This window comes from Tamandua tetradactyla, chromosome 4 (genome assembly GCF_023851605.1).
Source record: "Tamandua tetradactyla isolate mTamTet1 chromosome 4, mTamTet1.pri, whole genome shotgun sequence".
Taxonomy (NCBI): Eukaryota; Metazoa; Chordata; class Mammalia; order Pilosa; family Myrmecophagidae; genus Tamandua; species Tamandua tetradactyla.
Window position 1 is genome coordinate 87,923,431 of NC_135330.1, and position 144,179 is coordinate 88,067,609.

The 144,179-nt window shown below is 38.0% G+C and overlaps 1 protein-coding gene and 1 pseudogene across 1 annotated transcript; one reads left to right on the forward strand and one right to left on the reverse strand.

Annotated features, from left to right (window-relative positions):
• Nucleotides 1–3,887: 3,887 nt before the first annotated feature.
• Nucleotides 3,888–30,724, reverse strand: LOC143680346 (olfactory receptor 5G25-like; annotated as a pseudogene).
• A 432-nt stretch (nucleotides 30,725–31,156) lies between these two features.
• Nucleotides 31,157–62,945, forward strand: LOC143681180 (fatty acid desaturase 2-like protein FADS2B). Its single transcript, XM_077157998.1, has 12 exons — nucleotides 31,157–31,745; nucleotides 40,839–40,949; nucleotides 43,949–44,146; nucleotides 45,371–45,472; nucleotides 49,786–49,911; nucleotides 54,249–54,309; nucleotides 56,019–56,095; nucleotides 56,296–56,393; nucleotides 58,203–58,299; nucleotides 60,150–60,229; nucleotides 61,455–61,580; nucleotides 62,367–62,945. Exons 1-12 carry the CDS (start codon nucleotides 31,338–31,340, stop codon nucleotides 62,416–62,418), a joined length of 1,536 nt encoding a protein of 511 aa, XP_077014113.1. The 5' UTR covers nucleotides 31,157–31,337; the 3' UTR covers nucleotides 62,419–62,945.
• The last annotated feature ends 81,234 nt before the right edge of the window (nucleotides 62,946–144,179 follow it).

Consider the following 144,179-nt stretch of genomic DNA (forward strand, 5'->3'; position numbering starts at 1 on the left):
TAGTATTTAAGTATACATATAATTGTCATTTCCCTGATTTCTAACTTTGGGAGTTTGGACAGCTTTGCAATATTTACAGGCTATTTGCATAAATACTTTTATGAATCACCTGTTCAAGTCTTTTGGGTATTATTTTTTTCACTGTGCTTCCTGTTCATTTTCAGATTTTAGTATTTTTATTTTCCAGATATGAGTCAATTATATGCATTTTAAATACATTTTTGCACTCCATAACTTGAATATTTATTCTCTTAATGTTCCTTTGAATGAACCTAAATTTTCCACTTTTAGTTCAAGGTATCAATATTTTCTCTCATGTTTAAGTGCTTTTCTTAAACTCTTTAAAAAATATTTCCCTGACCCAAGATCACAGAAATATTCTCCTATATTTTCTTCTAAATATGTTATTTCCTTGCCTTTTACTGCTAGATCTATAACATACCTGACATTGATTTTATTGTGTATTGTGAGATGGGGTAAAATTCTACTTTTTTCTTTCTGTATAAATATTCAATGGATCTGATGTCATTAAAAAAGAAATTTTAAACAGACCAATGAAACAAAGAGGGGAGTCCAAAACAGATGCAATAAATAGACACCTCTTTTATGACAAGAGTGACCTTGAAGGACAGTGGGGAAAGGATGACCTTTTTCAAAAAAAGAATATGCTCCTTAACTAATATTTAAATAGAATTAAATTTCCAATTTAGTCTATTCCTGTCTCCTGAAGTGGGCTAACTGATCAATTCTAAGTTTAGATTCTATAACATAATTTAAAAACTGAAAAAAAAACATACTTTTGTAGGCAGAGGGGAAAAATGAGCAATGCATCAGAGTTCTTCAGTTGCAAGCAAAGAAATAGGAAATTCATTGGAAGTATACTGGTTAGCTCTCAGCATCAATGAAAATGCAGGAGAAACAATCTAAACACCAGGAAAGAATCAGAATGTCTCTCAGTATCTAGGAGGCATAAATTGACTCAGGGAATCTTGACTGAAGGGAGAAAAATGAACTCCATCCTGTTGTCTTTGTGTTATGTTGGTTGCAATTCAAAGTCTTCAGTGAAGTAGTTCAAGGTTGAGTTATGTGTTTATGCCCTGCTATGATGAGGCAGGGAATTTCAGATACACTCACTCCAAGATCACATTTGGTATGTGAGAGGTAGTTCTCCAAAAGGAAATCATAGTACTATTGTAAACATAAATAGCATAAATAGATGTCTGTAAGCAAGAAATAAGTATTTATAATGTGGAAAATATTTACAAAATATGATACTTTACAAAAAAATCATTTTGAAATCATATCACTAGAACTGCTATATAATGAAAATAAATAAAATCATAAAGAAAAAAATCAGCTTGTTCTTTAAAAGTCAACATTTCAAAATTATCTATTGTATGTCAGACTCCATGTTAAGTGTGTATACATTTATATGTGTGAATGCATATATATATTTATTCAATTCTCATGCATTTTTCCAATTTGCAGATAAGCTATCCATCCAAGGAAACATGACCAGGATTTATATTTGAACCTAAGTCTGTCAAACTCAAATGACCATTAAGTAAGGAATATAGTGTTGATCATATATTTATTCTTCAAATAACTTATATACTTATATATACACACACACATATATATGGCACCACTACATGACAGACTATAGAATCTGGGGACAAGTCAGTGTGCATAGAACATTCCTTCTCTCATGAATTCTACATACTACCAAGGAGAGACAGACAATTAATAAATAAGTAAATTGCTAATATTCAGGTGTTGTTAAGTTCCTCAAAAAAATGATAGCAATAAGAAAGGTAAATGGCTGGCATATCATAGAGCAGAGAGTTGTTTTAGGTAAAGGTGTCATAAAAGGCCTCTGTGATGAGCAGAGAGTTAAATGAGGTGAGAAATGAATCAAGAACACTGCCCCAAGCTGAGGAAACAGCACGAATATCAGATAAAACTCTCAATTTCACTGAAGCAATTTCACAGAAGATCCCTTCATATGGTGCATACACTGTTCTAGGACAGTGTGATCTGATCAGTGATATTTAAAAAAAGAAATCAGATTGCCCTCCTTAAGGCTACTGAACCAACAACCCCACCTACCTTCCTAGCTCTTTTGTTTTTTTATTTGCATTGCCCACAGGAGCTTTTAAGTGAATCAGAAATAGACCACAATTAATTTAGCAGAAAGTTCCTTAACAAATTATGTTATCTTATGCAGCAAATGATCACCTTTTGAAAGGCAAAGTGCTTTAATCTACTCTCAAAAGTGAACATTTCTATTAGCACTTATATAGCTAGGAGTAAATTCCTCTCCCAAGCAATATATTACAAAATCTCCTCCTAGTTTCAGCCTTCTCCATTCTCATATATACCTACAGGATATAAAAGAATAAAGATCTATGTACTGAGGATCAAAATAAATTAGGCTACAGACTCTGTTCTCTTTCTGTCCTGGAAAACCCAGAGGTGGCTGTTATCATTTTATTCAGGGCCCTTTTCTCCTTTTATGATCAAAATAGTAATATCTAGACTCCATGGAAACTTGTACCATAAAACAGAATTACTTCACCATTTCCAATCCCTACCCTTTAAAGAGGGTTTTACTTGTTACCCTTTCTAAATATACCCTATTACACTCTATCTTGGTTTTATTTTGTTTTTGTCATAATCACCATAGACAGGCAATTGTTAAAAATTATGTTAGTAGGCTTGCTTACCTTTCTACTTCACCAGACTGTAGCTTCCATTAGGACCTCCACTCCCAATATGCATAACGCTGAATAAACTGTCTTGCACATAATAAAGCACACATAAAAATACTAATTAAAAATTGCAGCATTCTTTGGCTCCCTTTCCCCTTTAATTGAAAGGCATTTTATTACTCCTTACTCCTAAGAAGCATAAACAGCACCACTGACAGAAGCATGGTGAAGAAACCAAACAGCAATTCTAGGGCATTAGATACTTTACATTCTTTCAAAAGCAATGGGCTAAAATTAAACGCCTTTAAAGAAAGTCTTCAAATTTGAGGCAGAATGTGGATCTGAGTGAATCTTACACCCATGTAAAACCCATATTCCATCCCTCCTGCTTCTGGGCTCATTGCTATGTTCCAGAAAAAAAACATGGAAGGATGGTTGAAAGAATATAGTATCTAGAGAAAAAAAAATGTTGGACCAAGCGATGATGCCACAGGCAAACCATGATCCTCTACAAATACCTGGTTGTCAGGTTTTTCAATTTTAAAATGGAAACTAATGCCCTGCCTACCATCCAAACATAAATAAATAATTATAGTAATAACTAGCACTTTATTAAAAGACAGCAATGCATTCTGCATTTTACACAGATAAATCATATACTTACAGTGGCAAAATCCCAACAAGATGTTGCTATCACCAGAGGAAACAGTGGATGCAAACCATAAGGTAGTATTAGAAGGTGTTATTGCTACATACCAATAGGACAATACCCTTTACAAGAAAAGTTTTTGAAAGAGTGAGGCCAACATTGCAGATAGTTGCAGAAAAAGAACATCCTGGGAGGCAAAACTCAGGTACTGTCAAGTTTACTGGCCATGTCTCCATTTTATTCAGGATTTAATAAAGAATCTCTCTTTTCCTAGTCACAAAAGCTAGGCATTCTATGTCACTTTGGCATTCTATAGTTCATCCATCTCAGGCTAAACTTCTAAATCTCATTCCTTTAGAGATAGAAATGAGAATATAGATATGAAAAAATTGGTACTTAAAGCTATTGTGGCCTGTCAATGACACAGAGTCATAAAGAGTGAATTTCACCTGAAACACAGGAGTCCCAGCACATTTCCAGTCTGCTTGCCTCTCTAATGTATTATCTCTTAAGCTATGGTATTGAGTTTACCTACCTACAAGAAATTTCTTTTTTTCAAATGTCCTTCTGAATGAATCTTTTACACCCTTGTTCCTCAGGCTATAAATAAGTGGGTTCAACATGGGAATCACCATTACATAGAACACAGACATACTTTATTGATGTCCAGAGAGAAACTAGAGCTCAGATATACACAGATAGAGTGTCCTATAGAAGATGGAGATAACTGTCAGGTGCAAAGAGCAGGTAGAGAAGGTTTTGCATCTCTCATCAGCTGAACGGACCCTCAGGATGGCAAAGATGATGTAAATGTAGGTGATCAAGATAATGAGACCACTGAGCACTCCCAGTGCCCCAGCCAAGGTGAAAAGTAAAAATTTATTGACCTGGGTATCTGCACATGCCAGGTAGAGAACAGAGAGAAGGTCACAGAAGAAGTGATTGATGATATTTGGACCACAGTAGGGTAAGTGGAAAGTGAAAGTCATATGGGTCATAGTGCTTATAAGACCCACAGCATAGGGTCCTACCACCAGCTGCATGCAGACCCACTGGGACCTAATCAGTGTGTAAAACAATGGTTTACAGATGACTATGTATCAACCATATGCCCTGACAGCCAGGAGGAAACACCTAGTCACTGCAAACTGACCAGAAAACCATACCTGGGCAACACAACCAAGAAAAGAGATTAGTTTTTCCTCCACAAAGATGTCAGCCAACATCTTAGGGCCAATGGCTGAAGAGGAGCAGATGTCCACCAAGGACACATGGCTGAGAAAAAAGGACACGGGGTGTGGAGATGGGAATCCATCCAAACAAGAGCAATCATCCCCAAGTTTCCCAGAAGAGTGACAAGATAAACAAAAAGAAATATCAGGAAGAGAACAACCTGTAGCTGGAAATTATTTGCCAAGCCAATGAACAAAAATTCAATCACCAAAGTTTGATTCCATAATCTGATTTGATCTTTTGTGAGAAAGAGAACATTTTTTTCTTTGCAATAAAGTCATATTTAAAGACTTCTTAATCTCACATCCAAATTTAGTTGTTTGTTTGGTTTGGTTTCATAGCATGAGCTAACTGCCAAGAAGCTCTAGTTTTAGTCATTGGTGTCCTGATATCTGGTGACACTGAGCAAGCCAGCAGACCTCAGTTCCCTCTCTTTCAATGGATAATTTTGTACAGCTTCATAGAAATTGAGAGCTAGAAGCAAACTTTAGAGATTATCTAAAGCAAGTCCACTAACTATTCCAAGTTACCTTTCTAAAAATGCCTGCCTTGAACAAAGGATATCTTAAACATTTCATAGGAAAAGCTGTAAATGAATTCAATATACTTAGGCTATCTTTCATCATTCCAGATTAAGGGTAAATAGGTTTTAGAAATGTACCTTCCTCCCTTCACTTAGATGCTGGGGCTATTTAATTGAATTGACTAAAAGACAACATCTGATCTGAAAAAAGGAGCTCAGGCTGAGACAAGAAAATTTTACTTTGGAGCAGGGATCAAAGTCCTCACCAGTGTCTCCTCCATGATACCAGCATTTCTTCAAAATATTTATGTATATTTCAATAATCTAGTTCACTTTCTATCAAATTGTGAAGTAAGTACATCAGCGAAAAGACCAGGTCTTAAATATTGGATAGGTACCTTGACCCAATCTGTGTATCATGAGCTTGAGAGAGAAAAACAGACATTTAGGAAAGAAAAGCAAATATTTTAAGAATCAAAAGGAGCACTCCTGTGTATTTTATACACACATAAAATATAAAAAGTGTGCATATTTTATCCCAGAGATATAAAAATTGAAGTCCACACAAAAACCCAGGCAAGATTGTTCATAACAGCTTTATTTGTAAAGGCCCCAAATCAGAAACAACTGAAATGTCTTATGAGAGGGGAATGGTTAAACAAACCATGGAACATCCATACCATGGAATACTTCTCAGCAATAAAGAGGAACAAACTACTAATACACAGAGCAACTTAGGTAAATCTTAAGGAAGTTATGCTGAGTGAAAAAAAGCCTCTTCGAAAAGGTTACATGTTCTATGCTTCCATTTATATAACATTCTCCAAATGGCAAATGTATAGGTATGGAGTACATGTTGGTGGATGCCAAGAATTAGGAATGGTGAGAGGGAAGGTGGTGAGTGTGACTATACATGGAAAGTATGGAGAGATTCTTTGGCAGTAGAGAAGATTTCATCCTGATTGTGGTGTTTACCCAAATTGATCCATGCAATAAAATGACAGAGAACTATACACATATGTTGTACCAATATCAACTTTCCAGGTTTTGATGCTGTGTGATAGTGACATGAGATGTAAACATTAGGGAAAATTAGGTGAAGGATACATGGGACCTCTATATACTCTTTAAAATATCTTATGAATTTATAATTATTTAAAAATTAAAAGTTGATTCAAAAATAAGAGAAGGGATGGATAGGGGAATGAGGATAGTATAAACAAGAGTAATTTAAAAAGGGAGGGGAGGTATGAGTTTTGGACCTTTCAAAAACCACAAAAATTTGAACATCACTTTATATTTAAAGGGAGGGAAGAAAAGCATTCACAGAAGTCTTCTCACCCCTGGTAAGAAAACTTCTAAAGAGTTGTAGTTAAGCATGGAAATTATTTAACTGAAAAGATGCTGACATCTGTGGTCACACAGTCAATGGGACTTAGACAAGTAAAGAGCTTGCAGTGGTTTAATTTCAAAATAGTTAAGAAAAAATACCTTAGCATTTAAATGTGTCAAAAAGTTAATATTTTCTAAGCACAGTGTCATGGTTAGGGACAGGTGTCAACTTGGCCAAGTTGTGGTACCTGTTCATCTGATTGGGCAAGCGCTGGCCTGTCTGTTGCAATGAGGACATTTCATAGGATTAGGTCATGATCACGTCAGCTACATCCACAGCTGATTCCATTTGTAATCAGCCAAAGGGGAGTGTCTTCTGCAATTAGTGATGCTAAATGCAATCATGGGAAGCCTTTTAAGGAGAACTCAGAGGAGACAGGTGGCATTCCTGCTTTGGCTGGTGAGCCTCTCCTGTGGAGTTCATCCAGGCCATCCATTGGAGTCATCGGCTTCAGAGCCTGCCCTGTGGATTTTGGACTCTGTGTTCCTACGGTCACGTGAGACACTTTCATAAATTTTATATTTTCAAGTGTTCCCTGTTGATTCTGTTTCTCTAGAGAACCCTAACTAATACATCTTGGTACCAAGAGTGGGGTGGTTCTTAAGGAACAGAATCTTAAAAATGGGTTTTATGAATGGTTTTCTACTCTGACTGGGCTCAGAGACACTAAGGACTCTGATTCCCGTAATCAGAATGACACTCCCAATCCATGGACTGAGTTGGCAAAGGAGATAGTCAAAATATCATCATTCGATTCTCCTAATGCTTCGCTTGTACGAAGCCAGACTCTGGGGGATAATGTTTTTGACACCTTTACAGAGTTTTGTAGAAATAAGAGTTATAGAGATGTTGGTTGGTTGTTGTTAGATACACTGTCTACATTAAAGGGTGAAAGGGATGGGCTTAAGGCTTCAAACAAGAAGCTTAAGTGCCGTCTGAAAGATGTAGAGGTTTCTATGAGTATCCTGAAGGAAAGTTTTATTTCCTGTAGCCGTAGACTTGAGATCTCTGAAAATCAGACTCAGAATCTTATTGTTAGAGTAGCAACTTTACAACGTAAACTGAAATCTCAGTCTTGCATGGTGTCTGCCGTTAAAGTGAGGGCATTGATTGGAAAGGAGTGGGACCCTGAAAAATGGGATGGTGACATATGGATTGATAATGATGTTGGAGGTGAGGCTGAAACCTTAGACCATGCTGAGCCTTCTTTAGATAACCCTGTAATAGTCTGCCCTGAGGACATAGCCGCCCCACCTCCAGCCTGCCTTGAGGAATTGGCCACCCAACCTCCTCCTGAAGGGATTAGCCCTAGAGTTATTAATCCTGTTTCACCAGATGAAACTGCAAATGAAAGCCCTGAAGCAAATGGCTTGGAAGATATTTCTAATTCTTTTCATGACCCACCCCCACCACCCCTCATTTCTTCTAGACCTATAACTAGACTAAAGTCCTAACAGGCCCCTAAAGGTGAGGTACAAAGTATCACACATGAGGAGGTACATTATACTCCAAAAGAACTGTGTGAGTTTTCCAATTTATATAGACAGAAATCAGGGGAATATGTGTGGCAATGGATTTTAAGAGTGTGGGATAATGGTGGGAGGAATATAAGGCTGGATCAGGCTGAATTTATTGATATGGGCCCACTAAGCAGAGATTCTGCATTCAATGTTATAGCTAGAGCAGTTAGAAAAGGTGTTAACAGCTTGTTTGGGTGGTTGGTTGAAACATGGATCAAAAGGTGGCCAACATTACCTGAGGTTGAAATGCCAGAACTGCCCTGGTATAATGTAGATGAGGGGATCCAGAGGCTTAGAGAGATTGGGATGTTAGAGTGGATTTATCATGCAAAGCCTGCTCTTACACCCCAGGAATGTCCAGAGGATGCACCTTTTACCAGAACAGTGAGAAATAAATTTGTGAGACTAGCACCATCATCCCTCAAGAGCTCTGTGGTTGCACTTCTCTGTAGGTCAGATATTACTGTAGGAACTGCTGTCACTGAGCTGGAATCCTTAAACACAATGGGGATGACAGGATCCCGAGTTGGCAGAAGCCAGGTGGCAGCACTTAATCACCAAGGACAGGGTAGACGCGGCTATTATAATAGACAACAAACTCAAAGGAGGCATCAAAATTATATGACACGCAGAGATTTGTGGCATTGGCTAGTAAATCATGGGGTGCCTAGAAATACAATAGAAGGGCAGTCTACTAAATTCTTGTTGGAGCTGTATAAACAAAAGAGTTCTAGGTCAAGGGAACAGAAGTCTAACCTGAATTACAAAAACACAGAGTCACGGCCCCTTAACCAATTTCCAGACTTGAAACAGTTTACAGACCCTGAGCCCCTTGAATGAAGGGGAGGCCAGGTCCCTATGGGGGAGAAACCTGTTACACTGCCACAAATTTATACTGTTAATCTTCCTCTAAGTCTTCCCCAAGGAGACCGATGGCCTTTTACCAGGGTAACTGTGCATTGGGGAAAAGGAAATGATCAGATATTTCGGGGATTATTAGACACTGGTTCAGAAGTGACATTAATTCCAGGGGACACAAAACGTCACTCTGGACCACCAGTCAGAGTGGGGGCTTATGGAGGCCAGGTGATCAATGGAGTTTTAGCTCAGGTCCGTCTCACAGTGGGTCCAGTGGGCCCCCGGACGCATCCTGTAGTTATTTCCCCAGTTCCAGAATGTATAATTGGCATAGACATACTGAGCAACTGGCAGAATCCCCACGTTGGTTCTCTAACTCGTGCAGTGAGGGCTATTATGGTGGGAAAGGCCAAGTGGAAGCCACTAGAACTGCCCCTACCAAGCAAAATAGTAAATCAAAAGCAATACCGTATTCCTGGAGGGATTGCAGAGATTACTGCCACTCTTAAGGACTTGAAAGATGCAGGGGTGGTGATTCCCACCACATCCCCATTCAACTCTCCTATTTGGCCTGTGCAGAAAACAGATGGGTCCTGGAGAACGACAGTGGATTATCGTAAACTCAACCAGGTGGTAACTCCAATTGCAGCTGCTCTTCCAGATGTAGTATCATTGCTTGAGCAAATCAATACATCCCCTGGTACTTGGTATGCAGCTATTGATCTGGCAAATGCTTTTTTCTCAATAGCTATTAGTAAGGACCACCAGAAACAGTTTGCTTTCAGCTGGCAAGGTCAGCAATATACTTTCACTGTCCTACCTCAGGGGTATATCAACTCTCTAGCCCTATGTCATAATCTTGTTCGCAGAGACCTTGATCGTTTTTCCCTCCCACAAGACATCACACTGGTCCATTATATTGATGATATCATGTTGATTGGACCTAGTGAACAAGAAGTAGCAACTACTCTAGATTTACTGGTAAGGCATTTGCGTGCCAGAGGATGGGAGATAAATCCAACAAAAATACAGGGGCCTTCCACCTCAGTAAAATTTCTAGGTGTCCAGTGGTGTGGGGCATGTCGAGATATCCCTTCTAAGGTGAAGGATAAATTGCTGCATCTGGCCCCTCCCACAACCAAAAAAGAGGCACAACGCCTAGTGGGTCTTTTTGGATTTTGGCGACAACATATTCCTCATTTGGGTGTGCTACTCCAGCCCATTTATCGAGTGACCAGAAAAGCTGCTAATTTTGAGTGGGGACATGAACAAGAGGAGGCTCTGCGACAGGTCCAGGCTGCTGTGCAAGCTGCTCTGCCACTTGGGCCATATGATCCAGCAGATCCAATGATGCTGGAAGTGTCAGTGGCAAATAGAGATGCTGTCTGGAGCCTTTGGCAGGCCCCTGTAGAAGAATCACAACGCAGACCCTTAGGATTTTGGAGCAAAGCCTTACTATCTGCTGCAGATAACTACTCTCCTTTTGAGAAACAGCTTTTGGCCTGCTACTGGGCTTTAGTAGAGACTGAACGCTTAACCATGGGCCACCAAGTTACCATGAGACCTGAGTTGCCTATCATGAGTTGGGTGTTGTCTGACCCACCAAGCCATAAAGTTGGGCGTGCACAGCAGCACTCTATTGTAAAGTGGAAATGGTATATACGAGATAGAGCCAGAGCAGGTCCTGAAGGCACAAGTAAGTTACATGAAGAAGTGGCCCAAATGCCCATGGTCTCCACTCCTGCTGCCACATTACCTTCTCTTTCCCAGACCAGAGCTATGGCCTCTTGGGGTGTTCCTTACAGTGAATTGACTGAGGAAGAGAAAACTCGGGCCTGGTTTACAGATGGTTCAGCACGATATGCAGGTACCACCCGAAAGTGGACAGCTGCAGCATTACAACCCCTTTCTGGGGTGTCCTTGAAGGGCAGTGGTGAGGGGAAATCCTCCCAGTGGGCAGAACTTCGAGCAGTGCATCTGGTTGTTCATTTTGCTTGGAAGGAAAACTGGCCAGAGGTGCGTTTGTATACTGACTCATGGGCTGTTGCTAATGGTTTGGCTGGATCGTCAGGGATTTGGAAAGACCATAATTGGAAAATTGGTGACAAAGAGGTCTGAGGAAGACGTATGTGGATAGACCTTTCTGAGTGGGCTAAAAACATGAAGATATTTGTGTCCCATGTGAATGCACACCAAAGGGTGACTTCAGCAGAGGAAGATTTTAATAATCAAGTGGATAAGATGACCCGTTCTATGGATACCAGTCAACCTCTTTCCCCAGCAACTCCTGTTACTGCCCAATGGGCTCATGAACAAAGTGGTCATGGTGGTAGGGATGGAGGTTATGCATGGGCTCAGCAACATGGACTTCCACTCACCAAGGCTGACCTGGCTACAGCCACTGCTGAGTGCCCAATCTGCCAGCAGCAGAGACCCACACTCAGCCCCCGATATGGCACCATTCCCTGAGGTGACCAGCCAGCTACATGGTGGCAGGTTGATTACATTGGACCACTCCCTTCATGGAAGGGGCAGCGATTTGTTCTAACTGGAATAGACACATACTCTGGATATGGGTTTGCTTTCCCTGCATGCAATGCTTCTGCCAAAACTACTATCCGTGGGCTTACAGAATGCCTTATCCATCGTCATGGTATTCCACATAGCATTGCTTCGGATCAAGGAACACACTTCACAGCAAATGAAGTGCGGGAATGGGCACATGCTCATGGAATTCTCTGGTCTTACCATGTTCCCCATCATCCAGAAGCTGCTTGATTGATAGAACGGTGGAATGGCCTTTTGAAAACTCAATTACGGTGCCAACTAGGTGGCAAAAAACTTGAGAGGCTGGGGTAATGTTCTCCAGGAAGCTGTGTATGCTCTGAATCAGCGTCCACTGTATGGTGCTGTTTCTCCCATAGCCAGGATCCATGGGTCCAGGAACCAAGGGGTGGAAATGGGTGTGGTGCCACTCACTATTACTCCTAGTGATCCACTAGGAAAATTTTTGCTTCCTGTCCCTGCTACCCTGAGTTCTGCTGGTCTACAGGTTTTAGTTCCAAAACGGGGTGTGCTTTCTCCAGGAGAAACAGCAGTGATACCACTGAACTGGAAGTTAAGATTGCCACCTGGCCACTTTGGGCTACTTATGCCTCTGGATCAACACACCAAGAAGGGGATTACATTACTGTCTGGGGTAATTGACCCTGACTATCAGAAGGAAGTAGGACTGCAACTACATAATGGAGGTAAAGAAGAGTTTTCTTGGGATATAGGAGATCCCCTGGGGCGTCTATTAGTACTACCATGCCCTGTGATTAAAATCAATGGAAAACTGCAACAACACAATCCAGGCAGGACCACTAATGGCTCTGAGACTTCAGGAATGAAGGTTTGGGTCACCCCACCAGGCAAAGAACCATGGCCAGCTGAAGTGCTTGCTGAGGGGAAAGGGAACATGGAATGGGTAGTGGAAGAAGGTAGTGATAAATATGAACTTCGACCACGTGATCAGTTACAGAAACGAGGACTGTAATGCTGTTTTGTTTGTGTTATACTATTTAAGTTGTAAGATATCAAGTTTAAGAATGAATGTTGCCCAAGGATTTGCACACTATTCTGGGGAGATTTAATGTGTTTCCAGTTATATGCTGGACAGTTGAGTATTGTCAGGTAAAAGAAAAAATGTGTGCTTGTTTTCATTTGGAAATTAAGTATGGTCTAAGGTAATATATATATATATATATATATGTGCCAAGTTGACAAGGGGTGGACTGTCATGGTTAGGGACAGGTGTCAACTTGGCCAAGTTGTGGTACCTGTTCATCTGATTGGGCAAGCGCTGGCCTGTCTGTTGCAATGAGGATATTTCATAGGATTAGGTCATGATCACGTCAGCTACATCCACAGCTGATTCCATTTGTAATCAGCCAAAGGGGAGTGTCTTCTGCAATTAGTGATGCTAAATCCAATCATGGGAAGCCTTTTAAGGAGGACTCAGAGGAGACAGGTGGCATTCCTGCTTTGGCTGGTGAGCCTCTCCTGTGGAGTTCATCCAGGCCATCCATTGGAGTCATCGGCTTCGGAGCCTGCCCTGTGGATTTTGGACTCTGCGTTCCTACGGTCACGTGAGACACTTTCATAAATTTTATATTTGCAAGTGTTCCCTGTTGATTCTGTTTCTCTAGAGAACCCTAACTAATACACACAGAAATGTATTTCAAGTCTTTTTTTATTACTGTGTAAACAAAGGCAATGAAGCATAAACACCATAGACAATAGCTTTGCTTTAAAAGCTCTGTATTCTACTTGAAATCCAGGGTATAAAAATAGTTGCTGACTGGAAAAGTCTATTAAGCTGTACTTTTCTCAGTGTCACACAGGCCAGATATTCTAATAAAGAAAAGCCACATTATAAAAGCTGTAGGAGAATTTAGGTCAGCTGATTCAGAGGTCTGTTTCCAACATATAAAATCCAATGTAGGTAAAGTGAAAAAAAAATAAGACCCAAAAAAGTAACGCCTTCTTAATTCTAACAATCAAGGAGTTCATAAATCTTCAGTATCTCTATGCCAAACACCAATTTCAAACAAAATGTACATTCAAGTTAGATAACTGAAATCAAAGAGAAAAAGAGTAGACATTATTATTTGTACCAAATTATTCTCCAAGCAAGTTTAGAGGTTACATTTTCCCAGCCTTCTAAATTCATTTTTGCAATTTCAGAACTCATTTAACTCACCTGTCTGAAGAAACAAGCCATTAGACTGTTTGCCTGCCTACGTCAAGGTGAAATACAAAACAGTTACTGATAAAAAAAAAGTCAATTACCATTGAGCAAAAAAGTAGACTGGTTGTTCGTCTCAGCTCCTGCAGGTGTCCAGCAGGATAGAGGGAAGCCATCTTGCAAAGTGGGCCTTCCAACAGTACTTTGAGAAAGAGCTCACTGACTCTCAGTTTTGCCCAGCATGCAGAAGAAGTTTTTCTAAAGAGCTGTACAGTAAATTGAGGTCAACTCTCTCAAGGAATCGAAAGTTCAGGAGATGAAGCCTATAGGGAAGATATTAAAGTTACTTTCTGGGAAAAAAATTTTCAGAGGATTTGAATCTAGTGTATTTGCCCAAAATAAAGCTCTTTCTCCCTTTGGTAACTGACCTTCCTTAGAAATTTGGAGCCTTCCACAACTGCTTGATGAATGCCTGTCCTTAGTGCTATACAGATCTGAGCATTCTAAACAGAGCCTGTCCTCAAAGAGATTACGCTTAGAAGCAGATTCTGAGAACACAGAAGTTATAGGGGCCAGATGATTGATGTAAGAGTTACAAGGAGGGTGGAATCATTAGAACCAGAAAGATTTGAAAATGGTTTCACAGAACTGATGAAGCTCAAAGGTAGATTAAGATACAGGATAAACAAAACTAAAGTGGAATAGGGGTGTTTATATGCAGCAGTAGATTTGGACAGCATCTTTGAGAGTCAAAGAGTTGCCACCAAGACCGTGTGAAAATTTCAAAATAGAAAGTTTGAAAGAGATTTAGGCCCAAACTTCATAAATAATTTAATATTAGGCAAAGGATTTTAAAATTATTTCTGTAAGCAATGAGGAGCCTTTTGTGATTTCAGGAAAGAGATGACATTTATTCACATAAAAGCTACTACAGGAAGCTAATCTTGTCATTGGTGTTGTTTACTCTGTCTGGTCTTCTTTTAAGTTCTTTGAGGATATTAACTCAAATTCTCACAATAGCCCCGAAAAAACATAATAGTAGAACAGTCTGAAATCTACTTCACCTCCCCCTATCAGTCCATTTTAGCACCCACAGGCCATCATTCTGTTCTTAGAACAAGCAAAGCATGATCCCATCTCAGAGTCTTTGTCTCTCTCTTCTACTACTAACATGTTCCTCTCCAGATATGTGCACAATCTACTTCTTTGTTTTCATTCAGGACTCTGCTAAATATCCCTCCAACTGAGATGGTCAGTACAGCTGACTTTAACCCAACACTCATTTGCTTTCTTTTTATTCAGGTTCTCTTTAAGGTAATTACCATTACCTGCTAAACTAGTTTGAAAGGATTTATGTACAATAGAAAAGTCATGTTTTAATCCTGATCCAATCTTCTGGGAGCAACCCTTTCTTTTAATCTCTATTTAGTGCTATAGATTGGAAACTTGATTAGGCTATCACCACGGAGATGTGCCCCTCCCAATTGTGGGTATTAAACTTGATTAGATGGAGACATGACCCCACCCATTCCAACTGGGTCTTTTACTGGAATCCTGTAAAGGAGGAAGCATTTTGGAAAAGGTTTGAAATCTGAGCCCTCCCTTACCAAGAATAACAAGAAAAGCTGAACGTCATTTCATCTCTTAGAATTCTTAAGAGAGTTAACATGAATGAAAGAATTATAAGGATATTGAAAGAAAAGGAAATTTAGAATGATAAACCCAGCTATTAGAACCACTTTTTCTAAGATGTACTACCCAATACTAGAGAAGTTGGCCAACGTGTTTACACTCTTCAGGACAAGAAGGCTGTTCAAAGCCCTCCAGGGATTGGTGTTTGGTGACTCCCTTCCCCAAGATCTGAGTTAGTACTCTATCGGACAACATGCTAGGAATCATAAGACCCAATAGTGGATTGGTCTTCATGCAGATTATAGCCCAGCTTCAGATCTCCTCAGTACCTGATTTACTTAAGGTTACTAAAGATTTCTAGTTACTCTGCTCACCTGGCAGAAAACAACATAAGCTGTCTCTAGAATATTATTAGATTATGCCTCAATATATTGTTGTGGGGTGCACCAAAAGATAGACCACACAATTCAGAACTGCAAGCCAATTGGGGGTCTTTATTAGCTGGCCAGCAACTGCCTCAGAAACCTCCAAGAAGGAAGATTCAGAGAGCAGCCCCCAGAGATTTTCAAGGTGTGCTTATAAAGGCTCAAATCATGCTGTGGTTTTGCAGTTGCTAGCAAACAAGTGTGATCATAGAAGCAGAAGAATGCCGTTAGCTGTTGCCAAAACACATCCCATTCCCTCAATTCCCTAATATTGGTTATTGTTTAACTCTTGAGGACATTCCACCCCAATGTTGTGGGGACTTTCTCTGCTTGGACCTGATTAATTGCTCCTGCCCCTCCACATTCCCCACTGGTTTTATGAGAGAATCAAATCATTGTTTCTTCATTTTGATTATAAATCTGTTGATATTGGGTTCCAAGGACTAATAATCTAAGTTTGTATTTTTCTTTGCATGTATGAGATTAGAAAGTTGACTACACAGGGTCCAAACATTAAGCCTAATAATATGAAAATTAGGGGCCCTGCTATGGTGGATAAGAGCGTGGTTAGCCATGGGAACCAGGAAAATAAGTTTTCATACCAATTGGTTTCAATTTTTTGGCATTCTTCCCACTCTTGCAACCTGCTACAGACTAGGAATAGACTATTTCTAATTATTCCAGAATGATTGGCATAGAAGCAGCAGATCTCTCCAAGGGCCATGCATAACCTCCCTTCTTTCAGAAGTAAGAGGTCTAAGACTCTGTGGTTTTGGAGGATGAACTCAGTCAGTGAATTTAGGGAGTTTTCCAAATGAATGATAGAGCTTTCTAATTCACTAAGATACAGATCAACTTGCTTGCTAAGAGCTTTAAAATTTTGGTCCCTGGTGATAAGGACTGAAGTTCCAACTGCAGTTGATCCTGCGATGCCCAGTCTGACAAGGAGGGGCACTAAGATTGGGGCTCACTTGGCCCAGTAAGTGATTTCTAAATGTCCCCTACTTCCTTCCCCAGAATAATAATATACTTGGGGGATAATGTGAACTAAAATACAAAATTCCTCCTCGACTGCCATTATTGGGGGAGTTATACAGGGGGTAATACCAGACATGCAAGCAAAATAGGTACCATCAGGGGCTACAAGGAGGTAGTAACATCCACCTGGGGTTGAAGTTAAAATGTCCTTCAGTGACATGATGAGACCACAGGAGTCTCTATAAGGGGATTTGGCTAGATTAAAATTCTCAGAATAAATACAGGTTCCCTGCCCTTGGAGATCTCCTAGGGTGAGTTTTGGTTCCTGTCCCCACATGCATATGTGTTGGCCTTGTACTTCTTGGACAGAGAGGTTTCTGATATGGGTATCCATGAGGCTTAGGGAGATATTACGTCCTATTCCAATGTAATAAGGGGGTTCAGGGTTTAAGCAAAGCCAGCAGTTTTCAGTAATAAGCGTATTGGTTGATTCATGAACTTGAAAACTGAATTTAACATGTCAAGCAGGGGTTTTTTAGGGCAGGGAGAGGAATTTATTTGGTAGTTTGGGGTAGCATAGGCTCTTGAGCTCGAGCCTATCAGATGTGGGACCCTGAGTCTGGGGGGCTGTGCCAGTTTTATGCCAGGGTTGAGAGCTCGATTATGTCCTATGGGATTGTCTGCTTTATGGGGAAGGGACCTTTGAATGGTGAAAATGGTGCCTGGGTTGTAACCCAAGACATATAATCTCAATCCCCAAGTTTTTCCACTCACCCAGGTTTGGCTATGCCAGGATGGGTTAGTAATAATCATTGGGTTACAGGAGCTTCAGGTGCAACTGTTGGGGTTATGGGCTGGTGCCCTTGTTAAAGTTATGAATGGGTCTTGGTTAGTCCATTCTGCGATTGTTTCACAACTCCAGTAGGCACAGTAATATTGGCCACCCCCTTGGCAGTTAGAACTTCACTCTGCAGAGCAGGCATAATATTGGGTATGCCATAAACCTTTTTCTTGTTGAGGGGTAGCACACCCATATACGACATGTTACAATACTTCCCCTTCCCCAGGTGTCCAAACAGTTGGCAGAGATCAAAGTGGAGGGTTGGTTGGGAGGGAGTGGTGGTTGTAGCCACCAGTACTCCATCCACCATTTTAGTGAGTTCCCAGGCATAGTTTGTAACCTGGTGAGGGTTTTTTTCCCCACAATCCCCAACAGGGATATCAAGAGGACCCAGAGAGATTTCTGGAAAGTCTTATCTTTAGTGGATCCTCATTTTGCTGGATGGTCCATTTTTCAAGGATGTAGTCTGGGGCAGCCTTTTATATCTGGGTGTGATGAATCCAGTGGCGTTTTCCAACAACTTTCACTGCTGTTGGAGTTGAAAGGATCACTGGCAGGGGTCCCGTCCACCGGACCTCCAAGGTGGCTGGCTGAAGTTTCTTTATCCAGACCCAATCTCCAGGCTGCACATGAAATAGATCTTTTTAGGGGCAGGATTTATTGGTCCTGGATGGGCTGCCTTCACCGTTTCCTGAGTTTGCTGACTGGTAGATTGCAGGGTCTGTAATGATTTTAGAAGAGAATAGTTATTTAATTGAGCTATTTTTTCTTCCCCAATTAAGGGATTAGGGGAGGTGGTCATCCAAACATAATTTCATATGGGGTAATTCCCTTAACATAGGGAGTATATGTAGTTTTTGGGAGGGCAAATGGAAGAAAACTCATCCAGTTTTTGCCAGTCTCGAGCTTTAGTTTAAGTTTTCTTTATTATTCTACTCATTCTTTCAACTTGCCCTAGACTATGTAGTTTATAAATACAATGTAATTTCCTTTTGATATTTAACATTTTTGTTAACAATTGGGTAACTTGGGTGATGAATGCTGGCCCATTGTTGGACCCCATTGCAGTTGGGAGGCCAAATCAGGGGACAATTTCAGAAACCAGTTTTTTTACTACTATTTGTGCTGTCTTAAAAGTTCTGGTAGGAAATGCCTCAGTCCATCTGGAGAAGGTGTCAATGAAGACTAACAGGTATTTGTATCCATATGGACCAGGTAACATTTCTGTGAAGTCTATTTCCCACTGTTCCCCTGGGGCTTGTTCCCTCAGCCTGGTTCCTTGGGGCCAGCCTGGTTCCCTCCCTCAGCCAGAATTTACCTGGGTGCACATGTGGCATCTGGATAATACCTGTGGGCTTGTTGTTGCAATCGGGGAATGTAGTGATCTCTCTGTAAGAGTTCAGTTAGTTTTGTACTGCCCAGGTGTGTACTTTGGTGAACCTGGATAACCATATTTTTCCCCAGGTGCTCTGGCACTAGGATTCTCCTGTCCAGGATAATTTTCCAACCATCCAGATCTGTTTGAGGGCCCAGAGTTTCTCCCAGTCTAATTTCTTCCCTGGTATATTTTGGAGGGCTCGGCAGCACTTGCTCTGGTAAAACAGGAAATATCTTCAGCATCCCCACTGTTTTTTGGGCAACTTCTTTTTCTGTTTTATAAGCTGGGACATTGCCTCTTTCAATTTGAATTTTGCAGTTTCATATCCTTTGTACTGTAAAACTGCTGCTCTTTTTGGCAACCAGATAGCCTCTAGCAAGGTGAGTATTTCTGGTATATATTTTATTTCCTTTTCTTCCAATGTCAAAAGTCCCCACTCCTGATATAGTGCCCCATGGACATGCACAGTTGTGAAGGCATAGCTGCTGTCTGTGTAGATATTGACAGCCTTTCCTTTTCCCCACCTTAGAGCCTGTGTCAGAGCTATTAGTTTGGCCTTCTGGGCCAAAGTCCCATGTCCTAGGGCCTGAGCCCAGATGACCTGGCCCACTTTTATCACCTATGCCCCTGCACACCTGATTCCCTCTGAGATGTAACCGCTCCCATCTGTATACAATTCATCAGGATTTGGCCAGGGGTTGTCAGTGAGATCAGCCCTCAGGTTTGTGAAAGATTCCAAGATCTTGTGACAGCAATGGATGGGCTCAGATGGGTCATCATTGGGAAGCAAGATGGTGGGGTTAAGAGCCACCATTTTTAGGAAGCAGATTCTTGGGGGGTCCAGTAGCAATACCTGATACTGGGTTATCTGGGCATTTGAGAGTCATCTCTCGGGCGGGCTCCTTAGTAATGTTTCTACTGAATGTGGGGCCATTATGTGTAAGTCCTGTTCCAGAGTTAATATAGATGCTCTTTTACTAAAATGACCGTGGTGGCAATGGCTCAGAGGCAACTTGGCCACCCAGCCACCACATAGTCTAGTACTTTAGGCAGGTTGGCAACTGGCCTTTTCCATGGTTCTAGCATTTGGGTGTGGACTTCTTTTGCTATTCCTCTGCTTTCAGTGATGTGTAGTTGAAAAGATTTGGACAGGTCAGGCAAGGTTAAGGCAGGGGTGCTCAGAAGCACCTGTTTCATCATTTTAAAAGCTTTTTGCTTATCCTTGGTCTAGGTTAGAGCTTCCTTCTTTCCCCCTGTGCTAGTGTGCAGGGGTTTTGTTATTTCTGCAAACCTAGGAATCCAGAGCCATCAATATCCAACTGCTCCTAAAAATTTCCATACCTGCCTTTTCATTTTTGGTTAGGATATTTTTATGATAGCTTCAATCCTATTAGAAGACAGAACCCTTTTTCCCCATTCTAATTCATACCCTAAGTATGTTGCTAAGCTGGTGCAGAGTTGGGTCTTTTTGGCTGAGTCCTGATAGCCCAAATGGGCTAGTTCCTGTAACAAGTTTTCAGTTGCCTTTTTGCAGTTTGACAGATTATTAGCTGCAAGTATGAGGTCATCCACATATTGTAGGAGGGTTATCTCTGGATGCTGTTGTCTAAAACAGGCCAGATCCTGGCTTAAGTCCTCATCGAACAGGGTGGGAGAATTTTTGAAACCCTGCAGCAACTGAGTCCAGGTTAGTTGTCCAGAGAAGCACCCCACCTGGGTCAGTCCATTCAAAAGCAAAGATGAGTTGACTTACTGCAGCCAGGAGAAATGAAAAGATGGCATCCTCTAAGTTCAGAACAGTGTAGACCTGCTGGCTGGGAGGTAACAGGCTCAAGAGCATATATGGGTTAAGCACAGTCTCTCATAGATCTTGCAATGGCTGGAAATCATTGGTCCTGGGTTTTTGGACTGGGAGAAGGGGGGTGTTCCAGGCCAAATGGTAGGAGACTAGAATACCTGCATCCAGGAGACTTTTGATGTGGACTGCAATGCCTCTTTTAGCCTTTAAGCTTATTGGGTATTGTCGGACTCTGATTGGGGTGGCAGGGGACAACAATGGAGGGCCAGTGGGTGGCTAATCCTGGTAGGTTAGTTTCTGCCCATACACCTGGTATTTTTTCTTTAAACTCCCACAAATATGGGCCTGGGGCCAGCAGCACCACTTCTGCAGTAAGTAAATACTCTTCCAATAAGGGGCAAGTGAGGAAGATTGTCAAGGGTGTTGTATTGAAGGAGAGCTCGGCCAAATTGTTTTTGAAAGAGATGATGGCTTGCAATTTCTGGAGAAGGTTTCTCCCCAAAAGGGGGTGTGCTGGTTTGAAAGGAGATATGCCCCCTAAGAAAAGCCATTTTAATATAAATCCCATTTCATAAAGATAGAATAATCTCTATTCAATACTGTATGTTTGAAACTGTAATGAAATCATCTCCCTGGATGATGTTATTTAGTCAAGAGTGGTTGTTAAATTGGATTAGTTGATGACATGTCTCCACCCATTTTGTTGGGTCTTGATTGGCTTATTGGAGTCCTATAAAAGAGGAAATACTTTGGAGAATGAGAGATTCAGAGAGAGCAACACTACGAAGCAGAGTCCACCAGCCAGGGACCTTTGGAGATGAAGAAGGAAAATGCCTCCTGGGGAGCTTCATGAAACTGGAAGCCAAGAGAGAAAGTTAACAGATGCCATGTTCACCATGTGCCCTTCCAACCAAGATAGAAGCCCTGACTGTGTTCGCCATGTGCCTTCTCACTTGAGAGAAAAACCCTGAACTTCATCGGCCTTCTTGAACCAAGGTGTCTTTCCCTGGATGCCTTTGATTGGTCATTTCTATAGACTTGTTTTAATTGGGACATTTTCTAAGTCTTAGAACTGTAACCTAGCAACTCATTAAATTCCCCTTGATAAATGCCATTCCATTTCTGGCATATTGCATTCCAGCAGCTAGCAAACTAGAACAGATTTCGGTACCAAGAGTGGGGTGCTGCTGCAGTTCGCAAATACCAAACATGTTGGAATGGCTTTTTAAATGGATAAGGGGAAGAATCTGGAAGAATTGTGAGAAGCCTAATAGAGAAGGCCTAGAATGCTTTGGAGAGACTGTTGGTAGAAATGTGGACTCTAAAGATATCTCGGATGAGGCCTTAGACAGAAATGAGGCACATATTATTGCAAACTGGAAGGAAGGTGATCCTTGTTTTAAAATGACAGATAATCTGGTAAAATTGACTAGTGGCTTTGTCTGGAAGGCAGATTGTAAAAGCCATGAACATGGATATTTAGCAGAAGAGATCTCCAAATTAAATGTTGAAGGTGTGGCTTGGTTTCTCCAGACAGCTTATAGTGAAATGTGACAGGAGAGAGATAAGCTGAGAACTGAACTCTTGGGTACAAAGAAACCAGAAATTGAAATTCTGGAAAATTCTGGGCCTACAAAAAGGGAGACCCCAGAGTATAGTGCCCTGTGTGTGGATTTAACCAAATGTGAAACCAGTCAGACATTTCAGAGAAAGCCAGGATCGGACATGGAGTTATCCTGGAAAGATTTGTTGAAACTCCTTATGTTTGATGGGCATGATCCAACACTACTGCATAGAAAGCCAACGAGAGTGCTGTGGGACCTGTATAAACAGAACCACTGCCAGTCTGGACTGAGGGGTTCAGAGAAGGAACACACTGGAGGAAAAATAACTTCAGAGACAAAGCCATAGAGACTGACGTCTAAAGTTAAGAAGCCTCAGGGCAGGAGAGCGGACCCACCCAACCACGTGGAGAGGATCAGTTTGCCCCAAAGGCAGAGAGTGGGCCTTCCACCTCATTGCAGTGGAAGAGCTGCGCTGCCTCAGGCCTTGGAGAAGGTGAAGCACATTCCTTGGAGTTTGAGGAGAGCCTGGCTGCCACCACATGGAGGGATTTAGTGTGTGCTCTGGAGATGGCAGAGAACCCGGGTGTGGCCTCAGGGCTTGGAGAGGGTGGAGCTGAGAAAAAGGTGGTCTCCCCAATGTCCCCCAAGGTTGTATTTGAAGAGAGGCAGGCCTCTGCATAGGCCCTTGGAAAGGGTGGGACTGCTGCTTTCAGAAGCCCTAAGGATAAATGATCCTCAGACTTTGAAATATAATAGAATTTGCCCTGCAGGTTTTTGAAACTGTATGGGTCCAGTGACCCCTATGTCCTTTCCTCCCCATAGAAATGTGTATATGTATCCTACGAACGTTCCTCCTTTGTATGTTGGCAGCATATAACTTGTTATGAGTTTTCAAAGGTCCAGAGCAAATGGAGAGAATTTCGCCTTAGGATAGACCATGTCTGTAACTGACTTGATGAGATTTTATACTGTCTCTAAGTTTGTACTTCATTTCTTTTGCTACTGAAAGGTTTAAGATTTCTGATATTGTTATGAAATTTATGTATTTTGTATGTGGGAAAAACATGTCTTTTTCAGGGGCCAGAGAGTGGAATGTGCTGGTTTGAAAGGAAGTATACCCCCTAAGAAAACCCATGTTTTAATATAAATCCCATTTTATAAAAGTAGAATAATCTCTAATCAATGCTGTGTGTTTGAAACTGTGATGAGATCATCTCCTTGGATGATGTGATTTAGTTAAGAATGGTTGTTAAACTGGATTAGGGGATGACATGTCTCCACACTTTTGAGTGGGTCTTGATTAGTTTCTGAAGTCTTACAAAAGAGGAAATATTTTGGAGAATGAGAGATTCAGAGAGAGCAGACAATGTAGCCATGAGATGGTGAGAGTCCACAAGCCAGCAACCTTTGGAGATGAGGAAGGGAAATGCCTCCTGGGGAGCTTCATGAAACCGGGAACCAGGAGAGAAAGCTAGCAGATGACACCATACTCACCATGTGCCCCTCCAGCCAAGAGAGAAGCCCTGACTGTATTTGCCATGTGCCTTCTCACTTGAGAGAGAAACCTTGAACTTCATCAGCCTTCTTGAACCAAGGTATTTTTCCCTGGATGTCTTTGATTGGACATTTTTATAGACTTGTTTTAATTGGGACATTTTCTCGGCCTTAGAGCTGTAAACTAGTAACTCATTAAATTCCCCTTTTTAAAGGCCATTCCATTTCTGGTATATTGCATTCCAGCAGCTAGCAAACTAGAGCAACAAGTAATGACCTAACTGAGAAGACAATTAAAGAAAAAAAAATCCATTCAAAAGAGCCAAAAAAAATTAGCCACTAAAAGAATTAAGTACTTAGGAATAGCTTACCAGGGAAGGACTTGTACACAAAAAAACTATAATTTATATTGCAAAAATAAATTGATGAAGATCTAAATAAATGGAAAGATATTATGTGCTCGTGGATAGGAAGATTAAATGTGGTTAAGATGTCAATCCTACCTGAACTGATCTATAGATTCAAACAATACCAATCAATAACTACTTTGAACACTTGAAAGGGCTAGTTACCAAATTTATTTGGAAAGGAAAGAAGCCTTGAATAGCTACAGGTATTCTAAAACAGAGAGTGAAATGGGAGGATTAACCTTTCCTGGTTTTAAAGCTTATGACAAAACCACAGTTGTCAAAACAGTATGGTGTTGGCACAAACAGAAGTCTTCATCAAAGGAACTGATTTAAAGTGTGGATATTGACCACCAAATTTACAGGCAGTTGATCTTTGACAAGGCCTCCAAGTCTACTGAGTTGGTATAGAATAGTCTTTTCAAAAAATGAACCTGGGAAAACTGTGTCAATAGTCAAAAGATTGAAAGAGGACCCATGTCTCACATCTTATACAAAAATTAACTCAGAATGCATAAAAGACCTAAGTATAAGAGCCAGTAGTGTAAAACTCCTGGAAAAAAACAACATAGGGAAACATCTTCAAGACCTAGTAATAGGAGGTAGTTTCCTGAATTTTACACACTAATCACAAGAAATGAAAGAAATAAAAGATAAATTTCCTTAAAATCAAAAGCTTCTGTCCTCAAAGGAATTTGTCAAAATGGTGAAGAGACCACCAACTCACTGGGAAAAAATATTTGGGAAAAAAACATCAGATAAAGATTTGATATCCCACATACATACAGAAATTATACAACTCAACAGCAAAAGAATAAACAACCCAATTATAAAATGGGCAAAAGATATGAATAGACATTTTTCTGAAAAACAAATGCAAATGGCTAAAAGGCACATGAAGAATTGTTCATCTTCTTTAGCTATAAGGGAAGTGTAAATAAAACTGTAATGTGATACCACCTCACAACTGTAAGAATGGCTGCTATTAAGCAAAAAGAGACTACAAATATTTAGGAAGATTTGGAGAAATCTGAACTTATTCAATGAATAAGGTGAAAACTGTATAACAGTACAAACACTATGGGAGACAGTTCAGCAGGTCCTCAGGAAACTAAACCATCAAGTTTCTATGACCCGGCAATACCAATACTAGGTATATATGCAGAAGAGCTGAAAGTAGTGATGTAAACAGACATTTGCACACCGATGGTCATAGTGGCATTATTCACTATTGATAAATAATGAACACAATCCAAGTGCCCACCAACAGTATATAAACAAAATGTAGTATGTCCATATGGTGGAATATTATGCAATAAGACAACATGTGGTCCCAAATCATATGACAACATGGATTAACATTGAGGCCATAATCCCCAGTGAAATAAGCTAGACACAAATGGATGGATACTGTACAATCTCAATATTTTGACTCTGATATAGATGACAAAGAGCTGAATGAGTTTCTCTGGATAATGGGCCAAGAAGTAATCAGTTCTAAGACAGAAAGTCAATGCAACTTGCTCTGACATTGTGCTCTAGTATGATCTGGATGAAAATTTGGGGGACAGATGGGAAATGGGGTCCTTACCTGCCTGCTCTACCCTCCCTCTTATCCCTTCTTCTCTCCCTCCCCTCTTCCTTCTTTCTTTCTTTCTCTATGTCTCTTTTTCTTTCCTCCTTCCTTCCCTAAAAAATAAGCACTGAGGGCACAGTGTGCATTGTCACACATGTGGTGATACTTAGAAAAAAATTAAATTAACTCTTTTTGCACATATAGTCTTTATATTCCTTTTCATTAGAACATTAATTTTATCATCCTTAATTTCTATAAAAATTGTACTACAAAATAATTGCAAGATGTATAGTATGTATGCTAACTAGGAAATTTTTTATGTTATGTGCATAGCTAACACAATAGAAACACTGGGAATAAGATTTAAAAAACTCTACAATTCAAAACAAGCAATAAATATATTTTCCAAAATATATTTATTATCCCTTACTACCACACCACTCATATACTATAATAGATTTCTGTCTTCACACACAAAGAGCTGTCTAGATATTCCCTTTAGGACAGCATATTCCAGGGAGCCAGTTAAATCTTCCTTCTTCACTTTGAAAGAGACATGCATATATACACACACACACATACTCACATATGCACACAGGCTAAGGCGATACACCATCCAGATCTTGAGAAACACAAATGCTAATTTTTACTTCATCAAAAGAGACATTGGAAACTGAGATACTTCATTATTCTCTGAAAACTCCACAGAAATAAGGAAGAATATGAAGAAAAATAAAAGAGGGATATTGGGATAAGGAGTATAGGATAGGCAATAAAGGAGGGAAGGAAAAGGAGAGAAGTAAGAGAGAAGAAGAAGGTTCATGATACCAGTTGTGGACAGAGGGTGTTGCTTACTTCAATAAATCCCCACATTAGAGCAACCCTTGTCTACAAATCTGACTCCATGCATCTGAAGAGACTAAGTAGGAATGGTATATAAAGACCTCTAAAACATGTGTTCTGTGACCTGCAGGCCAAAAAATTTCATAAAGCTCATTAAACTGGGGACCATGGACCAAGGATTGTGGGAAACCAGAGTAAACCTGTCACATCTTCCAAAACTGAGGGGAGATGATACTGTATATGACTTATCAGGAAGTAAAATGACCATGAAATTTGAAAGTAAAACTGCATTAACCAGCCACTTGAAGAATGACCCCAGGGCATGCATTTATTTCTTTGAATATCAGAGAATCATAAGAGGAAATCTTTGAAAGGCCACTTCCATTTCCATCACTTTTAAGCCACCTAGCCCCTGGCACAAGACAATCTCTCTGATTCTTATTTCTCTTCTCTGCAAAATGAGGCTCAGAACATGTCTCATGCACCACTATTGTGAGAGTTAAAGAAAATGAGGCAAGTAAAAATTATGGGTGCATGGCAAATCCTTCACAAATATCTCTCTGCTTTTTCTCTCTTCAAACAGACTTTAAAAGTGAGCTAAAGTCACTTGCAAAGTTGAAACCAGGTCCCATCTTCCTGACCATTCATGAGTTTATTCACTTATTTAACAAATATTTAGAGTGGTCCTATACTATGCTAGACACTTTGAACAGAGTGGTGAAAAAACATCTAAAATTCTTGCACTCTTGGACCTTAGGAATTAATCTCCTCCTCTTTCCTCTATCTCTCATCATCTATCCTTTCAGTCATTGAATATCCAGAACACCGAGTTCTGGATGCTCGTGTTTCATTTCTCAGGAACAGATCGTCATTTCTTCTTTCTGGTCATGAGAGAAGGGAGAAGCTATGATTACAAAAGTAAGTGATTCTAGGGGTACAGTGGTAGAATGCTCCCCTTTTATGCAGGAGACCCAGTTTTGACTCCCAGCCCATGCACCCTCACCCCTCACCTCCCCACCCCTACCAAAAAAATAAAACTTCAAAGGTTCTTTGAATCTGTGAAAAATGGGGTCATGCTACTCCAACAGGGAAAGCTCCATTACTTGCATCCTGCTTGTGACAGGACTCTGGCCAGTCAAACTCAGGCTGACAGGAGACCAACTGGAGGCTGGGAGTGTCTGTGGTAAAAGCAGCATTTCCTGAATGACAGCATGAGACAATGCCTTTTAAGCCAAGGCAGCAGTAGCTAATTGGCATGTTATTCAAACAAACTTTGCTGGAATAATAAAAGGCCAAAGTGTGCCCCAAGTCAAATTAACTTATCTGAAAGCAGATCAGCAAGTGATAATAATAGCTACACTAACATGCGTTTAACGTTAGACCTCAAGTAGCTCAAAGCACTTTATAAAGAGATAGTAGATACTAATAATAGTGAGTTACTAGAAGGATTGAAACCCCTAATACTCAGCCAAACATTCCATATCATTATGCAACTAAGAAGAATGATTATATTTTTCTCTGTGATACAAAGGATTTGATTGGAGTATTTCTCATGGGGAACCTGGAAAATCTTGCCTTTGGTGTAAAATCACAATTATAGTAATAAAGAAAAATAACAAGTTTCTGCATGAAAAGCATATTTTTATTTCCATTATCCCTTTTAAGTCTGACAACAAAACTTTAAAGATAAATAGAATGGGTATTATTATACCGATTTTAACAGAGAAAGAGATTGATGTTCAGAGAGGTTATGTAACATACAAAGATGCATAACTTCTAAGAAAGAGGTAGAGTAAAAGAGGCACAAACAATTCTGCTGGTGATAAGACCAGAGCTCTTTCAATTCTAAAAAAGCACTTCTTTTTCTCCTAGTTTCAGAGTTTGAATCCTTAGGTACTGAGAGTGGCATACATTGCAGCATTGTAGAATGTTCACTTATTGATTAGAAATGAGATGAAGAACTTGGAAGAGAGAGATTGAAAAGGTATAACTGTCTTTCAGAGAACCAAACTGTGCTGGTTTGAAAGATTTATGTAACCTAGAAAAGCCATTAATCCTGATCCAATATTGGAGCAAACACTTCTCTCAAACTTTTTCAGCACTGTATATTTGAAACTTGCTTAGGCTATCTCCAAGTAGATGTGACTCATCCAATTGTGGGTATTAACTTTTGAATAGAGGGAGATGTGACTCCACCCTTTCCAGGTGGGTCTTGATTACTTTACTTGAATCCTTTAAAAGAGGAAGTATTTTATGGGATGCAAGAGTAGTTCAGTGGTAGATTCTTGCCTGCCATGTGGGAGACCTGGGTTTGATTCCCAGTCCATGCACTTCCCAAAAAACAAACAAGCAAGCAAAACAAGCATACAAAAATTCAACAAATGCTGTTGCAATAATGGGATACTCACATGGAAAAATAATGAAATATGACCCCATCACACAGCATACAATAAAAAGGCAGGGGAAGCATTTGGTGAAAGCTTGAGAATGACAAGAGCAACAGAGAGAATAACGGCAGAGCCATGAGATGAGAAATCCATGAGGCAGAGAGCCCATGCCACCAGAGGCCTTTGGAGATGAAGAAGGAATACACCCCTGGGGGAGCTTCATGAAGCAAAAAGCCTGAAGAGAAAGCCACCAGCAGACATCACTGTGTTCACCATGGGCCTTTCCATTTGAGAGAGACAAAATACATTTTGTTATTGGTTTTTCTATTTCTGTAAAATAAGTTGTTGGGATTTTAAATGACATTGCATTGAATCTATAAATCATTTTGGGTAGAATTGGCATCTTAATTATATTTAGTCTTTCAATCTATGAGCACAGCAACTCCTTTCACTTATTTAGATACATATGTGTTTATGTGTGTTTGGCTTATTTTGCTTGTTTTTGGAAGCTCTCCATATATAGAGAAGAAAGTTTTGTTCATCTCTCAACTCCAGGTTTTCCAGAATGACTACTGGAAAATAGTAAGTTCCTAGAAATCCTTGATAAATTATGGAAAGGGAAGATGCCCTGGATGGCAGAAGGAATTCTATAATGTCTCTGAGGAGCTTCAGGGGAGTTAGTCGTCCAGGAATTTGGAATACATGCATTGGGTCAAGGGATCCAGAGATACTGCCTCCAGTCTCCTGAGTGATTGATTCAATTCAGAGGAACTCCTACTCTAATGCCTTATTGAATGATTTCCTGCAAAAAAATCCACATTGTCTTCCACGGTTAAAAGATTCCAGCTCCCCTAAAGGCTGGTTGTGGTATTCATATTGCAGAATTTTATCATTAAAATAAACATCGAGCTTGTTTAAACACAGAAGTCAGCAGAATCTTGAGCATTCCGTCTGAGGTGAGGCATCTACCTTATCTTTCCAGAGGAAGAGTTAGAACATGATGAGGAAGTGTGGGTACAGGGACCTATAGAACACTTGGGAAATTCCAGAAATAACAAAGAGGAAAAGACTCTTCAATAGCACTGTAATCCAAAGAAGATGAAAGTCATTTTAGTATATTTGCTTCTAATCATATGCTTTTCAGGAAATACAATTTTACAGACTAATTTTTTCACCGGCTATATTTGCAAGCATGAGTCCATGCCATTAATAATGCTGTTAGAACTACTTTTAACTATAAATCTTCTATAAAACAGTCAGTATATACAAAGGTGGTGCAGCTTTTCTTTCCTAATCATTGGACATTTAGGTATTTCTGATTCTTAAGTGTGAAAGCTACTATTGGAATAAATCTCTTTGAATATAAACCTTGTAAGGAATCATTGTTGATTTAATTAGGTTAGATTCTGAAATATGAGAATGTACTTCTTCTATTATTCCATGTTGCCTTTTTTCCCTAAATATTAAGGCCTTTCTTTGCACAAAGACCCCAAAATCTCTCCTTCTGCCTTGATTCTAAATCATAGAGTCATGTTATTACCAAATATGTCTAGATCCTGAGTCTGAAAGTAGAGAGGAAAGATCTTAGAATCTAAAATCAGAAAATCTGTTTTCATTCACAGGATAATTCTTACTTCTCATTCACAGGGTAATTCCAGCAAGTTATCTGAGGTCTTCAAGCTTCTTTTCTCACCTGGAAGATTGGACATTAATAGTACATCCCTCAGAAAATTGATGCCAGTATTAAATGAGGTAAAGCTCATGATGAGGGACTTGTAAACCATAGTGGATTCTAGCAAACACCAATTGCTATTATCTTTAGGCATGCTTGCAGATTTAGACATATTTGGTAGGGAATTGCAAAAAGAAAAAAAGTTAGTTTGAATGGATTTACTATTTTGGTAAAATGAGACCCAAACATTAAAAAATAATGATAATAATTGTTAAGCCCTAGAAAGAAACAGCAACTGCAAACAAGATCATTTCTAAGCTAAATGACTCACTGGAGATTTCAAAAGCTTTTGCTCACTTGTTGAATTAACAGATCTAAATGTCCCCATTCACAGGTATGTCAGAAAGCTGGTGAACCCAACCCAGAAAGATGCAGTGTATAAGAAACAAGCTGATCAAAACTTAGTCCCTCCTCCATGGAGGCAGGCAGCAAATGTAGCTGGATGGCAATTGGCCCCAGCCCTTAACCAAGGGATATTTAATGATGAAGGAGGTTGCTGCTAAGAGGCCAGGCTGCAGAGAGAGGAAATGTGAGGAGAGACAAGAAGCAAAAAGGATTTGAGAGAGAAGCAAGAGCCAGGGAAGGCATTTACTTTCAGCTTTATGAAGGATAACTAATCTACAAGAAGATGTTTGTTTTCTGAATAGGTAGCATGCTACAATGGAATGAAAAAGAAGAAGAGCAGTTCTTTAGGTCCAATCAGAGGAGAAGATTGGATATTTCAGGCATCCATCAGAAGTCCCAGGGGTTCAATGAAGATGACATTTGAAGAAAAATATGATAAACACTATAGCCTTATAGAGAAAAGTCAGCAGGACCTAGGAAAGAAACAGCACACAAATGGGAGACCAGTAACAAATGGGGAAACTAAAGTAAAGCAGGAGGCAAATGGAAAGTCTCACGTACCTGGGAAATGCCTCAACACGTACACCTGGGAAGAGATCCAAAGACACAATAAAGAGATGGACCAGTGGCTGGTGATTAATCGCAAGGTCTACAATGTCACCAGCTGGGCCAAAAGACATCCAGGTGGGCACCAGGTGCTGAATCACTATGCTGGGGAAGATGCCACGGTAAGATACTCCAAAACCCTGCCCTCCCTTCCAACTGCTGGATGGCTGAGAGTTTGGCTCTCTGCCAAAAGTCATTCTCGTATGTGTCTGGGCACCACAATCTTTCATCTCCTCCCAAACCAATTTTTCAGGATTTCTATACAGCAAGAACTGGGAAGCAAAGTAAGCCCTGAGGTCTATTATCTGAACCAGTTTGGGGATGAGCTCAAATGTATACAGTGCCTACCATGTTTGTGTATCCTAGCTTTTGTTTCATTTTTGCTTGTGTTTCAAGCAGGATCACTGTCTTGCAAGAAGAAAGTTATAAACAGGTGATTAAAATCAGGGGAAAAAGTCTATAGCCAAGTAGAAATTTCTCAGGTTCTCATAATTGGAGTGTTTCAGAAAAAGAAAGTAATTAATCAGTGGGCATGAAAATGTTGTTAAAAGTAAAAATGAAAACTTTAAATTTTATATGCTGTTAGAGTTCACAAAAACTCTTTTACATGCTTGTTTACTTAGTCCTGTCAAGGTGATACATATCATACAACCCTCTTCTCATGAAAGAAGAAACTAAAATCAGAGAAGTTAAGTGACTGACTCAAGGTCACCCAGCAGCAGATCTGGGATTCAGAACCTCATATCTTTCCTAACTTTCAGTCTTTCTTTTTTACTTCACTTCTTCTCCTTCAGCATCCACCCTGCATTGAAACAGCTAAGGGGAAAAACGTATAATGGGTTTTGGGTACCTAGAATATTAGAATACCATAGATACATTCAAATGCAATATCTCATTTAAACCTCACTATGGGAAAAGTGGATATTATCCCCCAATGCAGATGAAAACATTGGTGTTCAAAGTTGTAAACAACATGCCAGCAAGTAACAGTGCCAAATTCTGAAATTAGGTTGGTTTGGCAATAAAGCCCTTTTTATCTGGAACCTTAAAAATATAATGCTTCCACTTAATATTAGATAGGGAGGTCTCCCAAACCCTTAAGTGCATTTAGGGAATCACTTTAAAATGTTTTAAAACGAAGTTATTTTCAATTCAGTTTGGAATTTTGTTTTTCCTATTGTGCAGATGAAGAAACAGAAGGTCAGAGCAGTTATCTAGTCTAAGCAAAGTAAAAAATTAAAGAAAATTAATATGTGATGGAACTGAAATTTAAACTTTAGCTTTTTTACTTTGCTGTTCCTATAGTTTCTATAGCTTAGCATATAATTTCTCCAGCTGATTTTAAAGCATAGGACTGAAAACATCATTTCACTAGGCACCAATTTGCAAGTGGCACTGCCATAATCATAATGGGGTTTGCAAGCACCTGGCGAATTTGTAAAGTAGGCAAAATTTTGTCTCTTGGTGCTTTGAACATCTTTTTTTCTCAGTTTTTCACCCCCTTTACTGACTGCACTCTCTTTCTTTAACCATCTGCCTATCTTGATTCTACATTCTGATATATGCCTTTCTGAATGTACCCCATGCTATATCTGACCACTTCTGTCAGATGTGATTTTTTTTAACAATGTCTGGGTTTTCCTTAGGTAAATAAGTCCAACTTGTAACAATTACAGGAAAATCCACACTGTGTAGGAATCCAGAGAGCTGAGCATGGGAAAAGCAGAGAGGACGGAGTTGGGGTGAGAATAACAGAAGAAAGAATGACAAAAGTATAATGAAAAAATACTGCAGGGTTCTATGGATCCATCAGCCCTACCCCCAAACACAGAGAAAATGCAGACATCACTTTTCTAATAAAATTCCCAGAATTTTCTCAGAGGATCTGTTTACTAGCATAAGGACCTTCAACCAACTCAAATAATTCCTTATAGTCTTGTTCAGCTTGAGACAGCCCAGACAATAAGTCTGGGACTTGCAGATGAATTTTATCTCCTGGAAGTAATTTTAAAAAATAGCAAAGACAAATTTATTAATAAAATAAAAACAATTAGAACCCTAGGGGAAAATAACTCTGCCACCTTAGGACTCACATATCTGAAGAAAGAAAATCCAGAGCACGGTCAGTCATGTACCTTAAACTTTCAGAAAACAAACCCCAAAATGCTCAGAGAATGACTCAAGAGATATAGGAGAAGAAAATTATGACTACCACAATACCCCAGGACTGTTCTAAGTCCTGAAAGTGTAAGCATCAGAAGCAGGTATGTGAATGTGGGAAGATTACTGAAATGCTCAGAGCTTCAGTTTCATATATGTAAAAGGCATCATCCATCTCACTGGTTTATAGTGAAAGCTAAGTACAGTTAATCCTGGTAACATGTTTAGCACAAGGCCATACAATAAAGGTCTATTACATTTTGCTATCATCATTCATATATCCAATAACTTGTATCCTCGGATATGATGCTTACCTTCCATTCACCAAGTGCTTAGAAATCTTGTTTTATTTGGTGTCATTTGATTGGGAACAAAGGGTATGAGTGGAGAAATCTCCTGCTCCCTAGTGGGGGAGCATTAGGTCATAAAGTCAGAGTGTCTGAAGTAAAATGTTCACAGGACAACTTCAGAGCTGATTGCAGCTTGTGCCTGAGAAGCAAGTGTGGACAGAAATACAATCTGTGACCAGCATATGACCCGTAATGCTAGAGAATTTGTCCTTTTCTTATTTATACAGGAGCTGTTCTCCAGGCCTCAATCTTCTTTCTAATATGTGAATAATATCTATGCAATCTGTATCAAAGGGTCATGAATTCATTCATTCATGTAGTCAGATGTTCCAGAACCCTTGTTGGGGACCCACTCTAATGGTTAATAGCACACATTTGGGAACGAGACAATCCTGGTTTGCATCTGAACTCCATTACTTATAAAGAATGTCATGAGGAGGTTGCTTAAGCCCTCAGAGCCTCAGCTGTCTAATCAAGAAAACTGGGATAATAATGCGAATATCTCAGTGTTGTGATGAAAGTCAGGAGAAATAAAATATATAAAGTACTCCATATGGTGTTTGGCAAAGAAGAAATATTCAACAAAAGGCAGTTCTTGGATTTTATTACTTAGATCTTCCAAGATAGGTTTTAATTTTCTGTCAAAGAACTTTACTAAGAAAAATAAATCCATAAAACATGAGTGAGACATAGTGTCTTCCATTGCACACTTAAATGTGACTTGCCTTCCTGTTTGCAAACTATAGGATGCAAATCTATTGATGCAGTGCTAATAACTATAATATGGACCCAGGTCTCATCTGGAAGAGCTCAGCCAAGAAAAGTCAGAAACAACTTCTAAGGTCAACAATAGGAACTGATTATATACATTACAGTATGTATGTATGATAGACTACATAGAAATCATTGAGCTGATGGTAATAAAGCATTCTGATGACAGGAAAATGCATAGGAATAAATAACTAGCTACAATTTTATAAAAGGCACAGTGAATTCTATGGTCCACAAAAGAAATAAATGTATGTTGTCATGCATATACAGAGGCAGCATATCCAGAGCAAAGAAAGCAGGACTTTCATTATTCTGTGTGCTTGTCAACCCTCTCCTTAGGTCGGACATCATATTCTTTGGAGGATACTAAGAAACTGTTGTTCTCTCCCATGAGAATCATAAGTCAATGTGATGGGAAAAGGATGCCAAAAATTTAGAGGAAGTAGAGCAGAGCCCATTTCAACTATTTGGAAGACTATCATATGATCATATGGAAGAGATTAGACTTATGTGCAACTCCAATATCCCAAGTGGGTTGGGATGAGTAGAGCCAATAGAGGTAGACTGGGGTGGTACAAGGGAGATGGTGGTAGATATATACAGAGGTGAAATGCAGATATGATTAACATCATGAGTAAACATGTGGCCAGACTGGGCTTCCCAGCTAATACACTTCTTGTGCTTAGAACAACACTGGCAAATAGTACATGCTCAACTGATGTCAGTTACTATTGAGGTTGTGATGATAAGAAGAGGAGAAGGTGTAGGAATAGATAGAGGATCAACAGAAGGGGGAAGGGAGAGAGAAGAAAGTTTGAAATGGCCTTGAGTGCTGAGCTAAGGAGTTGTTTTTTACTCTAACTGCATGTCTTCATCTTTCCACTATATAGAATGCTGCTTCTCTAATTCAACACCCCTCTTCAACCTCATTATCACAGCAAAACTCATCCAAGATTTCGCAGCAATTGGTGAAAGGAAAATCATAATCAATAATAATTTCAACTTTTTGGCTTGTCAAAATTCCTTGAATAATCTGTTTCTGAATAAAGGTTCACATTTCAAAATAGGTGGAGAGAATTCTGACCAAAATGGGGAAAAGAAATGTAATAAAATAAAGTATCAATGGCTAAAAGCATTCAAATAGCCTTGAGAGGCTATTCTGGAGGCTACTCTTAGGAAACTTTCAGTTAGTTGTTGCTAATTGCCATGGTTTGCCAAACCCCAAACAACACTGTTTATGTTAACCCTAAAGAACACCCAGGGCTCTATCTGAGATTCTAGTACTAATATTACTTTCAGAAACCTACAGCGCCGGATGGTTCTTAGACCAGATAAGTCCTAAAACCCAGTGGGGCCAGCCTCTCTAAGAACATCAAACAGTCCTTCCCTATATCCCATATTGCTGACACCCCATTATCATGAAAAAGTTAGAATGGGCATAGTTCAAATACCCCTAAAGATTGGGAGAAGGATCAAAGGAGAAGGATGAGTTGTTACAGAGAAGATAGGATTTATTATCAATCAATATCATATCATTATATTGATATTTTTTTCATCTGCAGTGTCTTGGAGCAGCTAGAAGGAAAAACCTGAAATTTTGGGACTGTAATCCATATCAAACTTTGAATTCTGTTCTATAACTGCTTGTTACAATGCACTTTGAAATTTATTGGACTTTTGTCTATATGTTATATTTCACAATAAAAAATATTTTAAAATAGGTGGAGAAATAGGTAAAAATAAAAAAGGGAGTTAAAGTGCTAACAGATAAAAGTGGGCCATGAAGAGGGAAGAATGAATTTAAGGGCCATTGATTGAAAAGAAGGAAGACAAGGAATTACAGGAATGCAACTGCAAACTAGTCCAGGTGCCTCACAAAGCATTGACAATAGGAATGGAGAAGAGGTAGAAGGTGTGGAGGCTATTTAGGAAAAAATTTACAAGATGGGGTGAATGACTAGATGAGTAAGCAGGATGAAGAAATCTACAATGACTTATGGACATCTAGCTAAGGCAAGTAGGTGAATGGTGATATCCATCACAGGATGGAGAAGCCAAAATGGTGAACTGGTTTGGAAGGGAGAAAAGATAGAGAGAGTTTGGCCTAGAGTCTAACTGAAAGTATCATAGGAAAAGATCTCAGCATATGGAAGGGCTTTTTAACAATGAAATTATCCAACAATAGAATGAGTTGCAATGGAAAAGTAAATTTCTGATTATCCTTGTGGATGAAGGAACACTGGGGACTTCTCTGTTCCAAAGCAGCTTTCTCCCAGAAAGGCAAACACTGCACTCTACCCTCAAGCCAGCCTATTGAGAATTCACCATCCCTGCAAAATATGAGGACATGGTTATTGTAGTCAATGCCTTTATGCAGAAGAGATCTGAGGATGGAACAAAAGAGGAATTACACAAAGATGTGAGAGTGAGGGGCCTTCATCTATGTTGGGTATAGAATATTCTGGTGAGCTCTTCAAGGTGAGTAAATCTGAGTCTGTACTCAAGTTATCTTGTTTTGCCACTACTTACACACTTAGCAATCGGTGCTTCCTTTTCTGAATTTTTTTTCTTTGTTATATTCTTTAGGAAAGTTTTGACTCATCTGGGATGAATGAAGTAATACTAATATATAATCACTGCCCCTTAAAACTTAAGCACTTAACTACTAGGCTATGTCATTGATAGATTTTAGAATGACTGAATAAATGAATAAAATACACCAGTAAAATACACCAAAAATTAATGGGATTTTTAAGCTATTCATGAACATATAGCAATAATCACATCTTTCCTATTTCTTGATGAGCTATAATACAAATTTATGAGTAAGTTAGAGAGTGATATGATGATTGAGAAGGAAGTCAAAAGGCTAAAAGAAGAAATTAAGAGCTGCTAGAATGAGAAAAAATTCAGGAACTGGAGATGCTGAGAGTAGGAGAAAAAGGAGGCTGTTTAAGACCTGAATCTTCTGAGTGTAACACTTTGATACCCCCAACTCCCAGTAATAGAAATGTTATATTCATCTATTTATTCACCTTTTCATTTATTCATCAGGCATGTAGTGATCACATGCCATAATCCCAGCATAGTGATAGGCATTAGATATACACAGATTAATAGTACATGATCTCAGTCTTCAAAACCTCACAATACCACTATGGTGAAAAACTCTATTAATAAAATGTCTTTGGAGCCAAAAAAAATTCATGAACAGCTTTCTAATATAAGTTAAGGAAGACCACACAAAGAGACAATATTTAACCTGGATTCTGAAGGATGAGGAGAAACTTTTTTGTAGAGACAGAGAAGAAGGCAGTCAAGGCAAAGTGAATCATATGTGCAAAGCTTCAGAATCATAAAGGGGCATGGGGTTTATTGAATGGAGAACAGTCCAATGGAGAAGATGTTGTAGGAAAGCTAGTGGTAGAAGCTAAGTCTGGGTATAAGTAGGTTGGTGCTTCCTGACACTAAAACTTAAGTGATAGGGAGATACCATTACTCTCTACCCAAGAGAAAGTTACTGAGTTTAGCCTCATCTAGAAACAATCTGGCATTGCCCTTTTCTTGGGAGAAAATTCAGAATGAAAATTATACACCTAAGGTTAGGAAGGATCTTACAATTTCTTGGCTTTGGAGTCATATAGTTCTGATTTCAAGTCATGAGTCTACTGTCATTTGAGGCAAGACATTGTTCCCCTTTACCTGTAACTCAGAAATGATGAAACCTCACAGAGTGAAGGCGATGATCATGAGTAGTCTGTAAAATGACCTTATATATGATGCAGTCAATAAATTCTGGCATCATCCCTTTTCCTTCTTCATTTTATGCCCTCTCCTTTCTTTAGCAAGACCACATTTACCCCCGAATGTTCACAACAGAACCTGTTTACATGGGAGTTTCAAAAACAGGATTGCAAAATTTACTCAGTAAGCAAAATGCATTAAGGAAGTCTTTTAAAGAGTGAAAATATTCTAAAACTACCTAAACTCCTTTGTTGTAATACAGATCAGTGTAATGAAAATGGTTTCATATATCGGGAACCTACTACTACTCTGGAAAATTCTATGGCTTTTCAATATACATTGTCACAGCACTGACCTGTAAATATTGTTGGGGATCCAAAGAAACAGTGAATGAACTCTAAAGAATATTATTCTTTACACACAGTTCCAGGACTCTAGATGACTGCCTAGCATAAGATGAAATTAGAATAGCTTATGTTTTCTCTATACCCTGAACTTGAGCCACCAATTTTTTCCACTTTAACCTAAACAATAAGCAGAAGGCGATTTTTCAGTTTGGATCACCCTGAAATAGTTTAATCTTGTTATTAATCATGGAATCACTCTTTTTCTGTTTAGGGGAACTAAGCATTAAAATAATAGAAAGGAACAATTTAAAAATACCTTTGAAGTCACCTAGTTTATATTTCCCAAGATGGTCAAGGGAAATTCTCAGAAATAGAACAAACAGTAGAGGTTGGACTGCTTCTGTCACATACAAAGGTATTTCTACCTCAATGAATCAGGGACTCAAGTGACTTTGAGTCTACAGAGTTGATATTACACTCTTCTAATTAACCTTATCATTATATAAATACCTTCTTATTAGTAGGTGCATATGTAGTTCTTGGATAAACATAAAGTTTGTTTAGGATTTGAAGAAGGAGAATTCATTATATACACTTGAAGAGTTCAGAGCTTGCTCCACTCTATCACTGGGGTATAGGAAGAAAAACCCTGATTTTTGTATGCAAGAGGAGATAAGTACTGAATTCTGATCACCAGGAGCATGCAGTTAAGAAAGATAGCTGATATTTTTGAAAGCTACTCTAGGCCAATCAGTGTTCTAATTAATTCAGTTAATCCTTATAATAACTTTATGAATCTAGTTATTAATGTCACCACCATGCTAGAGAACAGAAAATTGAAACATGGACAGAACAGGAGATCTGTGGCAAAATCAGAATTTGAATGTAGAAAGCTTTCACTAGTACCTCTCTGGATCAGTTTGTACTGATATTCAAGCAAAAGTCTTGGTTATATTTCTTCATTTAAATCATTTAGATCCCCAATGAAATATCATTAGGGAGTCTAGCATCTCCCTCTTGTAAAATCCTTCTTCCCTCAAAACCATTTAAATCCCTGGGATGGGGTATGCTATGTCTCACTTTTCAAAATAAGCATGATATAGGAACTACCACCATTTCTCATAGCCACCTGGAATTGCTCTTGAATATGGACCTCAGGTGGAAAAATACATTTGGTCGTCTCACCTCCTTACTTGGTTATAACAAGTCCCTGCACTGGCCACTGTAACATTTTGTTTAGAAAGATGTGACTCCTTTAGTATCAAACTTAGCCAACCATAATATGAAGCTCAAAGGTTATGCTTCCACATTCCCTCATGCCTTTGTCTTCCTCTCATCATCAACTTGCTTTCTCTAGAAATAATTTAATTCAAGTGTCTCATTCTCTGGACGTGGTCAGGAACCAAGAGGCACCTTACATGGGAAACATGACTTGCATAGCCTGTCTTAGTCACTACATGCCTTAGAGAGGGAGAGCAATGTCCACAGTAAGCCTGATGCCATTATTCAGAGATTCACCATGGCCCATAAACTCAACCTAACTATTTCTTCTGGTGCTCAATAAAAGAAACAGTGACTTCTTCCAATGCTAGAAGATAACCTGACTGTGTTGAACTTGCCTGGGGAAGTGATGCATCCAGTATGGGGACCTTTTTTATGGGGTTTTCATAAAGGATTTCCAAGGGTAATTTTGATCAATCCATTAGAAACGTCTACCTGGAGTTAAAAGCAAAGACTCTATCATGAAATCCCATGCTGGTTCCCAGGATGAGGTAAGGAAGGAGACACATCTGTGAAAATGCTCATCTCATTTAAGGCTCTAACTCATCTGTCTGATTTACAGGATGTCTTCAGGGCCATGCACCTAAATCTTGACATTGTACGGTTGCACCTTAAGCCACTGCTTATTGGAGAGCTTGCCCCGGGAGAGCCTAACCAGGAGAGAAATAAAAATGTGAGTAAGATCTCAGAACCCAAAGGTGTGTGTGGAGCGATGGTGGCAAGCAAGGCATATTTCAAGGTCAACTTATTATTCTGTGTGACAAACCAACCATCATCCTTGGGTGGGGCTGAAATAGATTGAATGAAAGAATTCCACATATTTTGAAACAATTTCATTCCCCTTAGAGCCTCATAACTCTTAAATCTCTGTGAAACAAAGAAGTGGATTTCTTAGCTATGCACCAAACAGTATTCCCATGACTCTACATACTTATTTTGGGCCAGGCAACTAATACATATAATTTTTCATTAACTGCTTGTAATTATTTGTTTAATGTCTATGTTTCCTGCTAAACCTGTGAGAGCTGACTATCTTGCCCATCCCTGTTTGCTCAGGGCCTGCACACTATCAGACATGTAGTAGGAACTCCATAAATAACTGCTGAATGAAAATGTAAATATGTCCTTTTTATAGCTCTTTTGGTTTTTGACAAAATTATACCCTTGTGAAAGTCCTAAAACTGGTAGGCCCAAGGTCTGGAACTCTAAATCACTTCTCTCTGACCCCAAAGCCCTCTGGAACTCCCAAGAAGGGTTGAAATTCTTTCTCTAATACTTTGGCTACACAAAATACTGTCTCCTAAAGAACAAGGTCTTCATCAGGCAGAAAATTGCTTGGATGGTTTCACCTGATATTTAAAAGAATTGCACTTAATATTGAGAAATTCATTTTTTTTTGCATGGACAAGTACTGGGAAATGAACCCAGGTCTCTGACATGGCAGGTGAAAACTCTGCCTGCTGAGCCACCATGGCCCACACTAAGCAATTCACTTTTCATAGCGGCTGACATTTGTATGATTCTCAAGTCTTTTCAAATTATGTGTACACAGGGCTCATCCATATACAACTGTCAGGCAGACAGAGTAACAATTTTATTTCCATTTTAAGAAATGAGGAAACAGGTGCACAGGCAAAGCAGGTCAAATCTGAGAACACAGTACCAGCTATGTGAATAGCTGAGACTAACACTTCAGCTCACACCTTAGTGAAGAGCTGAAACTAACACTTCAGCTCAGCTCGCACCTTTAGTGTGAAGCTGAGACTAACACTTCAGCTCACACCTTAGGCCTACATGTTGAGTGTTGGGCATCATAGCTTGGTGGTCCAGAAAGGGACTTTTGAGGTTTGGATGGCTTGCACATGCATCCCAGACCAGCCATTTAAGATGTATGCATGTAGACTGGTTATGATACCTCTCTGTGGCTCAGTTTCTCTATCTGTAAAGTAGCAACAATACTAGTACAAACATCATAAGAGTTAATAGGAAGATAATTGAAAGATTAAAGGCATTTCACACACAACATATAGGAAATGCTCAGTGAATTTTAAATCTTATAATCATGAGCTCAAAAGGGGCACTAGTAATTTATAGATCTCCAGATGTGTCCCCATCATTTGTTTCAGGTGGCTCTGTGTTAAAAGAGGTTGCATAGATTAATTGCTTTTCCTAAAATTTTTCTGTAGGTAAAGGAAAATCCTGCTAATAACTAATGGCTGAGAGCTGTAATAAATCATTATCAAAAAGGATGTTGTTCTCTGGGGGTAAAAGTTTTATCATAAATTTTCTTTGGTATGTCTATGTGAAAATACATATATATATATACTTATGAATTTAATCTCTGAACACATGACAGAGTGTCGGGGGGCATAAATTGAAATCCAGGGTCTGACACTGACTTGCTGATGATTTGAAACCAGTCACTCTCTAATCTGGGTTTTGGTGACCCCTACTCTGCACAATAAATGGGCTGGAAAAGATGACCAGGCTGGATGCACTCTAGCGGTGATGAATTAATTTCTTTTTATGGTCACAGAACTCCAAGGCTGATGGGGTCTTGACAGATAAAGCCATCAGGGATTTTCCCAGGTTTTACCAGTTCCATTAAAAGTTGCAGCAGTGAAATTTGAAATCAATTTTTGGCTTCTAGAATTATTAATATAGCTCTTTTAAAAACTCTCTTTTTTCTTAAACCTTTGCAACTCTGTACTCTGTCTCATTCTCTGTTCACTTTCCCAGCTGTTTTATTTTCAAACCCATTATAGTATTAAACCCAAAGATCCGTGTGTCAAATATATAAACCACTAGCATTATACATGAACACAAGCACACAGCACACATATACAAGGCCACTCCCACTAGCAGACATGCTTTCACACCAATGTGGAACCTATCTTGTTGCTGGGGATTTATTGACCAGCTCTCAGTAATTCATCCTTAGAGTTAATCTTAGTGAATGCTACTGTTCTATGTCCACCATCTTCTATGAAAGAGCTTTTTCCACACATTAACAGTTGATGACTTGGAAAGCACTATGTAAACTTTACAAGTAGCTATGGTAACTATAGATCCATTTAGGTAATTAAGTTCTTCAAAGCATAATTGAGGTCCAATCAACTCCTGAATAACACTATGGTTGAGAAGGCAACTGTAAGACTGTGTATCTCTCTACCGACACTGCTACTCTCTACCCCCTCTAAAAAAAGAAAAAAAATCTAAGTTCCATAAGAACAGTTTGAAAACAGTTTACAAATACCTATTCATATCTCTCTTCCTCAGGAAAAAAATGCATAACCTTTCTTCAAAGATTTTGTTTCTTTGTTCAGTGCATTTTGGTTTCAATTATGGCCAAGTGATCCAGTCATTTTGGAGAGAGAGGCCTTAAATCACATGACGTTTTCACAGATAAGAGTTCAGTACAATATATAAGTTTTTTGTTTTGCTCCAAAATAGTAGTACTAGTCTTACTACTTTGTGAGAATTACTCAGACATTTATCTAAAATGCTTAGCAACCAAAGTGTCTAGCATAATAATGCTACTATTATGTTCATAGCATTATGAAAATGTTGATAATTGTTCAACAAATGGTAGCTGTTTTATTATTAATACATTGGTTTGTATTGTCTCTCACCTGAAGGTACTGATTTCTTTCTTGAATATTTATTTCACAGTCCAAGTTAGTGGAAGATTTCCAAGAACTGAGAAGGTCATTAGAAGCAATGAACATGTTCAAGGCCAACATGGGATTCTTTTTCCTTCACCTGGCTCAGATCTTGATTTTGGAAGCCCTAGCTTGGCTAACACTGTGCCATTTTGGCAGTGGCTGGACTGTTACAATATTTGTTTCTCTTCTTCTGACAGTTTCTCAGGTGAGGAAATATCCTAAGCCCAGGCAGTAGCCTTGGGGAAAGTTCAGAGGTTCTTCTCTCTTCTTTTAGATTGGTGTCAGCTGCTGCCTGACACTTCCTGGCAAGTTCTTCACCAATGTACTATTTACTAGCAAGTTACCAAATCTTACTGGGCCCCAGTTCCCTTGTCTGTAAAATAGGGGTAGTAATTTCCTTATGGAATTAGTCTGAGAAGAACTAAATAGGTTACTGATAAAATACCTACACATTGGCTGGTATATGGTACATGTTCAATTTATAATAGCTGTCATTATTAGCCTGATTTTTTCCTGGCGAGTTCAGTTATTGGTGATTTGTCCTTGCTTATAAAATCCTCATGCTTATCTTTCATTCACTAACCAACCAACATTTATCAATGCATCAGACCAAGAATTCTTCAATGGCAGAGGCTACATCTTATTGTATAAGAATAAGAGCATATGGATTCTGCCACAGAAGACAATACAGCAACAATCATGTTGCAAGGCATTTGATTAATCTTTTTTGAATGAAATATGAATCTCTGAATTCAGCCTTCATTGAGCACAATATACTGTGCTGTGGAAACAAAGAGAAATTCACATGGTCCCTGACTTTGGGAAAAGGGTCATCCAATAGGAGAGATAATCATTCAAACTACTAAGTATACTACTCAAGGAGGGGAATAACTTATGTGCCATTGAAGCAGAAAGAGGGATTTAATTATGATTGGAATGATTGAAGAAGACTGGGTAGAGAATTAGCAGCCATGTGTGTCAAGATTTCAGAAATGTACCGATTGTTTTTGAAAAGCCAACTAGCTTTACTTCTTGAAGATTGACTTTTGGAAACAAAAAGGAAAGGAAACATTTGTTTGGTGCTTAGCATAAGCAGAGCATTTTACACATATTTAAGTTGCACATCAGCTCTATGAGCCAGATATTATCTCCATCTATAAGGTGAAGAACTGAGTTTCAGAACTATTGAGTAACCTGCCAAACATCAAATATGGGAAGATTTTAACAGTAGCCAAGAGAACTTTCTAGGCTGAGAGAAAGACATGTGCAAAAATACAGGACAAGTATGAGAAAAAGAAAGTAAATGTGGCTTGAGGCCAAACAAGATCCCCTACTGTTCTCAAATGGGTTCCTGAATGCCCTCATAGTCTCATTGATTGATTGCTTCTTAGATTCCCAACTTCTCTAACAATGACTTTGTCTTTCCTAGGTCCAGATCTCATTTTTGCAGCATGACTTAGGACATCTTACCATGTTTCAAAAAAGCAAGTGGGACCACCTGATGCAAAAATTTCTGATGTGCCATCTCCAGGTACAGAATATTCATGCCAAATGATGGGAATTTCTTGAATGTCATCTTAAGGCAGTGGTTTCAAGATAACATATGTACATAATATTATAAACTATACACTAAAATGGAATTCCCAATGTTTATCAGGAAAATATTTTTCTAAGAAGTTCTAATATTTTCCTTATCCCAATAGATTATTTTGCCCAATTCCTGGCACCTCACTACCCTAAGAAACCACCCCTCAAGAGAAGTTGTAGCTTTCAAAATAAAGGTGTGCACTAGAGAATCATAACTGGGAATATTCTAAGAAGGAACCTGGACTCTTGTTGCTAAGAATCTAGGATAATCCCTAGAAGGCCTGATTAGTCCTAGAAGGGTTAGGCTATGAATGAATAGATAAAGGAAAAGATGTGGGAGAATGGGTAATAGTTCAAAGGAAAGAGAAAGAGCATGCAGGGAAGACCTAATGGCTTTGTTCAAGAGTTGAAAACTGTGAAACCCAGACTGCTGGGGAAAGCAGGTGTGATGATGGCAGGTGGCTTTTTTCTTCCTAACTTAAGCTCCCAAAGGGCAGGAGCACTGTTTCATGCACCAACACAATGCAATACCTAGCAGAACGCCTTTCACATAATAGACCCTCAATAAGCATGAATGAAGAAATGAATAAATGAATGAACAAATGAATGAAGGTAACAGTACAGGTTCTAGTGGTGGCTATGACAATTTCATAGGGCTCCTGTTAGAGTTATATGTGGTATTCATGCATTGTGCTTAACCTAGTTCTCTGGCATATAAGACATAATCATTGTTTGTTAATTATCATTAATTTAGAAACAATCTTTCCAGATATGAAATGAGGATGCAAATCATAAAGAAAAATGTTCAGTCATGGTGGTATTAAGGAGATGGGGAACTAAACCATAAGTAAGGGCATCACTGAGTTAGAAGGTCCATTGGTTACCTAATATCATGTATTCTTTTTTCACATGGAAGCTTAAGTAGATTAAATAACAGGGAGTTGGCTCTTGATACATATTAAAAATATGTCTCTCCTCCAAGATGATTAGATGAATAATATATAGTCATTTTGTGGGACATTTCATTTTATTGGAAAATACCTGTTCTGCCCACTAGCATGAGCGTAGATACATGAGATGTTTTTTGATTCACTCAGAAATCTTCATGACAAACTAAAAGCAAAGACAGTTTCTTGTTGTTCTTGTGAGACAAGCCCTTTTCTTTTCTGAGGAATCAGAGCTATGACAGGTAAGACTCATTTGTCCTAGAGGTAATTGGCAGTTAATTTTCTACCAGTCTGTGGAATATTGCAGATCATCTCCACATTTGCTGGTACTTTAAAAAACAACTTCTTTTCCACTGGTTCAAATTTGTATGTAGCTATATAAATTGTGTCTTCAGAAACAATTTTGCACTAGTTGAAATGGATATAACCTCAATGACTTGTGAACAAAGTGAAGAAATGGGAAATGGCTCTAAAAACAAATCAATCATGGCCATTTTGTAGTGATTCATGAGATACATAAGTACAGGATCCCATTATGTGCAGAAGAGAAAATTACCTGTGGGGAGGAAAGGTGCACCTGAAAGAGGTGACAAAGAAAATTGTAATATAAACAGCCTCACCCCAATCATAATTTAAAAATTTTAAAACTTGATTTCACATCTGTTGACCCCTTCCCTCAAAAAGACACAGATACTCAGATTCTTTGGAGCTTTTGTTCACTAGTTGTGCAAAAATACATGTGGTCTGGTCTGCCTGTTTGCACAATAAACAGAGCCCTTCTGAAAACAAAACCATGAAATGAATACGTATTTTTTGGACTTGTATTCAATCCTAAAATCAAAATGGACCCCTTGTAGCATGCTTTTTTACAGATGAACCAGCATATACATTTTGAAAACTATAACAATTAAATGTTTTTACATGGATAATGAGGCAGAATAATTGAAATTAATACTTTTCTAGAAAATCTGGCCTATACTGTTCTGATGACTATACTCTAAAACAGTTTGAGGGGAAGGAGTATCAAACATATTATTTCCTGTGATCCTCTTGGTAACCTTGTCCATTTTACAGATTAGGAATTTATCCAGAGTCATAAACCTAGTAGATGGCCAAGTGCCAAGTGGGGTGTTTAAACTCAAATCAATTCCAGCACAAAGCTTGGGTTCTTTATACTGCATCAAGAAAGGGCCTAACTTGGAAATGAGGTATGACTTAGATTGGTTCATGTGTAGAATTAGAGCCAGGGTAACCAGTTTTAAATGAAGCTAATAATCCTTTTCTTCCCCATGGGATACTCTTTTGCTGTCTCTGGCAGTAAGCTTCCAGGCAGTTGCTTTAGATGACACGCATAATTATCCTGCTGGCTGACCACTGTTCTAAGGTCCCGGGCCTTGAGCTGTTCAGATCTGTTCCCCAATGGATGGTGAATTAAGACCTATCTCCCATCATTACAACTACAACAGGTAGTTGTTAATGAAAAGGGTACAATCAGCTGGTGGAAGAGACCAAAACTTTGGGTCTCAGTGGATTTAACTGAAAGAGAGAATCATTGATCATCACACTGTCCATATTTGTCTACTGCTCCCATTTGATCTCATGTTCCATAAGTATGGGAACTCCATTTCATAATGTTCATATTTGTATTCACAATACCTAGATTGGTATTTGACACATGGGATGCACTTCAAAACAAACAGCAAATGGGTGACTGAACGAATGCACAAGTGAAGGAGTGAATGGGTGGTATGCTATCTGATGGAAGAAATATGGAGTGTGATGGATCCCAAAAAGGGAAAACAAATTGATTAAAATAATTGAGTTTAAGATATCATGAGACATCTCAAAGGAATTCAGAAAGTGCACATACAGGCATGAGATTCAGGAGAGAGATCTGGCCTGGAGAGAGGGATTTCACTGAAAAGTGTTAGGAAGACTGTTAGAGATGACAAGAGAATAGCGCTGCTGATGGGGGTGGGGGCAGGCTGCACAGTGAGAACCCTGCCAGGAAATCTATGGGAAAACAATGCTAATGCATAGAGATTTCCAAAAATACTTGGCTTCCTCTACCACAGATGTATATATTCTAGACCAGCATGGTCCAACTGAAAAGTAACACAAACTAAAATGACACATATCATTTTAAATGTCCTAACAACTTTTGAAAGTGAATTTATGACCTGATATCTCCAAAATATTATCATTTCAACATGCAATCAACATAAAGGATTATTAATGAGCTGTTCTTTGTTCCTATCTCTGTACTGAGCCTTCAAAATCAGGTGTGTATTTCACATTTACAGCCCATCTTAACTTGACTAGCCCAATTTTGAGGCCTCTATAGTCACATGTGGCTAGTGACCATCACATTGGAAAACCTGTATAGTCTAGTTATTGCTAGGTCCAAATGCACAATTTGGAAACTAACATTACTGCTTATTTTTCCATGATTGGTTAACTTAGTAGGGAAAGGGGGAAGAAATTGAATATCTCCTATTTGCCAATATTTTACATACATAATCTCATGTTTTTTTCAAAACTGCCTATAGAGATAAATGTCATCATTATACTGTATTTGCTTGAGAGGGAATTGGGCCTCAAAAAGTGTAGAGAATTTCCCCAAACCACACAGCCAGTATTTTTGCAGCCAATATATGAACCTGGGTTGATGTGCCTCCAAATACTTTCACCTATATAAGCCAGGACACATTTTTTGAGAGAAAATCACAAACAACCTAGTCAGAAATGATTCAAGCCTGGCACCAGCTAAAAGACTTTTAGTTTCATTTATTTTTATGAGAGCATTGAGGCCTTGAGACATGGAGATCTGGGTCAATTCTCCCTCTTGAGACCACTTCAGATCCATGATTCTTTGAAATACTTATTGAAGTAGGATACCTGGGGCCACTTTTTTCCCCAGAACTGATTTAAGTCTCAGAGCTAAGGTTTTTTTCTTTGCAGAATAAGTATAATAATCTCTGCCCTACCTACTTGCAGAGTTTTCCATTTTGTTTCTATGTAATGAGGATCAAATAAAACAAAAGGTAGAAAAATTGATTTCAACAGATTTTTATGATTTTCATCAAGAAGAGTTGTTTAAGCCTGAAGTTATCTTCTGGGCCAGAGAATTATTTGTTTGTAGACTAGGAGAGCCTCTGATGGATTAATAGTTCTGACTCAATGGTCTGGGCAAGACTGAGAAATTTGGATATCCTATTTTGACTTTGTTCTAGCATGCAGAAAACTCTGACAATGGAGGGTATAACAGGAAAGAAGTCTTGAGGCTAATGAAACCCTCTCTTCTCCTCAGGGCTTGTCAACAAACTGGTGGAACTACAAACACTTCCAACATCATGTAAAACCAAACATCTACCTCAAAGATCCAGACATTGACTTGGGCCCATTTTTTCTGCTTGGAGAGTCACAATCTGTCAAGGTACATTTAGACTCCTGGGCAGCATAAAATTGCAAAATGGTTCCTGGAAAGACCTCCAGCTTCTCTTGGAAAGATCAAGATGGAAATTCCAGACTCAAGCCCACTTGAGAGCATCTCTACATTTGTAGATCCAGGATATAGATGTGAAGTAACTGAATCAGGGGTTGTAAGACTGGAAGGAGATTTAGAGTATATGACTGTGATCTTAAAGGTTGTCCAGTTGAACTTCCCAAAGGAGGAAATATGAAAACCCTTACTGCTCTCCTTGAACAATCCGAGTGAAATGCATGACACTGTTCAGTGCCTGTTCACTTCCTCTGAGTCAGTACAAGCCAACGTTACAATGTGGAACAGGTAACTGAGGGAGATAATGACTCTTCCATGTTTGACAGTGACATGGAGAAACTTTCACCCAGAGAAGATAGGTCATTACACTAAGTAAGCACTAGATCATGAACTTATAAATATCTATTTTTCTCAATTAATTCTAACCCAGTTAGATGAGATACTATTGCTCATGTTTATTTTGGTTCATGTATATGTGAACCACAGCCAAAGACACCTACAATGACCACTTCATTATAATTTGGACTTCATGGACAACTTATCCTCTTCTCTAGCTGAATTAAGAAATAAAGTCTCTTGCCCAGATTTTAAAAATGTATAATCCTTAGCTATGATCACACACCAGATGCTTTTGACAGTAGTTCCACAACAAGTTGGATATCCTTATTGTTTGTGGATTTGTATGTTCATCTCTAGAATTGTAGCATGTTGATTTATCGAATTGTTAACCCCAGAACAAGGGAGGTTTGTCTAACTGAAGTTCATGAAGCAGCTTGATGTTCTCCAACCTAAAAATAATGCAAACTAAAATGATGCATATCATTTTAAATGTCCTAACAACTTTTGAAAGTGAATTTATGAACTGATATCTCCAAAATATTATCATTTCAACATGAAATCAACATAAAGGATTATTAATGAGATATTCTGTATTCCTTTCTCTGTACTGAGATATATTCTTTAGAGCTATATTCAATACAAAAACTGTATTTTCATCAGTGGTGGAGACCATCATTTCAACTTCTGTAGCTGCTCTTGGGACATATTTCTAGAATCTTAAGGTTCTATATAAGATAGTTCCAAAGTTTCTGTGCAATAATCATCTAAAATCATTTAAACTCACACAACTTTTGAGTTGTTCCACATTGAAAAATAAGCATATGGGAACTTGGTATTTTAATTATGATTTTTCTGTAAACCTACAATTTCTCCAATTTAAAAAAACAGTTTGCTAAGCCCTGAACTTTTCCTTTCCTCCCTCTTTATTGGCAGTCTTTCAATCACTTTTTTTAAACACTCATTCTTCCAACAGGCATTGATTGAATCATCTAGGTGCCTGGTCATATGCTCATATCTTGAAAGATATAAGGTTCTCTTTTGTGGTGAAACTCAAAATCAGCCCTTCATCTAAATTTGCTGAGTCCCAAGCATTTTCTACCTAATCCCTCTCCCATATTTCCCACTATTTAAATATGTGGTGGCTTGGGATTAACTGCAAAGATTAAATAGGTATTGTTACTTCATCACCATGACATTTTTATTTGAATAAGAAAGGACAACCATGTTATTCAGATAAGAAAAGAAATTTAGAATTTAGGCAAGATGGCATCATGGCAGGGTTAGGGGGGCTACAGTTCTCAGTTCTTCTCTGAAAAATACAGGAAGAAATTGTCCAAATCAATGGTTCTGTGGCTTTAGAGTCTGGAAAGCACATTATAGCACCCAGGAAAGGGCAGAAAAACGAGACTGAGAATTGCAGCAGATCTCTGAGTCAACTGCTCCTGCCCTCAAGGATTGCCTTGGGTATGTTCTATCATTGCTACAGGCAGAGAACCTTGTGTCTTCCAAGATATGAGCACATGACCAGGCTCCCTTCCTGGGAATAGGGGGTGCAAGACCGAGTCCCTAGCATAGGTTCTAGTATGTGATTTTGGACAGTTAGTTTCTTCTCAATTGCTGTTCTAGCCTGTGGGAAAAAGGACTTCAGTGGTTATTGTTTCAACACTGCCCAAAAGAGGGTGAAAAACTACACTCTCTCTGATGCAGGGGAAGGTTTGCAGAAAAGCACCATCTTCTGGACAGGCCAAGAAAGAACACCTTTGGTGAAGCAAAAGGGAAAAAAAGTGTGTTTTTTTTTTTTGCATTTTCCTGGTAAAAATTAAACAGAGTCTTAGGGAATTGAATGACAGCACAAAGTTTACAAACATATGTGTTATGGTAGTCCCAGGAGGAGAAGAGAAGGGAAAAGGGGCAGAAAGAATATTTGATGAAATAATGACCCAAAATTTCCTAACTTTTATGAAAAATATAGATATCCATGTCTAAGAAGTGCAAAATACTCCACATAGAACAAATCTGAATAGATCTGCTCTGAGAAACATGCTAGTCAGAATATCAAATGCCAATGATAAAGAGAGAATTCTGAAAACAACAGGAGAAAAATATATATCAAATATGCAGGACATTCACTAAGTCTAACTGGATTTCTCATTAGAAACCATGCAGGCAAGAAGACCAAGGTATGAGGAAAGAGAATAACTGCCAGTCAAAAATTCTTTATCTGGCAAAACTGTCTTTCAAAAATGAGGGTGAGTTTAAATGTTCACAGTTAAACAGACACAGATTTCATTAACAAGAGACCTGCTCTACAAGAAATACTAAAAGGAGTTGTGCAGGCTGAAAGGAAAAGACAGGAGAGAGAAGCTTGGAGAAGAGTTTGGAAATGAAGACTTCAGAAAGGTAATTAAAAAGGTAAAAAGAGAGACATAAATAAAATATTACATATGAAAGCCAATGGATAAAATGGTTGAAGTAAGTACTGTCTTTTCAGTAATAACATTGAATGTTAATGGATTAAACTCCTCAATCACAAGACACAGGCTGGCAGAACAGATTTGAAAAATATGAGCAATCTATATGCTATCAGCCAGAGACTCACCTTAGACTTAAGGATACAAATAGGCTGAAATTGGAAGATTGGAAAAAAGTATTCCATGCCAACAGTAACCAAAAAAGAACTTGATATTACCTATGCTAGCATCAGGCAAAACAGACTTTAAATGCAAAACTGTTAAAAGAGAAAAACAGCATTATATATTAATAAAAGGGGCAATCCACCAAGAAGAAATGACATAGGTATTTACACACCTAACCAGGTTGCTCCAAAATAATGAGGTAAAAACTGGCAAAACTGAAGAGAGAAATAGACATCTTTACAAGCTAGAGACTTTAGTATACCTCTCATCAATAGATAGAACATCTAAACAGAGGATCAGTTAGGAAACAGAGAACTTGAATAATATGATAAATGAACTAGACCTCACAAACATATACAGAACATTGCACCCCAAAACAGCAGGTTATACATTCTTCTCAAGTTTTCATGGATCATTTTCCAGGATAGACCACATGTTGGGTCACACAACAAGCCTCAATGAATTTTAAAAGATTGCAATTATATGAAACTTTTTCTCTGATGATAGAATGAAGATGGAAATTAATAACAGGTGGAGAACTGGAAAATTCACAAATATATGGAAGTTGAACAACATACTCTTAAAGAATCAGTGGGTCAAAGAAGAAGTCAATAAACACCCTGAAACAAATGAAAATGGAGAATATAATATATCAAAACTTATGGGATACAGCAAAGGTAGTACTCAGAGGGTAATTTATAGCCTAAATGCCTACATTAAAAAGGAAGAAAGAAGTAAAATCAAAGACTTAAGTGCATACCTGGAGGAACTAGAAAAAGAGCAGCAAAATAATCCTAAAGCAAGAAGAAGGAAATAAATGACAAAGATTTGAGCAGAAATAAATGAAATTGAGGACAAACAAACAAAAACAATAGAAGTATCAAAACTGAAACTTGGTTCTTTGAGAAGATCAATAAAATTGACAAACCCATAGCCAGACTGAAAAAGAAATCTACAGGTAGGCAGGAAGATATCAAAAGAATCAGTAAGCATGTATCTATCAATCACCATAGTATTGTAACTGAGTGAACATGCAGCAAAAACATAAATCAGATGTGAATTGCATTGCATTTATTGAGTCAATGTATAAATTACTAAGTCCTAGCCATTACTTCTATACCTCCTGTTAAGGTGTTTTTTGTCTTCATGAATTAAGCACATATTAAAGTAACTGGGGGGGGTGTAGAAAATGAATTAAATTCCAAGTAGTGGGATTGTATATATATAATATCACATATCTTTGGATATAATGACTTATATGTTGTCTCATATTAGTTTTATTCTTTCTCCACTCAGTATGGCAAGAAGAAAATCAAATATATCGACTATGAAAAGCAGCATCTGTACTTCTACATGGGTGAGTCTCCTTGGAACCATATACCTTATCATCCCATTTGGAGGCAAGTAGTCATACAGCCAAAGGACAGGACTGTAATCTTCTCACAAGAGACCAACCCATGTCATGAATACAGAGAAAAGCAGCTTGTCTTGCTTCAGACTGAATGGGGCAAAGAACTAAACAGGAAAGTAGAGCAGTGAATATCATTTTTAACAGCCATACTGTAAAAAAAGGTAGAAGCCTGGGAACAAAAGACACTACTGATTGTCTGAGTAGAAGAAAGCTGTCTTTTCCCATGGCCTCCATATAAATGTAGAAACTATTTTGATGGACAAAGACTTATATATATTAAAATATGTATGAACCTGGACCCAGGTTTGAAGGAGAATATTTGTATCTGAGTATTTCCAATACCTATAAAAGAACAATGTAATTGAACAGGCTTTGTTCATATCCAAAATCATGACAGAAAGATTTCAAGAAGCCCCAAACTCTGCTCATCCAAAACATGCTTGCAGAATTGAGAAATAAACCAAAATCAGGGAAAGACCCAAATATTTCCCATATACAAATACTTCTCAACCAGGTGTGATTTTGTCCTCCAGTGAACATTTGTCAGTGTCTAGGGCATTAACATTTGGTTATCACAATGGCAGGGAGGATAATGGTATTGATATCTAGTGAGTAGAAGTTAGGCTTGCTGCTAAACATTCTACAGCCCCCCAAAACAAAGAATTATCTAACCCAAAATGTCAATAGTATTGAGGTTTAGGAAACCTGCTACAGAAGATCTGATGTCCCAAGTGTTGGTCACCAGTGGCCACCTGTAGCCTGGCTGATGAGAATGATTTTCAGCCCATTTTTTGAGACATTGCACTGACCATTGCTGGAATTCAAGACCCCCCAGCTTGTACCAATTTCTCACCCCTTCTCTCATATAAACAAAGAGGGTGAGAACATCTGTGTCCTATTTTGTAAGGTAGCTGATCCCTAACTTAAATAGATGTGTGGTCACAGAAGAAAAAGACTGTTAGAGTTCCTTTCCCAAACTTTCCTGAGTAGTATGTCTCTACCTCCATGCAGGCAAGTCCTGAGACATGCCCTTAGCTCATGAGGAATGAATGAATAGTGTAGATTCACTGCTGAATGCCTGCCTCACAGACCATACTGACACCAAGAGCTGTCTCACTGTGTCCTTCAAGTACCATTTTAGCATCTCAGGTACAATTGAGACTCCTTTGTTTTCAGGCAGCCTTGTTGGTCCTGCAGGAGATGCAGGTAACTAACTCTCTGGGTGGGATATGACTACATTTTGTTTATGTCTACCACCCCAATATATTACGATAGGATCCAATTCCAAGACTGTGAGGACTGAAGGATTCCATAGCCCTTGAAAAGCTTGAAAGTTCACAGAGAAGCTCTTCTGGGACATCTCCATTAAAAAGTCTCAAATCTCTAAATGTTCCCTAATCCCTAGACAGAGTTTGAACATGAAGCTATAACCACCAGAATTCCTGGGATTTGGGGGGCTACATCAATTTTTGGTTCAGCCTTTGAGACTCAGAAAGCTCAATTGGAGTCCAGTATATGGCTCTAGAATCTCCACTTTGCATTCCTTCTCAGAGGCAGTATTCCAGAGTGGTATGGCAAGGAGATTGATGCCTGCTGGCTTGTGCTGGGTCTCATTCTGCTCATTTATTCACCAACTTTTTTCTGCTCATTTTCAGTTGGAGTTCCGTTATTCACGCCAGTATGTTTATACTTGAAATCAATGCAAGCTATGTACCTTCAGAGGTATTGGACAGTGAGTAATTTCTCTCATTCTCTAAAACCAAAACCAAGTAGAAAAGGGGAACTGAAAATGTTTGATACCTTCCATGTGTAGCTTCCCTGAGTAGAAGAGCTTAAGACTTAATCAGCATGTGGGAAGGGACCCCAACTCAATAAAGAAGAAATGTATTTGTATTAACGGCATGTAACTTTCAAGTATTTTTCTCTCTTCAGGATATTGTCTGGGTCAGCAGCTTTTACATCCGCCACTTCATCACATTTGGCCCTTTTTATGGAATCTTTGGAACGATATTGCTCATATTTTTCATCAAGTAAGGAAGCAAGAATATTGTTCTCTTATTCCCATAACCCAGATGATCCTTTACTTTCCTTATCAGAGCTGTTTATGATTAGTAGAAGATTATGACATCATGCCTCATTCTCTGCAACTAAGGCTTTCCAAAGCAAATGTGGAAAGAAATAGTTAAGAAAACTGGGGTCCCCTTCCCTCTCTTCTACTTAATTTTTTTAAATTTGATCTGGTTTAATCAAGGACAACCTTGTGTTTGTTTAGAACGGAATGCTTAAAGCTGTCTTAGAATGACTGTACAGGAGTGACTGAGTGAGTTGAACTATAACCCAAATAGTCTGAATCCCAATACATTACAAAAAAGAGCTGAAGAGAGAGAGAGAAAAACCTGACTAGTGAAAACTCTCCTAACTCTCTAAAGCTGTTTCTACACTGCCTTGGCGTGTTTGAGTTGTTCCCAAACCATGGAATTATCCAAGCTGATAAGGGCTTGGAGATGGCCAAATGCACTGCTTATGAGACTTTAAAGTATTAAAATGGAAATTGCAATTAAATGGATCTGGAGGTAGCTTGAGATTCAGCACTTCTCATGAATTACAAAGTGAGACATCAGTTCTTGGCCTAGAGGCACTCTGAATATTGAGAATCTTAAGACACATTTTTTTGTTGTTTTGTTTTGTTTTTGGCATGACAGGTGAGAATTCTGCCACTGAGCCTGAGCCACCATTACACTGCCCAAGACACTTTGTAAAAGTGGTTCTAAAATCCTGCTTATCCCTTCAAATCAGAGGGATATACCTAAGGCAAAAAGGAACTTGGATCGTGTGACTTTAGAGCCCTCAATGCCAGAGAATGATTTCAGAAGTCTCTCTCGTAAGAGATCTAGCAAATGTAAACCTGCTAACCCATGCTATTCCTCTCAGTCAACACATCTGAGACAAAGCAACAAGTCAAGATGATTAGAAGGTTCATGACAAGTTTAGAACAAGACAAACAGCTTGTAAGAAGAATTTACCCAATCTCCATTTGTTTTCACTTGCTAAACTCATGATTGCACCATTCCAGCTGATCTCCAAGTCCTTTAAAATTCTAATCCAGTTGAATAACATAACTTCTGCCAGAGATAATGGCAGGATAGGGATTTTTTAAAGTTATTTATGGCTAGAAATTTTCACCAAATCAAAATGACTGCAGACTGTCATTCTTTGACTGAATAATCCTCTTGTACTTTCCTATTTACCCTCCCCCATTCTGATGCATTATTATTATAAATCCTAAACAATAGTAAAGACATGCATCAGATTCTTTGCTGAAGGCTTGACATATGTTATCTTATTTGATATAATCCTCAAGCAACCTTGTAATGTTGGTAGTATAATCTTCATTTTTTTGTTAAAGGAACTGAAGCTCAAAGAGATTAAGTCATTTCTCCAATGTCTTAGAGCAAGTAAGGGCAAGTGCCAGTGCCATGACTAAGCCAGAACCTGAATTTGGGTCTATCTGATGGTGAAATACCAGGCTTCTAACTACTTTGCATGTAACCTTAATTTCTCCAGTATCTGCACTAGGGCTGAGCAAACATTGGAGGCACTGTTCTTTCAATTTTTTTGGTAAGGCAGATCATTAAGCTGAATATCAAATAAGTTACTCTTGATATAAAGAGCCTGGAATAGCTCTCCAAGGAGGAAAGCAAGCCACCTGAATTTTACTGGAAACTTTAAGTCCCTTCTGTGACTTCCAGGTCTCAGCCAGCTCTGCCAGAGGTTATACATGCCCAGTGATTGGAAGTGAAATTTTGCAGTCATTAATTCCTCATTTTATCCTCTGAAAGGTGTCTTGAAAGTCCCTGGATTGCATATGTTACCCAGATGAGCCACATACCAATGAAAATGAGTTCAGAGGAAAACCAGGACTGGTTTAGCACTCAGGTAATGATGCAATTCCTAGGGTAAGATTCATTAAACCATGCTGCTTTACAGTCTGGTTACTGAAAACAAAATACTCACACTTATTAAATGCTTGCCAGGAGCTGTTAAGTGCTTTGCATACAACTAAATGAAATAGGCAGTATGATTATTCCCACACTCTAGATAAAAAAAATTGGGGTGCAAACAGATTGAGTAACTTGCACAAGGTCACACAGCTGGTAACTCTTAGAGGCAGGTTTTAGACCCAGACAGTTTGATTTCAGAGTCATTGCTCTGAATCAGGGAATCAGGAGACTAGATAGAGTTTAGGGACCAAACCCAGCCTTCACTTGTTTCTGTAATTAAAGTTTTATTGGAACATAACCATGCTCTTTCATTTACATATTATATGTGGCTGCTTTCATGCTAAACAAAGTCATGCTGTGACAGAGACCTAAACTATTTACTATATGACACTTTACAGAAAAGTTTTCCTAAGCCCTCCTCAAAACCCCACATGACCCAGTCTCTTGAAGCATGGCACTCCATCAAGTGAATGTGAGACTCCTAGAATTACAGAATAATTTTACATCTAGAAGGACCCTGAAATTTGTCTCATTTAATTTAAAAGATAGAGCAGAGCAAGAGGAAAAATGGCCTCCTCTCCAAACATGCCATTAATGTCGAACAGTCAGGACCATCCCCAAATACCTTTACACTCTAAGTGAATGTCCCCTCCACTGAATCATGTTACAGTTGACAGGGAATGCCAGTCATTCTCCTAATTTCTTCTCCAAACTTACATCTACAACTCAGTGGAGCCTCTGGAGGATGTACAGCAGTGGTTCTGAAAGTTTTTGGTCTCAGGATCACTTTACACTCAAAAATTATTGAGAACCTTAAAGGATTTTATTTATGTAGGTTATGTCCATTGCTATTTGAAATTAAAACTGAGAGATTTTTAAATATTTATTTATCCATTTAAAAATAACAAGAATAAGACCAACACATATTAACATCAGAGTGATGATATCAACACATGTTTAGGAGCCTCTGGAAAATTTTACTGTACAAGGATGACAATATGAGAATGAAAAGAGCAAATAATGTATTAGATGTATTAAGATGTTGGTTTTGACCTTGTGTATTCCCTGATAAGCATCTTGCAGAACCCCAAGATTCTTTGAGCTGCACTTTGAGAAACACTGGCATAGAACACTTCAAAAATAACATTCAAAATAGCACCAGTTTCCAGCTAGAATTAAACCCTGAAAGTGTGTGAATAAGATGATGTTCATGAATATCTTTAATTATTTTTGTATGATGAGCCCTCTTGGCAGTTTGGAAAAGCTGGTGAACTTGTTTTCAAGATAATGTTTTTTAAATGCACAAAGTGAAAAACACGAGATTACAAAAGAAGCCACTTACATTGAAATGCACTTCTATCCACAGAGCCCTTACTAGAACCCTTGAATGTTTTATCCTTCATTTAAAAGTCTTCCCAGTCTGCCCCATAGGACTCTAATTCCTACAGTCCCATTGTCACCTACCAAATTCTACCAAACACCCAGACCTCAGTCACCACTCCTTAGCCTTTTGCATAGCCAAGGTCTGCTACTGGCTTAGTCCCCTCAACTCCTACATACTCTTTCATAGGTCTTGTCTTATAGATACTTCTTAGCAAAATATCTTTTTGTCCTTAATCTCTTTGAGACCTGGGATATAAAATGTATCTTTTATATCCCTCAGAGTGTCTTATACATGATAAGTTCATGATAAATATTGGTTGAATGATAGATGGAATAAAAAATAAACTTTTTTTTGTTAGATGCTTGATCATTTATATCTCATGTAAGGCTTTTTCTTTTCAGGTCTTGGCCACCTGTAATGTTGAACAGTCCTTTTTCAATGACTGGTTCACTGGACATCTGAACTTCCAAATTGAACATCAGTGAGTAATAAAACAGATAATGATAAAAGCAAGGACAGTCACTTATAACAGGTCCCCTGCCCATAAAGGCCAAAGCAGACCCCTCAGGGTCTCAGTGGGAAAAAATGAGCCAGGATCCTTCAAAGGCTGCCATATTTCTAGAAGGCTCAATGGTAAGGGAAGGAGGAAGAAATGAAGGAGGCATGACAATTGAAAGTAGATGGAGTGGAATACTGGAAAAGTACCAGTGACTCAATTTCCAGGTTCCCAAGAGTTTAGAAATTGATAATTGTTTTCTTTGCATTTGGTTTATAGATGAAACCCAAGAAAAATTATACCATTTGGGTAGCCAAGTTGTGTTGAAACTGCATTGAAATTTAATTTAAGTTTTTATCTCTTTAGAACTGACATTACAAAATCATCAGCAATGAAATCCAGTCTCTGAGGAGATTTTCAAATGGTATCTAGTGGTACTTCACCAATGGGTTAGTTAGGTGAATATATGTTCTCTTAAAGAAAAAGAAAATAAAAGAGAAACTTTGAGAGTCAATCTCTCCAGAATATTCCGGGGAGACCTTTTCTTGGATTCCCTTTATATAGCCATTTCTAGGATAATCAGAGAAAGAAAGAGGTCTTATACCTATTTCTAGATTTTCTTGTTTTTGCCTTTATGTTGGTTTTTAAGAGCCTCAGCAAAACAAGAAAGGATTATTATTGATATTTTATCAAAGACAAGGTTAAAACACATGAAGGTGATCTGGCTGATGAATAGAAAACCTTTAGATAAGAACACACATCTCCTCACTTCTTATTGTCCCTTAGGACCTTTCTCCTTAAACTATGACTAGAACTTATCAAATACTCATCTATTCATGGGGTAGGAGATGAAAGATTAAAGGGAGAGAGAGAGAGATCTCCAGCTCTTCTAGAGAGTTCAAAATGAACAATAACTCCATGTACTTTATTTGACCTGGCCAAAAATAAACACATTTAATGGGTGTAGAATTTATTCCCTTATCATTTTCCATATATTTGCCACCCACAGAGCTCATGCAGGTGTTACCTGATTATGATGACAGCGTTCAGACCAGAGTTTTTGAACTTCCCAGAAAAAAAATTATTAGGCAAGGTCAAGGTTGCGTCTGTATTACTGATAGGATTTTATTTGGCAATAGGAAAAGAAAACACCTTTGAGTTTCTCTTTAAGTCTAAGTTTTTTTTTTACCTCTCTCATCTATTTCCTCAGTCTGTTCCCCACAATGCCACGACATAATTATTACAAGGTTTCACCTCTGGTGAGGTCACTTTGTGAGAAGCATGGATTGCAGTACGTGAATAAGTCCTTGTTAAAGGCATTTGGAGATATCCCCAGGTAATAAAATATTCTTTCTTAGCTCATACCTCTCATTGCCCTTCCCTGCAGGTCCCAAGACTATTCACTGGCTTTTGAAGCATTAATCCAAAAGTGATTGATTAAGGATCACTTCTTTGACCCGCATGCACACAAGGCTCAACAGGGAACAATAATAACAACCATGATGGCAATAATCCCCCTTACCTACTTCCTATGTAGGTACTTCTTGGGAAAACACTTTACTGCCTTACTAGATTTGAAGCTTTTTCTAAGATTTTCACCCACATGGCCTTTTGTATCTTTAGAATTTAAGTGGTGGAAGGGGCTCTCAAGTCATCTGCTCCAGGGTTGAAAACTTAGACCTGTAGGGTCTGCAGAACTGCAATGTGTGAACCTAGCTATAGTGACTGACCAAAACTGTGGGTCTGTGGGTACTAAAAGTCCATCTTCCTCCTTTAGGCATTCATATGCAATTTCCTAAAGAACCTTGAGCCCATCAGATTAACAGTCAGTGGTACATGCATTTTGTTTCCAAGTGGAGAAATGAAAATTTCTATAAGATTTCTCTTTCTTGGAGGAAAAAAAAAGAATCATGAATGAGGCCTACAGTTCTAACTTCAGACTCATGACAGGTCTCCACCTACCTTTGTACCTGTTCAAAGTGTTTGACTCCTCTGCTGGGAGCCAGATACAGCTGAAAATGACAAAGTTGCCTTAAACAAGTATAGGAGCAAATGTCCTTGGAGAGGCCTCCTTTAATCTTTGAATCTCACCTCCTGATTATTATGTTTACTCCTTCCACAGGGCCTTGAAGAAATATGCAGCTCTCTGGGCAGAAATTTACTATGAGACATGATACAGAATATCAGCTTCAATGCTCATCTAATCTCATCTCTGAAGAGGGCTGGTGAAGGTGCGAAAGTTCTTCTCTGCTTACCTATCAGTGCCATTGGCTGACCTGAGTGTGCCAGGAGTGCAAATCCCAAAGAAATATAACTCCTTCCTACAGTCTTTCTCTAAGAAACAGAGGAAACACAGATGATTTTGGCCAGGGGGATAAAAGGGAAATGGGAGTCTGATGGTTTTAGTTTCTCAGTAGATTCTTGAACTTAGTCCTACCAAGAAATACTAGTTAGATTCTCTATGCCAAGAGGGCATAATTACAGAAATCAGGTAAAAGTTTTGCTAATGAAATGGATGAAATGGGCTAGAGAAGAAATATCTTGATGGGGTATGTTGGAAAACAGTGCAGTTGCTCTTGGAAAGAAACCATGTATTTAACAAATACTTGCTGAGCACACATTTTTTGTTGATTTCTCTTTAAATTTGTAAATTTCTTGGTCCATAAAAACTGAATATAATGAACATTAAAGTCTCTTTAAATATTTCAATACTCACTTTGGATTCTCATTATTGTACTTGCATATGTATAATTAGTGTGCATATATATTTTTATTTCAAGGGTAGAAGTTGGGATTTCTGTAAACTCATTCAGAGGAACTCCCTGAATCCAGTGCCAGTAGCAACTGATAAAGCAGGTTAAAATTCTATATATAAAGAGTATCCTATGTTCTTCTGAAGTCTACATTGGATGAATTTTGGCTGTCTATTCCCTACTTACCAAAGCAGAACTACTATACCATATTATTGGGTGAACCCAATGAAAGAAAGATGTTTGTTTTCTATTCATAGACTACAGGCTGTGTCAAGGCATTATTCTAGCTTGTTTTAGGATGAGCGTGATCTCACCAAAACCAACACTGGATAAATTAGTGGACCCTCTCAGTACCTACTACTGTATTCTAGTGTCTGTACTTTTTCTTATCTATTCCTGGGAGACATAGTTTAAGTTGACCTCAGCCTGAAAGGAATGAAAGGACAATAGGACAAGCCTTCAACCCCAGGTCCCAGCAAGTCAACACTGTTGGTTTACCTTAGTTATATGAAATCCTACCAGTAAGCATTCATTTCTTTGCTCCAAACTCTCTACCAAAAAGCTCTTTTGGGTTTGTTTGTTTCTTAATTAAATACCCAGTGAAGGATGACATACTTAATAATTCATATTAAGTATCAAAGCTAAGAAAACAAGAATTAGTTGTCTGGGAGGGAGGATTCTTGAAAATGGCTATAGTGTCAAATAGTGAAGAGTTGAGCAGGGGATGAAAAAAATGAAAAGTTCTATTGACTTGATTAAGAATAGCCCTAGATGGATATGGCAAGAATACATATTTCTTCTGCTGGAAGGTCTATAGATGATTCTTCCTGCATGAAATCAGGGTTGGAAGCGGTAGCAGGATACTCTGTATTGCCTGTTCCTACTCCCACAGGGATGCCCAAGCACTGTTTATTCTCCTGGTCACTAGGAATAGCAACCAGATATCTCCTTGGGCAAACTTGCTATCATCTCCAAGGCATTCCCCCTTCAGTGTCAAAAGAGCCCAACTTCATAGTTCCATGTATGGGGTTGGTTGCTGTTCAACTTTCATTTAGACAGATAATGTAGGGAAGACATGTGAAATCAGTTCTTAAAAGGTACTAGGTAAGAATGAAAATTTACTCCTTTGGTATACATTTAATGATGAACAGCTTAATGGGTTGTTGGTCAAAAAGGAATCATTTTCCTGAATTCAATAGTTCAAACAATTTTCACTCTCAACCATGGTGACTGATATTTGCAGTTGGTGGAACAGGTGACTGAGTATTTATTTTGCCTGTTCAATTAGTTTCCCAGAATAAGGGGATCAATGCCTGCTAATTCCACCTTAGACCACCAAGAACTGAATTAAAATTTAGACTATCAATCCTCCAGATCACTTCATTTCTCTCCTTCATGTTTTATAGACCTCTGTTCTATAGGTGTATGAATGAAGGTGACTTAATTAGCTAGGCTCATGCCTCTTTAAACTAAGTGACATCTGAGAGTTATGTTACAGTCATTCACAAATCTCCAGCAGCTCCCCACGGCTCTTAAAGAATAAACACTAACATTGCCAGCAGACTTTGCCTACACTCAGGCCCTTTCCCCTGAGCCCTGCCCCACTCTAAACCTCTCTTGCTTAGGCCCCAGCAGTTTCTTTGTCCTGATTCCAGTATTTGAAAATCTCTGTCACTCTCCTTGGCCCTGATTTCATCTCACCTAGTTATTGTTACTTACCTTCAGATCTCAATGCCATTATCACATCCCGAGTGGGAGCTTTGCCTCCTCTCGGGACCAAACAAAAGCCTCCTGTGATATGCTTCATAGCAATTAACACAGGTGTCAGTTTACAATTAATTTTTATGATTCCTTGATTAATTGTCTTCCCCCTCTAAACTGCAATATCCATGAGAGGAGGGACTCCCTAGCATGTTAGAGACACCAATAAAGAGACTGGAAGGAAGTATGGGAGGGAGAGCAAGTGGGAGGAGGGATGCTAATTCTAAGGGACTCCAAACAAAAAACCTCGTTGGCCTCTCTCAACCTAGTATTTAACAACCCACCAGGAAGTTTCTCCTGATCCCTAATTTTTACTGCTGCAGCTTCAGTTTATAATCCATAGCTAGAAAATCATTTAAAGGTTTTTTTCATTGCAAGATTTTTTTCTGATCATAAAAATATCTTGATGTACTTCCAAATAAACAGAAAAATTTATTAAATATATGAGAAGCACTTTGATTTTCTAACTCTATTATTAAAACTATCACCAATATCTATGAGCATCAAATAAACCCTTGAGGGCCACTACCCATGTCATCTTTACATGAGGCAGGTGCTATAGATTAAATCATTTTATGGATGAAAACACCAAAGCTGAGGGAGGTAAGCTGATTGCCTGATGCCATGGGTAGGAAGCAGTGGGGTAAAGTTTTAGACACAGAGCTGCCTGACTCTACAGTCATTGCACTGTATGAAAGCCAGGAAATTCAAAGTAAAGGGGGAGTAAGTGGCATTAGAAAGCACGCAGTTGACTTTTGGGGAATATCTCTGATAACTTCTCAGGAGCTGACAGGATGAACAACCCCTGAGAACAGGTGGTCGGAGAAGGGGAAGGCAGGAGGAGCTTGTGACAAGCACAGCATCGTCCTAGAAAGGGTCCAACTTCTACTCACCAGTCTTAAAAGAGAGAGTCTGTGGAGAGAACATTGGGGATCCAGCACAGGGCAGTTTCATGTGGGAGGAGTCAATCTGACTGAGGGTCTAAGAAGACACTGCATTAAACACAGGGAACAGGAAGGAGAAATGGATTTGTGATTTTGCAGCAAAGTGGCATGAATTCAATGCAAGGAAAACTCGCTTTTCCCATCTTCAGGGAGCCTTCCAGTAGACCCTATTTTCTCTGAAGCTTCTCTCCCACTGATAAAACCACCCTTATGCTCATTCCATCAGCTCTTGGGAAACTATTAGAGATATTCCCACAAGCCAACTGCATTGGTAAAATTAGGCAATGAGAAATTGCCCATATTTTTACTCGAGCATGAAGTAAGGATGATAAAATTAGAAATCAGACACCTAAATTATAATTCCAGCTCCTCAATTTATTATCCTATGATGAGCATGGTCAGGTCACTTATATACTTGATACTTCCAGTCCTCACAGCCTTTACAGGTGTGGCACCTATTGCTACCTGTATGGCGGCATGACTGTGAGTCCCAAACCAAATTATTGTCATGATTTCACAGCCAGGAACACCCATGCAGACTCTGCTTATTATTTTGATGATAATGATTGGCCCTCCCATCCTGGGCCCACCAAAAGTACAAGAAAACTGTAGAGTCACATTTGCCCACAGGATGGAAAGACAAGAAATCATTGCAGCAATGAGAGCGTCACCTCCCCCCATAAAGTGAGGCTTATGAATCGCAACGAGAAAATGATTTCTCCTGTTTCAACAGGTGACACCCATGAGTCATGCTCTTCTTCTCACTGCACTAAACCTCCTGGGATCAGCCTTCAGATCAGGCTGGAGGGAGAGAGACCCAGAAACCCTGCTTATACAGACTATGGTTAACCATGTTGAGTACGCCACCCTGGCTGTTGAAAATCTTGCCAAATATAAGCATATCATTTGTTGCTTAACTGATATATTGTAAAGGACTTTCTTAAGGGTTTCTTTGCTAAGTATCAAGCCTCCTGATACAATCCTAAAGGTACAGAATGTATGGAGGTTGGATGCTACTGAAGTCAGGAACATAGTACTCTTTCTTTCCAAACATTGTTTATGAAAGTTTGTAAATAAGCAACAAAGTTGAAAGAATTTTACGGAGAACATCTGTATAGCTATCACCTTGATTTCAACATTAAAATTTTAATAAAATTGATTTATCCCATAGCTATACATCTACCCATCCTTCTATGTATATGTTAATCCATCTTATTTTTCTATAATCTACTGCAAAGTAAATTCCAAGGGGCTTACTTAAAAAAAAAACTCCAAATATGAAGACAACCAAATATTTTTTCCTCCCCAATTAAAAATTGGTGAAAAATATGAAACAGCTTGGTTTTTAAAGTACTACAATTCCCTGTCTGCAAAATCAATTATTAACTCAAAAGAGCAGAGACCTTCTCGTATGTATGTTCTTTCATTAGTTGAGATTTAATAAGCACTTACTATGTGCCCAGTGAGGTGAACAACAGAGGTAGGAACACTGTCTCCTTGGAGCTTACATTCTACTGGTGAAGGCAGCCAATAAACAAGTAAATGAAAGAAGAAACAAGATGATAACATATCAAGGGTGTTGTGAGAGATAACAACAGGCATGGGAAGAGTTTAGATAAGGGGATCCTGGAAAGTGAATCTGAAAAGAATGTGAAGGTGTCTGCCATGAGAGCCTGATAGATGGGATTATCTGAGACCAGTGCGAAGGCCCTGAGCCAGGAATAAGTATTCTGTACAAAGAGTAGAATAGACAATCTGTGTGGCCATGGAGTGAAATGCAAAGTTCTTTATGCAGTGTCACTTAAACTTTATTTTTTCATAAATGTAGTTTGACTTGGATTCTCAGCGCAATTCAAAATTATTTTCTATTACTCATGCAAGACTTTGTGCCATTGAAACAAAAAAGAGAATATTTCATACACATTATGTCCTACTACCTCCATTATGATTCTCTCAACAGCCCAAAAGGAGGAGTATCACCATTTTGATTTTTCAAACCAGGATAGACTCAAAGAGAAACAAAGGCATGCCCAAATCCATGGCTCATGGGAGCAGAGCCAGGACTTGTTTTGTAGCTGCTAGATTTTAAAGGAATATAATATAGGCACTTTGTCTTATTCCTCCAAGTCCAGGGGTTCTTTCTACTTCACCCCTACCCTGCACTGCCTTTACTTCACTCACCTTGTTCTTGCTTCAACTTGCTCCTGTGGTTACATGTATTCAGTAAGTGAAAACAGGGTTTCTATAAGCAGTATTCTCAATAATTGTTTTCCAATGAATTTGGGGGTTGTATTTTAAGCCATTAGTTCTTCCTGCAAGTTTCCATCTTCTGATCCAAGCAATATAACATGGACAGGACTTACATTTAATTGAACAGAGCTCTGTCCACCACTCCATTCAACAAAGGTACACCCTGGAATGAACATGAGATGGATAAATCGAGCTGGCCTCTCTCTTTGTCTCAATTTCCATGGGATTCTCATTGTAATATACAAAGCCATGTGCAACAAAACTATGGGTAATTTAAGGATTCTCATAGCTATTTTCTTCAGCTCTAAGAGTGGTGCAATCTTGGGAAAAATATTTGTGCTGGTTTAAAAGGAAATATGCTCCTAAGAAAATCCATGTTTTAATATAAATCCCATTTCATGAAGGTAGAATAATCTCTATTCAATACTGTATGTTTGAAACTGTAATCAGATCATCTCCCTGGATGATGTGATTTAGTCAAGAGTGGTTGTTAAACTGGATTAAGGGATGACATGTCTGCACCCATTTGAGTGGGTCTTGATTAGTTTCTGAAGTCCTATAAAAGAGGAAACATTTTGGAGAACGAGAGATTCAGAGAGAGCAGAGAATGCTGAAGCACCATGAAGCAGAGAGTCCACCAACCAGTGATCTTTGGAGATGAAGAAGGAACACACCTCCCGAGGAGCTTCATGAAACCAGAAGCCAGGAGAGAAAGCTAGCAGATGACCCCATATCTGCCATGTGCCCTTCCAGCCGAGAGAGAAGCCCTGACTGTGTTCGCCATGTGCCTTCTCACTTGAGAGAGAAACCCTGAACTTCATCAGCCTTCTTGAACCAAGGTATCTTTCCCTGGATGCCTTTGATTGGGCATTTCTATAGACTTGTTTTAATTGGGGCATTTTCTTGGCCTTAGAACTGTAAACTAACAACTTATTAAGTTCCCCTTTTTAAAAGCCATTCCATTTCTGATATATTGCATTCCAGCATCTAGCAAACTAGAACAATACTTAATCTCTCTGTGCCTTGGTTTCTCAACCTATTCAATAGAGATTTAGTTGTACATACCTCACTAAATGGGTTAATATTTGTGAAGTGCTTTGGACAGCATCTGGCATATAGCATCTGCTAGAATAAATATTATCTTGTTATTATTTGCAGCCCAGTGCAGCAGCTCAGGCTATATCCTCTCTCCACTCCTCACTTCACCTTTTTCTGGAATCTTTGATTCGCTGCTGTAATCTCACCCATAGAGTTGAGATTTAGGATACACTGTGCATCCCCATCCCCCTGAAATTGACTTTCCTTCTTGCCCAGGCTCCTTTTATCCCATTCAGTACTCATTTAACTATGTGCCAGTCATTGTACAAGACAGGAAGATGTGAAGATAGCTAAAAGACTCTGGCTCCAACCTCTCAGAACTCTATAATTTGGTGGAGAAAGGTGGGGAGGGAGGTGGTGAGCAAGCAACAATATCCTGTTTTCTTGGGAGAGGTTTCTTTTCCTAAGAGGAAGACTGTAAACTGATTCACAAGTGAAATTTGTAGAAAATACTGGTTGTGAATTCCTTTGCAGAGAGAATGAAAAGGAGACCATCCAGAGGAACTCTAGGGACATACAAATCATGGGACCTGGTTTCAGGAAATCTGCAGTCTAGAAGTGGGATTTATATATGGACACATATTTCTAAAATGCAAGAAGGTAAAGTTGCAAGAAGATGTAGGTAAAATGCAATCGGAGCTCCAGAAAAGGAGGCAATACATTAAGGAGGGTTCTGAAGGATAAGTAGGATTTCCATGGAAAGATAAGGGAGGCACTTCAGGTAAAAGAAACATCATGGGTAAAAACACAGAGGTGAGGAAGTTAGAGCATGTTCATAAAGCAATTACTTTCTCGTTTGGGCAGAGTAGAGACTTTGCGTAATGATTTCCATGGGAATTCTTCTCAGGAAAGAGAAAAAGCTGTGTATTATGACTTAGATTGCCCCTCATATCTAACCTCAACTCATACTTCTTTCTCTGTGCTCCTCTTTCTCTGTGCTTCAGCCACTGGGCTTTGTCTGGCATGTTTCCCACTACCATAGGACCTTTGCACATACTCTACTCTCTGCCTAGAAAGCTCTCTCCCTTTTTGCCCTTCTGTCTCAGGCCAAGCATAATTTTTGCAGTGAGGACCTTCCAGACTTAACTGAGCAGTCTAAGTTCCCCTTTCTATATTCACACACCCTGTGCACCTCACTGATGCAATTTATCTTTCCTTGTGAGGACAGTGTCTCTGTCTGCTATTATTTATCATTTTATCACCAGTCTTACATCATTGCTTATCATAGAGTAGGTGTTCAATAAAAATTTTAATGAATTGTTAATAAGTGAATGAGTAAATTACAAGAATGGTAAATAAGCCTGGCAAGTTAAATTTAGGCTCATAACAGCCAAAAAATTAAAACTAGGCTAGAATATATATAGTACATGCAGTAGATTACATGGGTCCATAAAGAATCTTTGAACCTGGCGTACATGGAACTGTACTCTAAAGTGCCCACCTTGCAGAAACACAAAAGGAGAATAGAATAGTGAAGGTGGTAGGTGGCTAAAGCAAGAACCCAGTGAGAGATGTTGAGAACCTGAGTTTGGTCGGTGATAATGAATATGAAGTTGAAAGGAATCAATGAAGACTCATTGTGGAGGCTGAGTGCACAGAACATGGTAAGTAGGGGAAAGATGACCACAGGTTTTGACTAAAGGTGGTAAAATCAACGAGTAGAGAAAAAGTAAATTGTTTGGGAACAAAACTGAAGGGAAAAAACATATTAAGTTGTGGTAATTAATAGGAAACCCAAGTGGAAATGTTCAGCAGGTATTGGGGAAAATGTGATTCTGGAGATTGAAAGTGCAAAAGCAAGAGAAATCAACTTTGACGTATTCTCCAAAGAGCTGATAAATGAGGTCATTGAGAGAAAGAGTAGAAGGAAAGACATAATTTAACATATAGTCTTAGGGAAATTTTCACTCTAGTGGAGAGAAGAGAAAGAGGGACAGGCAATGTTAAAATTAGCTGAGGACTCACAGAAAAATCAAGAGAGTGCACAATGCAGAAGGTGGGGAAGGAGAAAGTTTAAAGATGTGGCTAAGTCAAATACAGAGAGAAGGCATTAAGTAGAAAAGTCTATTTAAATTTCATGTTTGATTAACTTTGCTTGCTGTAAAAAATTTGAGTTGGGTTCATATTAAGAAACCTATAAACTGAAGAAAGTGAGCTGAAAATATTGTCCCTATAGTCTAAAAGGATTGCTTTGATAACTTCTGAAAGTTTGGCATCATCTAAAACACAAAGAAAAACCTCTTATATTTACATACCACAAGTTGTTTTTTCCCCCCTGTAATATCACAAACCTAAAATCTTAATATTTTGAGTGGAGAAGATGTTTTGATGTTTTTTCATCAAGATGACCCACCCAGAAATTATGAAGGTGTATTCCCCTCCTAGCTAAGCATAAAAAACGAGGTTAGCCTTTGATGGTGCTTTGGTTTGCTAAAGTTGCTGGAATGCAATATACTAGAAATGGAATGGCTTTTAAAAAAGGAATTTATTAACTTGCAAGTTTACAGTTCTAAGGCTATAAATGTGTCCAAACTAAGACATCCAGGGAAAAATAACTTGACTCAAGAAAGACTCATGGGTCTGAAACATTTTCTGTCAGCTGAGAAGGTGTGTGGCTGGCATCTGCTGGGATCCTTGGCTTCTCATTTCAAACAGCTTCCCCAGGGACATTTTCTTTCTTCATCTCCAAAGATTTCTGCCTGTGTCAGCTCTGAAGCTTTTTTCAAAAATTGTTTCCTCTTTTTTTAAAAATTCTTTCCTCCACCCATTCAAGGTGAGCTCTAGTAAACAGCTCACCTTGAGTGGGTGGAGACATCTCCATGGAAACCAACTAATCAAAATGTCCCAACCACAACTGGATGGGTTACATCTCCATGGAAACAACTTAGTCAAAAAGACCTCACCCAATAATATTGAATCAGGATTAAAGAACATGACTTTTCTGGGGATATGCAAGAGTTTTGATATCAATATGAAATTGATGTATCAATATATCAGCATATCAGGATGTCCCAGCATGTGGGTTGGAAAATCCTAGTCTACACCACCAAAGCATACTAGTCTGGATTTTACTACTAATCCTACAGGCAGATATAATATTAATTTATTAAGAAACCAAAATACAACAAAGTCAACCTGTAAATAGGTACTATTGTGAGTTCCACAGGTCACTCTACCAGCCACCTTATGTCTTCTCTCAGGACCCTCATACTTGCCTCAAAATTAGGTTGAGTGAGTGTCTGGGTAGTAATGTTCTATAGTATAAAGGCCATTGTTAATGTACTGAGAAAGCAGCTTATTTCTGAAAGACAAATATCCTATCCAATGCCCTGGATGCTTTGTGCTGGATCATTTCAATGTGACCTAAAAATTCTCCTAGTGAGTGTAACAATTAAAGCAAAATGGCCCAACCTTAGTGATGAAAACAATGATTAATCTTTCCTCTCCTAATAAAGCATCACCTAAATTCCTGGTAATTGCTTCCCAGAATCCACTGTCATTCTGATGTTCTTTGTTCAGTATGAGGATGAAAAAAAAGTGTCTGAGTGAATGGAACTTTTAAAGCCTGTAATTTGGAACCCTTTGCTCAGTTAATTGAAAAATGTTGCACAACAGTGATTCTTTCTCACTGGGACAAACACAAAGTTTGACTCACAGCAGGAGGATGTGAAGGATAAACCCAAAATTCTGATCTATGATTTGTTGGGGAATAGCTAAGCAGACCTGAAGAGACAAGAAAGCAAGACTGTCCTAAGCACGGTGTAGAGTCTCCTTTCTCCATAAGAAGATGAATAACATATAAGGCAATGTTATCAGTTTTAAAAAATAAGTAGTATGTGAAGGTATCAGTGCTTTGCCTGGCACTGGTCAGTATTCATGACCTAAGACATTGGTTTCCTAGATGTTTTCTGCTTTCACACTTTCAATTTCATTAGGACCTTTGAACGTGATGATTCATCTGCTTGGATCCTACCAGATATTTGCAAGAGGGTCTCCTTTTCATCACTCAGTTCACCTCTTATAAAAGGTCTTCCCATAATACCTGATCTAACATAAGTATACAATACCTCTGCCCTCCCCCACCATGAGGGTTACTTATTTAAATATTAACCATTTTGTTTCCTTCATAACTATCAGAAAGTATTTATTTTTCAGACTCATCTCATTAGAAAGTGTTTTAAGACAACTTAGAAAACTGCCTAGCAAATGAATGAATGAATTTAAGTGTTACTTATCATTTATGAGGGAGAATGAGAATGGGAAAATAATGTTATCTACTTGAGAATGAGTGTTGCTCAATAAACATTTGTTCTTGAATTAATAATTTTTCCCTCCTTCAAGACATCAGGCAAAACTTACACAGGTCCACAGAGTGTACAAAGCCTAAACCTAAATGGAGTTTACATTTTCCACTGAGAGTATTCAAAAGAGTAATATTTGAAGAACAGCTTCTGCTGCTGGGCTTCAGAGAATCCAGCAAATAACTATGGAGCATCATATTTTGCATAATTTGCACTGTAGGTACATGGCATATGGGCAAGCCCATTGTTCTGCCCTCAAGGAACTGATAATTTTATTGAGAAGACAAATGTAATATAGATTAAAACAAAAAATTAAATTAAGACAGTCCAGTGCTTGCCAAAAAGGTAAAATATAATTAAGGTCTCAAAGAGCTCTAAGGAATTGGTGTAGGCATGAGGAATAAGCCCTAGTTAGGATACCTGCTCTACTTTGGTCTCTGTGCATTCATTTCACCATATGTTAAATGAAACAAAAGAGTTAGATTAGAAGAAAACTAAGATTTCACCTACCTCTGACATTCTAATAGGCTTTGTGGCCAGATGGGAGATCTGGATGCTCTCAATAATTGAATAATTTTTTTGAAATGTTTCTTTAAGTTTATTTATTAATTAAAAAATTAAGAAACCAAATAAAACATCAACGGATATAGTCAGTAATTCACAATATCATCAATTAGTTGCATATTCATCATTTCTTAAAACATTTGCATTAATTCAGAAAAAGAAATTAAAAAAACAATAGAAAAAGAAATAAAATGAACACAGGGAAGAAAAAAAAGAAAAGAAAAGAGAAAGAGTATACCTACCATACCCCTTACCCCTCACTTTTACTGATCACTAGCATTTCAAACTAAATTTATTTTAACATTTGTTCCCCCATTTCAATAATTGAATAATTTAAATAGTATTTAATGTATGTCTCCCCTACCAGACTTTAAGCTTCATTTTTTTAATAAATGTAATTTCATTGAGATATATTCACACACCACACACACCATCTGAAGTATCCAATCAATGGTTCACAGTATCATTACATGTTTGCACATTCCCCACCATGATCATTTTCATAACATTGCATCACTCCAGAAAAAGAAAGAAAACCCCACACATCACATACTCCTTATCCCTCCCTCTTATTGATCACTAGTATTGCACTCTACCCAACTTTTAGACTTACAATAGAGGTAGGTTACCTAAGACAGTGTAGTATTGTCATATACATACTCAGTAGAACAGAACAAAACATCCAGAAGTAGATTCATACAAACACCCGCAACTGACTTTTTTATGTTTTACTTTTTACAATATAATTATACCATCATTATCAAAGATTAGGGCTACTGGATTACAATTCAACAACTTCAGGTATTTCCTTCTGGCTATACTAAAATACTAGGCTCTAAAAGGAAATATCTATATCATGAGTGGGTAGTCACAGTCATTTTTAATTCCTAATTTCTCAGCTGCACCTCCTTCTTCTCATATGAATTATCTCTTAGAAAGAGAAATAGAAAATTGAAGATAGAATTGTTTTTTACTTTAATCTTATTTAGATTTTTATTATAGCATCACATATATAACTAAAAAATTTCCAATTTAACTATTTTCAAGTATACAATTCATTGGCACTAATTCTATTCATAATATTGTGCTACCATCACTGGCATCCATACCTCAACTTTTTCATCAGCTCAAACAGAAACTCTGCATACATTAAACAATAACACTTCGCCATACCCACTATGCCCCTCCCTGATGCCATGGTCACCTGTAATTTAGTTATCTATTTGAAGTTTGCTTATTATAGGTGTTTCATATAAATGAGATCATACAATCAGACAATAAAAAAGGCCATTCCACCATTCTATCAAGCCAGGTACTTTAGGGGAATGTAGTAAAACCAGTGAAGTCCATAAACATGTACCCATTGCTGTGTTTCATTTGCTATGAAATGATTTCTTGGTCAAAAGCAATGATGTATGAGCTATAATGGTGGATAAAGCATTCTGTAAGTCCATGGATGAAAATTTTGCAGAACATTGTAGCAGAGCAAAGCAAGTCCATACTCAGAGTTAGTGCCTTTTCCATTAAGAACAAAACACTGACCCTCTGATGGTGGAAGCATGTCAATATAATCAACCTACCCCCAGGTAGCTGGCTGATTCCCATAGGGAATTTACCATATAGGGAGCTCATATTGTTGGTCTTTGCTATTGGCAGATTGGGCACTCAGCAGTGGTGTAGTCAGATTGGCCTTGGTGAGTGGAAGTCCATTTTGCTAAGCCAGAACATAACCCCCATTCTTGCGGTAAGGATGCTTTGTTCATGAGCCCATTGGGCAATGACAGGAGATACTGGGGAAAGAGACTGACTAATGTCCACAGAATAGTAGAACAGTGAAGGTTTATTGCCAACTCTGTCAGTTGAAAGCAAACTTCCTCTAATGGTCTTTATCCACACATATGAGGAAAGAAACATTTGCTGAATCAATAGTTGCCTAGCCAGGTGCCAGGAAATGAGCTGATTTCTTCAATAATGATAGCACATCTGGAATTACCACCTAATTAAGTTTAGGAAAATCTATTGTCATTCTCCAAGTTCCATTTGGCTTCTCCCCATATGAAGAAGATAGTTAAATGGAGAGGAAGCAGGAATCATCACTGCATCATCTTTCAAATCCTAGATTGTGACCACAATCTCAGCTCTACCTCCAGGAAGAAGCTATTGTTTTGGTTTACCATTTTCATAGGTAGACACAGTCCTAGTGGTTTCCACTTGGCCTTTACTCTCCTAATAGTCCTTACTGCATGAAGTAGCAAACAAATGTGTGGATTCTGTCAGTTGTTGAATATGTCTATCCAATTATGCATTCTAGGACTGGAGAAATAACCACAGGATGGGTTTGGGGACCTACTGTGAAATGGGTCTGAACTAAAACTCCATTGATCTCTTGACCTTTGTAAGTCCTTACAGGCTGGTGGGTCACAGTGACATTTTGGATCTCCAGGGATTAGGATCAAATCAGAGCCAATGTCCAGTAGCCACAGCACTGCCCCAAAGTCTGACTATGTTCATTTTCTCAAGGCCATCACTGTGGTAAATAGCCATAGCTCCATTGAATGAAGGTCAAGAGGGAGAGTAACAAGGTTTTTGGCAGTACTCAGGGTCTTTCATCAAGGGGATCCAGCCTCCACTTCATTCAACTGGTTCTGGTTCTGTGAACTGGTTCAAGCCTGGGAACTAGTTGAGGGGCTGTGGCTGTTTGGTTATACCAGTCAGAAGCTCGCCAGACCTCGAACATTTCTGCTTCTATAGATTCAAGAAGACTCTAGTAGACTGCCCATTTACTTCAGTTCTAAGAAAGCCATAATCAGCTAGCTAATAGCAAAGATCTCCTTAAGTCAAACTATTCTGATCACAGCTTTGGTTTAGCTGTCCCCCTGCATCAAAATCCACATTATCTTTGGTGATTAAGTGCTTCTTGTTCCCAGCCACCCTGATTACCACATCCCCATTGAATTCAGAGCCCCCAATTCAGTGACAGCAGTTCCAGCTGTGATTCCTGGCCTACAGAGAAGTGCAATCACAGAGCTCTTCAAGGATGCTCACGCTGTTCTCATGAATTTATTTCTCACAGTTGTGGTGAAAGGTGTGTCTTCTGGGCTCTCCCAGGATCTTACCTGGTTTGCCAGTTTGAAAGAATTATGTACCATAGAAAAGCCATGTTTTAATCCTGATCCACCTTGTAGATTCAACTGTAGGTTGGAAATTTGATTGGATTATCTTTACCGAGATGTGGATCATAATCCAATTGTGGGTATTAACTTTTGATTAGAGGGAGATGTGACTCCACCCATTCCAGGTGTGTCTTGCTTAGTTTATTGAAATCTCTTAAAAGAGGAAGCATTTTGGAAAGAGCAACAGAGCCACAAGAACCATGAGAGCCTACACAGCCAGAGACCTTTGGAGATGAAGAAGGAAGATGCCCCTGGGGGAGCTTCAATAAAGCTAGCAGATGTCACCATGTTCATCATGTGCCTTTCCAGTTGAGAGAGAAACCCTGAACATTATTGCCCTTCTTGAACCAAGGTATCTTTCTCTGGATACCTTAGACTGGATATTTCTGTATCCTTCCTTTAATAAATTGATAAGTTAATAGCTAAATTTAACTTAATAAATTCCCCCTTTTAAAAGCCGTTCTGTTTCTGGTCTATTACATTCTGGCAGCTAGCAAACTAGAACACCTGTTATATCCACTCCAGCACTCCAATCTCCCTAAGCCTTTCAATAACTTCCTCTGCAGGATACCAAGGTCATTCTGTCATTTCAGCCTCACTTAGTGCAAGCCACCTCTGAGTCCATGTTTCTGTCAAACAAACAAACAAACAGAACCATTTGCAGCCCTACAAGCTAACATATTGAATCTGTAATCTCAGCTTCATGAACCCATGTGAACAAACTCAGCCTGATCCAAATTTATAATACATCCACCCTGCTTCCAAATCCTTAAAATCCACTCCCACACACATTCCCCAGGTTCCTGCCAACATTAGTTGGCAAAATCATGTAATTCCATTGAGGTGTATCTCACTGCCACATGAGTCATACAGCTTGCATCACACCCTCAGGAGCCTGAAAGTCCTTGAGTCTGGAAGTCTCAGTCCTGTGGCTGTAGAGTAGAAGAGCTTCTCTTAAAACAGTCATATTAGTTTTCAGATGGTGAAGGCAAGCCTTGAGTTCTAAATTTAAAGCCCTCAGCTCAGAATTTTCTTTCTGTCTTTTTCAGCAGACTTAGAAATGACCAACTGTCCTAGTTTGCTAGCTGCCAGAATGTAATACAACAGAAACAGAATGACTTTTAATAAGGAGAATTTAATAAGTTGCTAGTTTACAGTTCTAAGGCCAAGAAAATGTCCCAATTAAAGCAAGTCTATAGAAATGTCCAATCTTAGGCATCCAACCAGGGAAAGATACCTTGGTTCAAGAAGGCTGATGAAGTTCAGGGCTTCTCTCTCAGCTGGAAGGGCACATGGCAAACAAGGCATCATTTGCTAGCATTCTCTCCTGGCTTCCGGTTTCATGAAGCTCCCTGGTGTTGTGGGGTGCACCAAAAGAGAGATCACACAATTAAAAACTGCAAGCCAATTTGGAGTCTTTATTAGCCACCTGGCGACTGCCTCAGAGACCTCCAAGAAAGAGGATTCAGACAGCAGCCCCTAGAGATTTTCAAGGTGTGCTTATAAAGGCTAAAATCCTGCTTTTTTTTTTTTTGCAGTTGCTAGCAAGTGGTTCATAGAAGCAGAAGAATGCCATTAGCCTTTGCCAAAACCTATCCCATTCCACAGTTTCTTAGCATTGGTTATTGTTTATCTCTCAGGGACATTCTACCCAACTGATGTGGGGACTCTCCCTGCTTGGGCCTGATTGATGCCCTTTAGTGACATGATGAGACCACAGGAGTCACTATAGGGGAATTTAGACAGATTAAAATTCTCAGAATAAATATAGGTTCTCTGCCCTTGGAGATCTTCTAGGGTGAGTTTTGTTTCCTTTCCCCACCTGCATACATGTTGGCCTTGTGCTTCTTGGACTGAGAGGTTTCTGATATGGGTATCCATGAGGCCTAGGGAGATATTAACTCCTATTCCTATGTAGTAAGGGGGTTCAGGGTTTAAGCAAAGCCAACAGTCTTCAGTAATAAGCGGATTGGTTTGATTCATAAACTGGAAAACTGAATTTAACATGTCAAGCAGGAGTTTCTTAGGGGAGGGAGAGGAATTTATGAGTCTGGGGGGTTGTGCCAGTTTTATGCCAGGGTTGAGAGCTCGATTAGGTCCTATAGGATTGTCCACTTTATGGGGATGGAACCTTTGAATAGTAAAAATGGTGTCTGGGTTGTGACCTGAGATATATAATCTCAATCCCCAAGTTTTTCCACCTGCCCAGGTTTGGCTATGCCAGGAAGGGATAGTAATAATCTTTGGGTTACAGGCACCTCGGGTGCAACTGTTGGGGTTATGGGCTGGTGCCCTTGTTAAAGTTATGAATGGGTCTTGGTTAGTCCATTCTGTGATTGTTTCACAACTCCAGTAGGCACAGTAATATTGGCCACCCCCTTGGCAGTTAGAACTTCCCTCTGCAGGGCAGGCATAATATTGGGTACACCATAAACCTTTTTCTTGTTGAGGGGTAGCATGCCCATATACGAGCATGTTACAATACTTCCCATTCCCCAGGTGTCCAAACAGTTGGCAGAGATCAAAGTGGAGGGTTGGTTGGGAGGGAGCGGTGGTTGCAACCACCAGTACTCCATCCACCATTTTTGTGAGTTCCCAGGTATAGTTTATAACCTGGTGAGGGTTTTTTCCCACAACTCCCACCAGGGATATTAAGAGGACCCAGAGGGATTTCTGGAAAGTCTTATCTTCAGTGGATCCTCCATTCACTGGATAGTCCATTTTTCAAGGATCTGGTCTGGGATGGCCTTTTTTATCTGGGTGTGATGAATCCAGTGCCATTTTCCCCCAACTTCCACTGCCATTGGGGTTTAGAGGATCACTGGCAGGGGTTCTGTCCACCAGGCATCCAAGATGGCTGGCTGTAGTTTCTTTATCCAGACTAGGTCTCCAGGCTGCACCTGAAATAAATCTTTTTTAGAGGCAGGATTTGGTGGTCCTGGATGGGCTGCTTTCACCAGTTCCTGAGTTTGCTGGGTAGTAGACTCAGGGCCTGTAATGATTTTAGAAGAGAATGATTATTTACTTCAGCTATTTTTTCTTCCCCCAATTTAGGGATTAGTGGAGGTTGTCATCCAAACATGATTTCATATGGGGTAATTCCCTTAACATAGGGAGTACATGTGGTTTTTAGAAGGGCAAATGGTTTTTTGCCCAGTTTTCACAAGTCTTGAGCTTTAGTTTATTTAAAGTTTTCTTTATTGTTCTGTTCATTCTTTCAACTTGCCCTGAACTCTGTGGCCTATAAATACAATGTAATTTCTATTTGATATTTAATATTTTTGCTAACAATTGGATAACTTGGGCGATGAACACCAGCCCATCGTCAGACCCCATTGCAGTCGGGAGGCTGAATCAGGGTACAATTTCAGAAACTAGCTTTTTTACTACTATATGTGCTGTCTCTGTTCTGGAAGGAAATGCCTCAGTCCATCCAGAGAAGGTGTCAATGAAGACTAGCAGGCATTCGTATCCATATGGACAAGATAATATTTCTGTGAAGTCTATTTCCCATTGTTCCCCTGAGACTTGTCCCCTCTGCCTGGTTCCTTGGGGCATTTCTCTCCCTCAGCCAGAATTTACCTGGGCGCAGATGTGGCATCTGGAAGATATCTGCTGGGCTTGTTGCTGTAATCAGGGAATGTAGTAATCCCTTTGTAAGGGTTCAGTTATTTTTGCACTGCCCAGATGTGTACTTTGGTGAACATGGGCAACCAAATTGTGCCCCAGGTGCTTTTGCACTAGGATTCTCCCATCCAGGAGAATTTTCCAACCGTCCAGATCTGTTTTGCTGCACAGTGTTTCACCTAGTTTAATTTCTTCCCTGGTATATTCTGGAGAGCTCGGCAGCACTCACCCCGGTAAAACAGGAAGTATCTACAGTGTCCCCACTGGTTTTTGGGCAATGTCTTTTGCCATTTTATCAGCCAGGGCATTTCCTCTGGCAATTTGAGTTTCCGCAGTCTGATGTCATTTACAATGTATAATGGCTGCCCTTTTTCATAACCAGATAGACTCTAACAAGGCGAGTATCTCTGGTATATATTTTATTTCCTTTCCCCTCCATGTCAAAACTCCCTGCTCCTGATACAGTGCCCCATGGACATGCACAGTTGAGAAGGCGTATCTGCTGTCTGTGTAGATGTTGACAACCTTCCCCTTTCCCCACCTTAGGGCCTGAGTCAGAGCTAGTAGTTCAGCCTTCTGGGCCGAAGTCCCATGTTCTAGAGCCTGAGCCCAAATGACCCTGTCTGCAGTTACCACCGCTGCCCCCACATACCTGATTCCCTCTGAGATGTAACTGCTCCCATCTGTATATAATTCTTCATCAGGATTTGGCCAGGGGTTGTTGGTGAGATCAGCCCTCAGGTTTGTGAAAGATTCCATGATCTCATGACAGTCACAGATGGGCTCAGACGGGTCATGATCTGGAAGCAAGGCGGCAGGGTTAAGAGCTGCCATTTTTAGGAAGCAGATTCTTGAGGGATTCTGTAGCAATACCTGATACTGAGTTATCCAGGCATTTGAAAGCCATTTCTCAGGCGGGCTCTTTAGTAATGTTTCTACTGAATGTGGGGCCACTATGTGTAATTCTTGTCCCAGAGTTAATTTAGATGCTTCTTTTACCAAAATGGCAGTGGCTGCAATGGCTCAGAGACAGCTTGGCCACCTGGAAGCTACATAGTCTAGTCTTTTGGACAGGTAGACAACTGGCCTTTTCCATGGTCCTAACATTTGGGTGAGGACTTCTTTTGCTATTCCTCTGCTTTCAGCAACATGTAGTTGAAAAGGCTTGGACAGGTCAGGCAAAGTCAAGACAGGGGCACTCAGAAGTGCCTGTTTCAACATTTTAAAAGCTTTTTGCTCAGCCTCAGTCCAGGTTAGAGCTTCCTCCTTTCCCCCTATGCTAGTGTACAGGGGTTTTGCTATTTCTGCAAATCCAGGAATCCAGAGCCAGTAGTATCCAACTGCTCCTAAAAACTCGCATACCTGCCTTTTTGTTTTTGGTTGGGGTATTTTTAGGATAGCTTCAATTCTACTAGAAAACAGAGCTCTTTTTCCCCCTTCTAATTCATACCTTAAGTGTGTTGCTGAGCTGATGCAGAGTTGGGCCTTTTTGGCTGAGACCCGATAGCCCAACTGGGCTAGTTCCTGTAACAAGTTTTTGGTTGACTTTTTGCAGTTTGACAGATCATTAGCTGCCAGTAAGAGGTCATCCACATATTGTAGGAGGGTTATTTCTGGATGCTCTTGTCTAAAACGAGCCAGATCCTGGCTTAAGTACTCATTGAACAGGGTGGGAGAATTTTTAAAATCTTGTGGTAACCGAGTCCAGGTTAGTTGTCCAGAGAAACCCCCTCGGGGTCAGTCCATTCAAAAGCAAAGATGGGTTGACTTACTGCAGCCAGGGGAAGCGAAAAGAAGGCATCCTTTAAGTCCAGAACAGTGTAGACCTGCTGGCTGGGAGGTAACAGACTCAAAAATGTATATGGATTAGGTACAGTGGGGTGAATAGTTTCAATTCTCTCAGAGATCTTGCACTGGTCGGTAATCCTCAGTCCCGGGTTTTTGGACTGGGAGAAGGGGGGTGTTCCAGGCTGAATGGCAGGGGACCAGAATACCTGCCTCCAGGAGTCTTTTGATATGGACTGCCTTTAAGCTTATTGGTTATTGTGCTAGTTAGCTGGACAACGATGGGGGGGGCCTGTGGTCAGCTAATCCTGGTAGGTTACTTTCTGCCCATACACCTGCTATTTTTTCTTTAAACTCCTGCAAATATGGACCTGGGGCCAGCAGTGCCACCTCTGCAGTAAATAAATACTCTTCCAATAAGGGGCAAGTGAGGAGGATTGCCAAGGGGTTTGTATTGAAGGAGAGCTCAGCTGAATAGTTTTTGAAAGAGATGGTGGCTTGTAATTTCTGGAGAAGATCTCTCCCAAAAAGGGGGTATGGACACTCAGGCACCACAAGAAATGTGTGGGTGATAGTTCCTTCCCCAAGGTTAGAGATCCTAGTCTTAGTCCATGGGTAAGACTTTGTCTTCCCGGTTGCTCCCTGTATGGGGATTTTTTTTCTTTAGATATGGGCCCTTCTGCTTGCTGGAGGCCAGAGAAGGTCGCCCCAGTAGCCACAAGAAAATTTATAGGCTTGCCCTCAATTTCTAATGTGACCTTGGGCTCCCAGGGGCTTAATGGAATGGAGCCCTGGCCCCATCAATTCCCCTCTTCAACCAGAACAGAGGCCAATTTTATTCCTTTAAGTCCTCTTTTAGGGCATTCATTTTTCCAATGTCTATTTTCTTTGCAGTAGGCACATTGGTTTGCACCTAGGCCCAACATTTTTCCTTGGTTTCCCTTTCTTTTTTCAATAGTTTCCCTTCTTTCTTTTTGTTTTTTCTGTTCAGCCATTGAGGATACTAAAATTTTGGCTATGTTTTTGAACTGCATGGTCACGGAGTCATCTCTGTTATTAAAAGTCTTTGGGGCAATCTCTGAGTTCAGACAGCACTTTACCTTCAAATCCTTCTAACTGCTGTAATTTTTTTCTTATATCTAGGGCCAACTGGGTGACAAATGCTATATTTACAGCTCACCTATTTTTGGGTGCCTCTGGATCTATAGGAGTGTACAAGCAGTAGGCCTCAAGGAGCCACTCAAGGAAAGCAGCCAGAGATTCATCCAGCTTTTGTATGGTTTTGCTCACCTGAGACAAGTTGGTCAGCTTCTTGGCTGCTGCTTGTATCCCCCAGAGCAGAGTCTGGCAATACCGATCGAGAGCCTCCTTACCTCTATCAGTGTTGGGGTCCCATCCGGGATGGGTGGAGGGGAACACAGCCTCTAATTGGGTTGATTCAGTAGTAGGCTGTCCATCAGCTCCAAGAATTAACTTCCTCACCTCTCTCTTGACTCGATCTCATTCCTCGGGGGTGAAGAGGGCCTGGAGGAGCTGTTGGCAGTCATCCCAGGTGGGTTGGTGGGTAAAAATACAGTCTCCAAAAGAGAGATGAGCCCTTGGGGATTTTCAGAGAAAGAGGGATTCTGGTTTTTCCAATTATACAGATCACTAGAGGAAAAGGGGACATAGATCATGAAAGGTGGGCAGTCATCCCCCAGGTCAGGGTCAGCCTGCCTCAAGGGTAAAATTGGAACTCTGGAACAATCCAGTGATTGTGAATAAAAACAAGAGTGGTAAGCAGAGCCACTTCTGATATGGGGGGCTGAAGGGCACCTCCCAGCCATTAGAGGAGTTGGTTACCGCCTCTTGGCCATTTCTCCCCTCTGGAGGTGGAGGGGCTATTGGGTATGGGGCAGGGTCTATTAAGAGCGGATCCTCTGGTGGTCCTGTTAATACTGGGATCCCATTAATTTTTTTCTTTTTGAGAGGTTCTTATTAAGAGGGTCGTTTTGGCTCTGGGGGGCCTTTCTTTTTGGAACTCCAGGCAAGACCATAACCACTTGGGTTTTTCTGTTAAAATTTCAATCCAAATTAGTATATGGGGGATTTGGTCAGGGTGGCCTGGATCACCAAAAATCACCCTTTGGACTTTATAAGCTATAGATAGGTCTGTGGTTCCCTCAGGAGGCCACCCAGAACCAAAAGTCGGCCACACCTGTGAGCAGAATTTTTCCAAGTCAGAGGCACAGACAGGGGCTCCGTAGTCTCCGGCCTTCCACTGAAATTCCTGGAAATGTTTCAAGAAACATTGAAGCAGAGTACAGACAGATGAACTTGACTGACCCATGACAATTATGACAAAAACAACAAAAAATGTGAGAGAATAACACAGAATGTGATGAGACCAAAAAATGATAGAAGGGACAAACTAAACAAGGCACACAAAAGCCTTATTCTTAATTGATTCCTAACCAGAAACCCCAGGCAATGTCTTGCTCTGGGGCCTGACCTTGGAAGTAATGCTGCATCCAGCCTTCCAGAGGTCCCTGACCTGGATCCAGCAACAGACCTGTACTCACCAGTGAGGTTTCCAGAAACAGATGACTACACCAGATTTTGTATAATTTTGAATGGTCTTGTAGAACCAGCCTGGTTCCTGGTCCTTGCCTGGGGCAGAGGAACATCTCTCCGAGGCCTTCCCCTAGGCCGGACCTCAGTTCCGGGGCAGTCCACAGGACCTGTGGTCACCACTTGTCCTGTTAGGGACGATCTTGCTGGGGCCTCCAAATGTTGTGGTGTGCACCAAAAGAGAGACCACACAATTCAAAACTGCAAGCCAATTTGGAGTCTTTATTAGCCGGCTGGCGACTGCCTCAGAAACCTCCAAGAAAGAGGATTCAGAGAGCAGCCCCTAGAGGTTTTCAAGGTGTGCTTATAAAGGCTGAAATCATGCTGTGGTTTTTTTTTTTGTTTTTTTTTTTGCAGTTGCTAGCAAGCAAGTGGTTCATAGAAGCAGAAGAATGCCGTTAGCTGTGGCCAAGACCTATCCCATTCCCACAAAACATTGGTTATTTTTTAACTCTCAGGGACATTCTGCCCCAATGGTGTGGGGGCACTCCTTGCTTGGGCCTGATTGATTGCTCCTGCTTGAGCCTGATTAATTGCTCCTGGCCCTCCACACAGATAGTCCACTGGCTAGATGCCTCCCATGGAGCTGGAAAGGAAGCTAGCAGATCATGCCATGTTCATGATGTGCCCTTCCAGACAAGAAAGAAACTGACTGTGTTCACCATCTGCCTTTCTATTTGAGAAAAGAACTCTGAAGTTCATTGGTCTCCTTGAATCAAAGTATCTACCAGGAGGCCTTAGATTGGACATTTCTATAGATTTGTTTTAATTGGAACATTTTCTCAGACTAAAAATTGTGAACATGCAACTTATTAAATTCTCCTTTTTGAAAGCCATGGATTTCCTGGTAGCTAGCAAATTATAACAATCATATACCAAAGCAAAACCTTATTAAAGTTCAACATTTGATATATCCAAAAATTCAGTTTTCTAGTTTGCTAGCTGCCAGAATACAATACACCAGAAATGGAATGGCTTTTAAAAGGGGGAATTTAATGTGTTGGTAGTTTACAATTCTAAGGCTGAGAAAATGCCCCAATTTAAATGAGTCTATAGAAATGTCCAATCTAAGGCATCTAGGGAAAGATACCTTGGTTCAAGAAGGCCAATGAATTTCAGAGTTTCTCTCTCAAGGGAGAAGGCACATGGTGAACACAGTCAGGTCTTCTCTCTCAGCTGGAAGGGCACATGGTGAACACAGCATCATCTGCTAGCTTCTTCTCCTGGCTTCCAGTTTCATGAAGCTTCCCAGGAGGCATTTTCCTTCTTCATCACCAAAGGTTGCTGGCTTGTGGACTCTCTGCTTTATGGCACTGCAGGATTCTCTGCTCTCTCCAATCTCCCATTCTCCAAAATGTTTCTGCTTTTATAGGACTCCAATAAACCAATCAAACCCACATAGATGGGTGGAGACATGCCATCACCTAATCCAGTTTGACAACCACTCTTGACTAAATCACATCATCCAGGGAGATGATTTGATTACTGTTTCAAACATACAGTATTGAATAGGAATTATTCTACCTTTATGAAATGAGATCTTGATTAAAACATGACTTTACTAGGAGACATGCATCCTTTTAAACCAGCACATTCAGTAATATTAAAGACAGAATGGATTCCAAAAGTATAGAAGATATTTATACATGAAAGCAGTACATCTGAAAGGTGAGCAAAATTAAACCAATACTATAGGATAATTTTTGCCTCATTTTGTGGAAAATACCAATTAAGCAATATGCATACTTACCTTATGAAGTTAAAACAAATACAATGAAAATATCATTTGAAGAAAGACATAGGGGGCAATTAAGAGAGAAGGAGAAAATAAATTATTTGTATACAAAAAATAGAAGAAATACTAATATGCACACAACTTGTCAAAACAGTGCTGTCTGCAGTAAAGATAGTATTCCACCCTTGCTTATATTTCTACAGAGTCCACTACAGAAGCCACTGCCCACATGTACATAATGAGGTCTTTAAATTTAACTGGCACTATTGAGGAGCTTAAATTTTAGTTTTAATTGATTATGTTAACATCAATGTAAATTTAACAACAATTTGAGGCTATTACTTATGATATTGCACAGCTCAGATCTAGAATCTTGGAGGGGGCTGTTAAAACTGGTGATTCTGAAGAGCTGAACTTTTAATTTTGTTTGATTTTTTTAAGTTAATGTCAATTTAACACTAATTCAAATCTAGGGCTTACAGTATTACACAGTATAGGCATAGAATCTTGGAGGGGACAGTTAAAATTACTGAAAGATTCAAAACTCAAATGGTAAAAGGACTCCTTAAAGATAGGAAATGTAGATAATGAGGTAAAAGTGGCTTTGATATAACAAATGTCTGAATAGAAGCAGGGTTTATGAAAGTATAAGTGAATGTGGTATGCTCACAGCTTACTGTTTGGAGAACCCAGATGATCCCCCAAATTTTAAGACACAGGTCAACCAATTTCTCAGAAAAATTTCAGAGGGAAGCACTTTGCTCTTATCTGTAGTTTCCACACTTTCCAGCTTATTTTAATCATACATAAACCTCTATTTTGCATTCTATTTAAAAAACAGTTACTAAATTTGAGAAAGGCTATATTCCAGGGGTCACACCCTGATTACAAACATAATAAACCCAGTTAGGGCTGCATTCTGTGGATGCACACTCTTCATCTTGATAGGCTTTGCCAGAAAATTACAATATAAGAACCCCTATATGATGTTGGATAATATGGATATAAGGCCATTTTGAAGGGCAGGAAAGAGATTCATACATTCCTTAATTCCTTCATAAGTGCTTTTGACGTGATTATCATGTAAGGAATCATTTTAGTCCTGGAGATAGAGAAAGGAGACAAAGACACTAACTAGATACCCTATAGACAACATGCCAGAATTCCCTCAAATAAATTTGGAAATATCAATAATTGCAAGATTGTGTTAGTTTGCAAGCTGCTGGAATGCAATATACCAAAAGTGGAACAGCTTTTCAAAAGGGGGATTTAATAAGTTACAAGCTTAGAGTTCTAAGTCTATGAAAATGCCCAAATTAAGGTGCCAACAAGAGGGTAGCTTCACTCAAGAAAGGCCAAATGGTCTGGAACAGCTGCTGGCTGGGACATCATGTGACTGGCAACTGCTGGTCCCTTACTCCTGGGCTCTGTTGTTTTCAGTCACTACATGCATGGGTTCCTCACTGCTGTTCTGGGACTGGTTTTAATCTCTTGGCTTCTCTTGGCTTTCTCCAGATTCTGTCTTGCTTAACATCTCATGGTAATGTCTACTGGGCTCCAAGCATCTCCAAACATTTGTCTCTATTCTCTGAAGCAACTGTTCCCCAAGCATCTACATCTGCTTTCTCTGTCAGCTCTGAGGTTTCTGTCATTTTTGTCTCTCCCTGCAATATGTTTCCCCTTTTAAAGGACTTCAATAAACTAATGAAAACCCACCCTGAATGGGCAGAGTTACATCTCCATCTAATAAAAAGGTGACACCCACAATAAGGCATGCTTCATCTCTGTGAAGATAGTTTAATTAAAGCTTGTGCCCTACAGTATTGAATTATGTTAGAAGAAATGGTTGCTCCCACAAGATTAGATCAGGATTAAAACATGGCTTTTCTGGAACATACAATACTTTCAAACTGGCATAAAGACGAATAAATAAGGACATTTCAGAATGTAAAATGATGTGAACAAAATAAAACAGGTTCCTGGGATAAAGAAGGGAGGATGGAGGTGGTAGGTTAAAAGCCAAATAGCACTCCCTTGATTAAGTTATGAATGTTATCTGTTCTATCAAAATGGAATGAGAATTTTATAATTCCTTTTTGCATTTTTATTTTGTCTTTGTTTTTCTTTTCTTTTTTGTGTTTCATTTTTTATTGTCTAGAATTGTTTTTATAAGTAGAAATTAAGCGAATATTTTCTAGTACATAGCATGGTTGTAGTACATAAGTTTATTGCCATTTCATCCACAAATTTAACATTTGAAAGGAATTCTAGAGCCTCTATCTTCATTTGGTAATTTTCATTTTTTTTCTCTGGTGAGGTTTTTTGCATGATGTGAATATGACAAACAAAAGTTAATTGAAATTTTAATCTGTTAATGTTCATATTCACACAGATACATTAAAATATGTTTTATGTTTCAAAAGTAAATTGGATTTCCTTAACTTGTGATTATCCCTTTTTTTGATGGAGCTGAATGCACATAATATCAAATGAACTATTTTGAAGTGTACAGTCAGTGGCATTTACTGTATTCACAGTGTTGTGCATTGGCTTTATCTAGTACCAAAACGTTTTTGTAATCCTCAAAGGAAACCCCATATCTACCACTATCAAACCCTATTAAACATTAATCTTCTTTCTGTCTATATGTATTTACTTACACTGGCTATTGCATATAAATAGAGTCATTAAGATATGTGAACTTTTAGGTCTGCCTTCATTAACTTAGCATGTTTGCTAATTTGTTCATTGTTATATGATGTGATTACTTCTTTCCTATTTCTGGCTGAATGATATTCCATTGTGTGGATATAATACATCTTCTATTCTGTTTTATGGAAGAGTTTGAAAAGTATTGGTGCCAGTTTTTCTTTAAATGTTTTATTGATTTCAACAGTGAATATGTCTTGATTTTTACTTCATGGGGAGGTTTTTTATTTCTGATTCAAATTTTTTTCTTATTATAGTTCTGTTGAGATATTTTGTGTCTTCTTGAGTCAATTTTTGTAATTTGTTTATTTCTAGGAATTTTTGTCATCCACACTGTTTAACTTGTTGGATTACAATTATTTGTAGAATCCTAATTCTATCCCCCACTTTATTTTCTCATTATTGTTACTGGTGTTTGCAGTTGAGCTAAAGTCTTGGCAATTTTATTGATATTTCAAAGAATAATGTTTTGGTTTTGTCGATTTTGTCTTTTGTTTTCTCTTCTGCATTCTCTGTTTGTCCATTTTAATCTTTATTATTTTCTTCTTTCTCATAACTTTTTGCTTAGTCTGCTCTCCTTTTTATAGATCTATACAATGCATAACATGTAAAGTTACATACTTAATTGGGAATTATTTTTCTTGATTTAAGTAGGGATTTTAAGATACAATTTGCTTGAACACTGCTTTCTTTTCATCCCACAAAGTTAGTATGTTGTGCTATCATTTTCATTCATCTCAATATATTTTGTAATATCCCTTGTAATTGATTTTCACCCACAGTTTGTTAAATGGGTGCTATTTAATTTCTACACTTTTGTGAATTTTCTAGTTTTCCTTATGTTACTGACTTATGGTTCATTTCATTATTGTTTGGGAAGATACTTTGTGTGTTTCAGTCTTTTAAAAATTTTATACACTTATTTTGTAATGAGATATATGGTCTATCCTTGAGAATATCCCATGTGAGCTTGAAAAGAATGGATACGTGCTTCTGTTTTGTGACATGCTGTATAGTTCTCCTAGATCTAGGTGGTTTATAACATTAAGTCCTCTATTACTGATAATAGTCTTACATAGCACAATCAACCCCTCTTTAAGTTATTGTCACAATTTACATCTTTATATATTTTGTTCCCAATAACATAGGTTTATAATTATTGTTGTATGCAGTTGTCTCTGAGTCATATTGAGCAAAATAGGTTTTACATACAAAAAAATTCATTAATACTAGTAGTTTTAGTTTACCAGAGCTGCCATGACAAATACAGGCTTAAGCAACATGCATTTACTGTTTCACAGTTTTTTTTTTTTTTGAGAGGTTGTAGGCTGGTTTTTTTTTTTTAATTAATCAAAAAAAGAAAAGAAATTAACACAACATTTAGAAATCATTCCATTCTACAAATGCACTCAGTAATTCTTAGTATCATCACATAGATGTATGATCATCATTTCTTAGTACATTTGCATCGATTTAGGAAAAGAACTAGCAAAACAGCAGAAAAAGATATAGAATGTTAATATAGAGAAGAGAATTAAAATAATAATACTAACAATATATATATATATAAAGGAAAAAGAAAAAAAAACAAAAACAAAAGATACAAACACACAAACAAACAAAAAACCATATTTCAGGTGCAGCTTCATTCAGTGTTCCAACCTAGTTACATTACAATTAGGTATTATTGTGCTGTCCATTTTTGAGTTTTTGTATCTAGTCCTGTTGCACAGTCTGTATCCCTTCAGCTCCAATTACCCATTATCTTACCCTGTTTCTAACTCCTGCTGGTCTCTGTTACCAATGATATATTCCAAGCTGATTCTTGAATGTCGGTTCACATCAGTGGGACCTTACAGTATTTGTCCTTTAGTTTTGGGCTAGACTCACTCAGCATAATGTTCTCTAGGTCCATCCATGTTATTACATGCTTCATAAGTTTAGTCTGTCTTAAAGCTGCATAATATTCCATCGTAGGTATATGCCACAGTTTGTTTAGCCACTCGTCTGTTGATGAACATTTTGGCTGTTTCCATCTCTTTGCAATTGTAGATAATGCTGCTATAAACACTGGTGTGCAAATGTCCGTCTGTGTCTTTGCCCTTAAGTCCTTTGAGTAGATACCTAGCAGTGGTATTGCTGGGTCGTAATCCATTCTGCCATTCTATGTCTTTTGATTGGGAAATTCAGTCCATTAACTTTTACTGTTTGGATAATATTTTCCTCTACCATTTTGGCTTTTGTATTATATATATCATATCTGATTTTCCTTCTTTCTACACTTTACTCCATACCTCTCTCTTCTGTCTTTTCGTATCTGACTCTAGTGCTCCCTTTAGTATTTCTTGCAGAGCTGGTCTCTTGGTCACAAATTCTCTCAGTGACTTTTTGTCTATAAATGTTTTAATTTCTCCTTCATTTTTGAAGGACAATTTTGCTGGATATAGGAGTCTTGGTTGGCAGTTTTTCTCTTTTAGTAATTTAAATATATCATCCCACTGTCTTCTAGCTTCCATGGTTTCTGATGAGAAATCTACACATAGTCTTATTGGGTTTCCCTTGTATGTGACAGATTGTTTTTCTCTTGCTGCTTTCAAGATCCTCTCTTTCTCTTTGACCTCTGACATTCTAACTAGTAAGTGTCTTGGAGAATGCCTATTTGGGTCTATTCTCTTTGGGGTGCACTACACTTCTTGGATCTGCAAATTTAGGTCTTTCATAAGAGTTGGGAACTTTTCAGTGATAATTTCTTCCATTAGGTTTTCTCCTCCTTTTCCCTTCTCTTCTCCTTCTGGGACACCCACAACATGTATATTTGTGCGCTTCATATTGTCATTCAGTTCCCTGATCCCCTGCTCAAGTTTTTCCATTCTTTTCCCTATAGTTTCTGTTTCTTTTTGGAATTCAGATGTTCCATCCTCCAGTTCACTAATTCTATCTTCTGTCTCTTTAGATCTACCATTGTCGGTATCCATTGTTTTTTCCATTTTTTCTTCTTTGTCTTTCACTCCCATAAGTTCTGTGATTTGTTTTTTCAGATTTTCTATTTCTTCTTTTTGTTCAGCCCATGTCTTCTTCATGTCCTCCCTCAATTTATTGATTTGGTTTTTGAAGAGTTTTTCCATTTCTGTTTGTATATTCAGCATTAGTTGTCTCAGCTCCTGTACCTCATTTGAACTATTGGTTTGTTCCTTTGACTGGGCCATATCTTCAATTTTCCGAGCATCATCCATTATTTTCTGCTGGTGTCTGGGCATTTGATCAGATTTCCCTGGGTGTGGGACCCAGCTGGTTGAAAGCTTTTTCTGTGAAATCTCTGGGCTCTGTTTTTATTTTCCTGCCCAGTAGGTGGCGCTCGTGGCGCTCGTCTGTCTGCACGGCAGTCGGCCAGGAAACCGCGCGTGGAGGTGGGGGTCACTGGCCGCCGCGGCTTGGGAGAGTGCCGGTCCTAATTGGCCAGCTGGCCCGAAACACCAAGCGTGATGGGAGGGCCCCGCTATCCAACGTTCCCAGTCAGACCAGGGAGCCACGTGCGTGAAGGGGACCCCAGTCACCAGCCACCCCGGCCGGGAAAACGCGCGTCCCTCGGGTATCTCACCGCAGAAGATTCTCCCTGCCCGTTCAGCTGTTCCAGAATGGGGTACGCTGTCTTTTTGGTCTCTGTCGTGACTCTGGGAGCTGTTTCGTATTGTTTCTGTTTCTTTAGTTGCTGTTCTGGAGGAGGAACTAAGACCCGCACGTCTTACTAAGCTGCCATCTTCTCCGGAAGTCCTGGCAATGCTTTCAATATGACTTGAGTCCTCTTCTATCGGCTGGACACACGTGCCTCTAATGAGACTTTTCCTTGGTTCCTTAATATTGATTTGGAGTCTTCTTCTTCGAGCCCCACGTTGGGCACCAAATGTTGCTTCCTATTGAAACGGAGCTCGAAGGATATTAAGGAATGAAGAGAAAAAAAGAAAGGAAGAAAGAAAGAAAGACACAGATGGGCTCAGGGGGTCTGAAGCTTGAGTTTACTTCATGTTTCACAGTTTTGAAGGCTGTAAGACTAAAATCAAAATGTCAGCAACTCCATGCTTTCTGTCATACTTGGTAGAATTGTGATGATGGAAGTCCTCTGTCACATGGTGATTTCTCTCCCTTCTCTGGCTTCAATGTCTGGTTCTTTCCTTCCTATCTTCATGTTCAATTTTCTTTGCATATGAAGTATCTCCTATTGGGTTCAAGCCCAAATTCATTTCATTCTGCCAAAGAATATCTGTAGATCCTATTCACAAATGAGTCAGATCCTGATTTACCTTAGTATATTTGAAAATATCATTTTCAAATGGGTTTCACCAACCTGAGTATTCATTAAGACTTGAATATGTTCTCTATGCATAGAGCATTCCATATGAAAAACACACGTGAAATTAAACACCTTTCCCTGTCTTAGTGCATTGGTTCTGTTGGAGTATTCCCTTATGCTCAGCTAGGCCCTTTAAACAACTATCTTTGTCTTCACTTCCTAATTTTTTGAAGTTTTCTCATGACACTGATGTGACAACATAGTTTCTTCTTGGTCCTTTTCTGAATGAGCACAAATGCTTTTAAAACACACACTTAGCTTTCTTGATTTCCCTTAAAAACAAGTTTTTCAAAATATTTATTCTCTAAAATTGGCCTCTTCAGCTTTCCTAGACAGGATTTTGATGTGTTTATTACTTACATCACTGGGCATCTTTTACCCAGGCAGCAGAGATTTCTCATTCTCATTCTAATGTTTTCAAGGACCATCATCCAATTTGTCATTATTTTTGCCATGACAGAGTCCTAAGACCAAAGAAAGGCAACAACATTGCATCTAACCTTCAGAAAATGTTCTGAGAGGTTAAATGAGACAAGTACAATTTCTTGAGATCTAAATCTCTCCTCTTCCTCTGGAATCAGGAACAGGAACTAGATGTTGCTGTCTTCAGAACCATCCCACACTTGAGATGTGGGGTTATAGGGCTAAGTAGAAATGCTGCAAAGTCTCTCCTCATTTGTTACCTTTTTGATTCAGCCTTCAAGGTGGTTTGTATAAACCTGAGAATATTTGTTATGACAAATATGATTTTGACAGTTTATGCTTTTTATTCATTGCTTCTGAGGACAGAAGATCCATTGGAGTTTCCTAATCTGGCATTTTTGTTGATATTATGAGCTGCACAATTTCAAATGAGAATATCACCCATATTAAATCATTGCTTCTAAGACAATGGATTTCAAGGCCTCTGCACCTTGACATTATTTGTCTTCCTTTTATTATGATATCTAGAATCAATTGCCAGAGATTCTGATTTAATTGTCCTTGGTTTTGAAATTGATGTTCAGAATTTAAAAGACCCTAAGATTATTTGAATAAGCATTGAAGTTTGAAAACCGCTTCCAAAAAGAAGTGGAGACCAAAACAGCACCTTGCAATTTGCAGTATGAGGTACATATGCCCTTTGTATCACACATCTTAAGAGCTTGCTAGAAAGGCAATTTCAAAGGGTCCTCCACAAACCTAATAAATAGGAACTGAATTTTTACAAGATTGGAGAGATTCATGTGATTGTTGAAGTATGAGCAGCATTGGTTCTCAATTGTCTTCAGCTTCCCACACCTATGCAGAAAAGTGAGGATACTGCCACTGTCTCCTTCTGTTCATGTCCAAAAGCATCGTTTAGAAGAGAAAATACAGATGGTTGCCAAGAAAAATTAACATTTGGTAGTGAACTTTTGCTGTCCCAAACTGTTTCTCTCTTTTGGATGTTGGATCAAAATGAAATAGTCTTAGGTTGAGATACTGAATAATATAATCACCAATAGTGTAATAAACAAGAATTCCCCTACACCTTAATTCTTCACATCCTCAACCTAATTTCTGAGAAGTATGTATTTTCAGTTATTTTAAGGCTTCTTTGTATTTTTCAGTTTTCAGTAATCTTTTTGTTTTTAATTTTATCTTTCCAAATTTATATTCATCTTTAGATACCTCCATGTATCAAATGATGGGTATTTTCATTTATACACTATACTTGCCCAACTCTTAGCCAGAACCTTATCCAAAAATAATTATATCATGAATATTGTTGAATGTAATTTGTGTTTATATTATTTTTGAATAGACATAAAACCTTTATTGCTTTTTTGTAGTTTTTTATTAAAAAATTATTCTGGAATCAGCTGTTGTTTTAATTTGTCCTTTTCTTCACTTTCATTGCATTTAATCAATTATCATCCCTAATATGAAAATAATTATAAAATTGTTCCCAATCTTTTAATTTCGAGTTATAATCTATTATATCTAAATTTTTCACCTGACAATCCTCCTTTTGGCAGTCCTCTCTATTTTTACTTCACTGCTGAGTTTTGTGAGCCTGCTGGGACCTACATTCTAGTGCACAATATTTCTCATGCTTTTGCATATTCTTTTGTTCTTCTTTGAATTGGTTGCCCTAATTGAGCAGTCCATGGTCTCACCATTTTTACACTTCTTTTTTTGTAGTAACTTTTTTGCAGTAACTTTTTAATTAGTTAGTTGCATATAGGTGGAGAATTGGTTATGAACCTGAATGCCTGCCTTTTCTTGTTTGATCCTCACTTATTTGGGTAATTTAATTATGTTAGGAAGACAGAAAACTAACAGATTCATTTTCCTCTTAGAGTTTTATAAGCTTTCTCTCATAAAGTGTTGATGCTGAGATCTGTGTTTACATTTATTATCTGTTTACATTTGTCATCTGTGTTTCTTTTCATACAAACCTTGAATCTTCTGAACATGCCAATATTTCTGAAATAGGGCAATACTGAAACTGCATCCACTTTCACAATCCTCTCCTACATCTTCATTATGATACTAGCCAAGATTTTGTAACCTTTTCTCATGTGTCTGACTATTATATTGTCTTCACAGCAGGGTTCAGACCAGGTTGCAGTGCCTCTTCAGGAGGGCAGTGTTTTGGGTCTCTGGAGTCTCTGGTGGTTCTTGAAGAATTAGATGAGAATCTTTATAAATATATGATGCAGTTGCTTGAATTAAGGTCATGAGTCTGTCTTTTGTAGTCTCACCCCTGTAGGGATCCACAGCATAGGGAGACAGATAGGTAGTGATGTGGCAGGAAAGTAGCAGCAGTATTGGAATTGTCATGAAACATTTTCAGTCTCAAAACCACCCATGACCTCATGCATTTACTGAATTTAGGCCATAAGAGCTTTACTACTATGCCAGTTTACCCACAGAGAGATTTTGATTCCTTGCTTTACCTGAAATGGTGGCCTTAGGGGGTCATGTGGTGATATTGGAGCCATGTTTATTCCCAGGCAGTTTGTGTGTACCTGATCTCAGCAGCACATGAATAACCTCACTTGTTCTGTGGGGTGGCCATAGGCTCTACTACATTAGTGACTTGTTCACACAGTCACCTATTCCTAGGACTCTTTAAGACACGAATATCTTGCATGGCCTCTTTTTAGATACTCACTTAGATTTTAGTAGTTTGAATACTGAATCCCAACCTTGTTACCTATCAAGAGCCTGCCAAAACCTCTGTGTTTCCACCAAAGTACACACCACTAGTAATACATTTTTTATTGACTCTCTTGACCCAAATGTACTCCAAATGGGCAGGTATCAATTTTGTTTATCTCAGCATTTTATATCACAGTGTGGCATGTGAAAAGTCTCAGAAACTGTATTGAAAGAATGACAGATATTTTGATTTAGGCATTTGTTCTTTATTAATGCCCATGTTTTGGGATTAATGTTGAGGGAAACCATTTGTAAGTATTGGAGGAACTCTGAAGAAGTCAGTTCCCAGTCAAGAAATTCCAGCAATTAGTTGGGCAGTGTCTGGGAGCTTCCTGAAGTGGTTTCATTGGTTATTAAACAAAAGCCATCAGTGTTCACTGTCACAAACTGAACTGGGGAACACCTGAACTGGTATAGCCAAGGATGGGACATAAAAAGAGAATTGTTTGATCCCAACTGTTTGAATTTGTTAGGACTTAAGACTATTTTCAGGTTAAAAATCTTTTAGGACATAATTTAAGCCATAGCAATGACGGTGAATTTTCATAAATAAACAATTATACAAAGCATATTTTTGTCTCATGCTCTTTGGGGACCCATTAAATAAGTTAAAAGATTTTCTATTTTATTAAAATTATTTCCAGCTTCATATCTAAAATAATGAAGAATATTTGTTTGATTACTTAAACTATGACTTCTATTGTGACTATCCCTTGTTAGCTATTTTAATAAACTGTTCAGATTTTTCAACATTGTAGAATTTATCAGGACAATATTGACACTTTCTGAATTCATCCCATGAGGTTTTTAACCTTGTTAGAATTATTCTTTCAAGGAATATATCATTGGCTTGAAGACCTTTGATACTATTTCAAACTTTTGAAAAATTATGAATTTTCCTTTTCCTCTTTAAGGATTGTTCTGTTGCCTATGATTCATATATTTTAATCAGGATTCACACATTTCCACATAATTCTGTTCAAACTGAATTCAATGTTTTCTAATTTGATACAATATGTTAGACTCACACTTCATACTTCTCATAAAGAGGGCCTGACATCACTCCCTGAATTCAGAAAAAATTGTTTGTCTAAAACTTAAATAATAATACATTGTTGCTATTATAAATTAACATGTTAATTGAATATCTTTATTGAGCTTGCTTCAAAGCACTCTACATCAACTATTTATTTTACCATTCAGAATAAGAAGTTGGTTAAAATACCACCTACATTTTTCAGATGAAGAAATTAGTTTCCTTGGCACAAATAGGTCATATTTAGTGATGCTTGAATTTATCCTGGGGCTCTACAAGCATGAGCTGCATTTGGCCACAGGGATCATTATATTCAGTCCTGGCCTTCAGGTATACTCAGTCTTAAAATTCCTTTGCTGTTTAGTAGCATGCTTATTTCTGGTGTATCTTAACATTAAGTGTGTACCACCCCCTATAACAACTGCCAATTGTTGAGGACCCTAAGTGGCATACTGAAGGTTTCCAAGTTGCAATGGCCCTCAGAAACAATTTTTACTGCAGAGATAGGCCCTTCTATATTGAAGTTTCTGGTTCCCAGGAGGAAACTCTTTTACTAAATTACATTGTAATTATTCCCCTGTATATGAGGCTGTGACACAAGGCTATCTGGGGTATTTCTCAAAAATTTCAGGCAATCCCATTATGTCTTTCACATCAATTCCATTCCCCAGGCTTAATAAATACTCTTTTACACCCTTGCCATGTCTACGAATCTCCACATTCTTAACTTTCCACTCAAATTCAGCAGCTCATTTGAAATCTATTTGAGAAACAATATAGGTACTTTTGAGGTAAGTATTTTGAGCCATTAAATTTGAAAATATTCTTCTGCTGGCATCTCTCCATAGAAGTTGAGGCATACTTTATCCCACTTGACTTCTTTACTTCTAACTTTGTGTTTGATTCCCATCCCCTGCTAAAGTATCATGAATTTTATATCATTATTTATAAATAATATTTTATATTATAATCTACTCCATCTAAAATCTGATCCAGGCTCTTTGAATTTTGACATGTTCTAAAATCTTCCATTCCAAAACTTGGTGAGCCATTAAAACACTTTTGAACTTTTATTTACAGCTGCTGACCTCTCATGTACTTTTCAGTGCAAGTTGAGAGCAGAGTCCATACACCAGATTCTCTCCTCATCCCACCGTTCTCACCCTTTCCAATCTGAGTCTTTATTCCCATTAATTCATGGACATCAGTCTTGATGACAATAATATTTTCATCAATATAGCAGTCTCATGAGATTTTTCAGTCCTCAGCTTATTTCATCCTCAGCAGAATTTGAGTAATTCCTGCTTATGAAATCTTCTTTTTTCTCCAGACAATATTGACTGTTCTCACAGGTTAGATTCTCAGAAGCTAATATGTAGAATATTTATTTGGAAGTGCTCTTGGAATAAATGTAGTGGAAGGGAAAGGAGAGAAAGAAATCCTGGGCAGAGGAAAAATTGAATCTGCAAAGCAACCTTATTACTGACATGGCCCAGTATATGCATACTTAACTGAACTAGAATGGCCATAACTACATTCCCTGGTCTCCATTAATCACTCTGGGAATGTGTGGCCTTTTGGCATGTGGTTTTCTGCAGGTGAGGCAATCCCCAAATATCCAAACAAATAAAGGACATTGTCAGAGTGTTGATAACATTCAGAATCTGAGCAGGAAATTTTTCACATAAGAAGGATCTTGGTGGACCATTTACATGTCTATCCAGTTCATCTCTTGTCTCACTTGGATTTATCTTTATTCAGGGAGGTGTTCCCCCAGGCCTCTTTTCCTGAAGGAATCTACAAGAAGAAGTACATTTACATGTAATGCTACCATGCCTTCAGGTGTTCTTGAGGCCAATCAGTATCCTTTTACCTTGTGTATTCTAGATTTCCCTCACCACCACATGGCACCTCTTTCAGTCTCAGGTCTTATCCTTGATGGGTCAGATCTCTTTTTCACAATGCCTTGCTCAGGCAAGGTTTGCTCAATTTTCCATTTATTAAGAAGTTTTACAGGTGAATATAGAGAGGTACCTAAGTAAATTATGTAGGTGCCAAACATATTCTTCTTTCCTCATGTAACATAACAGCATACCTTCAAATTCATCACACTTGCCAAGATAGGGATCCCTATTCTTGCCTGTTAGGCCCTGATAATAAATAGCAAGAAGTGCCTAGGTGGGACTAAAGCAAAGAGATCAATGGCAGCATTCTTGACCTTATGTCTTTCAAATAAATATTAGAATCAATTTATCAATGTTGTCAGTGAATTTGGTGTGAATTTTGGAAAGAATTTAATCATATTAATTTGGCACATAACATATTAATATATCAAACCATATGCTTCATGTTTGTAGAACTACATAAATTTAATTGCTCCTTTTTCAAATTGGAGAACAACAATGTATTGCCTCTTTGCCAGTTTTAAACTGTTGTGTGCCTCAGTGAAGAAACCAAGCAGACATTACCCAATGCCTTCCCAGCTGAAAGAGAAACCCTGAACATCATAAACCCTTTCTTGAGTCAGAAGATCTTTCTCTGGATGCCTTAGTTTGGTCATTTTATGACTGTGAACAATAGTCTTGTAAATTAATAAATTATCTTTATAAAATCCAAACCACTTCTGGTATATTGCATTTCTAGCACAATTAACAAACTAAAACAGATATTGGTACAAGAGATGTAGACAGCAGTGGTTTGCAAATGCCAAATATTTTTGAAAGGCTTTTTAAATGGATGAGAGGAGATTCTGGAAGATTTGTGAGGACCTTTATAGAGAAGGTTTACATTGTTTAAAGAGACTGTTGGCAGAAATGTGGATTCTAAAGATACTTCTGATAAGGCTTTAGACAGAAATGGTATATGCGTTATTCCAAACTGAGAGAAAGGTGATCCTTGCTTTAAAGTGTTAGAGAATTTAACTACATTGAGTCCTGGTTATGAATGGAAGGCAAAATTAAAAGCCACAAGCTAAGATACTTAACTGAACAGTTACACAAATGTGGAAAGTGTGGCTTGGTTTTTTCTTGTAGGTTATAGTGAAATGTGACAGGAAAGAGATAAACCAAGAGCTGAACTCTTGTGTACAAAGAAACTAGAAATTGATGGTCTGGAAAATTCTGTGATGCCAGAAAGGGAGACCTAATATAACAGCTCCTCATGTAAGGATTTAACCAAACATGGAACTTGTAGGCTACTACAGAAAAAGCAAGGATTGGAGATGGGATTATCCAGGGGGGAATTGTGGAAAGTCCTATCAACTGATAGGTATGATCCCAGTATTCTGCCTAGAAAATCAACAAGAGTTGACTGTTGATCAACAAGAGTTGTCTTTCCTTAGCCAGTCTGCACTAAAAGGGACAGAAAAGGGACAGATTGAAGGAATAATAACTTCAAAGGAAGATCCATGGAAGCTAAGTTCTAAAACCAAGAAAAATTAGGCCAGAAAAGAAGGCCTCCATGCATTTAGAGAGTGTGAGTTTGCCCTGAAAGCAGAAGGCATGTCTTCTGCTTCAATGTTTAGGAAGAGTTTCAGAGACTGGGCCTCAGAGAGGGTGGAGCTCATTCCTTGTGGTTTGGGGAGAGCCTTGCTGCCCCTCTATTTTTCTGAGAGGGGTTATAGTATGCCCCAGAGATGGCAGAGAACCTAGGGGCTCTCCCAACGCTTGTTGAGGGTGAAAACAAGAAAATGGTGCTCTCCCCAGTGTCTCCCAAGGTTGTACTCTTCACCTCAATGTTTGAAGAGGCAGTATTTCTACTCTCAGAAAGGGTAGGACTGCTGCTTTCTAAAGCCCTGAGGATAAATGGCTCTAAGACTTTGAAATCTAATGTAGTTTTCCCTGTAGGTTTTTGAAGCTGCTTGGGCCAGTGAACTTTGTTTTCCTTCAATTCCTCCCAATAGAAATGATAATGTTGACCACATGACTGTGCCTCTTGTAAATGTTGGCAACAGATAACTTGTTCTGAGTTTTGCAGGTCCAGACCCAGGGGAGAATTTTGCCTTTCGACAGACTCTGCCTATAACTGAATTTGATGAGATTATTTACTGTTTCTGACTTTGTATTGTTAGGAAAATGCTTTAAGGCTTTGTGATATTGTAATGGAATGAATGTGTTTTATATATGGAAAGAATATTTGTTTTCCTTGGGGTCCAGAGAGTAGGATTTGCTGCTTATTGTTGTGTACCCCCAAAAAACCATGTTCTTTAATCCTGATTCATTATTTTTGGGTGGAATCACTTTTTATGCAATCTTATTGAGATGCAGTCATACAGCATACAATCTATCCAGAGTATACAATTGAAGGCTCGCAGTATCATCATGCAATGCATCACTACATTCAATTTTTTAATCATCATATAGTTGTGTTTTCATCACCATGATTAGTTTTAGAATATCTGCATCACTTCAGAAAAAGAAATGAAAGAAAAAATCATAAATTCCATATGCTTACCCTCCCCTCCTCATTTCCTATTACTATTGCAATCTGCCCAATTTTTTACCCCTCATCCCACCCATTATGTAATTATTTATGTCCTTAATTTTTACTCACCTGTTGGGTGGATTATTTTTTATTGAGGTGTATCCATGGAGATTTAAGCCACCCAGTTGTGGGTGGGACCTTTAATTAGGATGTTTCCATGGAGATGTGATTCCATACATTCAAACTGGGTCACCTACTGGAATCTTTGAAGAGAGAACCAATTTAGAAAATGCTTCAGAGCCAACACAGAGAGAAACACTTGTGAAGAAAGAAAATACCTCATACATGTTTGGATGAGGTCTACAACTAGGAAAATGGGAGCAATTCGATATGCAACCTATAGGGAAGTAAAGTTCTGAGGAGAAGATACAAAAGCACAGAAAAGAAAAGTGCTAACCTTATTTTATGGGAACAATTAGTGATTGTATTAGTTAGGGTTCTCTAGAGAAACAGAATCAACAGGGAACACTTGCAAATATAAAATTTATGAAAGTGTTTCACGTGACCGTAGGAATGCAGAGTCCAAAATCCACAGGGCAGGCTATGAAGCCGACGACTCCAATGGATGGCCTGGATGAACTCCACAGGAGAGGCTCACCAGCCAAAGCAGGAATGCAACCTGTCTCCTCTGAGTCCTCCTTAAAAGGCTTCCCATGATTGGATTTAGCATCACTAATTGCAGAAGACACTCCCCTTTGGCTGATTACAAATGGAATCAGCTGTGGATGTAGCTGACGTGATCATGACCTAATCCTATGAAATGTCCTCATTGCAACAGAAAGGCCAGCACTTGCCCAATCAGATGAACAGGTACCACAACTTGGCCAAGTTGACACCTGTCCCTAACCATGACAGTCCACCCCTTGTCAACTTGGCACATATATATATATATCACCTTAGACCATACTTAATTTCCAAGTGAAAACAAATAAGCACACATTTTTTCTTTTACCTGACAATACTCAACTGTCCAGCATATAACTGGAAACACATTAAATCTCTCCAGAATAGGGTGCAAATCCTTGGGTAACATTCATTCTTAAACTTGATATCTTACAACTTAAATAGTATAACACAAACAAAACAGCATTACAGTCCTCGTTTCTGTAACTGATCACGTGGTCGAAGTTCATATTTATCACTACCTTCTTCCACTACCCATTCCATGTTCCCTTTCCCCTCAGCAAGCACTTCAGCTGGCCGTGGTTCTTTGCCTGGTGGGGTGACCCAAACCTTCATTCCTGAAGTCTCAGAGCCATTAGTGGTCCTGCCTGGATTGTGTTGTTGCAGTTTTCCATTGATTTTAATCACAGGGCATGGCAGTACTAATAGACGCCCCAGGGGATCTCCTATATCCCAAGAAAACTCTTCTTTACCTCCATTATGTAGTTGTAGTCCTACTTCCTTCTGATAGTCAGGGTCAATTACCCCAGACAGTAATGTAATCCCCTTCTTGGTGTGTTGATCCAGAGGCATAAGTAGCCCAAAGTGGCCAGGTGGCAATCTTAACTTCCAGTTCAGTGGTATCACTGTTGTTTCTCCTGGAGAAAGCACACCCTGTTTTAGGACTAAAACCTGTAGACCAGCAGAACTCAGGGTAGCAGGGACAGGAAGCAAAAATTTTCCTAGTGGATCACTAGGAGTAATAGTGAGTGGCACCACACCCATTTCCACCCCTTGGTTCCTGGACCCATGGATCCTGGCTATGGGAGAAACAGCACCATACAGCGGACGCTGATTCAGAGCATACACAGCTTCCTGGAGAACATTACCCCAGCCTTTCAAGTTTTTGCCACCTAGTTGGCACCGTAATTGAGTTTTCAAAAGGCCATTCCACCGTTCTATCAATCCAGCTGCTTCTGGATGATGGGGAACATGGTAAGACCAGAGAATTCCATGAGCATGTGCCCATTCCCGCACTTCATTTGCTGTGAAGTGTGTTCCTTGATCCGAAGGAATGCTACGTGGAATACCATGACGATGGATAAGGCATTCTGTAAGCCCACTGATAGTAGTTTTGGCAGAAGCATTGCATGCAGGGAAAGCAAACCCATATCCAGAGTATGTGTCTATTCCAGTTAGAACAAATCGCTGCCCCTTCCATGAAGGGAGTGGTCCAATGTAATCAACCTGCCACCATGTAGCTGGCTGGTCACCTCGGGGAATGGTGCCATATCGGGGGCTGAGTGTGGGTCTCTGCTGCTGGCAGATTGGGCACTCAGCAGTGGCTGTAGCCAGGTCAGCCTTGGTGAGTGGAAGCCCATGTTGCTGAGCCCATGCATAACCTCCATCCCTACCACCATGACCACTTTGTTCATGAGCCCATTGGGCAATAACAGGAGTTACTCGGGAAAGAGGCTGACTGGTATCCATAGAACGGGTCATCTTATCCACTTGATTATTAAAATCTTCCTCTGCTGAAGTCACCCTCTGGTGTGCATTCACATGGGACACAAATATCTTCATGTTTTTAGCCCACTCAGAAAGTTCTATCCACATACTTCTTCCTCAGACCTCTTTGTCACCAATTTTCCAATTATGGTCTTTCCAAGTCCCTGACCATTCAGCCAAACCATTAGCAACAGCCCATGAGTCAGTATACAAACGCACCTCTGGCCAGTTTTCCTTCCAAGCAAAATGAACAACCAGGTGCACTGCTCGAAGTTCTGCCCACTGGGAGGATTTCCCCTCACCACTGTCCTTCAAGGACACCCCAGAAAGGGGTTGTAATGCTGCAGCTGTCCACTTTCGGGTGGTAACTGCATATCGTGCTGAACCATCTGTAAACCAGGCCCGAGTTTTCTCTTCCTCAGTCAATTCACTATAAGGAACTCCCCAAGAGCCATAGCTCTGGTCTGGGAAAGAGAAGGTAATGTGGCAGCAGGAGTGGAAACCATGGGCATTTGTGCCACTTCTTCATGTAACTTACTTGTGCCTTCAGGACCTGCTCTGGCTCTATCTCGTATATACCATTTCCACTTTACAATAGAGTGCTGCTGTGCACGCCCAACTTTATGGCTTGGTGGGTCAGACAACACCCAACTCATGATAGGCAACTCAGGTCTCATGGTAACTTGGTGGCCCATGGTTAAGCGTTCAGTCTCTACTAAGGCCCAGTAGCAGGCCAAAAGCTGTTTCTCAAAAGGAGAGTAGTTATCTGCAGCAGATGGTAAGGCTTTGCTCCAAAATCCTAAGGGTCTGCTTTGTGATTCTCCTACTGGGGCCTGCCAAAGGCTCCAGACAGCATCTCTATTTGCCACTGACACTTCCAGCACCATTGGATCTGCTGGATCATATGGCCCAAGTGGCAGAGCAGCTTGCACAGCAGCCTGGACCTGTCGCAGAGCCTCCTCTTGTTCAGGTCCCCACTCAAAATTAGCAGCTTTTCTGGTCACTCGATAAATGGGCCGGAGTAGCACACCCAAATGAGGAATATGTTGTCGCCAAAATCCAAAAAGACCCACTAGGCATTGTGCCTCTTTTTTGGTTGTGGGAGGGGCCAGATGCAGCAATTTATCCTTCACCTTAGAAGGGATATCTCGACATGCCCCACACCACTGGACACCTAGAAATTTTACTGAGGTGGAAGGCCCCTGTATTTTTGTTGGATTTATCTCCCATCCTCTGGCACGCAAATGCCTTACCAGTAAATCTAGAGTAGTTGCTACTTCTTGCTCACTAGGTCCAATCAACATGATATCATCAATATAATGGACCAGTGTGATGTCTTGTGGGAGGGAAAAACGATCAAGGTCTCTGCGAACAAGATTATGACATAGGGCTGGAGAGTTGATATACCCCTGAGGTAGGACAGTGAAAGTATATTGCTGACCTTGCCAGCTGAAATCAAACTGTTTCTGGTGGTCCCTACTAATAGCTATTGAGAAAAAAGCATTTGCCAGATCAATAGCTGCATACCAGGTACCAGGGGATGTATTGATTTGCTCAAGCAATGATACTACATCTGGAAGAGCAGCTGCAATTGGAGTTACCACCTGGTTGAGTTTACGATAATCCACTGTCATTCTCCAGACCCATCTGTTTTCTGCACAGGCCAAATAGGAGAGTTGAATGGGGATGTGGTGGGAATCACCACCCCTGCATCTTTCAAGTCCTTAAGAGTGGCAGTAATCTCTGCAATCCCTCCAGGAATACGGTATTGCTTTTGATTTACTATTTTGCTTGGTAGGGGCAGTTCTAGTGGCTTCCACTTGGCCTTTCCCACCATAATAGCCCTCACTGCACGAGTTAGAGAACCAACGTGGGGATTCTGCCAGTTGCTCAGTATGTCTATGCCAATTATACATTCTGGAACTGGGGAAATAACTACAGGATGGGTCCGGGGGCCCACTGGACCCACTGTGAGACGGACCTGAGCTAAAACTCCATTGATCACCTGGCCTCCATAGGCCCCCACTCTGACTGGTGGTCCAGAGTGACGTTTTGGGTCCCCTGGAATTAATGTCACTTCTGAACCAGTGTCTAATAATCCCTGAAATATCTGATCATTTCCTTTTCCCCAATTCACAGTTACCCTGGTAAAAGGCCGTCGGTCTCCTTGGGGAAGACTTAGAGGAATGTTAACAGTATAAATTTGTGGCAGTGTAACAGGTTTCTTCCCCATAGGGACCTGACCTCCCCTTCATTCAAGGGACTCAGGGTCTGTAAACTGTTTCAAGTCTGGAAATTGGTTAAGGGGCCGTGACTCTGTGTTTTTGTAATTCAGGTTAGACTTCTGTTCCCTTGACCTAGAACTCTTTTGTTTATACAGCTCCAACAAGAATTTTGTAGACTGCCCTTCTATTGTATTTCTAGGCACCCCATGATTTACTAGCCAATGCCACAAATCTCTGCGTGTCATAGAATTTTGATGCCTCCTTTGAGTTTGTTGTCTATTATAATACCCATGTCTACCCTGTCTTTGGTGATTAAGTGCTGCCACCTGGCTTCTGCCAACTCGGGATCCTGTCATCCCCATAGTGTTTAAGGATTCCAGCTCAGTGACAGCAGTTCCTACAGGAATATCTGACCTACAGAGAAGTGCAACCACTGAGCTCTTGAGGGATGATGGTGCTAGTCTCACAAATTTATTTCTCACTGTTCTGGTAAAAGGTGCATCCTCTGGACATTCCTGGGGTGTAAGAGCAGGCTTTGCATGATAAATCCACTCTAACATCCCAATCTCTCTAAGCCTCTGGATCCCCTCATCTACATTATACCAGGGCAGTTCTGGCATTTCAACCTCAGGTAATGTTGGCCACCTTTTGATCCATGTTTCAACCAACCACCCAAACAAGCTGTTAACACATTTTCTAACTGCTCTAGCTATAACATTGAATCCAAAATCTCTGCTTAGTGGGCCCATATCAATAAATTCAGCCTGATCCAGCCTTATATTCCTCCCACCATTATCCCACACTCTTAAAATCCATTGCCACACATATTCCCCTGATTTCTGTCTATATAAATTGGAAAACTCACACAGTTCTTTTGGAGTATAACGTACCTCCTCATGTGTGATACTTTGTACCTCACCTTTAGGGGCCTGTTGGGACTTTAGTCTAGTTATAGGTCTAGAAGAAATGAGGGGTGGTGGGGGTGGGTCATGAAAAGAATTAGAAATATCTTCCAAGCCATTTGCTTCAGGGCTTTCATTTGCAGTTTAATCTGGTGAAACAGGATTAATAACTCTAGGGCTAATCCCTTCAGGAGGAGGTTGGGTGGCCAATTCCTCAAGGCAGGCTGGAGGCGGGGCGGCTATGTCCTCAGGGCAGACTATTACAGGGTTCTCTAAAGAAGGCTCAGCATGGTCTAGGGTTTCAACCTCACCCCCAACATCATTATCAATCCATATGTCACCATCCCATTTTTCAGGGTCCCACTCCTTTCCAATCAATGCCCTCACTTTAACGGCAGACACCATGCAAGACTGAGATTTCAGTTTATGTTGTAAAGTTGCTACTCTAACAATAAGATTCTGAGTCTGATTTTCAGAGATCTCAAGTCTATGGCTACAGGAAATAAAATTTTCCTTCAGGATACTCATAGAAACCTCTACATCTTTCAGACGGCGCTTAAGCTTCTTGTTTGAAGCCTTAAGCCCATCCCTTTCACCCTTTAATGTAGACAGTGTATCTAACAACAACCAACCAACATCTCTATAACTCTTATTTCTACAAAACTCTGTAAAGGTGTCAAAAACATTATCCCCCAGAGTCTGGCTTCATACAAGCGAAGCATTAGGAGAATCGAATGATGATATTTTGACTATCTCCTTTGCCAACTCAGTCCATGGATTGGGAGTGTCATTCTGATTACGGGAATCAGAGTCCTTAGTGTCTCTGAGCCCAGTCAGAGTAGAAAACCATTCATAAAAACCCATTTTTAAGATTCTGTTCCTTAAGAACCACTCCTGGTACCAAGATGTATTAGTTAGGATTCTCTAGAGAAACAGAATCAACAGGGAACACTTGCAAATATAAAATTTATGGAAGTGTTTCACGTGACCGTAGGAATGCAGAGTCCAAAATCCACAGGGCAGCCTGCGAAGCCGACGACTCCAATGGATGGCCTGGATGAACTCCACAGGAGAGGCTCACCAGCCAAAGCAGGAATGCAACCTGTCTCCTCTGAGTCCTCCTTAAAAGGCTTCCCATGATTGGATTTAGCATCACTAATTGCAGAAGACACTCCCCTTTGGCTGATTACAAATGGAATCAGCTGTGGATGTAGCTGACGTGATCATGACCTAATCCTATGAAATGTCCTCATTGCAACAGACAGGCCAGCACTTGCCCAATCAGATGAACAGGTACCACAACTTGGCCAAGTTGACACCTGTCCCTAACCATGACAGTGATTAATCATGAAGTAAAAGCAGAGTGAAAACTAGACATTTGCAGATGCAATTTTGAAAGTGTATTGACTGTATTACACAGGAACCTAAATTCCAAGTTGGTATAAAATATACATCTTTAAATGAAGTGCATTCACTCAACAGATTTATTGGTATGATTTATGTTAATTTTAATGGTTTGAAGATCTGTAAATATAAAGACTATTATTGCTCAGGCATAGCAACTTACTTTTGTCTACACTACTACTAATCAAGTGTTATATTTGTTGTGGCAAGTAGAAGATTAAAAGATATCATCCCTGGTGTTGAGAAACTTACAATATAATGAAACCACACATATGCACACACACACACACACAGACACTGTCTTTCTCATGGCTTTGCAAGAACTAAATGTATGATATGAGGAAAGATTGCTCTAAGCTTCTATATTTTTACATGCCTTAAAAATAATTGAAAGTTTGTTTTTAAAAGGAAATACCATTAAAAAAACACCATAATGAAAACCATATTAAGGTTTGTAGCATGAAGAAAATCTTATGAGGCTTAAACATTATTTAAAGCTTTTCTAGAAAATCCTGTAATGAACCACAATTCCTAAAGCATAAATGTAGTTTTTAATTCTTCTCAATTTAATTTTCATCATTTTAAAAATACTGTTGGACACTGCCTTACTTTATGGGGTGTGTGGCAAGTTGAAAACTTAATGAGTTCATTTTTATAGAGGTTTAGTGATATCTTTAGAGTTACAATATAAATCCAAAACATAAATCTTTAAGTGTAAAATACTCTTAATTACTTTCCATTTTCACAGGCACATTGTTGGAGATTTATACCTTCCTGTGGAGTATCTGGCACAATTGTTATATGAGACTGCACAATTTTAGGTAAACTGTTATAATTCTATGATCATTACCATGTAGAGAAGGGATAGTTTATGTATTAAATTGACATATTCAGCATTTTCCCATTTTTCATTTATTGGTGTAACATACATTATGATGATTAGAGAAGCTGATCCATTATGCTGTACTATCTATGTGGCTCCCATAACTGGCTGTTATTTTTTTGGGATATAAGGAATAAGAAATGAGAGATTTTTAAAGAGGTTGAAGAAAGAACAGATATTCTGCTCAATATATTGGATTTAAAACTAGTAAAATTAAGGCAATGCAATGGTTGTTCATTGACAGAATTCTCACCTGCCATTTTGATTCCTGAATTCTGCTCATGTGAAAAAAAGAAAAGTAAAGCTAAATATTCTGTAATTATCCTTTGATAGCAGAGAAGAAAATTCTCCAGGTGTTATATTCTTATATTTATACTCTATATGGCAATAAAAGTTAATATACATATAATATACACATATATTTTTAAAGACACATGACTGATCATATTTTATATTATTAGGATCCTTACCACAGCCCCATGAAATAGAATGGATATGTAAATCTGAAATTTAAATGTGAAAAAAGGGATGAAGAACAGGTAATCCATCAGCTCTAGATCATAGAACAACTTGGAGATGGACCCAAGATTTAAACCCAGGTACTGTGGTTCCTGAGCTTATTCTGTAACCCCTAAATGCACTAAATCAAAATTGTATCTTTCCAGTATTCTGCTCATTATTATATTAGGTATCTTACTGGATCTAGAGTTTGCATCAAGATCATTTTAATAACAAAATGAAACTTGGATTTCTCCGTGGAAGCAGAGTTCTCCTTTGCCAGGGATTTTCTATGTAAACTGCTTATTTGATTTCTTCCAAACCAATAAGCATTAACAATGAAATTGCAGAAAGAACAGTTCAAGATACAAAGCTCATTTTTGTTAGGCTCATGTTAAAAACATATAGCTAAGAATTCAGGGGCGGGCCGCGGTGGCTCAGCGGGCAAAGTGCTTGCCTGCCGTGCCGGAGGACCCCGGTTCGATTCCCGGCCCCAGCCCATGTAAAAACCAAATAAACAAACAAAATATAATAAAAACAAGAAAATGTTTAAAAATGTTTCCCTTTCTTCCATCCTTCCTTCCTTCTCTGTCTTTCCTTCCTTTCCTCCCTCTTAAAAAAAAAAAAAAAAAAAAAAAAAAAGAATTCAGCATAAGCAAACTGAGTTCAAGGATGGCAGTGGCTGGCATTTTCTTGAAGCTTGAAAAAAAATCTTCTAAACTATTCTAAAAAAAGTAGACTAAGTGTTCCCTTGGAAGAAGTTTTTTGAATGCACAATCAAGAATAGTGCATTATTTTAGGAAATTATAAAATATGACTATTCCTTGCAAAACGTCAAAGAAATTATATATATGGTTTAGAAATTTTCTCATTTCTCCTTTCTTCTTTCTCTCACTTGCTTTTTCTCTCATACACACACACATTAATCATTCATACAAATCAATTTCTGAAACACACAAGGGCTCTTATTCTTTTTCCCTCCAATCTATTTTCTGCATTTTAAGTGGGGATGTGGTACAGCACATTGTATAATATTATTTCTATTTAGAATGACTCAGAGGCTTCTAAACATCATGTGCACTCTTTTCTTAATGCATGAAACCCCTCTTAATGTGACACTGCATAATTTCCTCCTTCATGTTCTGCCAATTCCAAATGTGCCTCTTGATCTTTGGCTCTATCTGTATGAATGCTTCCTACACATTCATTTCTTGGTGTCTATGAATATGTTGCTTTCCCTACCTGGAGTTTTAAATGATGAACATCTACTCATATCTCTAGATCCAATTCAAAGAAAAATTCTTCTCTGAAGTGTTCCTGACTTCCTCCAACCAGAGGAAGATGGCTGTCACTTCTTAGGTGCCTGAGGCTTGCTTTAGTTACTATATTGCATTGCATTTTATGTTCAGTATATTGAACTGTAATTAATCAGTCTCCTTCCCGTTATATTATCAACCACCTAAACGATGTACCTGTGTCTTATTTATTTTGTTCACCCTGAGTGGTATAGTATAGGGTAATCATACAGGAAATTAAAATGGGACTTGTTTCTCTCAGAGTTTTACTAAAGCTACAAAGCAGAAATAATGTGTCAAGTATCCCACATTTTAGACAGCATATGTGAGCTTGGAGAAGTCCTGAAATCAATTACTGCACATTTATGATAGATATTTAATGAATAAGTAAATGAAACAAGTTAATAACTCTTAATAGACTATTGCTTCAAAACTAAGTTTATACCCATTTTATTTATTTTATATATATGGCTCATACAGTTGCAAGATTTACTCCTTCAAATCAGATTGGAATGTCTCATCAGTCCTAATGTGCTTCAGTTTCTAACTCTCCTTGCTTCTGTCACTGCTGCATTATGTAGCTATTGAAAATAAGCCCCATATGGTCTGATGTGTTCTGTCTACTGTAGCTCATTTGCTAATTTAGATTCCTATACAGGAAGACATGACAGTTCACAGTTGATTTTCTAAGACTTCAGATTTTTTTCCTGTTTATATTCATTTGTTTGGCTATTTTCCTGAAAAAGTCTTCTGCTATGCCAAATAAGTCCAGAAGTACTTCTACACTCATCCATAACCTGTGCTTCAACCCAGCTTTCTCAAGCCCTCCTGTGCCCCCCCATAACTTCACTCCAAATGTGACCTTTTCATCAAAGTACTTGGGGCTCTTTTTATCTTTTAAACCTCAGTCTATACCACGTTATTTAGGGATGTTTTAGAAACTCAGTTACATAGATTATAGTAATGCTTAACTCTGAAGGACTTGAGGAAGGATATGGGGTCTCCAACCTTTCCTCTGAGGAGAGTCCCTCATCCTGTGAAAATTGGCCCTCTTTTCCACCAGAGATCAGTTTTCATTACCAACAACTTATGGGAGGAACCATCTGAGACTCCCAGAGGTCGAGTTACACCCTTCTGCCAGTGAAGTGGGTGCCTGCACAGCTTTTATTTGCAGAAGTAATGGGAAAAATATTACTGTGTGGTATCATCTAGACATAAATGCACTTGATATCTTCTCTTGGAAAAACAATTTTAAATTTCATTCTAACATAAAGATGTGATTTAAGAACAAATGGCAAATTCCACTCCAAACTCATAATTAACTGTACTTACAAATATTTCTTTATTTTTGAATATTAGCAAATGCTGTCATACAATGTGCAGGGTAGGTGTGGTGAAGTACAATTTAAGACTTTAATTGTAAGTCATTTAGTTACTGCATAATATTACTAAATAAGAGCATAAGGTGGAAACAAAACTAAATTGTACTCATGTTTGCAACAGATGAATAGCTGAGAAGCATTGTGCAGCAACTAGACTCCTATCAATAGAAGGATATTTTGGACTTTTAAATGACTGGTTTTTTTTTGGTATGCTTTATGGATGAGGTCATATTTCATTCTTTTATTAAAAAATAAGCTAAAATCATTATCATCAAGATATTTACAGTTGAGAAACAAAAAGGATTTAAAATATTAAAAAAAATTTAAGAGTTAAATAGCACATAAAATGTAAAAAAAGAAAAAAGTTCCAAAACAGCATGGCTTTAAGTGGTGTATAGGTTTAAAAAGTAAAACTATGAAATCAGACAACATGATCTCTCTAGCTTGAATGATTTATTGAAGGAAGTAGAATTTGAGCCTGAAGGGGCCATATATTTAGAGAGGCCAGTGATCTCATCAAGGGCTTATTTGAATTAAATCATTTAGAAGTAACAGTGTTACAATAGCACACAAGAATTTTCAGATGATTTACTCATGGTCAGTAAACATAGATGAAATGTCATCTTGAAAGGAAACCCAATAATGAAAATCTGATAAATCAATTAAAATTCAAGTGTGGATGTTCATTCAAAGAATTTTCCCTCCTCCCAAACAACAGTTCTGGTGGAAGTAGTTTTCAGTAACATGATGAAGTATATTGATTGTTACTATAAAATAAAACACAGATTTTCAAGCAATATGATCAATGAAAGATGCTTTAAAATACTTGAAAATTGGCAAGTGCTTCCCAATTTCTTAATACCACTGATTGTGCTATATTCTATTGTTCCTAACTATAGCCTGGGAATGAGTTGATTGCCTTTAGAAGGAGAAGAATCTGTGTTTGTATGTTCACTGTATATTCCATGGATGATGTAATGGGAAAACCTGGCATGATGCAGTAGTCATTCAGTTAACATATTATGAATCAATGATGTAATATAAACCAAAGAAAGCCTCATTTGACACATTTCTATACAGTATTGCAAGAATAAACTTATTATCATTGCTTATTTTTCTTTATTGGACTTCCAAATTTATCTCCCCTCTGCTCTTCTTTTGTGCTTTCCCTGTATACATCTTTAAATTTTTGTAAAGTTGTTTTCTTTCCTGTTAGTTTTCTGTATGGTGAGTGACTTTACCAATTAGAAAAGAAAGATCAAAAGAAGTCATCTTCTATATATCTATGTTTATATGCATGCTTATTGCTGTAGGTACTTTTATATATACTGTATATCATGCCATATATATTCAGTCAGAAATTTATTTTTTATGTTCCAAAGAAGCCAGGCTGATTTATTTGAGACTCTATAGGAATGTTTTCTACAGGAATTTCATACCCATTCCCCTTCTTTGACTTGAAATAAAAATTTGTTTGGCTTCCAGTTTATGTAAAGAAAAACATTTAAAGAGGGAAATTAATTATGAACCACTGTGCAAGGAATTAAAAATTATCAACCTTTTCCTCTGTTATTGTTTTTATTTATCCTACATTATTGTTTTTCCCTTGTTTACCTAATTCTGTTCTGTTCAGGATATCTATTCCTGCAACACCCTCTTCCTGCCAAATAAATAGATAGATAGATAAATAAATACATAAATAAAGTCACCCATAACAAGAACAACATTTATTTTGCTGATGAATCTGAGATTTAGGCAGATTTTGGAGGAGCCAGTTTGTCTCTGTTCCAGTCACATTACCTGGGGTTGCTAAAGGCTAGATGTTAGCATCACCTTGATCATTGGTGGTGGATGCTGGGACCAGCTGGGACCTCCCCTGGGACTGTGGCTGGAATACATATCCAGCACCTTTTCATTGGCAGCTTGGCTTTCACACAGTGTGTTCTCTGGGTTCTTAGGGTGAGTGGTCCAAAAGAGAGTAGAAGAGGAGGCTGTTAGAGCCTCAGGAATCACATGGCTTTCTGGCTGCCACTTCTTACTCTTTAGAAGCTAGTCATTAAAGCTGGGTCATTTTCTACAGGAGGGGAATTAAACACCAACTTTTGATGGTAAAAGGGGCAAAGATTTTGAAAACATGCTTTAAAATCACCATAACTTTATTTCATTTAGGATGATAATATGGCAAAAGCAATTTAAACATTTCACAAAGAAAGATTTCTTTTTACTTATGTAAAAAGAAGCACATTTCTTACATGCTCAATTTTGGGGTTATTTTCTGCTGACTTGAAAAGAAAAAGCCCCCAAATGCTTACATTTTAAAAAACATTTTTACCTTAACTAAAAATTATCTTGATGTCTTGTGTAAATTAAAACAGAAATCTCTTAGAATTAAGCATATTTGGCTTTTGCCTTTTCTCCCTTAAAATAGTGTTTTCAGCATAATAATCACGTTATTTTACTGCAGAAATGAAAACAATGCTCAATAGTAAAGGTCTTGTTATTAATTCACCAGTAATAGGGTAAATTTACATTTTCAAGTTGGCTCCTTTTACTGGGAGAGTTAAAGATGAGAATTTGGGTCTAAAAGTATTTGAACAAACAAGAATTTCATTTAAGTAGCACATCTACTGATTGGTGAACTATGTACTTTAAGTGCTTCCTCAGCAGCCCTTATTTATGAGAGCCTGACCAACTCATCACTGCTTTTTCCTCCCTATTTGGTACATAATCATCAAGAGGCTGTGCCTTACTGGTGTAAATCTTTCTACGATCTTGTCAAATGACTAGAGGACTGATTTCTATGGTTCTGTCCCCTTTGTCTTATGTAGGGAGACAAGGGAGAAATCGAAACTTCTTCTTATGTGACTAACTCTAGAATATCATATTTATTTCATGGAGCAGTTTAATCTCACTTTTTTAAATGAACTCTACAACAGCATGGAGTAGATCAACAGTACTATGTAGGAAAACTTTCAATACCCAGCTGACCATATATACTCTTTTCTCATTCCTTGGGGATTGTAATGTCAAACAGAATTTAAGAAATTTCCTACACTTTTTAAAAAACTTCTTGATAAATTAAAGGAGTTATCTTCATTTGTGTAAATATTTTTCCTTCTAAGAAACTCATTAATAATTTAAGTGTTTTAGTTAGAATTCTTTTAGTTGCAAGTTTTACTTTTGTGTATCTCTAATGCCATCTTTCAGTCTCTCTATTCTATCATATCTATTCATCTATCTAATCTGTCTAGAGGGGTTAAACATTAAAAGATTATTATAACAGTTTGATGCATCTTCTAGAACTGAGGAATCACAATACCCCCAAACCAGGGTTGACTGGAGCAGTCCAAGGAAGAATCCAGGGAATCTGGTTACTTCATTCCTTACTTCTACTTCTCCTTGGCTAAATACTTAACTATGTTTTTTCTTATTCTAGACAAGTTTTCCTGCTTTCTACTTCAAATGAAGGAAAACTACTGCTACCAAAAGCTCTAACAGCTTCCAGCTTAACTTCTCTCCCATTCCTGAGAGCAGGGAGATTGAGATCAGAATCTCTCATACCCAATTTGAGGTTTCTAAAGAAGGACTCTAACCAAGCTGGTATCAGCTTTTCAGTCCTGAACCAAAGAATTGTGGCTAAGTGAATGAGTTCTTTTTAAATAAACATGTGCCTAGCTATACGAAAGAAGATGACTGTTACTGAAAATAGGGGGTGTGTGTTTGTGTGTGTGTGCACGTTCAGGTGTGTTTTCCTGTTGTGGTATGAGGGTTGGAGATGTGTGCTGGTTAGATAAAATAAACAATACACATCTACTTTGTGAAGTTAGGCTTATGCATAATCAATTCATTTATGAAGAGCCCATTTCTTTCTCTGGTTGATTCATTAAAGTGCATTAGATAATATTTGCTTTGAAGATGCAGCTACACCTAAAGAGGGCTAACATAACAATTATTTTCAAACTAATATACATCCCTACTCTTGATATAGGATTCTATTCCATATTTGGCAACAGGGAAAAATTGAGATTTGACACATTTATAATCAGTGCTCAGAAATGAGATTATACTACTTTTTAAGATGATAGTCCTATAGAATGGTAAAATTGAGGGACAGTGCTTATAACTAAGGGTCTGAAGCTAATGAGTTTGTCTTTTGAAATGATTTAAGAAAACAAACACTTTATATACACTGGTCCAAATAAAAGAAAGAAATTAACATCAATGATATAGATGAATCCTCTCTCAAAACAGTGAGAGCTTTATAATATAAGCAAAATTATCAGACTCTACTTCTTTAATGCATGTACTTGTAGATCTTAAATTCTTGCCATTACAGAACATTATTCTCTCTAAACATTTTACACAAATCATTTTTAGGGTCTAATGATTTTTAAATTCTTTCTTTGCCAGGGATATGGAATTAGTATTCATTTCAAAAAAGAAAAAGGTATAGTAGCAGGCATTTGATATTAGGGAAAAGATTAAGGCTCAAGATTCCTGACACATAATTTGGAATTTATTCAATTAAATTGTATGTCTTTCAGAAAGATAACACAAGTTAGTTGCCACATTCTTAAAACTAAATCAGTGCTTGAATATCTATTGTTTAGGTGAAAATAGAATGGATGGGATTGTGGGTATGGAAAGAATGATTATGGAAGCTCATTCATGTGCATTGTAAAGGTTCTATACTAATTGCAGAAACAATTTTAAGAAAATTTCAGGGATTAAAGCACAGTTCATGAGTCATTGCATCTAAACATATAATTTGTCAAGCCACTAAATGAAGGCAAAAGGTAACAATTAAATGTTATCCAACAGAAATTAAGTAAACAGACTCTGTTATTAGAGTAGAAAGAAATGTAGTAGCATAGGTTACAAAGCAAAGAGTTAGAAGATATAAATTACAATCTTAATTAAGGCCCTTTTTGGCCTTAATTTGGTGGACCTGGGAGAGCAGTCTGAAAACACAGGATGTGCTGATTGGGCTTCTGGGATACTACCAATAGTACAATGCTGTTTTTTGAATGTACAGAATTAAATAAAATGGGAAGATGGGGAGGTTTTATAAATGATCAGAAGTGGACAGCAGCTTGATTGTAGTCAGGTTCCTAAGATAATGATGTGTATACACTTAGCTTTTCAAACCCAGCTCAAGAGTTAATGTAAAGTAGAGGATTTCAGAAAAACAGTAATGAAGATGTATGATGATAACTTGAAGTTATAGACCATGAAAAATAAGAAAATTGTCTGTTTATAAGGTAATTGCAATGAACTTCTGAGCAAAAAGTCCCACCATATTTTTTGATTGCTCACCAATTTGAGCAATCTCAAATTGATCCATCCCCCCAAATAACATACTACTCTTATTTTTTATGGTTCAATTATAACCACTTTCTGTGGGCTTTTAAGTCATTATATATTACAGTACATTTTAGTTCCCATTCTGTTTAGCATGTTTGTGACTATAAGGCCATTGCTTATCCCTTGTCCTTATTTCTGTCTTGCTAGTCATTATGGTTGTTTGAAGCTCACTCTCTAAAAGATTCTTCATGAAATGCTTATGGGAGCAATACTTCCTGAGTTCTTGAAAATTTACAATGGATTACAGATGTCCTTTATACAGGAAAGTCAGTTTTGTTGGATGAGATGTAAAATTTAGGTGTTTTTTAATTATTAATTTTTTTAAATATCTTAAAAGTTATTTTATTTCCCCAGAAATAAAACACTGGTGCTGAAAAATCTAACGATTATCTGACTTTCTTTCCCTTGTAACTATCTTGCTGTGTATTTTTTCCTAAATGCCAAAAGGAGTCTTTTTTTAAGATCAATTTTTGTTTTAAAGAACCTAACTTGGTACTAATATTACTAGATATTTATTTCAGATACCTGGTATACTGTTCAATATGTAGTTTCACTTCTTTTTTATTTCAGGGAAGTTTTCTTGAATTATAATAAAAAAAATTCTGGTCCTTTGCTTCAGTGTCTCCAGTAGAGATAAACAAATTTTCCTTTGCCATTCCTTATTGTCACTTTCTCCTGAATCCTTTTTAGCATTTTCTTTCTTCTTTTTTTTTTTTTGCATTGTAGATGTAGTCTGTGGATTTTTTGCCTTTTTTGTTTGTTTCTTTTCCTCATCTGTTTTTTTATTAAGGCATTATCTAATGTGTCTATTTGCTGTTTGGTCCTTCCAGTTGAGAATTCATTTTTGATACAATATTTTATTCTTATTCCAATTTCTTTCTTGAGTAGTATTAAATCATTTCTGTTTTTCTAACTCACACTTAAAATTGTTCTTTCATGTCTTGTACTATTTTCTTAATGCTTTTTCTCCTTTTTAAAATAGTATTTTAGAGTTTTTAACAGTTGTACAAGCAAGATTTTCAAGGTGTTTTCATTGTCTGTAGGGATAGTATTTGTTTCCTAAATTCTCTTGTATCATATAACTTTGTTTTTGGATCTTTGCATTTTCTGTTGCTTACTATCATTTGAAATGGTTGTTTCTGAACTTTCAGAAAGCAGTGTATTCAGGGTGGCCATTTTAAGTTACAGAATTCCATTTTCTGTTTCTTGCTGGCTCTTTGGTTTTGTTTTCAGAATTACTCTTTCTTTTGAAATTCCTTCACCCACTTCCATATGATCATTTTGTATTTCCATCTCCATCCTAACACAGTTTTAATTCCACTCAGCAGTTTCTCCTTCTTGGGTAGTTCTGTCCTGGAAAAGATCCCTGGTTGGGATCTTTGAGAGTTTCTAGGTGCCTTTCTTTCCCCACCTTCAGACCTATTTACCATGGACCTGTGCTCTTACCTGTTACTGAAGTTCTAGTATCAAAGTAGCCCATGATGCTTTCCTGTAAATATCCTTGTATCTTTGGGATCTCTTGCTCTCAGATCTGTTAGTAGCTTCCATCTGTATATAGATACCATTAACCTTCAGATTGGTTACTTTTGGTGTTATATGTAGCTTGGGGTTTGTGTGAATACTTTTTCATTTAGTTTCTTGTGGTTGTAATCTGGGATTTTTGCCTTTTTATGTTTGTTTCTATTGTCTTGTTTCTCTTTTTAATTTAAAAATACTGTTTTATATTTTAGTTTTTAAATTAATAAAATTGAGTCTTACTTGAGAGATATATCACCTCATCTGTCTTAATTTATCAGCAAATCTATGACAATTTATTTCATGCTCACTGTATGCCATCTTTATAGATTGGAGTAAAAAACCTCTTTATTAATTATTATTGTTGCCCTGGAATTGGCTAGACTACTTAAGTAGGAAGTGTGAATTGCTTCTTTGAGTAATTTTTGCAGTTTAGATCCAGGTTTCATAATATTTCATTATTAAACATATTATCAGGGAAAGATAGAAATTAAATTTTAAATTTGCTTTAGAATGACTTTCAAATTATGAAGTAAATAGAAGGGAATTAGGACAGCATGGACTTATAGAGCTGACTTTCTAATATATTAACATATTTTATGTTATGATTATAAGTTAAAACTTCACCTTTTATCAGGCTGCTTTTCTAACAAAGTGTTTTTCTTACAAAACAATAAAAATATTCAGTTGGAAGCAAGTAATATTCAGTTTTAATATTTATTGGTATTTCCAAAGTATAGGACACTTTTCTCATACTTAAAATATAACTTAAAACTGGAATAAGGGACTTCCGGAGAAGATGGTGGCTTAGTAAGACGCGCGGATCTTAGTTTCTTCTCCAGGACAGCTACTAGGGGAGTAGAAACGATACAGAACAGCCCCCAAAGCCACAACAGAGATAAAAAAGACAGCGTACCCCGTCCTGGAACGGCTGGCTGGCTGAGAGAAGCCACTCAGGTGAGATCGCCGAGGGGCATAGGCTTCACAGGGCGGGGCGGCAAGTGGCCAGAGTCACTCCCTTCCCCCTTCCCGGGCTGGCTGGGAGAATTGGACAGGTGGTCCCCTCAAATCGTGGTGGCTGGCGCCCACACCATGCACAGCCCCCCAGACCAACTGAGAGAATTGGATCGGAAATCCCCAGGTCACGGAGAATGGTGATGTGTTGGGGAGGCCCCTTCCAAACCCGTGACTCCCCGGGAACGTGCACTCTCCCAGGTGAGCCGCTGCCGCTGGCACTCTCCCACCACACTTGTCAACCTGGGCCAACTAGGAAATTCGGATGGGCACTTTCCTGGGCTGCAGCGGCCAGCGACCCTCCCCGCGTTCAGACCCCGGGCCGGCTTGCACTCTTCCAAGCCGCCTCAGCTAGTGAACCTCCCGGACTGCGAGAGTTTTCCAAAGTTAAAGGTCCCACAGCACCTTTTACTGGTGGGACCCGCAGACAAATGTGTGCCATGAGCGCCACCTACAGGGCAGGATAAGAAAAACAGAACCCAGAGATTTCACAGAAAAATCTTCCAAACTTTTGGATCCAATAACCAGGGAAATCTGTCTAAATGCACAGACATCAACAGAAGATAACGGATCATGCTCAAATAATTGAAAATATGGCCCAGTCAAAGGAACAAACCAATAGTTCAAATGAGATACAGGAGCTGAGACAACTAATGCTGAATAAACGAAGAGAAATGGAAAACCTCTTCAAAAATGAAATCGATAAATTGAGGGAGGACATGAAGAAGACATGGGCTGAACATAAAGAAGAAATAGAAAAACTGAAAAAACAAATCACAGAACTTATGGAAGTGAAGGACAAAGCAGAAAAGATAGAAAAAACAATGGATACCTACAATGATAGATTCAAAGAGACAGAAGATAGAATTAGTGATTTGGAGGATGGAACATCTGAATTCCAAAAACAAACAGAAACTATCGGGAAAAGAATGGAAAAATTTGAACAGGGTATCAGGGAACTCAAGGACAATATGAAGTGCACAAATATACGTGTTGTGGGTGTCTCAGAAGGAGAAGAGAAGGGAAAAGGAGGAGAAAAACTAATGGAAGAAATTTTCACTGAAAATTTCCCAACTCTTATAAAAGACCTAAAATTACAGATCCAAGAAGTGCAGTGCACCCCAAAGAGATTAGACCCAAATAGGCGTTCTCCGAGACACTTACTAGTTAGAATGTCAGAGGTCAAAGAGAAAGAGAGGATCTTGAAAGCAGCAAGAGAAAAACAATCCATCACATACAAGGGAAACCCAATAAGACTATGTGTAGATTTCTCAGCAGAAACCATGGAGGCTAGAAGACAGTGGGATGATATATTTAAATTAATAAAACAGAAAAACTGCCAACCAAGAATTCTATATCCAGCAAAATTGTCCTTCAAAAATGAGGGAGAAATTAAAACATTCTCAGACAAAAAGTCACTGAGAGAATTTGTGACCAAGAGATCAACTCTGCTAGAAATACTAAAGGGAGCACTAGAGTCAGAACTGAAAAGATAGAAGAGAGAGGTATGGAGAAGAGTGTAGAAAGAAGCAAAGTCAGATATGATATATATAATACAAAATCCAAAATGGTAGAGGAAAATATTATCCAAACAGTAATAACACTAAATGTTAATGGACTGAATTCCCCAATCAAAAGACACAGACTGGCAAAATGGGTTAAAAATCAGGATCCCTCTATATGCTGTCTACAGGAAATGCATCTTAGACCCAAAGATAAACATAGGTTGAAAGTGAAAGGTTGGGAAAAGATATTTCATGCAAATAACAACCCAAAAAGAGCAGGAGTGGCTATACTAATATCCAACAAATTAGACTTCAAATGTAAAACAGTTAAAAAAGACAAAGAAAGACACTATCTACTAATAACAGGAACAATTAAACAAGACATAACAATCATAAATTTTTATGCACCGAACCAGAATGCCCCAAAATACATGAGGAATACACTGCAAACACTGAAAAGGGAAATAGCCTCATATACCATAATAGTTGGAGATTTCAATTCACCACTCTCATCAATGGACAGAACATCTAGGCAGAAGATCAATAAAGAAATAGAGAATCTGAATATTACTATAAATGAGCTAGACTTAACAGACATTTATAGAACATTACATCCCACAACAGCAGGATACACCTTTTTCTCAAGTGCTCATGGATCATTCTCAAAGATAGACCATATGCTGGGTCACAAAGCAAGTTTTAACAAATTTAAAAAGATTGAAATCATACACAACACTTTCTTGGATCATAAAGGAATGAAGTTGGAAATCAATAATAGGCAGAATGCCAGAAAATTCACAAATATGTGGAGACTCAACAACACACTCTTAAACAACGAGTGGGTCAAAGAAGAAATTGCAAGAGAAATTAGTAAATACCTCAAGGTGAATGAAAATGAAAACACAACATATCAAAACTTATGGGATGCAGCAAAGGCAGTGCTAAGAGGGAAATTTATTGCCCTAAATGCCTTTATAAGAAAAGAAGAAAAGGCAAAAATGCAGGAATTAACTGTCCACTTGAAAGAACTGGAGAAAGAACAGCAAACTAATCCCAAACAAGCAAAAGGAAAGAAATAACAAAGATCAGAGCAGAAATAAATGAAATTGAAAACATGAAAACAATAGAGAAAATCAATAAGACCAGAAGTTGGTTCTATGAGAAAATCAATAAGATTGATGGGCCCTTATAAAGATTCACAAAAAGAAGAAGAGAGAGGATGCAAATAAATAAGATCAGAAATGGAAGAGGAGACATAACTACTGACCTCACAGAAATAAAGGAGTTAATAACAGGATACTATGAACAACTTTACGCTAATAAATACAACAATGTAGATGAAATGGACGGGTTCCTGGAAAGACATGAACTACCAACTTTGACTCAAGAAGACATAGATGTTCTCAACAAACCAATCACAAGTAAAGAAATTGAATTAGTCATTCAAAATCTTCCTAAAAAGAAAAGTCCAGGACCAGATGGCTTCACATGTGAATTCTACAAAACGTTCCAGAAAGAATTAGTACCAATTCTCCTCAAACTCTTCAAAAAAATCAAATTGGAGGGAAAACTACCTAATTCCTTCAATGAAGCCAACATCACCCTCATACCAAAACCAGGCAAAGATATTACAAAAAAAGAAAACTACAGACCAATCTCTCTAATGAATATAGATGCAAAAATCCTCAATAAAATTCTAGCAAATCGTATCCAACAACACATTTAAAAAATTATACATCATGACCAAGTAGGATTCATCCCAGGTATGCAAGGATGGTTCAACATAAGAAAATCAATAAATGTAATACACCATATCAACAATTCAAAGCAGAAAAATCACATGATCATATCAATTGATGCAGAGAAGGCATTTGACAAGATTCAACATCCTTTCCTGTTGAAAACACTTCAAAAGATAGGAATACAAGGGAACTTCCTTAAAATGATAGAGGGAATATATGAAAAACCCACAGCTAATATCATCCTCAATGGGGAAAAATTGAAAACCTTCCCTCTAAGATCAGGAACAAGACAAGGATGTCCACTATCACCACTATTATTCAACATTGTGTTGGAGGTTCTAGCCAGAGCAATTAGACAAGAAAAAGAAATATAAGGCATCAAAATTGGAAAGGAAGAAGTAAAACTCTCACTGTTTGCAGACGATATGATACTATACGTCGAAAACCCGGAAAAATCCACAACAAAGCTACTAGAGCTAATAAATGAGTACAGCAAAGTAGCAGGTTACAAGATCAACATTCAAAAATCTGTAGCATTCCTATACACTGGTAATGAACAAGCTGAGGGGGAAATCAAGAAACGAATCCCATTTACAATTGCAACTAAAAGAATAAAATACCTAGGAATAAATTTAACTAAAGAGACAAAAAACCTATATAAAGAAAATTACAGAAAACTGTTAAAAGAAATCACAGAAGACCTAAATAGACGGAAGGGCATACTGTGTTCATGGATTGGAAGACTAAATATAGTTAAGATGTCAATCCTACCTAAATTGATTTACAGATTCAATGCAATACCAATCAAAATCCCAACAACTTATTTTTCAGAAATAGAAAAACCAATAAGCAAATTTATCTGGAGGGGCAGGGTGCCCCGAATTGCTAAAAACATCTTGAGGAAAAAAAACGAAGCTGGAGGTCTCGCCCTGCCTGACTTTAAGGCATATTATGAAGCCACAGTGGTCAAAACAGCATGGTATTGGCATAAAGATAGATATATCGACCAATGGAATCGAATAGAGTGCTCAGATATAGACCCTCTCATCTATGGACATTTGATCTTTGATAAGTCAGTCAAGCCAACTCACCTGGGACAGAACAGTCTCTTCAATAAATGGTGCCTAGAGAACTGGATATCCATATGCAAAAGAATGAAAGAAGACCCATCTCTCACACTCTATACAAAAGTTAACTCAAAATGGATCAAAGATCTAAACATTAGGTCTAAGACCATAAAACAGTTAGAGGAAAATATAGGGAGATATCTTATGGATCTTACAACTGGAGGCAGTTTTATGGACCTTAAACCTAAAGCAAGAACACTGAAGAAGGAAATAAGTAAATGGGAGCTCCTCAAAATTATACACTTTTGTGCATCAAAGAACTTCATCAAGAAAGTAGAAGGATAGCCTACACAATGGGAGACAATATTTGGAAATGATATATCAGATAAAGGTCTAGTATCCAGAATTTATAAAGAGATTGTTCATCTCAACAACAAAAAGACAGCCAACCCAATTACAAAATGGGAAAAAGACTTGAACAGACACCTATCAGAAGAAGAAATACAAATGGCAAAAAGGCACATGAAGAGATGCTCAATGTCCCTTGCCATTAGAGAAATGCAAATCAAAACCACAATGAGATATCATCTCACACCCACCAGAATGGCCATTATCAACAGAACAGAAAATGACAAGTGCTGGAGAGGATGCGGAGAAAGAGGCACACTTATCCACTGTTGGTGGGAATGTCAAATGGTGCAACCACTGTGGAAGGCAGTTTGGCGGTTCCTCAAAAAGCTGAATATAGAATTGCCATATGACCCAGCAATACCATTGCTGGGAATCTACTCAAAGGACTTAAGGGCAAAGACACAAATGGACATTTGCACACCAATGTTTATAGCAGCGTTATTTACAATTGCAAAGAGATGGAAACAGCCGAAATCTCCATCAACAGAAGAGTGGCTAAACAAACTGTGGTATATACATACGATGGAATACTATGCAGCTTTAAGACAGGATAAACTTATGAAGCATGTAATAACATGGATGGACCTAGAGAACATTATGCTGAGTGAGTCTAGCCAATAACTAAAGGACAAATACTGTATGGTCCCACTGATGTGAACAGACATTCGAGAATAAATTTGGAATATGTCATTGGTAACAGAAGTCCAGCAGGAGGTAGAAACAGGGTAAGATAATGGGCAATTGGAGTTGAAGGGATACAGATGGTGTAACAGGACTAGATACAAAAACTCAAAAATGGACAGCACAATAATACCTAATTGTAAAGTAATCATGTTAAAACACTGAATGAAGCTGCATCTGAGCTATAGGTTTTTGTTTTGCTTTGTTTTGTTTTGTTTTGATTTTACTATTATTACTTTTATTTTTTTCTCTATATTAACATTCTATATCTTTTTCTGTTATGTTGCTAGTTCTTCTAAACCGATGCAAATGTACTAAGAAATGATGATCATGCATCTATGTGATGATGTTAAGAATTACTGATTGCATATGTAGAATGGTATGATTTCTAAATTTTGGGTTAATTTCTTTTTTCCATTAATTAAAAAAAGAAAAGAGAAGGGGTAATTGGATCTGAAGGGATACAGACTGTACAATGGGACTGGATATAAAAACTCAGAAATGGACAGCACAATACTACCTAATTGTAATGCAATTATGTTAAGACACTGAATGAAGCTGCATGTGAGGTATAGGTTTTTTTTTCTTCTTTTTCTTTCTATTATCGTTTTAATTCTTATTCTGTTGTCTTTTTATTTCTTTTTCTAAATTGATGCAAATGTACTAAGAAATGATGAATATGCAACTATGTGATGATATTAAGAATTACTGATTGTACATGTAGAATGGAATGATTTCTAATTGTTTTGTTAATTCTTTCTTTAATAAATAAAAAAAACTGGAATAAGGTTACATACCTTCTCTAGGTTCTACTAAGCTCATTCTCACTCAGCATCCCATACATGACACAGATAAATCCTATTTTGTAGGTTTTAGCTTTTTCCATGCACTTTGCATTGTGCCTCATAGCAATGATAGCACACATTTTGTCCATTATATGCAAAAAGTAGATCTCCTACTGGAGATTATGGAGGACAAGTAACCCATTGGTATTTTTTAAAAATTAAACTACCAAGTAATAATCTGAATTGTAGATCTCTTTATTATACTTGGTTACAGTTTGTTTACCTTTCACTGAGTATGTTTCTTTGGTTTAAATTGAGTAATTCATTTGACTGAATTCCATTTCTAAGAAGCCTGTGTCTCTTAAATAGTTAAGCTTCCTATAAAATTGGTCAAGTTTTCAATTTACTTTTATTTTTCTGGAAGGGCACTTTTAAGCATTTGACACACAGTTGTGAATTTTGCTTTATATATATAATTTCATGGTTTCTTTACGTTAGGTGTTCAAAATTTTAAATGCACCATGAACTGTTTACCTTTTCCAGTGTATTAATATTTGAAAAGAATCAGAGTTTCAGGAAAACATTCTATTTTAATGACATGTATTTTGCTAACTTGCATACTCCCCCATATATTAAATAGAACCATGCACGGCTTCTGATTAACAATGAGAATCTTAACCTAATTAAGTAGATGTTCACCATTTATATATGCTGTATATATGCATTAATAAATAACATACAGGAAGTTACTATAGACTCGTGTATGCAATATAAACACAGAGCAATATATTACATGCATATATATGTATGTACATACAAACACACAAACATCTACATACTTATATAAAATACATGTCTTAATGTGGTTTGTTATTCACTATGCTTTTTGTATTTCAGTGATACTGTTTCTATAGTAAGTAATGCCCTGGAAAAATAAAAGCATACAGATCTGAAATTGTACAAGAAGCCAACCAAAGCACATGCTTAGTGAATGATAAACAGGTAGATTTATTTGCCTGGGGTCATACATTTTGGAAGTGATTAAAGCAAAATGAAATTATTTCTCTGCAACAAAATATGACCTAGCCAAGATTGAAAAACCACATGCTTTTCCTTTAACAAGAAAATTGTAAAATCATTATGGTTTCCAAAAACACATTTACACATATACATAAAACCTTATGCTGTCTGTATGTACATCAGGTATGTATAAATCTGCCTACATTAAGGGCAGTGTCACAGAGGATTAGGGCAAAATATTGCCAGTCTGGGCCAGCATTTCCAAACTTTGGATTGAGTATCTGTTTAGGAATATTGGCTTTTCTATAAAACTGTTAAGTGAATTATAAATTACAAAAATATCAAATGCCTAAGGTGCTATCACTTCTGAAAAGTTAAATCATTTAGAAAAAAATCAGAATATGAATCTTCTAAAATATTTGTATCTTTAAAACAATATTCAAAGTAGAATTGGAATTTACCAATGGAATGTTTATAGAAAACAAATTAGAACTAGTTTAAACAAAAAGAAAAATAAGGGTGCAAGGGTAGTGTCAGGGTAGTTCAGTGGTTCAATTCTTGCCTGTCATGTGGGAGACCCAGGTTTGATTCCCAGTCCATGCACTTAACAAAAAACAAACCATCAAGCAAAAACAAAGAAACAAAAAACAAACAAATAAAAAATCCAACAAATGATGGTGCAATAATGGATACTCACATGGAAAAATAATGAAATGTGACCCTGCTACACAGCATACAAAAAGAAAAAAGAATTTTTTAAATTTTGAAAAGAATTTACAATGTGCTCTTCTTAGCTTTCACAGCTGAGTTACCTGTATTTCAAAGTTCTCTCATTTTTTTCTTGGCCTGGAAAAGAATATCAATGTTTTGGTTTAGCTCCCACTTATACATATTATTTAGTTACAGTGATCATTGTGTTAATGCTCATTAAGTAAGTTGGATTTACCTGTCCTGTATTTCTCCCAGTCTTATGTATAATAATATATATTATGAGCTTTTTTGATATGATCATATGGAGAATATAAACAAGATTCTGTAAAGACATAATATAATATAAATATGTTTAATAAATGATTATCTTATCTAAAAGTTTCTGGGAGACAGTATTTTAAATTACAGTATAAATATATTTTTAAAATATTTATTCAATAAATCTACATTGCACATGTTTTTTTTCTGGACCTATGGATGTGCAAAGATATGTGAAGATCTGGAGATAGCACAATCATAAATAATTATAAAACATATTTGACCATTGTACTGGTCATAGATTAGTAGAGGTAGCAACCTGATATGATTAGAAAAATTTCAGCTTACTTCTTGGTATTGGTGACATATGAGGAAAACCTTAAAATGTAAGAAGAGATTTAATGTGGGGGGGGGAGAAAAGCATGAGGCAGCACCAGCATCAATAGCAGCACAGAGACCTAATAGGTTCTAGGAATTGTAAGCAGTGAGGATGCTTAGAGCACAGGAAGCATATAAAGTAAAGGTAAATGTGTTAGGCACTAAGTGAGGCTTAAAGTGTGGAAGACACTGAGAGCTATCATAAGCTTTCTTATAGTTAGAACAATGAGTGTTATAGTTATTAGAGAAGAGTAACATGTTTACGTGTCTGTGCACACTGTGAACATGTTATAGGGAATTAGCTGATGGGAGGAGAGAATGGATATGCAGAAACTAGAGAAGAATTAATACTAAAGCTCAGAATGTATCTGTTGCAGTCCTGGGAGTAGATTAATTCACCCTGAAATAGGAGAAAGAGCACTTAAAAACCCTTAAGGGAACACCTGTATTTTAGGAGTTATCGAAGGAGCAGGACCTGGGGATGAAAAAATAGAAAGAAAGTTTGAAGATAATTGGATTGAGGAACTCAAAGTAGATGTTTATAGCACTTAATGGATATTTTAAAAACCAAATAAATTTTGAATATGGTTGTTTTCCATTCTACTTAAAAGGATAAAATTTTGTCATCTACTAGATTCTATGCAGACTTTATGACTGTCTTTCTCATTTATTGCCAAATTATTTCTGTTTCATCCAACAGAAACATAGTATATATATAAAGATGGGGAGATAGGGAAAGGCTTTTCAAGTTACTTCATTTGTTGATTTCAAAAATCATAAATATTTACATATCTCATATACACATATATTCTTTATTCTAGTATACCTCAATGAATTATAGCTTCATATTTTTCATAGAATGAGTTATAAAAGTAGCATATATCTAAATACACAGAAGGCCTTACATGAGTGATATTTTCATTGTGAAAAAATGAATATACTTCTTAAAATGTAAAAGCAAATTTTGTCATTAAATTCTTTGTAGTAAAGGAGAATTGATTTACTTTGGGTTTGGGCTTAATCAACTCCAAAATTGTAAGTTGTAAGGCTTACTTTTTTGCTTTCTCAGTATTCCTTTCAGCATTCCATGGCCGCTCTTTCTTCAGTCTCCTACGTGTGGTGTTCATGTGTTCTTTACCTTACCAAATCATGCTTTCATCTAGTGATCAGTTGGAAAGATTAGGACAAATACACTAAGATATAAAAGCATGAGAAATGACTGTATAAATTCATAACACAAAATTGTATTACCTCAGACAGACCTGAGGTTAAATTATAGCTCTACTCTTGCTGGCTGCATGACTTTTGCAAGTTACTTCTCTGAGTTTGAATGTTTTCATCTGTATAACCAGATAATCAGATTTAATTTATATGGTGGGATGTAAGGATTTAATGACAAAATGTGCATGAAAAGCAGAGTACAATGCCTGGCACTTTGTAGTCATTGATAATTTGCTACTTTTACTCCCTTTCCCTTTGCTTTCAGAGGTTTCTGCTTTTCACCAGGGCAAGGCCCCTCAGCACTAAGTAATGCATCTCTACTACTGAAAGCTCAGGCACCTGTGTGAGGCTGGTGAGCATGGTGTGCAGGGTAGGAAGCCTTTCTCCCACACCTGCTCTGCTTGCTTGGTAGTCTGGCATGGTCTGCCCAGTTGCCAGTGCAATGAAAGGCTTTGAAAGCTTACCAAAACATTTTCCCCTGGGTGCTTTCCCTTAGGCTTCCAATTCCAAGTGACTTTTTAAGTGTGTGATATTTGATATTAACTATTTTTAGAAAAATATCTTTATAGAGGGGTACCAGAGGCAGCAGCCCTGTGATTCTAAATCTCTTGCTGAGCAGAAAACTCTCATCTATCTGAAACATATTTCTCTGTAAACCACCTCTAATGGTTTGGTCTGCACAGCCTGACCTCACTGCAGATAAGAAAGAAATTCTATGAGCACAGCAAGTATTTTAGGACAGGAAGGGGAAAAGAAGAAAAACAACTAAGTGGAAGCTGTACCTTATTTTTCCCCACTGTTATTTATAAGCAACAAATTGCCTCTAGATTTATACCTATATTGTCCCACATTTTATTCTGGCTTCAGTATTTCACTATTTCAAGAAAACTTGCCTACAGGCTGTAGGTAAACATGCCCTATCCCTTACTTTTCTGTCTTTAGCCTCCACCTGGGATGAAATGATTTTCATCCTTTTGGGACCAGCTTAATAGGCTCCCTTTTACCATTTATGTGTTCATAAGTTAAAACATGTGTGTGCACACACACACACATGGATAAACAAAACACAACCATTACTGAGTGCTAAATGCTGTATCTGAGCATAGGAGAATAAGGAACATGGTTCTTTTCCCAAAAGAGTTCTTATGAGGTCTGATGGGGATGAGGAGGTGGAAGGTGGGTTGCATACATTTCATTCAGTGTAATGCAATAGAATTGTGAGAATAAAGGCATGTTCCAAATCGCCAACACTGACTAGGTCAGGGATGTTTTGTAGTATCAGTTATATGTTAACCAGGTCTTGCAAGAATAATGAATTTGCCAAATTGAAAGCAGAAGAGGCTTCTGGGTGAGGGAATACAGAGGCATGAAGACCATATTGACTGTAGGCTCATCAGGACATTTGGTGTGGTTAGTCCAGATCACCCCCCAAAATTGTATTAGTAGCTTGGACTCAAAATGATCCTCCACATCATATTTTGATGGGTTGTTTTCCTATTATATTATCCACAAGCTCCAATTTCTAAAGCTAAGGTATAGGTATTTAAATAAAGATATCTATGTTCCATTTTTAATTGTCCTGTTGAGTGTAACATTTCTTGAGGTATTTTGACCTCTTTAAAACACCCATAAATGAACCTTCCAAGAATAATAACTTACATTTATTATTCAGTTGTACCTTTGACTGTGCTAATAAATTTGTGACCATTTATTTCTTCATCTCCAACTCTAATCCTATCAGGTTATTTGTTATTATTAATTTTACTTACAGTTAAATAAAACAATGCTTAGTAGGGTCAAATGACTTTCCTGAGATGGGAATATAAAATAAGAGGTCACACTTCAGCACCATACCACTTTAATAATATATCCTACTTTCACAGTGTAGTTGTTCCATATAAATTCACTAGATTCTAAATCAGCAATGCAATTCTTAAAAAAAGAGTAATGCAGTTGAATAATTTAAGTGAAGAAAATCTATCCATATATAGTGTCATTTTAATTAATTAATTTTAAATAATTAAATCAATCTGGAAAACATGTAATTTTAGCAGTAATATTTTCCAAAAATAATTTACCAAACTTGTTGTGATATGTCAATGATATGTGTGTAGGATCCAGGTGTTCATACTCTGAAGGTGCCAGCTGGCATGGTCATTTTTTAGAAAACAAGTTTGCAGTAGCTAAATTTACACTGGCAATCACAGGTGTGGTGAGGCAAGGTTGGAGAAACATTTGAAAGAGTCACCGAACTCAAAAATGTTTGCCAGTCTTTTACTTTTCTGCATGTCTCCAGATGCCTCTGCTGCCAGGTCCTGGCTTTAGTGGAAGAGCTTCCAGAATTCCCTTGTGAACTGGGCTTCTGCCTCCCTTACATGCCAGTGAATTTGTAAGAATAATGTGGGATAGTGAATAGCTGCTTTTAGATGTAGCATCCTTTTTCCATCCTGGGATCATCTGCCCAATTAATTAGAGGAGCAGCAAGGATCAAAATGCCAGGAATGTATGTTCTTTGTGCAGAGTGCCCTGGAAATAGGATAAGAAGAGAAAAATCCAAGTTTTTCCATCCCTCATTAAAATTCACATAAAACCATCTGAGGTGAGACACTAGGGAAGTGAGGCGATGGAACACACTCAGAGTGGTCCACCAGCATGAATGGTGTCTGCCCTCAATATTCTTATCATAGGGCCAGACAGCACAGTGATGCAGCCACTGCTCACACTCTTTGGAGCTCCTTAGTTGGCATTATCTTTGGATTCTGTGGGATGTAATTTGAGCAATTCTCAACAGCAAATCTTCAGACTTAAAGAGTCAGTTCTATTTTTGATGTTGGAATTCTCCAAATCTGGTGAATAAAGTGCATAATCAGAGTAGGAAGTATCATCTCTGGTCCCAAACTTGATTACAAAATAATCTAACTTTTCTTTAAAATGAGGTTTATCAACAGGCTCTGTTTATTCTGAAACAGCTTTTCAAAATTTATTTTTAAACACTATAGCATCTTGGTGAATTACTTACTTGAATGCATGGATTCTTATAAAATATACACAAATACATGTATATTTATGTGTGTAAATATACATTTATAGTTCTATGTTTATAAATATCAGTTTCTTTTTGTAATTTATAGTCACACCTAATATTTTAAACTTTTATTGGTGAGTGAGATTATAAATATTTTAGCTTTCTCATTTAGATAATTTTAAACTAACAAAAAAATACACTTGTCTTGAACTAATGGGAAGCATTTTGGGAAATAAAGAAGATAAATGGCTTTGAGACCTAATAAATTTTAAATCCCAATAAAAGATTAAAATTTTCAAACATTTAGTACTCATATAGGAAAAATAATGAGATAATTATGAAGTGAGGAAAGAGCTGGACTAGTATTGTGTGAATGCTTTAGTGCCATTTATTTATGGTAGGGACTATCTTAATTCTCATTAAAGGTCTGTGTTGTAAATATTATTATTTTAATATTTAGGGGACTGTAAAAATGTGTGGTCTGACTTCAGAGTTTCTTGTTTAACTCTGCCACTGTACTTCTTACATCTTCTTCTTTGAAAGGAAAAGGAGGAGGTAGAGGAGGAGGAGGAGACAACTTCATGTGACATATATTCTTATTTTTCACTTTTTTTTATACTGTTAACTGAATGTACCTGAAATGGCATTACTTGTAGAATCTTGCACTCAAGAGTGTGGCCCACAACTGAACAGTATAAAGCTGTACTAAGAAGCTGACCAACGATGTGGAATACTGGATGCCACCCCAGACCTACTGACTCAGAATCTGTATTTAAGCAAGATTCCCAGGTGACTTGTTTTAGAGCAATTTTATCAAGCATTTTCTTGGCAGTCTTTTCAATAATCTTCTGGTGACTTCAGGCTTTCAAGGTAAAAATTTTATGCTATGGGATTGTCTAAATAAGTATGAAATCAAAACAATAAGGACCCATGAAGGTCAGTTCCAGCATTTTAATTAAAGCACATGAAACTTATATTTTAAGTTGGACATGTTTTCCAAGGACAAGAACTATTAACTACTGTGTAAATGGTCGTATATGCTTCAAACTTGATCCATGACAAGTGAACAAATTTTTAGCAATACTGGGTCAGATACCATGGCATATATCTTATACAATTTAGAGGGGATCATTTTTCTGGATGCCTTTCTTTGGATCTGATAATGTTTCATTAATGAATTGGTCTTTTAGATTTTCTATTTTATTTTCAATTGAATACAATATAGTACATTTCTAAAATATAATTGTGTGGAGGGAGTGCAACTTAATTTTCATTAGCCATGTTATTTATAACAAAAATTTTATTCTGAAAAAATATCCACACATTTTAATGCAAATTTTCATTACTTCTTATGTCTGCAATTACATTTAATTATATTGTACTTTCTGTAAAGATATCATCTATTTCTCTTTTGCCCCTAATTAACACAATTAATAGGAATAATTATTTAAATTGAGTAATGTTTATATTTCCATCATTTATACCCCAAAAGCTCCAAAAGAAGATGCGAAGATTTGACTAGCATATGATAAAAGTATAGGGGCAGTAAGGTTGGATATAGTCTTCCCTGGGAGCCCCCAAAATAGGCAGGGTTAGCCTGAGTCACACAGTGGATTCGCAGGGAATATGAGACTGTTCTGTAAAGACATTGATATAATTGACATCTGTATCTCTTCTATTTTTTCATTTAGCCCCAGGAATCTTTATTTCAGTCTAAATGGCAGAAGGAAGGGATGGAAGGATCCCTACTTTCAAATTTTCATCTCTTTTACATTTTGTTAAACCTGTACTATCATCCAAGGTTATTGGAAGATAAAGGAGAGATTCACTAGCAATTTTATTTCAGTTTCAGCTCTCTGCTTCCCACCTTCCCCTCTGCACACCAGCTTCTGTGCAATGTACCAGAACCTCTCCACTTCCCCTCCTCTTCTGCAGCATTCACTCTAGAGTGACATATGTGCTTGAAATGGAGAAAGGGCAAAGACATAGTAGAAATAAGGGAAATAAGCCATATTGAATTTGTACTGTGGGCTTAGAACTATTTTAGACTTTTCATATTTTAACTCATGTAATACACCAAACCTATGAAGTAGCTACTAATATTACCATTTTGCAGGTAAGTAAACTGTGTCATGGAGAAGATAGTTAACTTGTCCCAAAGTTCACTATATCAGAAATGTTTTTCAATTTCACATACAAAATCAATATTAGACCATGAACTTTTCAAGATCACAGAGATTAGGTCTTACTCATCTTTTTAAAACTAACACTTAATGGAATGAATATCACAAAGTAGGCACTCAGTATATGTACATATGTATGTGTACATGCATGTTATTTGCTATGTTAATGAACAAAACTTAAATATAATTTTATTATAATAAATGTAACTGTGAAATTACATAAGAATCCAAAGTCTACTATTATTAAACTCTATTTCTACTCTTATCATAAGAATTTCTTCATATGTTCCTTATGTGCTTAACTCAAGCACTATAAACTTTGTTTCTTCTTCCAAAACTCTTAAAGTGAAAAGTGGATGCTTGTAAGGAAGAAAAAAAAGACTGAATAAATAAGTGCATAAATAAGAGAAGATGCTTTCTGCTGTGCCAAAGGAGTGTGCACCAGATATTTATTTTATTAATAAAACAGGTGTCAAGAATAAGTATAACATTGTAAATTAAAACCTTGCCCTTGTTTCCTTTTTAATTTAAGCATAGAGTTTTCTTTAGTATAATTAATTTGTCTCCTTTCAAATTTATTTATGTGGACTAACTGGATTAAAATACAAAATAGTATAAGTAACTGGCAAACTGAGTGTCATAGTAAGTCAAGAAGGCAGAGATTAATATTAGCTGGAAATACAAGGGAAGTTTTTTTTTTCATTGAAGGGTTGAAGAATTGTATGGTCTTTAAAGCAAGGATCATTGTTGGCCTATATCTTAATTAAAGAGTCTCAGTGATGGTGTCTCCAGTGTTTGGCAGAAGGAGACTGTTGTTGAGCTTTGTGGTAGTAACGCGGGGGAGAGCAAATCTCCCTAAAGGAAGGGAAACCTCCACCTTGTTTCTGTGGATTTCTGCAGGAGGTCATGACTGCTCACCTGTATGTAAAGAATTGCTATTCTCAGTTAAATTATCATCAGCCCTGTGAGTAAGACATCTCCAGGAAACCCTGGAACCAGGAACATACTTCAAACCAGTGATCTATAGGATACATTTTTAAATGAGTACTCAACCCACATACACATTGACCAAAGACATTGTATCCTGTTTTCCACCACATCCCTTTATGAACTTTTTAAAGTTGTACCTTGCCCAGCAAAAGTAAGAAGTATAAAAGAGTGCATAAGAGGGTTGATTCTGGAGCCAGCCAGATCTGGGATTCATTTTTGCCATTCACTAAATGTGAATGTGAACTTGATTAATTATTTAACTTCTCAAAAGCTTAATTTCTTCACCTGAAAATTGAGAATAAAAGGGGTCTACTGTAAAGAGTTTATGGAAGATTAAATGTAAAATAACTAGCCTACAGCAAGTCACTAAAAATATTAGTTACCCTATACTTAAAAATATTTATTTTTCTATTTTAGAAAGGAGATAATGGGCTCAGAAGTGTTTAATCATGTCCTTACACTGAAGCAGCCAGCTAATTGTCAACCTTCTAAATTTAAATCCTCCACTCTTTACACTCTCCCATGTTACAAGGTGTGTTTGAAAGTCTTGGGAGCAGAGAGAATTGTGTTGTGGGTAAAATCTCTCATTTGTTATCATGTTGCCCAAATTTACCTACTTGGGGGAAAATATATGGCAAATTTGGAAATTGAATCTAAAAATCTTGTGAGAACTGGATTATATAATCCATTCAAAGGGGACTGTGACTGCCACAAAACAGATAAACAAAAAATGTTAACTATTGTTATCAGTCACTTTCAGGAGCAGTTGTTCCTGAAGTTGTTGCTACTGTTCAAAAACATTTTGATTTTGTAATTTGGAATCATATAAAAATAAGCATACAATCCACATAATAGATCCAGGCATCCAGGTTTATCACATAATAATTTTGTTTCTTGTCTCAGAAATGGTGTTATCTGATCTAAATGAAAAAATAGGCCATTTTTAACGTTGATGCCATCTGGCTCCGTGGGGTGGGATACCCAATGTGGAAACTACCAAAGGCAAAAAAGCTTAATGAGAAATAAAATGGAAAATGAAACTGCTGTAAGGGAGGAGGGGTCCCAGTGTTGAAAAGTGTAATGAAAAGGGGTCTGTGTGAGGGAGATCAGTTAAACAAATCATAGGAGCTGAGCAGAAACTGTACAAATTAAACAAGAGATCAGGATTCCTGGTGAAGGGACAAAGGAAGGAGATATTTCTCCTGGAAGAGAAGCAATTGCACACAAAAGGACAATTTTAAAAGTTACATCACATGTCCAAGACAAGAAACAGGTGCAGAAGACCTGATGGAATCTGAAAAGGTATATACTGATTGCTCTACTGGCACATAAGGTGAGCAAGTGTTTAAGAAGACCCTTAACAGATGGTCAGTCTATAATAAAACTCAAGCAAGAAGGAGAAACTGACCTTCAAAACAAGCACATCAAGATAATCAGACATCCAGGTATCAGCAAAAAATTACAAACCATACTAAGAAACAGGGAAATATGACTCAATCAAGGGTACAAGTTAAAAATTCACAGTGCTGTGGGGCACACTGAAATAGAGACCACATAATTCAAAACTACAAGTCAATTTGGAGTTTTTTTTAGCCTGCCAGTGACTGCCTCAAAAACTTCCAAGGACAATTCAGAGAGCAGCCCCCAGAGATTTTCAAGATGTGCTTATAAAGGCTAAAATCATGTTGTGGTTTCACAGTTGCTAGCAAGCAAGTGTATCATAGAAGCAGAAGAATGCCATTAGCTGTTGCCAAAACACATCCCATTCTCTCAATTCCCTAACATTGGTTATTGTTTAACTCTTGGGGAAATTCTGCCCCAGTATTGTGGGGACTTTCCCTTCTTGGGCCTGATTGATTTCTCCTGGCCCTCTGCAACAGGAGACACAGACTTTGAAACAACTAATCAAAGAAGTTCAAACAACTCTCCTAAGTCAATTCAAGAAGACATATAGGAATAAACTAGCAGTGGATATAGAGCTAAAGGATATTAAGAAGACAATATATGAATAAAAAAGAAGAATTAGAATTTTTAAAAAGAAATATTACAGAAATAGTAGGGTGGAAAAGTATAATAATAAAGATTAAAAGTACACTAGAGGCATGTAAGAGTAGATTTGAACAAGCAGAAGAAAGAATCAATGAACTAGAAGGCAGGACAATTGAAATAATACAGTCAGAAGAATGGATAGAGAAAAGAATAGGAAAAAAATAAGCAGTATCTAAAGGATGTGAATGACAGCATGAAAAGCACAAACACATATTTCATAGGTAGACGAGAAGAAAAAAGGAGCAGAAAGAATATTTGAGGAAATACTGGCCTCCCGTTTTCCAGCTTTTATGAAAGATGTTAAGTACACTTGTACAGGTGCCATATGGTCCAAATAGATTAAACCATAATAGACCTACTCTAAGAAACCCATAAGTCAGAATGTCAAATGTCAAAGATGAAGAATTCTGAAAGCAGCAAGAGAAAAGCAATTTGTTGCATAGAAGAGATCCTCAATAAGGCTAAGTTTCAATTTCTCATCAGAAACCATTATGGCAAGAGGGTAGAGGTATTATATATTTAAAGTTCTAGAAGAGGAAAACTGTCAGCAAAAATTCTTTAATTGGCAAAAGTGTCCTTCAAAAATGAGAGAAGTTTAAAACATTCAAAAATTTACAGAAACAGAAAGCTCATCACCAAAGAACTTCTTTACAAGGACTGCCAAAGAGAATTCTTCAAGTTGAAAAGAAAAGAAGGGAGATTCTGGCTAAAACAGAGTGAAGAAGTGGTATCTTCAGAAAAGTTAACAAAACAGGAAAATGTAAAACCCAAGAGTATTGTATTTTCAATACATTCTTCTAACTTTTTATTACTATAAGAGTTTTATTATAATAGAATAAGAAACAGTAATATTTCTTGATAAAGGGCACACAAAATATAATGAGGTGATGTGGGGCAGAAAAAATAAAGAGGGGGAATGAAAAGATATAGTAGCAGAGAATGGGTACGATATTGACATTGGGACTTTTGTAAATTAGTAGGTTATAGATCTAAGTTGTGTAATGCAAACCCTAGGGTAACCACATGGAAAATATTTTTAAAATATAGAGAAATGGAAATGAGGAAGGGATCAGTAGGTACATAACAAAGATTAACTATGCATAAAACAAGACCTCAGTGAAGGAAAAGAAAGCAAAAAAGACATTAGACCTAGAAAAACCACAAAGAAAAAATGTCTGAAGTAAGTACTATCTTTACAAAGATAACAATAAATGTTTTTATCAAGTAAACTCCCCGGTCAAAGTATGGAGATTGGCAGAATGGATAAAAAAAGCATAATCCTTAGAAAATTAGGAAGACAAGGAAACTTCTTCACCACAATAAAGGGCACACTGAAAACCCATTACTAACATCATACTCAATGGTGAAAGAGTGAAACCTTTCCTTTTAAGATCAGGAGCAAGACAAGGAGACCCACTGTCATCACTGTTATTCAACATTGTACTGAAAGTTCTAGTCAGAGCAGTTACACAAGAAAAGGAAAAAAAAGGCAACCAATTGGAAAAGAAGAATTGCAACTTTCACTATTTGCAGGAAATATGGTCCTATGTATAGAAAGTCCCAGAAATTCTACAACCAGCTACTTGAGCTAATAAACAATTTCAGCAGAGTGGCGGGATGCAAGTCACTTCACAAAAGTCAGTATTTAAAAGAATTCTGAGGAGGAAATAAAGGGTAAAATTCCATTTACAATAACGACTAAAAAAACTCAAATATTGAGGAATGAATTTAACTAAGTGTGTGAAGGATACATGGAGAACAACAAAATTTTGCTAAAAGAAATCAGAGAAGATCTAAATAAATGGAATAATATTTCATGCTCAAGGATTGGAAGAGTAAATATTGTTAAGCTATTGATTCTACCCAGAATGATTTAAGAATGCAAAATAATCCCTATTGCATTTCCAAAAGGCTTCTTTGCAGTAGAAGAAAAAGACAATTATCAAATTTTTTGAAAGGATATGAGGTCCTGAATAGACAGAGTCATCTTGAAAAAGATGAATGAGTTTGGAGAACTCACACTTTCTGACTGACAAAGGATAGATATATTGACCAACAGAATCAAATTGAAAGTTCAGGAACATGTCTATGGTCAACTAATTTTTGACAAGCCAGCCAACTCCAGTTGAATGAGAAAGAATAGCCTCTTCAATAAATGGTGCTAAGAGAACTGGATATCCATGTAAAAAAAAGAATGAAAAAGAACCTCTATCTCACATTATATACAAAAATTAACTCAAAATAGGTCAGTGTCCTAAATGTAAGTGTGAGGAATATTAAATTCCTCAAGGAAAACATGCGGTAGAGGAGAGAAAGACCTTCAGAACTGTGTTATGAAATGGTTTATTAGCTTTTACATCCAAAGCACTAGTAACAAAAGACAGAACAGATACATGGGGCCTCATAAAAATAAAAAAAAAACTTGTGCATCAGAGGCCTTTATCTTGAAAGTAGAACAACAACTTACTCAATGGGAGAAAACATTTAGAAACTATTTATCTCTTAAGTGTTTAATGTTTAGAATATATAATAAAATCCTACAACTCAATAATAAAAACACAAGCAATCCATTTAAAAATGAGCCAAAGACTTCAATAGATATTTCCCCTAAGAATATATATGAATGTCTAAAAAATACATGGAAATATGCACATTATTAACAATTAGAGAAATGCAAATCAGAAGCACAATGACATACAATTCCACATGAACTAAAATGAATACTATTTAAAAAAACAGGAAAATTACAAATGTTGAAGACGTTGTGGAGAAATAGGAACAATCATTCATTGTTGGTTGTAATTTAAAATGGTGTAGCCACTTGAAAAAGACAGTTTGGTGAGTTCTCAGAAAGTTAAGTATAGAACTACTATATGACCTGACAGTCACACTTCAAGGTTTATACCCCCAAAATTAAAAGCAGGAACCAAACATATTTGCATACCAATATTTATAGTGACATTATTCACAATTTCCAAATGATGGAAGTAACCAAGTGTCCATCAACTAATGAATGGATAAATAAAATGTGGTATATGCATACAATGGAATATTATTCAGTCATAAAAAGGAATGAATTTCTGATAATGTGACAATACAAATGAACTTTGAAGACATTATGAAGACATAAGCCAGCCACAAAAGGACAAATATTCAAAGATCTCACTGATGTGAAATAATTAGAATAAGCAAATTTATCCAGTAAGAATCTGCAAGATAAGCTACTAAGGCTGGGGTATTGTAGAGTATGTGGTATTAATGCTTAAATTGTACAGTTTTAATTTTGGTAGCTTGTAATGTTTTCTTAATGGATGGTTGAAGTTAGCACAACATTATGAGCATAATTAACAATACTGAATTATATATTTGAATGTGGTAGAAAGGGACAACTTAGGTTATATGATGTTAGTATAATTTTAACAAGTTTTAAATGCATGCAAAGGACAAAAAACACAGTGAACCCTATTGTGTATGGTGGATTACAGTTAATAGTACCTATAACATTGTTCTTTCATGAATTATAATAAATGCACCACATTAATTCAAGGTGTTAATAGGATGATATATGGGCAGTCTGTATTTTTTTCATGATTGTTCTCTGAAACTCCAACTTCTTTAATAAAAAATGATATTCACAATTCCTTAGAATGTTAATCAAATGGTTGAATGACTTATATTTGTTTCTAAAATTAAATACATTTCCAAATAAAGCAAAACATTTGCCACTGAAGAAATTCTCAAAAACGTGTCAAGATCTGAAAATAGTTTCTGGGGAACAGTTCCAAATCAGTTTGTTAATTAGTAAAAATGTGATAAAATTTTATAGCTCCCAAAGCAATATATTTGAAAGGAACAAAACTTTTAAATATATTTACTAAAAATAAAATATATTACTTGAAGAGTTTTTAGTTTACTCAATTTTTTTCTGACATTATTTCAGACTTCCTGAAAGTTTTAAGAATAAATAAGAAATTCCTAGACACTCTTCATCCGTATTTTCCAAATGTTAACATTTAGTACTCCTTGAACTTTTCTGTTTCCTTCTCTCTCATTCTCCATATATTATGTTCTTTATGCATGTATGTATATGTATGAATGTACACACTTTCTTGAAGTTTTTAAAGAGTAAGTTGCAGACATTACTCCCTTTCTCCTCAATATTTCAGTATATAGTTCTCTTACATAGTAACAATATAATTAGCAAAATCAAGAAAATAATATTGAAGGACTACCATTCTTCTATTATTTTACTTTCCCAGCTGCCAAATTGAGCACTGCAGAATGGTTGACTTAAATAAAGAAAATGCATTGGCTCATGGCTTTGAGGCTAGGAGAAGTCCAGAACTCAAGGCCTCAGCAAGCCCAAGTATTCTAACCAAAGATTGTGATCTTCTGAGGCTGGCTGCCAGTGATCCTTAGCATTCCTGGGCTTTTCTGTCACATGGCAATGGACATTGTATCCTCTTTTCCTTTCTCTTCAGTTATCCATTGACCTCCAACTTCTGAATACTCCCACAAGCTCTTCTCTCTGAGTATCCAATTTCCTGTGCTTTTAAGAATTTCAACCTTATTAGATTAAGACACACTCACTCAGTTTGGTCACACCTTAGCTAATAGCATCTTCAAAGGTCCTATCTAAAAAGGGTTTCACACACAAAGGATTAGGGTTTG

Coding starts and splice junctions, on each gene's coding strand:
- LOC143681180 (XM_077157998.1), top strand. CDS start 31,338: ATGAAAAAGAAGAAGAGCAGTTCTTTAGGTCCAATCAGAGGAGAAGAT. Junction 45,473..49,785: donor TTCTGATGTGCCATCTCCAG/GTACAGAATATT, acceptor TCTTCTCCTCAG/GGCTTGTCAACAAACTGGTG. Junction 58,300..60,149: donor AGGACTGGTTTAGCACTCAG/GTAATGATGCAA, acceptor TTTTCTTTTCAG/GTCTTGGCCACCTGTAATGT.